The sequence below is a fragment of the Poecile atricapillus genome, chromosome W (genome assembly GCF_030490865.1).
Source record: "Poecile atricapillus isolate bPoeAtr1 chromosome W, bPoeAtr1.hap1, whole genome shotgun sequence".
Classification (NCBI taxonomy): Eukaryota; Metazoa; Chordata; class Aves; order Passeriformes; family Paridae; genus Poecile; species Poecile atricapillus.
The window spans coordinates 55,108,523-55,252,701 of record NC_081288.1 but is presented as its reverse complement, the minus strand read 5'-3'; the positions used below and the strand labels follow the sequence as shown (position 1 = coordinate 55,252,701).

Below are 144,179 nucleotides of genomic sequence, written 5' to 3'. Positions count from 1 at the left end.
TACAAAATACAAAATATAAAAGTCCTAGGAAATAAATAATGGACACAGAGAGACAGAGGCAGAGAGAGTGCTCTTACATTTGAACTAAATGTGACTTGCCAGGATTATTATCATGTATGCACTGTGTTGAAGAACACAGTGTTAGGAGATATTTTCAAAATTCAAAATAAAAATAAAATATTTGAAAGTCAGTCTGAATTTAAAAAAGCTGGAAAAGACAAAGAAAATCTGCCAGTAGCTCACAGCATGTCAAGAGGAGGAAGAAGTAGCTTTATGCACTCCTCTCTTTTGAAGGCAGTTCCATCTAGTTCTGCACTGAAAAGCCCTCTGGGTTTCCCTTTCTGCCTGTGACACGGCAAAAGTAACATTTCAAAGTGCAGGGGGAAATGCCCCTGAGTTCTCTGGTTTCAAAGAAACTTTAGCTATTTCTGAGTTTTTCATTAGTTCCTACTTTTCCCATTTCCTTTCTGTAGCTCCACAGCAACTCAATAATGATCATTTCTAAGGCAAAATGCCCTAAACAGTCCAGTACACAGCAACCAAAAATGTTGCAAGCAGCAGGGAAGGACTGCTGTGGTGGGACTTGCTTTTACTATGCAGTACCTCACAGGGATGTTTCCATGGGTTGTAAACGGGATACATGCTTTGCAAACCTTTTTTTGAGCACAACTGATGGACAGTTAATCCACAACCAAACAGGCAAAGAGGTAGCTTTAGCAAAGCAGTTTCAAAAGACTTTCATTACAGCCAATAATTTCCAATTCCCTTTCAAAAGCAACTTTCTCTGAGCTTATGTATGCTAAATATCCCCAAGAGATTAGAAGATCAATGAAAGTCTTCTCTGTACATTCAAATACTGCTCTCTCGTCCTTCAGACCATTCTATCCATATTTGGATACAAAGCATGGCTAGAGATTAATTGCTGCATTCTAACAGCAAATAATCTTTAAATGCTTCCTGAGGAAGGTCTATTAGTATAGAGAAATTGTACATTCTGTTTTTCACAACAGTGTGCCAGAGTGTGTTTCAGCGCGTCCCTTGGTCTAGGAACCCACAACAAGCAACTGCTTTTCCATAGTTTACCTGTGACATTTCTTCTGTTGAAAATTCCTCTTTCAGAGCTATTTTTCCTGACAGCAATGCTGCATGGTGTAGCCCATACACAGAAATCAATATTTAAAAGTCTCTGCTTCATTATTTTGCCTTATTTCTCACTCGTGATTGAGTGAGAAGGGCAGAGGGCAGGGAGCCTGACGGCACGCGATTATGAGCAGGCCCCAGCCAGCAGCAGTGAGGAAGCTGCTCAGAGGCTGTTGCTAAAGAATGAATATTTATGATTTCTTATCCTGTAACCTATTTCAAAGCCTAAAACCTACAGCCCAATAGTGCTCAGGGCTTGGTAAAACCCACAAAGCAGTAAAAATCATTTATTCTGTAAAGGGGGAGACTTGTGTGAAGGTAATTGAAGGGAGATTTTGACCGTATCTTTGAAACAGACTCTGACTTAACTCTAAATCTGAGGGCTAAACTGTATCTGCAGCTGTCCCTGTAGTCATGAACCAAGAGATCTGGGTGGGTGTAGATAAGAATAAAATCTATCACATGATGGGAAGTTTGGAAAGTTGATTCATTTCCTGGGAAAAAAACATACAAAATTGCCTTTATGGTTCTGTGAACACCTTATTTAATTTTAGTTAAGAATATTTTAATTTAGAATAAAATCTTCTTTAAAATTGAAAATATATTTTATTTGAAGAGTTTCCAATTTTTTTTATAAGTCACAAGTACTTAGATTACAAGGATGCTTTTGTGGCAAAATGTTCTATTCCATCCCTAGCATCACTTGTCATTGAAATGCAGCAAAGCAAAATTGGTTCTGCTTTTTTCCAAGCATCTCTAGTGTCAGTTCCCAAGACCACCATCCAGAATTTTATTCAAATAGTTCTATTCAGAAAAAAAGCAAGCACCTCACATGGGAATTTTAGTGGCTAAAGGAGATGCACAAAACCATCATGGATGAGTTGCTGTCTTCAAACTACTCTTTCCTGTTCCTCTGAAGGGAGCCTATCATGACCGAGACACACTTTGGTTTTAGCAGTGTTCACTTCTTCAGAATTACAAGTATGTCAATATGGGCACATCTGTGCAGACAAGCACCTTCTTCAGGCTGAGAAGGCAAAATCCAAATGTCCTTCCGCCTGACTTCCCTCCATGGCTTACTCCACTGCAATTTTTGAAGGAATTGCAGGCAGGTGGATCTTCCTCTGAAACATCAAGATCTCTCCTTCAACTCTAAGGTCAGAACCACAATACCTATGGCCTTTCCTGGAATACCTGCTAAGGTGCTTTACAGCATTCCTCTTTCCTACATACAAAAATTATGGGATTGCTCCTTGTCAACTCAGTGGTAACACTGCAGCCAAGGTCAATAAAATGGTCAGGCTTTGTTCACACAACTCACCTCTCTGTCTTTCTCTCTTTAAATTGTTAATCTTTGTTAGGTCTCCTAGAGTCGTTGACATAAATCTTGCCCCTGGGGTCAGCTACTTTGTGCTTCTGGGTGCAATGAAAGTGATGAATTGGAGTTGAATTCTTGAAATTTAACAGAGAAGACTTGGGGGATATGCCTTTTCTGAGCATCTATATATACACTCAAGATGACACCACACATTTGAATCTTGGCAGCCTGGAGTTTTGCACCTTCCCTTGTGCCTGGAGTATATCTTTCATCTGACCTTCATCCTGGAAAGAAGGGGGAATACAGTGACTAGCAAATTTAAAACTTTGTTTTCTCCCTTTTTCAAGTGAATCGGCTTTTACATCTGCAGTGTTTGCATGTCTCTGTGTGTCTGTATCAGTGTGTGTGTGTGTAATTGATGACTGCTTCCAAAACACAGACAAGTACAGAGCTACACGGGAAGAGAGCACCAAGGCAATATGGCTTATAAAATTATTTTAACCCATCCAAACTGAATTTGTGTATTTTCATCTGGCAGACGGGACATAATAGCATAACCTATCCTCACAGCCTGTCTGCACACTCAAAAGATGTAAACCCTCAGTAAAAAACAAACAAATAAAACAAAACAAAACAAAACAAAACAAAACGGAACAATAAAACCCACCCAAAAATAAACAGTCTGTTCTCAGAAATAAAAACAACTACCAGATTCAAATTCCTTCTCTTGCTCCTTCTCTTGCTACAGTGTGTGCCATTGCGTGCTGTCCTGGCTCTGCTCCTCACCACCCACAAACCAAGAGATGAAATTCATTGGCTTTGGTTTCCCCATGAATCTGTATGAGTTATCAGGAAACTCCAGCTACAACTTCTGCATTACTCTTCACTGGAGTTTTGACTTGCCAGAGCAAGTCAATCTTTAGTTCATTTCTTTCCACATCCCCCATTGCTTGCAGGGTCAGACAGAGGGAACCTCCAGCCCCACCAAACAGAAACTACTCTCAAAATGACAAATGCCCAAGGCATGAACATCCCCACACACTCAGGTGTTATATTGCAGTGAGAACTGGATCAGCCAGGATACCAATAAGACAGTACAGACTTCTGGCTTGTTCATTCAGGAGAAAAAAATAGATGGTTCTAAAAAAATACATCTCTATTGATCTGGGGACATTTTTGACAATAATTAAGTGTGAAATACCTCAGATTCCTATAAACAAGTCTGTTAATTTTTTTTTTCTGTAGCAGGAAGGCATATCCCTCTCTGCATTTCAAACACCAGCAACTCCAGAACAAAAAGGAGGTATTTATGTGCGTGCAAAAGATATCTCAATGTATTATAGGGAATGGCATTTCAAACCCTAGACTCCTTATATCCAAAGTAAAATGAAAATTACTCAAAAGTAGACTGTCTTTAAAGATCTGCCCCAGTTGTCACAGCACTGAGACCGTCCTACTCAAGCCAGGGCATCTCCACTCAGTTTCATTTCTGTTTCGTACTGTCCCAAGGCATTCATGAAAATGACATTTACTCACAGGTATACTTCTCTAAATCAAATATCTCTGATATATCCATTCAATATTCCAGTCAAAAATAAATTACCTGTGCCAACTACACTTACTCACCCAAAGAAATGTGCAGAGTAGGAAGAAAAAGTTCATTTTCTAACTGTGGTGGCTGTTTATGAAACAACAGTTACTGAGTGCCATGGGCACTGTATTATAGTGGCCACACACCTTTACTGCACAAACCCCAGGTAAAAACTGCCTGAACATTTTTAGCACAGCTCCCCACGCTGTGTCAATGGTATTTGTGCTGCTTGACAGAGAACTTGCAAATCTTCTTAAGGAGTGAAAATGCTTCACCAGGTCACTTAGAGGGTATGCAGGAAGCAGGACAGTCAAGCAGGACTGCTGGTCACAGAAGAACTTTGCATTGGAGGAAGGTCCTTGCATATAGGTGCCTCATTTATTCTAAACACTGGGTGTGACCTCCTTTAGAGGTTGCAAGAGCTTTTCCTTCAAAATGGACTTAAACAGAGAGAAAACACCCCCAGCAGAGTTTAGTTGTACTTCAAGGTAGCAGAACTATGGCAAGGAGCAAACTAAAAAGTTTGGCTCCTAAATCTCTTCTTTACTTTGCCATAGGAGAACTGTTCCAAACAGAAACTGTGAAGAAGGAAAACTCTCCCTGTCTCTGGAGACTTGCTTCTTCCTACAATCTAACAGAGAAAACAACTGATATGAAAAGACATGAAGAGCTCAAGGAATGGAGCAGCCAATAGGATTGACAGAAATATATAATAAATTTGTAATGCTCTCTAAAAGTGCCAGAAAACAATTTTCTGCCTGCAGTCTCCTTTGGCAACAAAGTTCAAAGAAAGTCTTACCTATTCATGTCTATATATTTTTATTTGATTTCATTCCTGGTACACAGGGTATACATCTTTCAAAACATATATTTTAGCAGGAAGTGATGATTATACCCCTCAGATTGTTTTGTCTCATGAAAATGCACTAAGATGGCATAAGATGCATGAAGACCAGAAAAACCTGGAGTGACATTTCGAAATAGTTCAGTTGTGGGTGGTTTGCTTTGTTCTTTTTTGTTTTGGTTTGGTTTTGGTTTTGTTTTGCTTTGGTTTTTTGCTTGTTTTTTTTTTTTTTTATTTTATTTTTATTTTTATTTTTATTTTTAACTAACACCCAGAAATATCTTCATACATCTTAGATGTTATAGTATGCAAATTATATGTGCTCACGAATTTGGGTGATAAGGAATCTCCCTTTAAAGCAATATAATCACAGTTAAGCAAACATAACCTTAACCACTCACAGTATTTACACATTTATAACATACTGGATTGGACCTAATAGCTAGGCAGAGGACTCCAGCAGGGGTGCAATTATTTTCTGAAAAGTAATTTGCAATATCAGATTAAGCTAATCTACACCTTTTCCAGGTGCCAGCTGGGAGATGCTGGCTCTGGTATGAAAGTGTTTACTCAGTCAGACACTTGAGAATTAATCACAACTTACTGAGCAAATGATATTTCAGTTAGGTACGGTTCTTCCAGAATTCTCCCAGAATTTATGGCACTAATGGGGCCATGAGGGAAGAGGTGACAGTGTGTGGCTGGGTTTTAGCAGGTATAGGCAGAGATCAGCCCTGTGGTAGTAGAGTCAATTTAGATCAACTTAAACTTCTGGTAAACTTGACCACAAGGAAAGGCAAAACTCCACTCCAAAGGAGATTAATTGGGTGTAAAATCGGTGGGTTTGGATTACTAAGGGAATGATTTTTTGTTTTCATTCATCTTTAATTAGATGAAAGACAAACATTGCACCACATGCTGTTAGGGATTAACACCAGACAATCAAGGATATAAAGTTCAATGTTATTTACATTTGTTTTCTCTCCCTCCCACTCCAAAAGCTGGTCTGGTCTTGACACTCATTAAACAGTCACTTACAGAACTAGTTTTGGTTTATTAAATTGAAAAGGAAATTTCTCATTTTATCCTTTACATAAAATCTTATTAAAATTTTGGGGTTTGCCTGACCCAGTATTATTGTGTATCCCTCAATGTCATCAAGATCATCACTGCGCTGACCCTCAAGGTTGCTCACTGCTCCAGTAACATGACAGAAAAGAGGTATTCACCATCATTACTCATGAGACACAGGATGCATTCTCTGCTCCCCCTGTAGCTGCCTGTTTCAGACATGAAGCACCTAAGATGCACATAAAATAACCATTTTGCCAGGAGATGCAGGGCCCAGAGCTAGTCAGAGCTCTCTATAGTGTCCCAAAACAAAATGGTAAATTCCACTCAGGCAAAATTCCCTAAGTGGGAATAAAATTATTTTACATTTATCTCCTAAGGTATATATTTTACAAGGAAATAAAACAAAGACAGTAAAACAGCTTCCCCTGGACTGATGCCAGCAGTCTGGCAGAGAACCTCTTGGTGTGTTTTGGATAGGAAATCTTCAATGTTATTAGAGAGAAAATTATAACCCAGAAATGCTCCAGAGAGAATGTTAGTAGAAACAGCTTGGAAAACATTTTCTTGGGTGTGATAGCAGTTGTCTTCATTGTAGTCATTGAAATAAGAAAATGGATGCTGTTTAGGCTTGATTTTATTAAGAAATAAGACATTTCAAAAGCTTGTTTTCTACAACAATCTTGGAGTGTGAAGTAACAGGTTATTTCTGTTCAAGTAAAAAAAAAAATAAAAATATAGGTCTGCAGCTAAGACTTTTTTGAATAATCAAATGTTCACAAGTCAAAGAAATTTCATAGCAAAATCAAACATATGAAGGCACACAAAAACCCTTGAAAGTGGTCTTTCTTAATAGCAAAGTACCTAACATGATCCAGAGTGTGTATTTCTTGAACAGAGATCTGCCTGATCCACTGGAATATTTAGGAAAAAAAAAGTGAGAATAAGAAGGATATTAAAAATAAGAACAGAATCATAAAAAGAGCATAGACATCTATATATCAGATGCCATGCCAGGCAAAGTTTGCTATGGTAATAACCAAAGTAATTAAGTTGAATTCAGCTTTCTGAATGAGGGCAAGGAAAAAATTTGTCCAGCCGTAAAAATAAATTATTATAGAACAAGGACACAAGAATATTAAAAATGTAAAGCATTACATAATGTTGGTGTAGTCCAAAGCTAAATATATTTTGGTTAGCTTCCAAGACTGATGATGCAAAAACTAATGCAAAATGAAACTAGACAATAAGAATGCATATTTAACACTAGAAATTGTCACTAATGCAATGGAGAAAACATAATGAACATAGGGCAGGTAGTGAGATAATTTGCTCAGGACTGGTACTGAATTTCTAAATCCCACAGCAAGTATTTTGGAAAATCCTTCTGCATAATCAAAGGTAGCAAATGAGGTATCTATATTAAGAAGGTGATGTGAGAAATTTCAGTCTAAGCTCCAGCCTAGCAAGCTGAAGAGCAGACTTTGAAGGATAGGAATGACTAAAAACTTAGAGGTAGCTGAGATGAAATCCAACATATTTTGCTAAGGAGACTTCTTAAGAGATTGACTTGGAAGCCTTCTTTGATGGGCAAACTAAGTGAAGTATATCTCATTTATCTGGATTTTAGTAAATGTTTAATGTTCTTCTGTAAATATGTAAACATTAGTTAAGCTGGAAAATTTAGAGATTAATAAAGGAATCATAAGGAATATATTTGAAGTATCACAGTCTGTGATTTGTTTTAATTGTTTCTTCTTCATTTATGGTATAGTCTGTTAAAAGAGTGAGTAAGCAGGGCATAACACCTGGGAAGAGCAGAGGCTTGTCCCTTCTCTTGGACACAAATAGATTTGCCTGAGGTCCAGCAGCTCTGAGAGACTGCTGTGAGTGACAGGCAAGGAATGAGAGAGAAAATAGGCAGGGCTGGGAGTTGGAGCTCAGGTTAAGAATCTCAAATGTTCCTGTAAGGACAGGAGAGGACAGGGAGGTGTCAGAGGGGACAGACAGGGATTCCAGGCAGCCAGAGACAACTGGGCAATTTCCTGCAATTCAGAAGTCATTGAGCTGATGATAAACACAGAAGAGCTTTCCACAAGGGCCAAGTGGGCACCAGGTAGCATTTTTTGACTAATATCCCTTGCCTTTGTACATTTTATTTTCTCTGTTTGGGAGTTAATTATTCATATTCTAATTAAAGCTGATTTTTTTTACTTCAAAATTTTGCAACTAGTAGGTCCTACCTAACTGATTTCAAAGATGCAGGTGACTCAGGTCTTGTCAAGTCAGGGAAGGGAATGGCATAAACAGTAAATGAAAATGGGTAGAACTGAAGGGAGGGGTATTTGGCAGAAAAGAAGTAACCAGTGCAGTTCATCAGGAGCCATTGTTTACATTACTGACTATAAAACACTACATGCTCATGAAATCCATCCCTGGCACAACACTGAAAGTATCAAGGCAGGGAAGATTGAAGTATCATACATAAAGACATAATTAAAGGAGTATGAATTATAAAGTAATGAAATAATATAAAACTAATTAGTAATATCAGTTCTGAATACATGGGAGAAACCACATTAAGTTAGGAGCTCTTCATGTTGAAACAACAGAGAAAGATAATCTGCTTCTGAACTCAAGGTTATTTCAGTAACTGTCCTAGTTTAGGGTAAATTAGGGAGGAAAACTCTAAATGGGGATTTTTCTAGGGAAATGCCCCTTCTTACTAACTGGTCCGGGAAAGGGAAAAAAAAAAAAAAACCTTGGAGAGAAGTGGAAAAAACTGTTTATTTAACAGAAAATTGAATAATATTAAATAATAAAACCTCTTGCTGTTCGATGGGATCAAGTTCAGGAAGAAAAGTCCTGTTCATGTGGTGTAGCTCGGCTCGCTCAGGTTCTTATCAGTCCCTCCGGCGCTGGAAAGTGCCGAGGCCCAGGCCCCGCTGGGCCACAGGCGTGAGCTCCCGGGGTTTGGCTGGGTGTTCAGTCCAGAGCAGGCTTGCACAGATCCAAGAAAAAAGGAAAAAAACCAAAGGTCCAGGGAACTCCTCTGCCTCAGCTAGCTAAAACTAACTAAAAGCCAGAGAGAAGCTCTGTCCCGCTGTCTGTCTGTGCTGCAGACACCACAGTCCAGGAGCGAGATGTGTGGGAGTGATGTTTTCTTTAACACAAACTGCGGCTTCTTCTTCCCCCTCTCTTGCTCTCAAAGCCAGTCTTAAAGGTGCAGAACTTAATATATAACATAAACCAGACGATTGGGGATACCAGCATCATAAAGTCACCCCAGGACATTAACACATGTGATACAACCAGAGTAATGTAAAAGTGACTCCATGATGCTTTAAAAGAGTGGTTTCAAGTAGATCAGTAAAACTGCTGATACCTGACTCATCACACAAGGCATTACTAACACTTGCCAACACTACAGAGAACTTGTCTGATCTTCTGTATTAATCATAGAATCAGAGTGGCTTGTGTTGGAAAGGACCTAAAAGATCATCTAGTTCCAGCCCCCTGCCATGGGCAGGGACATCTCCTACTAGACCAGGTTGCTCAGTGCCCCATCCAACCTGACCTTGCAAAGAAAATATGAGGTCAAACAAGAAGAGATAAGGAGGAAGAATATAGGGCTGAGCTTCTACACTTTGTGAGAAGAATCAAAGGAAGCATGGGAGAGGGCAATTTATTTCTTTCTATAATGAATCTATAATGAATTATTACATGAATCAAGTAAATGATAGCCATTACCAAAAAATTCAGCAAAGGGACAAGTGCAAGTCAGAAGTGAGAGTTATGTCCAGACTGTTACCACTAACACATTTAAGGAAATCAAAAGGTTTCTAACAGACCAAAAAATGCAACTTGTCTTCTCTTAAATTGTTTTAGCATCTTCCCTGTCTTACTGTAGGAGATAGCACCTGCTGCATAATTCTGTGTTAAATTATATCTACATGAAAGTCTGAAGAAAGCAAAAGTGTCTTGGCTTAATAGTATATATATAATTTTCAAAAATATCAGCAATATTGAAGAAAAGTGGTAAACAAAATACTCCATAATAGCAATGAAAACGACAATTTGGAAAAGAAATACAGTTAAATTTTCATACCTCTCTTAGCTGTTTGCCCAAGTATTTTTGCTTTAATGACAACATTATCCACATCAAAATCCATTAGGTATCAGATGCAATACCAAGTGCAGTTATAAAATCTTGCAGTTTGCCACTTACTTGTTTTTCAGGTTCTTATCACCAGAACATTGCCATGTTCATGTCCTCCAAAGGCAAGACACATTCCTCAGCTGGGTTTTGGCTGGCAGTTGGAAGTATACTTGAAAAAAAAAACCTGCAATGAAAAATCAGTGCTTTTACTGCATGTGTGAGAGGATGAGGAAGAGAATTTACCACATGAAACAGGCTGTTGTCAAGCTGCTTAATCAATTCTACAAAGTCCTGAGATATTATGAAGGGGAAGCTATAGGAAAAGTTATCCCAAATGGCCAGGACTGCTATTTAATGCTGAAATATGAGATTAGTTACTATCTTGAACAGGTCTACATTTCATTGCACTTTAAAATATGCCTTGTAAATTCCACATACAGCATCATGGCCTAACAGTATTCAATAAAAAATGGTGTGTTATCATCTTTGGGCTGTCAAATCTGAATCTGCAGCATCAAACAGAACCACAAGCTTCACCTAAATTATGGATTGTAAAACAAACCATGATTGATTCCCTAATTTCCATTTTAATGGCACTACAAATGGTAATATTTACACCCTTTTTGGCATTACACCTCATTTTGGCACCACAGAGACTGATAAATAGCATTTTATGTCCATTACCAAGGACATAGATTGTTTACAATTTACTTATTCTCGACAGTTTAGATTTACACGTACTGGATAGAGAATAAATTTATTATAAACCTAATATTTGTTTTCTACAGGAGTTCCATTTCCAAAATTGTACTTGAATCACAAAAGTAAATAACCAAGGAAGAAAAAGTAGATGACATCTTTAGGGGGCCAATCCTGTTGTTTGCTGCAGCAGAAACAGCACCAAATCCTACAAGAGGAGATTAATATATAAAATAGAAGGACAATCTTCTGTTGTTAATGTTTATTCTGAATGTCTATTTTTACTACTTGTGGAGACAGAGGATCCAAAAGAGATATAGGGACACAGAACAAAAGGCCAACGCTTACGAATTTTTTAATTAGTGATACTGACTTTGATCTAAGTTTTCAAGACAGCTCTTTTACAAAGTAAGTGAGTAAATTAAATATTACGTAAGCCAGAGATTGTGATGGTGAAGAAAGGAGGATTCAATGGCAAGGACTGTTCCAAATGTGTTTGTTGTGAAACAGAGAGCACAACCTAGCACAACCAACTTTGCAATTCTAGGAGTTGATTTAATATCTCTTGTGCTTTAGGTACTAAATGTTCATAGATTCATAGAATATACTGAGCTGGAAGGGATCCACCAGGACAATTCAGTCCAGTCCCTGGCCCTGCACAGAACACCCCAAGAATCACACCATCTCCTTGAAAGCATCATCCAAACACTTTTTGAGTTCTGTCAGGCTGGTGTGGATGGGGGGCTGTGGCTGAGCTCCCCGCTTCCCTGGGGAGGTGTTTCCAAACACGCTCTGGGTGAAGAAACTTTTTCTAATATCCAGTCTAAATCTCCCTGACACAACTTGAGGCCATTGACTTGACTCCTGTCACTGGTCACCAGAGAGAAGAGATCAGGGTCTGCCTCTTCCCATTGTGAGGATGCTGAAGACCACAATGAGGTCTCCTCTCAGTCTGCTCCAGGCTGAACAAGCCAAGTGACCACAGCCACTCCTCATACAGCTTCCCCTAAAGGGAAACCCTCATGGCCCTTGTCTGGCTGTTCTCCAATAGTTTAATATCTTTTTTATACTGTGGCACCCAAAACTGCCCCAGCACTCAAGGTGAGGTTGTCCCAGTGCAGAGCAGAGCAGTACAATCCCCTCCCTCACCCAGCCAGTGATGCTGTGCCTGATGCTCCCCAGGACATGTTTGGCCCTCCTGGCTGCCAGGGCACTGCTGGCTCATGTTCCACTTGCCATTGACCAGAACCCCAGGTGCCTTTCCACAGTGTTGCTCTCCAGCCTCTCATTCTCCAGTGTATAAATACAACACTTTCCCTGTCCAAGGCGCAGAATCCAGCACTTGCCCTTGCCAAAAGCTTAAAGTAAGCAGCAGAGCACCACGCTAAAGATGATTATTTCACATTATTTCATTGATTATATCACATAACCAAAATCTGTAGTTTTTTTCTTAATCATACCCATTACTATAAGAAGCAATAGCTTAAGGGCTACTCAAATGGAATTGAAAACCTTCTAGGCTAATGTTTTTCTTTCTTTGTTCCATTGTGCTTTTGTAAATTTGTCTCCTTAAAAGCTGTTCTTAGATTGGCCATGTCACTGAAAGGTGCTTCTCTGTGTGACATGATCTTCATGGTTAATGCCTTTTTCTTTTTCTGTATTTTCTTAGGGAAGGTGATCACAAATGGTACTAAGAGCAGTCATTTTCCAGTATTTCTCCACAGGAATTATTAGTTTCATTTTATACATTGAAATGTTCTTGACTTTGAATTACAATGGAGAAAAGACATTCAAACATTTGGGTCTTCATGTAAAGTTTTAATAAGAATTTAATAAGAATCCCTGAACCCATTAGGAAACAAATAAAGACAATTCTATCTACAGTATGAAAATCCCTTGCATTGCTTTGACTACCAATCAAGGAAACACCTTCAGGTACATTGAATAGCCTGTTCTATTGAACAGGTTTTCTATATTGCTGCATGATTGAAACTTCAGAACATCTGGAAGAGAGAAAATAACATGACAAAAAAAGATAAAAATATGCCTGTTACCTAGAACCAGTATACTATACATAGGGTATTCAAAATGGGGAACAATATCAACTCCTGGCAGGATTGTAAGCTGAAGCACAGCACAGACACCAGTTGATCTTCATAACACCTGCCAGGCAAGAGGGCAAATACAGCTATTGCCATTTGACAGGTGAGAAAAACTGAGTCCCAGCTTGCTGAGGACTATGTGATAAACAAGAGACAGAGTGGGTGTAGACTAAGGACCAGAAGATCTCTGTGTCCTCCTGTGCCCCATAGCAAGTCCATAAAATAAATAATTAGCAGTCAGGCTGTAATAGCACTGACAATGCGTGCAGGACCTTTCAAAATGGTCATTGTTGAAGAAAGTGTTTGGGAAAGCCTGTAGGCTGATCCAGAATCCTTCAGAGGGTACACCGCCTGAAGTCTGTCTTCAGGTAATCCATCAAACCTGTTATTTTCTCAAGCAAAGCAAACATGTGCATTACCAGCAGGGTTGATCAAACCTAGGCAAGTGTGACATCCAATTTTTACCTGTCCACTCAAATCATGGTATGTTAAAGCTGACACAATTGCATTAGTGGCCTGCCAAAGAACACAGCCTGCCCACATTTGGGCAGCTGAACTCAGCTGCATGTTTTCAGCTATTTGGCTCAAGCAACATTGCTTTCACTCTCCTGGCTGTTACCAGCCTGGGACCTGCACAGCTTTGTGTGGAAGATGAGATTGTGCTATGCCCTGGTATTGCTATTAAGGCATGGCTTCAGGGACTTCACCCCACTGAGTCATAGGAAGAGTAAATTTATCACAAAAAAAAACAAAAACCCAAACCCAAAAATATTTCCCCCAAACTCCCCAAAACAAACAAGTTATTTTCTCATCTGTAAAGGTAATCAGAGGAAGAAATCCCAGTTTTCTGAGTCAAAGGAAAATTATGAGCTTTCTCAAGGTAACTGAAGTAGGAATCCTTATCAGTGGTTGGATTAGATGATTTCCAGAAGTTTCTTCCAAACCTAAGTATTCTCTGATCCTCTGAAAGAAACCAGTACACAAATCTAAACTATGTTTTCACTGCCCAGCTCAATTCCTTGTAAAGAATGCTTTGCCTTGCAGGCCTGACTGCCCTGCTGATAGCAAGGGAGAGAAGGAAAGCAAATGAGAATAAAACAAAAATGAAAAAATCAGAATGGGATATTAATTTAGTAAACCCATAAAAGCCGTCATCTTTTCTGAATTATGGACAGATAGGATTTGGTTAAGTTCTTGTTTTTATGATTGTTTTTAGAGCTTTACTTGCATCTAGTGTAGGTTCCCCAACATTTGCTTCGTCTAAATTCATTACTATGGATGAGGTGTTGCTCTGCGTGTATTGTCATAAATGCATATAAAGCTTGAACTGTCAGTATGGAGCATTTGGCTTTATTGCTTTGACTTTGCTCACTGTTATCTAACTGCTCTGAAGTGCTGGACCTTGGCAGGTTTGCCACAATTGTTTATCATTTAAATATACAACAGTACTTTAAACTTCTCTGCTTTCAGCATATTCACATTTATGGCATATGTAAAATACTATAATTCAATTGAAAATGGGACTTTATTGTTCAGAACAGAAATAATTCACATGAAACAAAAATTTTTACAAGTCTGTGAGTGTCTGATTTTTGTGATTTTCCCTTTTTTTTTTTCTTCCTTTTAACATTGTAACATTGCTGTTGTTAGGGAATAGAGTTAGGAAGCTACGTACTGGGCAACATACTTCTCAGGTGTTACATTAGAAATAGTTGTGTTTGTGCTGGAAAACATTTCATCAATCTAACTGTTCCTGTCTTTTAAAACTAGCAGCAAGTATTAGCACCATGGACTTGTAACATGTGACATCTCCAGAAAGGAAGCTGTTTTTTCTTGGTTTTGTTACATGCAAATTTTGAGCCTCTATTGCACTGGTCTGCGGTGGTGTGTGATCCACAAATGTCCCTTACCTCCTCTTGTTTTCATTTGAAACACTGATCTGAACCATTTCATACCTCCTTGCACCAAAGAGGTTGTCTAAAGAAAAGTCCTTTGGGGACCAGTTTTGGGGACTGGAGCCCACAAGCCCACACATTTTCTGTTTGCATGCAGCTCTCTGCTGAGGGCAGCAGTCCTGCCCACCTCAGGGACTTTGGGATGCAGCCTCCCCATCTGCTGTGCTGGTGGGACAGACAGATGGACAACATCTGCAGCGAGCCAGCACGGGGACCATGAGAGGAGGGTGGCAGCACTCCTTTCTGCTCTCCTGTGGATCAAGTAGATGCACAGAATAATAGAAACAGGATGCAATCCAGAATCTCTTACCTGCCAGTTCTGAGACTGAAAAGTGTGAAGGAAGGACATATATCCCGCAGGAATTAATCAGTGAGTATGAACATGTCAAAAATGGTTAAAATCAGCAGAAACATGTTTTCCTTTTCCATTTCTTATATTGACTCTTATTCCTTAAACAATGAAATTTTCCATTTTTTACAGTTTGAGGAAATACATTGCAAAAATTTATATGCCCATGGGAGTAACTCTGCCATTATTGGGGCTTTTTCTTTGACTGTTAGTAACTACAGTTCTTCAAAAGTATCAAAAATAAAAAGTTCTTTAATTTTATCAAAAACATATGGAACATGTACCACTGTAGTCTGGACAAACACCTGAGACAATGCTCATTCCATCATTGTTATTCAGTGAATATGATTCAGAAAGACAGTGGAAATAAGATTTTCCCTTTTCCCGAGTAGTTTCTGCCTTGGAAACCAGCTTTTCTGCTTTTTCATCAAAGAGTAAAACTCCCAAAATAACCAGATAACTTGCTTTCTATCACACCTCAGAACCCACTGAGAGCTCCCACTGGGCCTACCATATCTTAATTTAAAACTGAAAAGCTCTTTCGTTTACCCATAATTTACATTGTAACATGTGAAAAACTAGAAATCCCAGAGAGCAAAGTCCTATCTCATGTCGGTTTGGATACATTCTCATTGTGAGTTTCTGGGATTTTATACTGCATGTCTGAAGGCAAACAGGGGGAAAGAAAAAATTCAAAAATAATAAATAAAAAGAAGAAAAAAGAAAAGAGGGAAATTTCGTTGTGTCTGCAACATAGGTACAGCAATGTCTCTGGTATAGGATTTTTGGATTTTCAGTGACACCATGCAGACACATCAAGCTGTGGATAAAGCTTCCTCTGCCCAGCATCCATCCCTCTACAGGAAATTTGAATTATATTAGAGAGGCATTACATGTATACCAGAACAAAGAATTTAAATGGTCTCTACTGTCTCATTTCTGCACTTTAGCAGATCAACAACAGTAGAACCAACTCCTTATAACTAACTCTACTCCAAGTAGGTGGAGTTTCAGCTCTTCATTTCCCCCAATCTTCACATAATTTTATGATAAGTGAAGCCAAAGTGACAATAATGGAGATGGAAAAAAAAACTGTCACACCATGGTTACCAACAGCACAGCTTCTCCCCTACTGCTCCATCCACATGGTTCAGAGCTGAAATGCGGGAACCACTTTTCTAACATTGTTGAGTCTTTTCAATCGCTTCATCTATGTTTAGATGTCTCAAAAGCCCTGCTGATCCAGTTCTGGTGAGAAAAGCTTTTCTTACACCAAAACATGCACTTAGAAGCCAGTTTTCAGGCCACCAAAATATTTTAAATATCATTTAGGCACAGGAGTCTGCAGGATGCTGTGGTAAGAAGTTCACAAGGCTTTTTTTCAGAGAAGTAAATATATTTACTACTGAAATATATTTCAGGCGTTCTGCACAGGACAGTAATTGGTCCTGCATCATCCAATATTTTCACTGCAGGTCTGGAGTGATACAGGAAATAATTGCTGATACAGAGTACGGGTGCTACACAGCACTGGGGAAGTGATCTTTGATGATGAAGAAAGAAAGACTCATATGCAGTGATGTGAATCATTTAGCAAGATATAGCTGTGAAACTAAACATTTTTAACACAGATCCTGTATGCAACTCTTTCATGTTTGCTTTTACTTTTTATGTAATTAATTCCTCATTAAAAAAATTGCTTCTTTCAATAGAAATTCTTCATTAACGTGGTCCAGTTTCTCCAAATATTTGTAAATATTTGAGGGAATAGTGTTATTGCCATTCCTTTTCATCCACTAGCTCAAGCACTTGTTCACTGCTTGAGAGACCAGGGATCAAACCTTTCTGCCTGAAGGGATCTGAACTCACATCTGCCACACACCAATAAAGTATGAGCAGTCTGTTAGTGCTGCTATGCTCAGTGTAAACTATTTAAAATTCATTGAACCATCATATGAAGGAGTGAATTATTTCACTACCTAGCTTGATCTGCTGGGCACTCTCATAGGATGGCAGACATTTTCATTCCCGTCCCTGCTCCAGTGAGTCTTTCAATATCAATTTGAAACAACATATGACCAAGAAGACAGAGGAAGGACATCTCAGTGTAGGATGATGCAACTTACTAGCATGGTATGTATTTAGGGAAGCTTCCTAGATTTACTGTTTCAAATCTGCTCAAGTATAACAGAAGAATGAATATGAGCCTCTGGTATTGCTGAGGATTTTGCTAGCCATTAGAAATTGGATAAAATAAATCAATGACTAAAATACCATTAATTCTAGCTCCTCATTTTATTATTTGTCCTTTAAGTGTCTGAAAATCAAATATTCTGTTATGTCCAATGTAATGCTTCAATAAGCACATGACTATTTCTCACTTGTTTTCTAATTTGGCAAAGACAAAACAAAGTAAAAAAGAAAATTTGTTTGAACTAAATGAATTTTCATTGATTTCTTTATTCAGCTGGTGAAGAGCTACATTTTAGGGTGTAAGATCCTTAGCACTGGATTCAATTGTCACCTAAAAACTTTATCAAGCCTTTAATGTGCACTTACTGAAGTCTGAATAATTGCTTTGGTGGTGACTGAAAACTTATTATGTGATTTTAATTACTGAGAGGACAATCAATCTATGTTCCCTGCGGCTATAACTGTGCAAATTTCTATTTAGTGTACATTTTCTTCATTTTCTTTTTTGAGTAAAGGAAAATGGACTAGCATGAGTTTTTCCTCTACTGGTAGAAATACCTATATTTCATTTTGGGGTTTGATTTACTTTACATAAGCAAGGAGAGTGCCTAAGTGCAGTGCATTACCCAATATCAGTTTAAGGAATAACATTTGGCAATAGCTCTGTATTTGCTTGTTCAAAGCTTTGTTTTGAGCAAGCAGGTTCACTGGCTGGGTGGCTTCTTGCATAGCTGATTTTTGCAACCAGATAATCTAACATCAAAAGGAATTTGTTCACTGTGACTTATCTGGGCAGGGAGAGGTAGGGAGACAAATGTTTTTTCAGCTGTAGATTCTGAAAAGCTTATCCCCTTTACCAATTAGTCATCTACAGCTGAGGATGTCAACAGGAAAAGGATGGGAAGGCTGGAAGTCATCATAAATCTCTCTGACAAAGTGATGCGTGCTGTATGACTGTAAAGCAAACGTAAACTGAAAAGAGTCTTTGATTTTTTTTCAGTTCAACTTATATCCACTCTGCTGTAAATGAAATCAGAGCCCAAGATAACCCAACTTTCCCTACATCATACCCTTGTTGCCACTTTTTCTTTCATACCCTTATTGTGCAGCCACTTTCATAAGTAGTTGACTTAATTGTGTGACCACTTGTGCCTAAACTCCCTTCTTTTGTAATCCTCAGCTTAACCAGGATCAGAAGATCATACAACTAACTCCCCTTGTAGTATTATCTCACTGCCTTGAAATAACAAATCCAAATCTTCTGTCTAAGCTGATTCCTGGTAATTATTTGACATGTTCATTTCTCATAAGATCATATAGCATTTAGACCTACCACCCAATTCATTTCATCTGTTTCACTGTTCCCACTGTAGTTAATGAGGGAGAATAGCAATGAAAATTTATTTCTACTTGGACACTTTCTCTGGGCTATGATCATAGAGTGGATCTAACTGGTTTGCTTAAACCTTTAAATAACTGATATTAGTTGAGCTGAATTCCATATGGCATTTGAATTAATGAAGCCTACTTCTAATCAGAATTATGATTTAGAAATTTTGCTCTTCTTCAGGCACCATGATCTGGCCATTTTTATATTCCCATGTATTAATGGGAATATTTCACTAATACCTGGCATGGCTGCATTTAAAATGATATGCAGCACAAAACATTTTATTTTATGCATACCAATAATTTAAACAATTCCAAAGGCTATAATTTATTCTTTCTCTCCAGACTATTACTTGTGCAGTAATGAATGAATAAATGATAGTATGAACACAAGGATATTTAATTTTTCCATCCTGGGAAGTCTCTATTGCCAATTTTATGTCTTGCACCTTTGTTTTTATCAAAAATCTGTTGAAAAGCAAAAATAGATCAAAGGCCACTTTGGCTTAGGAGTCTCATCAACACATTTCTGGCTTCATTTTATTATAGAGAATACTTTGACAAGCAGGACAATGCAAAATCCTATTAAAAGTTTTGTGGAGTATTGAAGTGTTACAGAAGTTATTCCTGGAATCACTAAGATTCATTCCTTGTTGGTACTATTTGCCTTTCCAAGGAAAAATTACTTTAAAACCCTTCCATATAAAAAGTGCATTTACAGATGTTCCTTTCTTGCAAGCAGCAGAAGAGAAAAAAATTTATGAAGAATCAAGATAAATATGCAGAAAACCATTCTGCAGATGCAGATCTTTCTGTATTAATGGGTAACTTTTTAGAGGATACTTTATATACTGTAGTAACATATAGTTATTCATTTGTACTTTTACTGGCTGTAACAGTTTTTCCAATTTCATCTCACTGATTTTCATTTCCAGCTCTTGCAGCTGAGCTTATTTAAGAGTAAGAGAGGAGGAAAGAGAAAAGACGGTGTAGAAAGAAATAAGCCTGTGAGAAAGTGCAGGTACATAATCTGAAAATATAATCCAACCTGTCATCATGATTAATATTTCTGGCCTTCCTCTCACCTTCTACTCATCAAGGCTCCTTTTGCCTGTGGCCTTGAAACTAGCAATATCACTTACTCTTGCTTTCACTTTATCTCCAGGTCTTTTACCCTTTTGCTCCATCCTTCCAAAATTTTGCCTTCCTCTTTTTTGCTCTTATTCTCTTCCCCCTTCCCTTTCCATTATCCACAGGCTATCCTGGTTTGTTTCTTGGTTTGTTCTTCAACACCATCCACCTGAGAGAGGAAGGTGGATTAAGCTGACCACTCATTATCACCAGTGCCTCTCTGCTCAGCTCAGCCTCAGGTGATGATTTCCCTGTTTATGAACAAACCCCACACCACTTTCCCAGACAACTTTCTGCAGAAAGTTGACCCTGAAAGTCTCACCCTGCTCTGAGTAAATGTACTCTCATTAACCAAAATACACTCAAGACTAAAGACAGAGCTGAACAGAGACTTGGGGGCGGCGTTAAATCTAATTTTTCTGATTTTTATCTAATTCTACTTTGGTAAATAAGGAGGATGATAGAGAAAGATTCCAATCAAATGTAAATAATTTGCAATAATAATCGATAGATAAAACCCAAATCAGTTTTATGGAAAAGCAATAGCAATGTTCAGACTGGCTCTAAGCACAGTAAAAGAATATGGAATATCTTGACTAAAGGAAAATTTCCTAAAGCAGATTTTTAAGTTTGGTCAGTTGTAGCATTTATATTAGAATGATATGCCAATGCCTGCACATAAAGTAATCTCAGCTGATTATTGCATTCCAAACAGCACAGTGGAGAAATGCCATCTGAAGGATTTAATTTTTAAATTTACTACTTAAATTTTCTAAAGTTATTTCAACATTTAAAGCATGAAACTTGGCAATATGTCAGTCTGTCCTCCATCAAGTATTGTATCCTAAAATAATTTCTGATCAAGCATGCTACTACACAGCAAAAAATGTGAATGATCCAAAAATTTCATCTACTTGCATCCATAATTAGTAACTTAGAAATTAATCTCTTAAAATGATTCAACCCATAGCTAGACAAATACTTATCAGAATTCAGTATTGCTACCAATCACTACAGGAGACTAAGAAAAACAGAGTGGAACAACACACCTAAAAGACAGAAATGATGATAAAAATAAACTTCTGTTGGTACTATATGTTTCACACAATCAATTTTTGCTTTGTCTCTGAGATATTTTCTTCTTGAAAAATCTGAAGTGTAGCAAGGGCTAGGTTATGTCCTACAGCTGAATCAGCTGTGTCACCAATTCATCACATCTGGAAGACTTTTATAGAGTTCATATAATTTATTTTTTTGCTAAAGTAGCTAAAACCCAAGTTTTTACTTGAAGGGATTATCTACAGATGTTCCTTCCCTCTGATACAAAACCTGTATGTGTTTCCCAGGAGCCATCTCATTACTTAAACAGGGCTGTGCATTGAAATCTGAGTGCTCAGCAATAGGTTGTCACGTCATTCTGGCTGGAAGAAAATGCTACCAGCTGTGCTGAATAAGACTGCAATGCTAAGTAGTAGAAGAAAACAGGAATTGCTTTTTCCTTTTTTGTTGTTTTGGGTTTGGTTTTGGAATTGATTTTTTTTTTTTCTAGAAGTCCAGCCAAAATAAATTTCTTAGATCTCTCTATATTAAAGAGCTTTCCTTGATACTAGAACAACAAATAACTGGACTGATTCCATAATATAGAATTTTCCTTGTGTTCCAGGAAGATACTCTATTCCGTGAAATCGTGGCACAGTTCGTACAGCACACCCATCTCTCTCCATACTTCTGTGACCAGGTGGGCACACTGAACTTAGCACTGGCTTGCTCTGACAGGGTGGGAGCCAGCAGAGGATGCCCTGTTGTCTGCAGTGCCATTTCTGTTTCAGGTCTTCAAGACAGGAAGAGAAAATTAGGGATAGGATTCTATTTGAGTACTTCAAGTCTTGACTTTCAATATGGCTTCATGTCAGTCTGGATGAGGGGAAGCAGAGAAGCTGTTCTCTTCAACCCTACTCATGTAACTAACTGCCCAAATTCTTGCCTAGTTAATGGAGAAAAAAATTATCTACAGAAAGTCCAATCTGCCTTGTTGACATGGCACTTAGGGACACGGTTTGTGGTGGAGCTAAGAGAGTTAGGCTTATGGTTAGACTGATTATCTTAAATATCACTTCCAGCCTAAATGATTCTGTGATTCTGTGACAAGGATCTCTCCTCTCCAGTGAGTTATCAAACAGCTTGTATCTATTGGGTTCTAGAAGATGAAGTTTTGAGTTCCTTCAAGTAAAGAGTTGAATTTCAGCTTATTCATTGGAAACAAGTATTCCAACCAGTAGCTGATTAAATCAATAATTGAGCAAAACCAGTTTGACAGTAGCTGAATAAAATGCTTATGTTCCTTCAGTAATGATAGATCCAACTTGTCTCTATTGCTAATGTGAGATGTGCCTGGAAACAAAACATTGAGGGAGAGTTAATTGAACAGAGTATTTCATCCAGCATGGATTAGTAGATTACTCTATTTCTTACTCTTTTTTGCAAGAAAAAAAAAGAACGTCTTTTTTCCATTCAATTAGAATTAAATTATTCACTTTCTCTTCTCCATTAAATGCAAAAAAAAATCCCATAGAAGGTATTATTTAATGATATTATAGCTTTAAAAAAATAGGATCCTTTTTAAAAATTACTGAGTGATAAGAAACACTGGTCAGGCATTAGTGAAGTCCAGTGCAAGCACATGTGGGGAAGGAACATAGTCTGTGAGGATTTGAAGTGAGGATTTGAAGAAGCTATGTGCAGCATAAGAGTGACGTGAGGTGTTGTGGGATTGTGTAAATTCCTGAGCATTTTGTAAATTGTCTGAGAAAGGATAGAAATGGCCTGAGATCTGAAGAAGGAGCAGTGACCAAAAGCTATACAGATGTAAGGAAAACCAACAAAAAGATATGTGTTTTCAATGGGTTGATGGTTTTATTACAGACACTAATTTGTGTTTTGTTAGAATAACCTGGCCACCCATTTCAATATTTTCAATATGTGTGAAGATATATGATAACTTTGTTACGCTTTAGCTATGACAAATAGCTACTTTCCTCACATTATACATTGCTATCTACTAGTACAACACAAAAGGCAAGTTCTTTAATTTTTTAAGATTCATTCCATATAACTCATTTATTTTATTATTTATCACAAACTGTAAGAACCTCTACTGCAGTACCACTGTTTAGTTGGGTACCCCAAAAGCCATATCTGTCTATTGACTCATAGTACTCCCATGTGAAATTTAGAGAAAAAACTATTCCTCTGCTGAGATACTGGTATGAGACAGATGATCACACAGATGACCAGAGTTAGAAAATAATTCTCAGTTAAATTTTCCCTGAATGCAATTCCTCTATCTAAGTGTCTTCTGATTTGCTTTCATTCCCCAGCTTTACCCAAAACTTGAGCAGTATGATTGTGTATATTGATGTACACTTTTAAACCTCAGTGAAGTCATGGGACTCTCCTCTAGCTGAAGTGGGCATTGGATCAGGATTCACATGGGTCAGCATAACATCACCAAGGAATTCTTTTCTTATATGGAGACTTTGACTTCATGATCTGCCAAGAGAAATGAAGAATAGCACTTATGGGGTAAAGTTTTCCCTGCAAAGGAGATTAATTCTTCTGCAGAACACGGTGCTAATAACACCAAGGTCGTGCATTCAGTCCCTGTATGAGCCATTTACTTAAGAGCTGGATTCAATGATTCTTGTGGGTTCTTTCCATCGCAAAATATTCTGTGAATATGTGACTCTGATGAGACTTTATTTTTAATGGAGAGGGCACATCTAATCCAGCATAAATAACATGGAGCAAGAGTCCTTATAACACACTGTTAACTAAAAGTCTTTCCCCTCTGCTGCAAAGGTTTGTTGTATGTCCCTATAGCAAAGTGGAGATGGAAAATACCCAAAGTGTTTAATGGTTCTGGGAAGGCTCTGGGTGGGCTGCACACAGTGTCTGTGCCTAAAAGAGGCTGAAGGATGACAGCTACAGGAATGGTATCTGATAAGCCATAAATGTTTCTATCCTTTCTTGCTTTCAAATTGTTCCTTACTCTCAAGACAGTTGTATGCTCTTGCTACTGGGATTGCATGGTGCTCTCTGCCAAGTCTAAAACTGGCCCAACCTACTGCCCTGAAAGAATGGGCAGTCCAAACAGATAAAAGGGAGGTAAAGTGCCTGGCCAGAAATCACCAGAAGGCCACAGGATTCAGGTTATGTTAACCCTACACCACTGCCCAATGCATTGTACTGTTTTGCCTTTCAATATTTCAATATTTATGCTCCCAAATCTTCTTTTTCTTTAAAAAAAAATGTTGTTCATCTAACAAGTTACCAAAGTGCAGGGTGCACGATCTTTAGTGCCTTTACATACACTTCCCTCTAGTGTTAAAAGGTAGCAACTCAACATGTTCCCAGGAGCTATTAGCTTGCCTTTGATTGTCACACTTGCTGTGAACATCCAATGCCTCTCTGCAGTAAAACAACATAACAAAAATAAATAGCACCTTAAGTATCACAGGAAAAAAAAATCCTATCACTTTCTGTCCTTTAAAACATACTGCAAGTCAGGAAAAGAATCACAAAGTCAAGGTAAAAGATTCAGATTTCAGAATATATGAATAACATATTCATTAAATTCTGTCAGGTATTTTTGCTCTTCAGCTGTGTGTTAATATTGGACCTGACTTTCAATCATTACCTAAGACAGTACTGCTGATATTAGGAGTATTACAAAGTAGAATATGTTTTTGTCTGGGTGTGTGAAAGGACATATTGACAAGTAATGCCCTTCAGGATAATAGCTGTGTCGAGCCAAATTCAGAGGGCATGGTCTGGAAGTCTCTTATTCTAACCATGGTCAACGAAGTTACTGAGTTTATTAAGCCATATATTGGCTTAAAATTTGAAATTCTGTAGGATAGTCATGTTAAATTAGAAACATGAAGAAAAAAAATCCTTGTTGACTAGACTGCACATTTAGAGAAATTGGAATATTGTGAATAGAGCCCTTAAGCTAAAGGAAAATGCATCTGAAAGTAGAAAAATCTTCTAGTGTGTTGAAAAAAATCATTCAACACAAACAAAATTTTCACAATATATATTAAAAAGCAGTCTTTGTGTTGAACAAGTGGGTATATTTTGGCTGATCACTTCCTAAAGGCATTTCTACTTGGGAATTATATTTCAATTAACTAACATGAGAAAAGTATCACCTTAGCTCTTATGCTATCCTGATGCAGCTTGTCCTATCTTTTAATGTCTTAATAAAAAAGAAAAAATTCTACATAAACCCCTTAAAAGCAGTCTGTGGATGCCTTTATAAGCAATATGGAGGCTCCTGAAACTTGCCACATTAACATCAGCATGAATTTTCCAATGTGCTCCTGCTTCTTCCTAAATCATCTTTTCAGCTCCTACTTAGATCCCCCCTCATCTTTCATCCCTGCAGACAAAGGTGCTGATGCAAATGAATGCAAACTGTTACTGTTCTGATTAGCTAGTGCTTGCTCCAATTATCTCACAGAGGGTAAACATGCAAAGGAGACAAAAAGCACAAGAGATTTATCTTCCCTATTCACAGGGCTCTGCTATGTTATATTCAGGAACCTGAACACAACAGGTGACTAATACAGTCACACAAAATGTCTTCTGGGATTCATTCCATGAATAAAGCTGTGACCCTGCAGTTCTTCCTGCTTGGATGTGCTTGTTGCAGCTATGACATTTTGGTAAGTCACATATCATTTATTTGGTATATCAGGTTCACAGTTCCAATGAAACACACAGGACCAGATCCCAGGATTAGATGATTTAACTCTTAAAAAGCTGAGTAAGCAACAATTTAATACAGATATTATGAAGAAAGGCTGACCGACCTTTCTGGGACTGCTAAATTTTTGCAAAAAATTTAATTTGGAGAAAGTGAGTCTGTTAGGATTGAATTAAGCAAATAATTTTGTTTACAAAAATGATGGAAGGGAGTTGAAATACTCCTTTTTAAGAATTCCTGAGTTAAACATCTTGACGCCAACATGTGTCACAGTTGGATTCCTTTAAAAAAAAAAAATAAAGCCAAAAGCTGAAACCTTGTTGTTTCTTGTCACTTTTCCAGATTTTTCCTTTAATCTCAGAGCCAAAATGCAATCAAGAGCTGTAACTACACAACTCCTCCTGTTTCTCGCTTTGTGCCTTTCATGTGGCCCTCAACTTCTTTTGGTACCTCCAAACAGGTAGTCTGCAGACTTGTTTGTGTGAACTAAAGAATAAAAATTTCTCATGAATACTGCAATTGAAGAATGCTTCTTAGAGAAAGGTGGCAGAACTAGAAAGACTCACAAGAGACATTTATACTTTCATATGCATATTTATACATGAAAGTGGAAAGGAACTAGTTGACTAATGTAGGAGCTGAAGGAACACAAAAATGTTCCCTTCTAAGCCACTTTTATGAATGATGTCTAAAATTTCTGCTATCATATCATAGCTTTCTCTCCTCATGCAAATTATGTGGCATTTTACTTCTTGAGGAATTATCTTCAGAGAGGTATAACTTAAAATAAGACACTCAGCAGTATGACCCAAAGCAAAACTTAGTGACCCACTGCACATACATATTAACAGTCTGCCAAGAAAACTCCCACAGGTAAATCTCCTGCAGAGTTAACTCTCTAATTTTGAATTTAGTAGTTAGTCAAAACCAATTTGTGTGGGATTCATGCATACTAACTTAAGTCCTTTAACAGCTGTGTATCGAAGCCTTGCTCCCCACCCTTTGCTCTGTGTAGTCAATAAAGTGAAAGAGCTTCGCGAGTTGATTCCTGTGTCCTGTCTTCCTTATGAGAGTTGGATAAAATTACTTTCTGGAGGTTTATATTTCTCTACACTGAATGTAAAAGTATTTAAGGGTAAGATATGCAAGTCTAACTGTTAGATGGCTACTTTAGGGCTAGTGAATCCTTTCATTAGCTCAGAAATTAGCATCTCTTCCTTGAGATGCACCAGTGAGTTTGTGCATTGTACGAGTGGTCAGTCTAGCTGGGGAGTTAAATCACAACATACCTCATAAATCCCAAATAAACAAATAAATAATTAAATGATAAATTCAGCTGACAAGGTGTCTTTGATGGCTAGGGTTACCATCTGGTTAACTTGCTCTTTTTTGCATTTGGGCTTTGGGAGAAGGGATAAACAATTGGTTTTTAACAATCTAAAAATGAGTTTGAATAGAAACAAATATAGAAAAAAAATCTTCACAATACTCTGTTTGTGAGTGGGAAAGCTTACAATACAATTTTCTTCTGTGTTTGTCAAAATGGAGGAGCAGAGTGTTGCCCTGTTAATATAATTACTATTCAGATCTTCTTTCCAGTTAACCATAAAAGTTTTGGCCTTCACTGTAACTGCCTAACTTTTATGTGATGTACTCTGAATGTTTAATTTGTGAACTGCTGCACATAATTGAGGTCATCAAAACTCCAAAATACATTTGATGCATCTCAAAAACTGGTTTTTTATCTCTTTTTTTTTTTAATTGCATTCAGGAGAGGTTCAGAGAAGCTAGCTGTCAGTCTGTTTTTATCAAACTTGTTCATATCATGTCTGTAGCTGCATTTTGCCTAAGACATTAGTATGCCAAAAGTAAGGGATGCATCTGTGTAACAGGGTATAAAAGTAGGTCAATATACAGACATCCTCTCAGTGACAGTTTTATGTCTTAAAGGAGTAGAGCATTGCAGGCTACTTGTGTTTTAATTCTAACATTGAATTTTCAAGTAAATATATTAAATTAATATATGATCCTTTAGCATTCAATAGTAAGTTTTCTTCCTTGAAATCTATCCATGGAAATCTCAATTCTAGGTAATATCTTTCTTAAAAGTTCAAAGTTAGCAGAGTGGCTGGATTGTCTTATTCCTTCTTTCCTCTTAAGCAAAGCTCTTGCATGGAGGCATTGTACTGAGTCATGCTCTGTCTACAACATCCAAGAGCTGAAAAAGGCAAGTATCTCTGCAAAAACTCTCAAAAGTTCAATTGTTGGGCAGTTAATGTGTAGCTTAATATTTTCTAATGCAAACTCATATGGGTTTTTGAAAAGGAAATATAATGTCGATGAATTTGTTCCTAAAGCCTGAAATAGCTTCAGCAATACAAACACTTAAAAGCTGAGACCAATGGACAACCAAATGGTTAATTCACTTACTAAAGAGTGATAATTTGATTTCACCTTTTCTTTTTTTTTTCTTTTCCTAAAAATTTGCAATACAATCTCTTCTCAGTACCTATGGCTTATTCGGAAGCATTACTAAGGGACTAGATTTTGAATTTGTTGACTGAAATTATTCATTTTAATTATAAATTATGCTAACCAAGCCTGTTGGTATTGTTCTTGTTTTCTGCCTGTGACCAAAATTTTTTTCATGTTGAATAATGAATAATGAATGACAGGCACAAGTCCAAGATTTTAATCACTAGCAGAAAAATAACACTGAAATATTTGAGGGATTCTCAGCCATTTGCACACAATAGACTCTAGTCACATATTTATGCATAAAGGACCACATGGGCCCCACAAAAAGCCACAAACTTAGGGCAGCACCACATATTATTGGAAAACTGCAGTCTCAGCTATTTCTTAGGAAAAATATGTTTCTTGACATATTTAGCGAGTGTTAGTCTTCTCGGGCACTGAAACCTTTTGGATCTTTTCAGACCAGTGAACAGTATGAATGAAAATATCACTAGTAGAATGTTCTTCCTCCTTGAAACCTCTCATTTAAAAGAGGTTTTCTTCCACAGTATGAGAAAACTACAAAGAAAAAGTTATTGTCATTTTAATGGTTATTAATTAATGGTTATTTGTTACATTGCACCTGGGTCATGCAACAAGCATGATCTGTTCTCATTCATTATCTGTAGTACAGTAAGTTCTCAAGGCTTGGAATAAGAGCATGATGCCAAGGAGCAAGGCATAGCACAGAAACAGAAAACAATTGTTTCACTGTAGAGCTTACAATATAGAAAGGAATGTAATTGAAAAAATCCACTACAAAGTATGATACAGTCAGGCTTAGCAAAATGAAATAACAAAGACTCTTAGCAGCCCAGGCAGCATAAAGTCATGGAGGCATCAAGTTTTGAGTTCTGTGTTCTATTGTACAGCAATAGCTTTTGATTTCCTATATTAGGAAAAAAAAAATCAATAGTCAGAAATTCGCCTATTAAGAATCTTTAAATTTCAATTCCTAGAAATTTTACTTAAAAAAACCCAAACAAACAAAGAAATAAACAAACCCCAAACCCATGAAGAAACCATACTACAGGCTATAATGTGGTCTTTTTCAAAAAAGAAATGTAGAAAGGTACAGCTAAGGTCTCAGAAGAAGCACTCTGACCAGTGTGGATCTATTACTGGCATACTAAAGCCACAGAAAACTGAGAGTCCAGCCACTGAGATTTCCAGTGAAAAAATGTCTAGAAAATATTTTAGGTTAGCTGATTTGATTAAATTTACACTGATAATTATTTGTACTGTCAAGACAAAAGAAATTCCTTTGTGAATTACACACAGGGAAACATCCCATGCCTTATATAGTGACCTCCTCAGACTGAGGGAGTGAAATGAAATAAATGCATATAAGATGAGGAAGGCAGGAAAGCAGCAAGCTGTTTCTTTCCAGAAGAGAAGGAATAGGCAAACCTTGTGTTGTGAAATTCTAGTGGCTCAACTTGTCTGCCTGAGAAATGGAGAAACAGGCTCTGGAGACAAAAAGATAGAATAACTTTTCTAAAAACTGCAGAGACCAATAGAAAGAAGTTTTCTTGCCTGCTGTTCATTGATGAGAACATACTCTGGTAAATTGAAAGTTTATTAATTCCAAATGTATTTTTCCTGCACAATTGTGTACATCTTATGATGCATCAGACAGTAATAACTGATCAATAGAATAAATGCAGCAAAGTAATTAGGTTGTTTATAAATTTGAGTTTCTTCTGAAAATGGAAGAAGGCAGTCAATACAAGCAGAGTCTGAACAGTCTAGAATTTCGGCAGTGCCATCTAAGGCTGAAAGATTTGTTTCTGAATATTTTGCTGAGGATGCTCTTGGGTGAAGAATTACTAAAAAAAACAACACTGGAAGGGACCTTGGATGGTCATTTAATTTTCCCTCTGTCATGCTCAATGGCAGGTTTCACAGTATCTTGTTCTTCATAGAGATTGGTTTAATCTGTTCTTTAAAACCATCAACAAACATGATTTCATAACCTCCTTACACATTCTATTGACTTCCTTGCCTGTTAGAAGATTTTGCTGAGTACCTATCCCAAATTTTCTTTGCTCCAGTTCTGGTTTCTCAGATTTTATTCTGTCTGCAGTATGTATGAGAAAAGTTTATTTACTTCCCTTTTGCAAAATTCTTACTAAAATTTTGAGATTATAGCTATGTCTTCACAGTCAGTCATTGCTCCATATTAAATGAATTTACCTCCTTCATTCTTTGTCCACAAGTTTTGTTTTCCTGATTTTTCTGATGTTTGGCTCTAAAATTTTATCTACCGTGTCCATGTTTGTCTTGACCCCACGTGGACATGATATTTCATTTGAGGTGCTATTTACTACTGGCTATAATGAAAGAAATGTTAAATAGGATCTACCCTGCTTCCTATTTATGTATCTTGATAGAAATGTCTTTCCTAAGAGATCTGTGATTCTTTTCCTGTCTTGATTTTGTGTCATCCATTATTCCTATACAAAAATATTTTCCATCTCTCCTTTTTTAGCAGCCCCCTACTTTTCAAGAACATATTCTGAATTCATTGACATAATGTGAAATTCTAGACCTTTACTCTAAAGGAGAGGACCTTCCAGCCTGAATTTACCTGAAGATTTAATAGAAAACTGCATTCCCACTTCCAGGACTTTAATTAAAATATTGAATGGACTCACAACAAAGTCTCATGGAACTCAGTGTGAAAGTTGCTAGTCTGACAGTTAAGTATTGATAGCTCCTCTCTGATGACCTAAATTATTTTATTTTAGATAAATTTTCAGAGTCTGGCCATTATAGGGAGAATTATTAATCAAATGCATTGAGGAAGATACTAGCCCAAAATTTTAAAGATATGGAAAGAAAGTTTTAGCAAGGAACACAAGCTGTTACTTATAAAGTTCTGTAATTCTCATTTTACCTCTCTAAGGTGTATTATTTGAATTACAGTTAATAAATATCACTTTTTAAAACACAATGTCTGAAATACCATCAAGTAACTTTATTTTTTATGCATTTGTGCATGGTATATATGATAACCAGATATTTTTGACTATTGGCCTTTTCTTTGGTGGGTGCAAATTTGCTGAGAACAATGGCCAGTGGGTCTCCTGTTACTGTCCTCTCTGTCACACCTGTCCCCTGCACCCCAGACTGCAGCTCTGACAAGTCATTTGGGAGACTGCAATAAGTTTATGCAGTAGGAATGCAATATTTTGTAGAGAGTGATTTCTGCATGGCCACAGTCCTTACCTGGCTCTCTAACTCACATGGGAATCTCTCTGCCTTTTTGCAGTTTGACAAACTGAAGGATGCAAAATGATTGGACCCAAAAATGGTGGACATAAAAAAGCATGAGTGGAAGTCTTTCAGTGTCAGTAGAGAACATTCAGCCCAGAAGGCAGTACTTTCCACAGGTTCCAAAGCTGAGTGCTGAGTACCCCTCTCCTCCCCAACATAACAGCCCACTCAGAGCATCAGAACTTTGAACCACAAAACTTCATGCTCAGAAAAGGCCCATAGGGAAAAGTAATGCAGGCAAATGTAGGGGTTTGAGTATGTATTGTTCTCCTGTGAGGTTTTTGTTCCCCCTAGGAGAGAGTATGGCTGACCAAAATTGATCAGGATTCAGGCTAATGTATTACAAGTCCAACCCAACTGTTCCTTCCTTTTCTTCATATGGCTTCCTTTGCTGCAGCAGCTGACAGCCAGATATCCTTTTTTAACTGTCTGACACTACTCCTCCAAGATAAGTACTGTTGTTCCCACTAACAGATGGGAACCTGAGATAACTATCTGGAAATGGGCTTAGGTGTTGCAATGCTGAAAGTTCCAAGGCTCTTGCAAGGTGCCTGGATCTCAGACAGCAATTTACTGCCCAGAAATGCCTGAGCATTGTGTGGAGAAGTCAAGCATCTCCAAACAGGATTGACAAGAGCTCTTTATACTGAACAGTGTATCTTAGGATCTACCTAAGATCACTATTAGGAAATGCTAAAAAGAAAGGTTTAGATAGATAAACGCCAACTTTCTTTCTCCAGTCTCGTGGTAAGCATACAAAATCTCTCCAAAATAAAGTATATATGTCAGAAAAGCATTTTTGCATCTGGAGTCTCAAGACACAATCTCACAGGTAAGACAAGGGAGACATGGACTTTACATCCTCCTCAACAAAGGGACCTCAGTGGCTTGGGATGTGTGCCTGCTATAGCAGGACTGGACTGCAGCAGCTTGGGAAACTTAGCAACTGAAATCTGAACTTCTAAAAGTTTTGTGACTCAAACTTTTAGACTAATATTGAGGATAAAAGAGCCTTGTGTGTCAGTGGTGCTGATGCAACCTGGTGTTTCTGGATATATGTGACTGGCCCAATGCTACGCAGAACAATCAGAACGGATTGAAGTGAGTGTTGTAAGACCACCCTGACTGATGTCTGGAACACCAGATAACTTTTTCTGGGCAGATTATAAGAGCAGTGACACATACACAGCACCTGCCACAGCAGTGAAATAGGCAGGGTCCCAGCTGTGTGGCACCAAGCTGTCCACCAGAGATGGAGACAACGAGGAATTTCACAGGTCTCATTTCATAAAATTGCTCTCTGTTAATGGGGGTGATTTTCTTCCAGATACTTTCAAGTATAAGACTAATTGACTAAAAAACAAAGATGCATACGTGAAACATAAAGGTGAATAATATCATATAGTTCATGCAGCACCAGTTAACGTGAACACAGCATCCACAGCACATGGCTTAACGCTGGCTGAAGATAGGCACACCTCTGGAAACTCATGTTGGTGATCTATCTCCAGGTAATTCCCCCCCATAATTATCAATATAAAGTACAGCGAGATATATGAAAGTATGTCTCATGTCCAAATAGATTCTTGGTGTCTAGATGAAGGTTAAAACTCCTGTTGGCTAATTGCCTCAATTTAATACTGTTAGCAGATGCATTTATAGTTTTAAAACCTTTTTTATGATGTCTACGTAATTGCATCAATTTGGCAAACATCTACTTAATTTTAAACAGCTTTAACAGAATGCCTACAGTTGAAAACAATTCTTGTCAATGCTTACATAAATTGGCTCATTTTAACTGCTTCTTTTTGTATAAGGGGGCAATTTGAACAATTACTCTGCATTGAAAACAGCTTTTGTCACTGCTAAATTGAGCCACTTGAACTGTTATTTACATGTGCTATAAAATTTTATTTACTGCCAAAGAAATTTTCCTGCAATTGAATTTTCATTGTGATTCTTAGATTTTGTTTAGACTGAAATGGTTAATTTATTGACTTCCATTATGTACTCATGGTTGGCAAAAAAGTGATCAAAATGTGACTTATTAAAATACAATTAGCCTTCATCCAGCATTACTCAGGTAAAAAAGCATTACCTTTATTCACTTCCAGTATTAAAAGGACTTTTATTGAAAGATGAGAGAGTCTCTGATTGAGTTTTCACCATCTTCCATCTCAAAGCTTAGCTCCTCTCAGCATTTTGCAGCTCTTTCTATTACACAGCATATTCTTATATACCAAAGTAACTGTAGATGCTGCAAATAATCCCAGAAAAGATAACAAAATATCCACTCCTGATTAGCAGCTAGCCAGTCCATGAGAAAAGAGAGTTCTGGCATTACTGACATCAGTTATGTCACTGATATCTCCCATTTTCATGAATTCAAGTGGTTGTCAGAAGTGCCAGCTTTGGTGGGTTTAGGCTTATTTGACCAGATAAAGATGTGACACAGGCTGTGTTTCCTGCTCTGCCCTTCCAGCCTGCTTTGTGAGAGCTCACCTGAGATGAATAGTTTGTCCTGTGACTGTTTGCAAAGTCCTCTGACAGAAGGAACCAGCTTGTGTCACTCACAGAGGCGCTTTACACATGGGCTTGCCCCTATTAGGAATGGACATTTTTGATGAGTAGTTATTTTTGTCTGACCTCTGGGCTGGTGGTGAATTGATAATTCACAAAGTGAAAGGTCTTAATGAAGAGAGGGACTGCAGTGGCTGTCTGACATTTTAAAATACCACCACAGCAATGCAATGATCATACTTGGTTCAGTGGAGTTGGGATTTCCTGGGCATTTCAGCAACCTCACTTCCACTACAAGGACTTCCTTGCTTTTTCTGGACAATGATGGGAGGAAAGTTTGGTGTGCCTTGGGCTAGTGGGACCTCTCTAGTTCCCCATCAATCTGATTTTCTCTGATGATTCTTCAGATTATTCTACTTCCATCCTCTATATCACACCCTGTCTCTTTTAACTTTTCCTCAGTTCTAGGAGTGCATTTCCCACTTTGCCCTGGGTGTGCTGTAAGCCCATCCAGCACACACGTTCTCCACTTCCTCTGCTTCTGGCTGGGAGTTCCTGGGTTTGTTTCTTGCAGACCTGCAGGCTATTACATTGGTTTTCTGAGCACACACACAATGTTCTCACTCATATTATAGGTGCAGCTTGTGGAGGGTATTGCCAAGGTCCTTTGTCCTCATCTTCTTGAGGCTGCTGTCTCAGGATTTCACTGCAAATTAACTGCAGATCTCTGTTTGTTTTCTTCAGTGTTATGGTATGAATGATTCTCTTGTGCTAATGGCAGAACTGTCGCAGGCAGAAGAATCTGTTGTGTTTACTCAACAGCAGTGGTAGCAAATTGCTATTATTCTGAATTTTACATTCCTTTAATGCCATTGTTTCTTTTGCCTCCAGAATTCCAAATGTTTTTTATTTTAGTTCCAAGATCTTCTTTGACCTTCTTTTGACTTTTTTTTTCTGTTTTTGCAGCTGTGGTATCAGGAAAGTTAGATGCCATCTCTTCCTTGCAGATTAAATGGCTGCACCTTTTTCCCCCTGCCTGCCTATGCACACTCACTAGAAGGTATTCAGAGGCAGGTGGTTATATATACAACAACCTAGTGACTTGCTTGGCACATCTGGGCATTTTCAAATGAGTCAGAATGATGTGTGTTGCTAAATCTCTGTTTACTAACAGGTCAGATCTCATTCTTTAGCTGTATTACTCATTAAAAAATGTTCTCTTTATACTCATCCACAGAAGCCACCCTACACCAAAGAGAGAAGCTAGTTGGCATGCTAAACCAGTGCATTAATTCTGAGTCCTTAAAATGTTTTGCAGTTCTAGACTTCTTCCTAATTTGCTTAAATTCTGATGCATATTTGGGGATACTTCCTATACATCACAAATCTGTTGTCCATCTGCAGATACTGTGCAGACTCCCAGCGCAGGATACATACAGATCCTCTAAAAATAGGATATCATAATGTAATTCAAAGACTGAATCATGATATCCCTGAACAGCCGGGGGGTTTATGGGTACTCTTGACATTAGCCACTTTGGACTGCTTCACTTTGTAGCTTAACACTATCAGGGTATTTCTTTGGCTTTTATGATTAGATCTAATGTAGAGGAGATTCTTGAGCTGTTTTTATTATGAGATGCTGTGGTTATTTAAAATCTTTAAATCTTTCGTGAAGTGGTGGTTTATATATTTGTAGCAGGTGCACCATTTTCAATCTTGGCAATTGAGCATGGAGCCCTTGTCAGAGTCATGAGGCTGCATTTCAAAAACTGCAGATAGCTGAGAGATGGGAAATGAAGGACTTTGATTATTGAATGGTTTCTCTGTAAGCATTTCCATTTGGAGCATCTATATTTGAAAGACACTTTAGTCAAACAGGTAATCTAAGAATATCTTGGAAAATTCGGATAGGCACTGAAAGCCCAAAGTACAGGGCAATAAAGTTACAGGAATAGAAGTCCTTTCTATGTCCTTTTCATGGTATCCTTAAACGGTAAATGTTTTTACATCTGCATGAATGGATTTTAATTAAATGTATTCATAAATAGAACACTGAGATGACACATTTTGTTGCAAATACAATCTGTCAGCAAACAGCATCTGGAAGAGATGGTGCTCTGTCAGCTAAAGCAGATAAAGGAAGTCTGAGCCCACCTCTGTTCTCTGAAGATGATCCTTGTGGACCCTTGTTTCTTGGAGTTACAATGCAGGATTTATCTCTGATCGTAGAGCCATCCTGACTGTTTCCAGCAATAAATTTATGATACTTACCCCATGTCAAAAACTGCTTCAAGAGACCGTCCCACCCAACAGCAGAGGTAGGAAGCTTCTTCCTTCACTGCCCACTAGACATATCTTCGTGGCAAATAAAAGAAGATGCAGATTTATGCCAACAAAAAAAAACAATGTGGGCATCTGTTGTGGGCCTACTTGCATTTTAACATAACGGGCACCTGTTACAGCATAGGATAATTTTGAATAATAAATTTGAACAAATGAAAGGGTGGCACAAAAGAATGGGCTGTGTGCCAGTAACATCCCTGACTGCCATATTCCACACACAGCCACCTGCCATGCAGGACGGGGTTGTTTTAAGCTGTGCCAAAAGCAACTTGCCTTCAATTTATATTTTTTTAAATATATTCTTTCATGCAATAATTTCCTTTTACTGACTATTTTAAATTATCTCCAAAACGTAGAGACAGCCACTGAGGGTCATTAATTTTTAAGCACAAATACTTCAGTGAGATTTTTCCTCAGTTTACACATCTGAGACAAAGTCAGTTCACATATCAGTGGCTGTAGGTACTCACCTCTTGGTACCTGGTGTGATCAGAAGTGCACATTATCACAACAAGGCCTGCAAACTGAGGTCTCTGAACCCTATTGCCCTGCAATAATAGCACACCACATATGCATGAGTATGGGAGAAGGGAAGAAAAGCATAAACATGGATCCAGCTGGAATCTGGCAGGGTTTTGTCACAGATATTAAGAAATCATTAGTGATATAAGGGTTTCAGAGCTTACTCTGGTAATAAAATAACTACATAATAAAATAACTACAGCTTTTGGTAGGTGTACTGAATTAGCACAAGGTGACACAAGCACTAGGTATATATTTTCCAGGAGACATCTAGGCACACCAACTGTTTCATGTTATACTAAATCTGAGAGGAGGTTGTCCAGACTCAGCACTGCACTCCTACATCAAGAAAAAACAAGGCCCTTTTTGAAATCTGACTACTTTTTAGCAGCTCCTTTCTTACCAAGACAGTGAGTTTACTTATTATCAGTGCTCAACTCTTCTTAAAAACAGTTTCACTCTCCTAAACCCTTTCAGACTTTACTCAACTGCCCAGCTTTTTGGAATTCCTTTATTAACAAAAAAAAACAAAGCAGTAACAAAAATTAATTTTTGTAAACTCAAATACACCATACATCCAGACCTTGAAAAGACTGCCATATGTTTTTGAAAGCATACACAGAATAATAAAAGCCAAAGCCGAATACATAGAGAAGGGATGGGAGATCTCACTCTGTTGTCAGTGTCGGAAGGGATGACACATAATCCCTAAGACTGCGATGTATTTTAATGAAGAACAGTTCTTAAAACTTATAATGCTTGACTCCTAGTCTTTTATTAGTCTTTTATTATCCACCTGGAGTGCTAATTGCTTGTAACAATGCCTTGTTTCTTAAATAATTTCAGCTTCCCTGTCTCAGAATATATTCTTAAACAAAAAGAAGCAGAAAAAAGCAAAACTGGGAACACTGAGAAAACTAGGAGCACATGAGAGTAGTTATATGTGGTTATGTTGTTTCCATCCTTGAAGGCTGGCACAGTGCAACTTAGTGCTAGAGTAAACTGCAAGACTATGTGCTGTAACTTTGATATGCATCACTGCTTAGGCCCCACATTGCAGAGCTACTGACCACAAGAAAATGCTGAGCTCAGCTACAAATTCAGTATTTACAAAAACTCAGCTACAGAATGCATTCCTATTCCTAGATATCTAGGCATATCCTTGGGGAAATGGTATTTTTTTATATCCTTTGTTAATCTGGTGAGCTGCCAATTAAGCTTCTGGTTCCTATTAACAATTGCTAAGTGGCATATGCGATGTTTCTCACAGAAAAGATTGCAGAAAATACAGCCTGAACAGAGTGGTTACTTTCCACAAATATTACATTCTGTCAGAAGCCACAGATTTGCAATCATATATTCTTGTTGTCTTTCATTAAAGGCACAAAAAAAGATGTAGTGGAACAGAACTTGCTTTGGGCATTAACAGAAGGGTACAGCGCAGCCAAGCTGGTGCATTTGAAGAGGTTCAGTCCAATGTTGGCATCAGCATAATCAGAGGCACATCAGTTTCTTAATGTATACAAAACTACACAACTTCCATGCAGAGAGTTGTCACTTCCATTTCCGAGATGGAGAACACCTGCACAGTGAACCTTGGTTGGATTCCACCCTACCCCGAGCGCATGTCCAAACTAAGCTCATCTTAAAATCAGGCAATTGTCCTGATTTTATATGTAGTGCAAGCTGTGCAGGAAACATGCCCAACTGCTTTAAATGCAGACAGACAGGACAAGACAGGTCTGAACACCTCCAGAGAGCAATTTAGAGAGCTTAAATTAGGAGTTTGCATCTCTCAACTTCACAGTGTATGCAGAGACTCAAAGGGCCACTTGTCCCTGCACAGCTGAGCAGGCAGCCAGCTTGAGCCGATCAATAGCCAGCACTTAGCACAGGCTCTCAGCCCTGCTCTTGCCATCTCAACCACAGCAGTGCTGCTGCCTGTCCTCCTGCACAGCAGCCTACTCCCCAGGGACCCCTGCCAAGCAAGAGTGAGCCCTGAGTCTGGGCTGTCCACGCCTTGGAAGGGTTGCTGCTCAAGCTCCCTGGTCCAGGGAGGGCAGCCATGCATCAGAAGAGGAAGGATTCTCCTCCATTTTCCTGCTCAGTCCAGACCACTGTAAAGCTGGGGAACATAAGATTTGTACTGGGAGAATACTATCTTGAGAAAATCTGATTTTTGCCTAGAGGATTATGCTCTTATTAGAAGATAGCAAAGTCATGCGATATCTTTGGGTTATTTCTACTTTTGTCGTACAGACACCAGATGCACAAACAATCCTGTGGGTGGGTAAGACTGACTAGCAGGCATATGCACCAAGAACCCTTTCACATCCACTCGCTTCTGCCTGATAGTTCGATAACATTCCTCACCATGCAACATGACTTCATAAGGTGTATATTTGCAGTAGCTGGGACTCAGTGTCTAAAAATGTTCTTTCTTCATCTCTGCTGTGGTGCAGCAAGACCAATAAGGGCAAACAAATCTGAGGACAATAGAGGAACTTGGCTTTAAAATCAACAGGTGATGAGGTAAAGCCCCCCCCTTGCAGGACTAAATTTTCCTATAACAGCAGCTATTACAAAACTAGTGAGTGGAGACAGGCTTTTCCTATTCCAAACATTGTGGTTCTACTACTGAAGTGATTATCCCAATAAATAGGCACAAAAAAGGAAACCAATACTTTTTTTTCCCAGGCTTCCATAGCATTGTATTCTTCCCTTTACCACAGAGTAGAAAGCAATTCAGCTCTTTCAGAAGTTATATTGGCTTTGTTTTCTTTTTTACACACTGTATTGTCACAGAAAAACATCAAGTTTCAGCAGAAGATGCTCTCTGATAACTTGTAGCTATTATGTTTCTCTGGAAATATTTCCTGAATGCAACAGAGCATTTGATTTGGCTTTTTAGAAGCTCCACTGAAGATGGATTTGAAAAGAAAGCCACTTTGATTAAGCCAACAGTTATTTACTTATGATTACTGCTGTTAAAGAGAGAGAAAAAAATCCAGCTGTGATTATCACAGAGGATAACCAGCCATTGCTTAAAATGCAAAGATGCAAAATAAAATTTTCTGGGCAAATCTTCAGCATCAGGTGAAAAGGAATCTGGTTGCTTTTCACAGGAAAATCAGTATATTTTAATTTGGAGGGATTATTTCTATATCTATTTGTCAATCAATCAATCAATAAATAGATGTTTAGAAGTCTACAAAATGGCAAAAAACTTACCAGAGAACCTCACTGACTTAACTAATGATATAAAAATGCATTTATAACTTTAATAACAACTTTATTATTATAATAAGAATGGAGAACTTAATTTACCCTTGTAGTTCTTTAATGGTATTAGTTTACATAATTAATAGCAAACCTGTGAACTTTGGTGTGAACATTTTTGAAATCAGATTTCTCCTTTCTTGTACCATTAACTTAGTGTTACTGACTCCTCAAAGAAGGCAGAAAAGCTACTTACTCACAGGACTTTAAAACATAATATCATGTCTATTATTACTGACATTGCCAGTTACTCTCAGCCAAAATTAACATTGGTATATACTGTAGTGGTATATACTGTATTTTCTGTATTGGAGCTCAAGTTTTTGGAAACCTGGATGACTAAAGCCCTATCTTCTAACATTAACTGTTCTATAAAATATTAGATTATATTAATTAATTGTAAAGAGCAGCTTAGGCTTTGTTTCAACACCTACAGACTGATGTACAGATCAAAGGAAAAGGGGGCATGGTGATACTTCAATGAAAGTCAAAATTCCAGCAGTATTTCTGACAATGACATACTAGCTGATTTTATATCATCGTCTGAGTACTGGATATACCCACCAGGAGAATTGTTTTTTTCTTCCTAGTTAATTAGCTGTGGAAGACAGGAAACATATTTTTATATACATGGAAGACTAACTGAAGATGTTTCCCAGATGGAAGCTTTTCAAATTCCCTGATGTCTCTTAGTTACTGGCAACTTGTCCATTTTCCATTTTAGAATAATTTCGTGTCTTCCCACTCGCAGCAAAGAACTGATCTCATTTTGACACAGATTATTAAAGATGTCGTGGATGAAATCCTGGCTTTATTGAAGTCAGCAGATATTTTGCCAGTGATTTAGGCAGAGTCAGGATATTACCTGGCTGTCTAAAATGCCTGGAGCTTTACAGTAAAACCAAAGTTGTTAATTTCTCCCACTAGAGATAAATCTGCTGTCCCACTCAATGGTACAGGTCTTTGAACCATAGAGTAACTTTTGAGATAAAGCCTCCCATGACAAGAAAGAGACATACAGGTTTTTAAGGGCCCTCACACAACACACCATTAGTTTGTGGAACCTAACCTTATGAGGCTTTGCTGAACTTATGGAAACCACAGAAAATTTAAATAGTTAGTTAAAATAAAATAATTTCAGTTAAACATGAAAAGGTTGGAAGATTCTAAGTTTTCAAGTTGTGGATTACAAAGAATATTTTCAAGTGTTATTTGATTGGATATTAGAAAAAAGGTTCTTCATCCAGAGGGTGTTTGGGCACTGGAACAGGCTCGCCAGGGCAGTGGTCACAGCACCAGCCTGACAGAGCTCGGGAAGTGTTTGGACAATGCTCTCAGGCACGTGGTGTGACTCCTGGAGATGGTGCTGTGCAGGACAGGAGTTGGGCTGGATGATCCTTGTGAGGCCCTTTCAACTCAGTATGTTCTGTTATTTTGTGATTCTTCAGTCTCTTAAGAAGACTGAATATCTCCAGCAAGGTCCCCAGGACAAAACTTGCTGAGACACTGAGACAAGGCTCCCATGACCAGGTAACTTTCAAGACTGAATACAAGTAAGTATTTCCTTCTCTTTTGTTAACACCTGTGAACCTGGCTCAGGGTACCTATTATGCTCGACAGCATACAGGCAGATAACAGAGTGCTAATGTCATCTTTCAGTATAAGGACGAAAGCCTGCTTGGAATGGTCCCAGGACGCATTAATCAGCACTGGAACGCTGTGCATCCCAGCTAGCATCTCACATGTTCCATGGCCACAGTGACTGTGGTGTGTTTTAGAAGCTGCTGCTGCACATGAACAGATAAATCACCCCATTCACTCCATCTGTGCAGGCAGACAGTTGTTGCTGTGCCATATGTTCAAAGACTCTGGCTGGATTTTACTGTGCACGTCATATAACCAGCCTGTGCACATACAGTACTTCTCTGGGATGATGGGGACCTCTCCAGAAGTATTGCTCCCATGTCTTCCAAGATCCTCAATATAGTCTATTCAGAGAATTTGCAACTTTCTGGGATAGAAAGCTGAATTAAAAAAAAAAACCAAAACAATGGAATTAAACAGAAAAAGGAATCTCTTTCCAACTTCTTATGTAGTTTTGTCATGATACAATAGGCAGAGAGAAGGTTGTAGCTTGAGAACATCAGTGACTGTAGTCTGCAAAACAGCAATAAAGAAGATACTCAACACTTTTATTTGCATTTACCCAGCATGTGCTAGAGATATTCTAAATTACCAACTTTGTCTGAAATGGCATGAGCAGAGACAGTATTGATCCATCCCTAACCTCTGGGGTTTTTCGTCCTATTGCACCTGAAGTGCCAGCAGGATCTGCCTGGTACTTACTCCATGAAGTCTGTCTCACAATCAGTGACACCCTACACCAAACTTGTCTGTCTCTGTCACACTGCAAAAATTGTCACTCTGTTGAAAGCTGTTCCCTTTATTTGGGTACTGCATGATCCTAGTTTGTGTTGCAAGGGATAACTTCATTTTATAAAGGTATTAGTTAAAGGCAACATTCTAAGATTATGTATTTAAAAAAAAATAAAAAATCTAGTGTTTTCAAGGAACAGTGAATAACTAAGTCCCTTCTTTCCCTGCACTTATCCAATTCAGTTAAGAGAGGAACAGACTTTCCACGGAGTAAATAGCATTCAACTATTTCTCAGTATCTCCTAAACTGTGGAGGGAGGGTTGCTGGTCTTTTCAGTGAAGGGGCACCATTTCAGCAAACTTACTGCTTTGACTCTGACCAATAATGAGCGCAGCATTCACTTTAATGCATGGCCAGGCAGGTTCCACGAAAGCCTACAGGAAAAAAAAAACCAAAAAACAAAGAAAGAAAGCAGCCCCAAATCTTACCAGTGATTTATGTTGGTTTGAATAGATTTATCTTGTTACAATCCCTTGAATTCAGCCCAAGGTCCATCACATTCACAAAGACAATGGAAAATATCACTATTACTCTCAGGGGAGAATGATGAAGGTACATCAGCTGGTGGCAAACAGAACATGTGAATGATTCTGGATAACAAATTTATCTTTCTCCCACTTAACCATCCTAGCTTGCAAATATATACCTGTAGTATCCATCCTGAATGCTTACTCCATTATCAAAAGCAGGATGAAGTTTGCTTTGAGTAACTACTGGATTCTGACACCAATATGTATATATCTCAAAATACCTTAGTTTATTTTTCCTCTTCTGAAAGGAGAATGGGCAGCACATTGCATTGCTTACTGGTTTTGGCACAGTGCATTTCTGAGGAGAATTTCTTCAGGTTAAGCTTTACATTATAATTCTTAAATATTCAGCTTGTAAAAGAGATTAGAAAAGAAAAACAAGCAATAAAACTAGCAGTGTGCTTCATTCCTCTGTAACTGCAAAAGAATATACACTGAGTTTTCATTCACTAACTGTCTCTATATGTAACCTCAGCTAGAGCAAACTAGTGTGAAAAATATTTTTGGTACATACATATAACCCTGTCATCCCAAAGCTATCTATTTCAGCAATATCTAGGCAAGCAGTTTAATAAACACAGCAGGACACAAATGTCTCCAGGTGGCAAAGAAAAGAAATTTCTCCCAGAGACAGATAGGAGTTCTTGGCTACATGAACTCCAAGTTATATGTATGTTAAAAGGATCATCCCTTGTTGCAAAAGAGATTGAACCAAGATTAGCAACCTGTGCAGTTAATATAAAAACCAGTCTATCAGTCTTAAACTCTTCCCAACCAAGAGCAATGCTCTAGGGAGTCAAGGAGTTGTTAGGTTTGCCAATGTCCTGTTTCAAAAGATGACAATGTATGCAGGAAAGGGACGCCTTAGCATTTAGTCACTTGGAAAGTGACTTTAAAAATAGCTTTATATCATAAGATTAAATCTTTAAAAAATAGCTTTATTTCATAATATGATCTCATAACTCTGAATGTAAAAGAAAATAAAAGCTTATTTGCTAAACACAAGGCAGCAGACACATTTGCAAAATACAAAGCCACAAATGTGCAGAAATTAAAGTAAATGAGCATTTATCTGTAATAGTTCTCCCATACTTGAGTAAGGAATTTAGCAAGTTATCTAATGCTGATGGGTTTTTAGCTAAACAGCCCTTCACATTATAGTGAAAAGCTCAAACTTCAGACCAAAGCTCATTAATACATTATGTCATATATTTAAATAGAAAGTGCATACTATATAGGCATGTTCACATGTGTGTATATTTGTGTACTCACACACATATCTTGTACATATATTCTGCCACTTTAGATTGAGAGCAGCTACAACTGTGAACCAACTACTTTAAAACAACCTTCAGGGTGAGCTGTTCCTGGCTTTAAGAGAAGAGGAGGCAACAAAGCGGTTTTCCTCAGTTTTCCGTCCTTTCCCTCCCTTTTGCTTCATTCTCTTCATATATAGACCCTGCTCAATAGCTTCAGAGAAATCCACCATGCATCTCACTTCATCTTGCCAAGTGCCTCTCATCCTCAGGAAGCAGCTGATAGTTCTATTCCCAGAAGGAAGGAAAAAGACCTAGGATTAATTACTCTCCAGCTAAGTGCAGAAAACAGATTTTCCATTACACATTTATCATATCACAACATTCCAAAAAGTCTGACATTGCACTTTAAATGGAAAGCCAGGGACTTTTTTCTAGGAAGCCAGAATTTCATTTCAGATGCACCAGAGCAGAGACAATAGGGAGGGACTGTAAGCAGGAAGTAAAGAAAGGTAACCACATTATTTCTCAGCTGAGTTTAGGTGCAATATGGTAGGACAGAAATGAGAGCTTTACTCGTGTTTTGCTCAAGTGGATCTCCTAACTCTTTGCAAAAATCACAGCAGAATTGAGTCTTGTGGGGAACCTAAACCCCGTGTCCTATTTTCATTAAAAGTAGGAGGAATCTTCCGGCTGATCTGCAGGGACTTGGGCTTCCGCCTCAGCAGCCTGGCTCTGCCTCACTGCTTCTGTCAGGTCGAAGCCTGGCAGGCAGAGGTTAACCAAGGAGGCAATAAACCAGCTCACTCCTAGCTCAGCAGCTCACAGACTGCTACCTAACACATCACCAAGGCTATGACCTGCTGAAGTGCAGGGCTGCAGCCCATCCCAGCACCTGTGCTATGAGATCAGCTCTGGCAGAGAAGTGGCACAAAGAGACGGGCTAAGGAGCTTTCTCAGCTGCAACAGCTTGACTCTCACCAAAAACACCTGAGTGGGGATGGAGAGAAGCCAGGAAGATGCAGCCCTGTGTGCCCCAGCAGTAACAGAGTGGCATGGGAGGAAGGGGATCCAGCAGTAAGTGAAGCAGATAAATGAACATCATTAGGGAGCAGTGCAAAAAAAAGGAAGCTAGATGAAAGGGATGCAGGAAACAGCCACATAAATCTTCACCCCCTTTGTGTATCATATTAATTTGCATGGTTGTTATTTTTGTGAAGAGATATTTTTTTCCTGAGGAGTAATCTGTCAGTTTTCATTAGCCCCTGGACCAGCAAACCTCAGTTAGCAATGATGACCTCCAGTTCTCCTCCCCAAAAGATGCCATTCCCACTCCGGGTTTCACACAGCATGTTTTCCTATTTGCGATGTTCGATAGTGCAGATTGGCTGCACTTGATGTAAAATAAGGGACTTGAGCCTCAGTATATCTGTGACTCCACTGACTTCACTGATTTATATCAGATCAGCATCAGACATTTAATTTTATTGTACTGAAAACTAATGGCAAAAATTTTACAGCGCCCATTATGATCCTCTGTTTAAGACCTAAAGTACAGCAATTAAATGTCATTAAAAATACCCACTAAAATTATTAATACCTTTTTTTCCATGCAGTGTGAAAATATCTCCTGCTGTTCCCTCATCTTTCATCTCATTTTAAACAATTGATTTATTAGTGTACAGCCTAAGTAAACTGAGAAATTCTGATGCTCGGATTTCTTACATGTGACTTTGGAGTCTCATTTCTCAACTGTATTGCACAGTTATTTTGACAGTTATGCCAGATTTAATTAGCAATCAGTTTCCCAACAGTTTGACTACTGCAGTATTATTTTGTCTGTGTTTTCCTCTTTTATGCTTAGTTCAACACAGACTGAACTGCAACTTTGAACTTTGTTTTGGTACATGTAAGGCAGTGTGACAGCTTGACTTTTTTTTAATGAAAACTAATTAATTCACACCAGTCAGAAAATTAGTAGAAAAACAAAGTCCTTATGAATGATTATCACTCCAATAAAGTCTGCCTTGTTCCTCAATTCTTTTAATTTGTTGGTTTTTGTTTATAGAAATCCATAAACCCACTCATAAAATATTTCCAAGTGATCGTATTATCATAAAGGAAAAAAGGGCTTCAGTGACCTTACTATAATGTGATTTCAAAGAAATACTCCGAGCAATGAAATTGCAAATGTGTATGGGATTAATTGCTAATCTCTTTAGTAATATCTTTAAAATGTAAATCATAAGTGTATTCCATTATCTTTCTGCATTCCTCTATTTCTAAAGCACTGTATTTTCAGAGAGAATGGTCGGTGCTAGCATGATAGATCTTTCTGAGTAGTCTTTATTAAATATTGCTTTCTTGAAGTGCTAAAGGTATCATTCTACCCCCATTTACAGGCCATTCAGCTCTGCTTTTTGTGTAATTGATGCAAATGAAGCATGTAATAGTGTTTTGTCAAATGCATGAAAAACAGCTTTAGGACTTCCTGGTTATCAGAGAAACGAGAATGAAGAGAATTTGAAAAGTTAAAGAAGGTTAAGGACACATAGGGTGATTTCATTTTTCCACTGATCAAAATGCCCTCCATTCCTCTTCTGCCTCCAAGTCTGAATTTTCTGCATCTGGGAAAGAATAAACCCAGGTTAACAGTACTGGCTGGAGAACAACCTGCTGGAAAGCAACTCTGCAGAGAGGGATCTGTAGGTTCTGTTGGACAGCAAATTGTCAGTGCAGTGTGTCCTTGTAGCCAAGACGGCCAGTGGAATCCCAGGTGCATTTGGAGTGTTGACAGACATCAAGGGAGGCGATCCCACCTCTTTACTCAGCCCTGGTGAGGCCACACCTGGAGCACTGTGTTCAAGCCTGGGCTTCTCAGGACAAGGGAAATGGAGCCCCTGGAGTGGGTCCAGCAGAGAGCAACAAAGATAATTGAGGGACTGGAGCATGTCTATTAAGAGGAAAGACTGAGGGAGCTGGGCCTGTTCAGCCTCGAGAAGAGACAGCTGAAAGGTGGCCTCATCAGGTGCCTATAAATATCTGAAGGGAGGGTGCCAAAAGAATGGAGCCAGGCTCTTTTCAGTAGTGCTGAGCAACAGGACATGAGGCAATGGGCAGAACCTGATGCACAGAAAGTTCCACTTGAATATCAGGAAGAACTTCTTTCCTGTGTGGGTGACCAAATACCAGAACAGGTTGCCCACAGAGGCTGTGGAGTCTCCCTTACTGGAGATACTCAAGAGGTGTCTGGACACATTCGCATGCAATGTGCTCTGGAATGAACCTGCTTGAGCAGGGAGGTTGGACGTGATGATCCACTGTGGTCACTTTCAAGCTGACCCATGCTGTGCAATACGCTAAACTTAACTAGACCATGCAGGAAACAGACCAAGGAGACTAGCAGTGGTATGAATGCTACGTAGATAAGTCATGCACATTTGCTGATGGTCATGGTCAAAACATAAAGCACTTCTGGATGTTAGGCACTTATTAAATTGTCACTATATTAACTAAAATAGTACCCCAAACATAGATATTTTATGTTCTATCCATTTATTTTTGTCACTTAGTGCATTTACAAAAGAGACAGCTGCTAACCTAAAAGGTTGAAGCTCACAATTCATAACATTTCAGAAGTTCAATACAGGTTGGGTCATAAACACCGAAAAAATCTTAGACTGCAGAGAAGACGGTGCAGAGCCAAAGAAATAGGGTCTGAGGTGATAAAAAAGTTAAAAGGTTTACTGCCTGGAATATCTGGCTTCCTCACAAGCAAAGCTAACAAAATCAAACTCTCAGGTCCTGGAAACAGAAGACAGCCCTCCTGAGAATTTTTTATTAAGAGCACATTCTCTTCCATTTCATTTCATGGTAGACTTGCTTCACAGTGACAGTAATTCATCTTTCTCAAAGATGATGCAATTTTTCAAAGCAAATGAAACTTACTTTTTGACCAACCCATTTCTCCGCTCCTCAGGAGGTCCTCCAGAAAACCAGCGGATTTTTCTATACAGCACAAGGGGATAAATCAGCTGATAAATAGGTGCATGATAAAAATGGTTTCCTTCACTCAGCATGGAAGCTGAGGTTGTAGAAACATGAAAGTTGTCTTATTGTGGCAGTTGTCAGATTAACAGTCAGACCCAGAGCGCTCAGGGCATTTTCCTTCTGCTGCATACCAAGAAAATAGTCAGAGTGATATTTTTGGGGGCTAAATTCTGGGGTGCTGAGGAATGATCCAAGATGGCACATACTGAAGGCTGTCAGATGTGGAGTGGTATTACAAGCTCTTATCTGATATGGAAGCTGAATTAAATGGCACAGTGTATAATATCAAAATGGACTATCTTGATAGATTCTTTCTGGAACACTTACAGATCTCCAGGCCTTGAAGCATTGAGCCTTGTGGGGGGTGCTGGCCAACCCCCTCAGCTGCCACATGACTATGGCAGCATCAGCTTTCTTCCCTTCACCTGGAGTTGGTGAAGACCTGCTCAGGAGCCACACCTGAAAAGGCAAGAGGCAGCACTGCCAGGGCCAGAAAATTGCAGCCACACAGGTAGAGAAAAGGTTAGGAAAAGTGAGGGGCTTGGACACTGCACGCAGCATTCAAGGACTGCCATTGTCTGCTGCTTGGTTCTGCCCCAGCTCTTTGCAGAACTGGGGGGCTGGTGAAGGGACTGTCCCTGATGGTAGCACACCACAAACTCATGTTTTCTCACATTGCCCATAAAACTTGGACTGCATTTCCTCTTCATATTTTCTCATTACCCCAATTCCAGATCCCCTTTTCTTCTTGGGATCCTGTATGTGATACTGCAATGAAGACAGTGTCCTCAAGAAGTGGGGTATGATGTTTTCTCTCATGATGACATCAGCACCGACAGAACTCTTTGGATTATACCCATTTTGCCAGGAAGCAAAGTGTAGAGAGAATGGAAATAAACAGCAGCTCTTGAAAAGGGTTAAAGTCAGGATAAGCAATGGTCAGATCACTTGTCTGAGTTGCAGGAGAAAATGTCTGTCTAGCAGGGGTCCAACTGAGAAATGCAGAGCATGCTGCTTTGAGGGTAACATTGCCAGTACGTTAGAAGTAATCTGGTAAGGCTTCTCCTGAAAGCTGAAAACACAACATCCAGTCTGCAGTCTGCCATGGAGTTCTTGTATCTGCTGACACAACAGAGTATGACTCCTCACAGATGTCACATTTATTCTACAGTGGAGGAAAAAAAAAGTAGTTCTACCCTGTCCCATGCCCTGAGGCTTTTAAATGACCGTATCTTCTGAGAGCCTACAATACTGTTTTCTTTTAATTAAGTAGTGATGTGTAGTCTATGATGACACAAATAATTTGATTTGCATAGTGCAATACCATGTCTTGCCATGGATGAAATTTGATCATATTGTATTTGATATCACATAATTTTGGTTCTTACTTACTGCCCCACAGATCATAAAACCATCCCTCTCCAGGAGTAAGGAGGATGAAAGGACATCTCATATGCACTTTCACTATCTCATCCTCCACCAATAACTCTGCTTTTGACTTCTGGATCTGGATTCGCAAGCACTCCCCATAAAAGAGTACGTCGCTCTATAAAGTCAAAAACTAGTATATAACCATCTATAAGTAAAACACTTTAAAAGTACAACCTTAGGCATAACCCTAACCCAAGGCATAACCCTAACCCAAGGTGGAGCAGGGAAAAGAGCTCTGGGCTGAGTCAGGTGCCAAGCACAAAGCAATGGAGAGACCTATTTTGTGGCAGAGTACCTTTTAGTGTGGCAGGTCTATTGTAGCTGCAGTCCCTGGAGCTCTGGCCTCTGTGGTTTTCAGAACCCTAACCCTAGGTAGAGCACTAAAAGGAACCTTGGGCTAAGTCTGGTGCCAAGTAGAAAGGTATGGAAGGAGCCATGTTATAAGATATTTTTGTTCCCCTTGGCATGCCATTTGTAGCTGCAGTGTGCTTGGAGCTCTGGGCTTTGTGGTTTTCTGAACCCTAACCCTAGATGTAACCCTAACCCTAAGGTGGAGCAGTGAAAAAAGCCTTGGGCTGAGACGGGTGTCGGGCAAAAATTTAGAGAGAGAGCTATTTTGTGGCAGTTTTCTTTTCAGTTTGGCAGGTCTAGGGTTAGGTTTCAGAAAACCACAAAGCCTGAGTTCCAAGGACTGTGCAGCATTTTGTTCATGTAAGAAGCTCTTTATTATAGTTTTAATTGATTATTAATACTTAAGTAGATGTATTTGGAGGGAAGAGATTCTGTGTGAATAATTATATGCTACATTCAAAAAAAAAATTGTTTCCACTGCACAATTTATTCAGTTTCAAATTAGAAAAAAATTACTATGTATTTGACAATTTGCATGCATAAACTCAAAACATTTCAGCTCAAAAAATTATTGATTTCTTCCAGTCTTGTATTAAGGCGTTCAGGAATTTCACTTAGGCAGACAAATATCTGGATTTAAAAAAAAAACAACAAAATAGACAGACAAGTTACAAGTCAGATTTACTTCCATTAACAAATATGACCACAGTGAGTCCTGGTAGTAGACAGTTGCATTCCTTATCTTTTCTGTGTGTATAGCTGATAGGAGTCAAAGTGATTGGGGAAGAGTTATCTTCAGCAGAAGTTTCTTCAACAGTTTCTTGATTTGGAGTGCTGAATAAGCCATTGTAATGTTATGTCTGCCAGAATAGATGAAACAAAATGAAAAACTCAACAGCCTGTTTGCACAGTGTAGAAGCACAACAGAACACTAGCAGGTTAATCCACATTCAGAAACCTCAACCAAACAAAACCCAGAAATCACAGGTTCTCATTCACACGTAATTAAAGTTCCAAAGTTCAACCTCCAGGTGGCCCTTTTCTAGTTTTTTGTGGTTTTTTTTAAATTGTGTGCATTTTGTATTCTTGAAATATAATGACTGACATCAAGTTCTCTAAGCCATAGATAAAGAACTGTTGAAAAAGCAAAGATTTAAGATGACCATAAAACAAATTGTAAAATCCAGAATGAAATGCTGTGTGAGAACAAAGGCAGATACACAAACAGAAGGCATGAGAAGGGTAAACATCTGACAATACATTGAGAAGCTATTTATGTAGGTTGTAGGAGTCCAAGGTCTCTCAAAGACGTGCAACACTCGACTAAAATTTGATATCTGAAATTGGCACCCCTCCTGATGCCATCCAATGCATTGAGCTGAAAACTGCAGCAGTTCACAAACTGATTCATGAGCAGATTAGATGTTTTTGCCTCAAGGCAGTAACATCTGTCAGGAAGGCAGGAAGAATGTCAGGGGGCAGCAGCAGCTCTAGCCCTCAAATTGAAATTTGTTGCAATATTTGTCTTAAGTTCAAGACAGCACTCCATGAATATCCTTGAAGACCAGGTTAGGCACTGAGACTGCAGAAAAAACCAACCCACTGCACTTATAGCAAAGCTAATAACTACATAATTATCATCTCAGGACACAGTAACTGGCAGCCTTACACCTACACTTCCTGATGAGACCAGTTATCTGGGCTGCAACTCACACTGGAAAACCAATATTACACAATATTACACTGGAAGATACCTGACCAAGTCTCACTTAGGGTTTGAGTCTTTTTCATCACTACTCCCAGAACTTCCACAAGTAAGTGATCTCATATTGTTCTATGTTGGGAAGGTAGAATTAGAAAGAAATTATAAATATGACTCTGTAGCCAGACAGGCTAAGGAAGAAATACAAATGATAGCACGGTTTAAATAATTCAAAGAAACCGGTCTGGTATGTCAGAACACATTCTTTCCTGCAATAAAACCAAGCTGAGACCCCTCTCCCCAGCCTTATAAAGAAAGGTCTGAAGGACCCTGAGATAACTAAAAATATGCAAAAATAGCGATTTCTATAGGTTGCACACAAATGTTACTGTATTAGTATACTTAGAAAGATTAGTTAGTAAAAGAATAAAATATTCATATGTATAAGTTATATAAGTAATTGCAAAAGAGAGTTCACGCTCTTAGTCTCTCTTAGCTCTCTCTTAACGCTCTTGGCTCTCTTAGTTCTCTTGGTCTCTCTCTCTTGCTACTCTCTTGCTATGCTCTCTTAGCCCTCTTGCCTCACTCTTTCTACACTCTTACTGCTCTTTTTCCCAGCTCTCTCACTTCTGTTCTGTTACTCTCTTTCTTAGCAATCTTAAGTCTTGAACTCATGTATTCGTATTTTACCCTCTTTTGTATTGCTCTCTCTGAGCCCGCTTTGAGCTCTATCTGCTGGCTCACAGCAGGCTCTCTCTCTCTCTATCCCATGCCCTGAAATAAACTTCTAACACCTAACTTGACTATAGAAGTCTTTGCCGTGTCTCAGACCGTCCCCAGAAAGGGTCTCCTACAGTTCTGCATTAATGATCATCCTTTCATGCAAATTTTAGCATGCTTTTTGTTGCATGCTTTTCTCCTCCAGGGCATCCAGACAAATGGACTGGGATCAATACCTATTTTCTCCATGATTCTTTCAGAAATTAAGCTGTTTTTCCTAGTTTTCAGTCACAATCCCACTTTTAAGAATCTCCATCGCAGCCTTACCAATTTGATGAGGATCAAGCACAACATTTCAAAAATCTCAATTACATTCACTGCCCTTCAACTACTGAAATTATCCTGTTGTCTTCTACAGCTCTTATCTCCTGAAGCCTAATCTTCCCCAGTGTTGTAGCGCCTTCTGTGCACCTCCCTCGCTCAGAGATAACAGCTGTACCCCAAGCTGCAGCAAACATGGGTCTAGTCTCCTTCAAACTAACATACCCAAATCATGTACACTTCCAGGAGAAGCTCTCACTGTGAACACATCTCTGCACACAGCTGAAATCTCCCCCAGCTCACTGAAGTCCAGGTGCCATGGTACAGTCTCCTCACCATCTCCACTAGCTGGTTCTCCCTGTGTAGGATGGCAATTTCCCCAGCTCTGAAAGTGGCTTTCTTCCCATTCCCACTCTCATATTTTCTCACTCAGCTGATCCCTACAGAGCTGCTGAGCCCTTCTATTAAGTCTGGCTTCCTCACGTAGCAGCTATAAATATCTAGCCGGGCTAGATCCCATCCCATCCAGCACCACTTAGCAGCATGCAGAGAAGGGTGGCACACAGGTAGTATGCCCTCAGACAATTTCTGCAGCTGCTAGCTCAGCCTGTGCTTCATCCCTTCTTCCTGCCCTGTGGAGGGAAGGGAATGGAAAAACATGATAGACAAAAGGGATAGGAAAGTGGAAGATAGGAGACAGAGGAAAAGCATTTCCATTTGGAAAAAAGTACCCATCTCTCAGTTCAAAGAACAGCCACATGCATATAAAACCTGCTTACCAAATAAAACCGTGTATAGAGTAAATCACCATATTATTTTTAGGATAACCTAATAACTGGAAGGCCTTCATATGCAGATGTTTTTTCAATAGTAACACAGTTTCTTGTAAAGGATTCAATTACTTCAAACTTTAAATATGCTTTTCCAAAGTCCCTGACAAATTAGCTTCTCATAGAACTACGTATTTCTACAAGTTTGCTTTTTAATTACATATATTTTATTTTTTTTAATGACACAAATACAGTCACGTGCAATATTTGCAAAATATCTTTCAATGTAAATTGAGATCTTCAATAATATAGTGGAGGTAGATGTTCAAACCTGATGTGATCCAAAGTACAAAGCATATACTGATGACACTAGAAGAAGCTTACCTATGTTATCCTTCTCTTTACAGGAAATAGAATAGCAACAGATTTCTCTGTCTTGAATAGCTGAAAGGTTTCTACAGAAACAGAAACAAAAAGTTATAACCCCACAAACACTGAAAACAGAAATGTCCATTAAATTTTAAGTTTTCTGCTTTTTACTCAGTGGGGTCAATTCTATTCTCAGACCTTAAATTCTTAAAATATCCCACTGCACACAGAAAGCACACATTTCTTGAACTATAAGGTTTATAAAATTTGAATTACACATTAGGTCAGTAAAATAGTGAGAAATAAAACCACAGAAATGCATAAGCTAAAAATAACATTTTGTGTTTGTAACCAAGTATTACCCACGTCTTATCATTCACCTTTTACTTTTTTCCCTTAGAATTCTGAGGGTTTTTCTCCAGTAAATCATAATAAAATAACAGTACTCAAATGATCACACCATTTGTCATCAGGATGTTTACTATATCATACTTAAAATATCAGATCTGACTCCCACTGAAAGGATCCTTTACATTTAGGTAGAAACCAGTTCTTAACCAACTTCTTTCTGGGAACTCTCCAACCCCTCTCAGAGCTTCAGAACACTTTATTGTTTTTTCATTTATTTATCCTCACACAGGTGACACAGACATGCACAAAACATTTTCCTGAAGCAGGTGGGAAGTGACTGAGAGTGGGAAGACACTGAGAAGTCTGAAGACCATATAAGAGATTCTAGTAAAGAAAAGAGAACTAAATAGGGACCTCCCTGGACTTTAGGAGAGCAGCCTTGGCCTCTTGGGGATCTACTTGGAAAAGTGCCACATAGTTAGGCCCTGTAGCAAAGAACGGCTTAAGAAAGCCAGTTAATATTCAAAGTTCATCTCCAGACTTGAGAATAATCTATCCTAACAAACCAGGAAAAAAAGCCAAAAGGCATTAAGTGGATGAACAATAAACTCTTGGAAAAACCCAGTAATAAAAAGGAAGCATACAGAAGGTCAGAGCAGAGACAGGTAACCTGGGAGGAATAAGGAAACATTGTCCAAGAATGCAGAGACATCAGGAGGTCAGCCAAAGCCCAGCTGAAGTTGGATCTCATGAGGGATGCCGAAGAAAACCAGAAAGTGACAAATGGAAGACAGGAGAAAATGTGCACTCATTGCTCAGTGAGACAGGGGTCCTGGTTACATAGGACATGAAATGCTGCCTTGCTAGCAAGATTAGCCTTCAGAAACCCCAGGCCCCAGAAATCATGAGTAAGTTAAAAGCAAAGAAGTTGTACCCTTGATGGAAGAGGATCAAATCAGGGAATAAATAAGCAAACTTGACATAGAGATGTCCATCCATAAGCCCTGGTGGCATGCACCTACAAGCAATAAAGGAACTGGCTGATATCATTGTGAGGCCACTCTGAACAATCCTGTCAATTGGGAGAGGTGCCTGAGAGTAGCGGAAGGCAAATGTCACTCTACAGAAAAAGAAGGACCCCACCTTGATTCCTGTGAAGGTGATGATGCAACTATTCCCAGGCATGTGACAGACAAGATGATCACTTGCACCTTCGTTTGATAAGGCTTTGACAGTGCCTCCCATAATATCCCCACAGACAAGCTGAGGATGTATGGGTTGGATGCACAGATGGTGAGGTGGTCTTAGGACTGGCTGATCACTGGGTGATCAGTGGCACAAAGACAAGCTGGAACCCAGTGACTACCAGTGTACACCAGAACCAATACTGGGTCCAATCCTGTTCTATTTCTTCATTTGTTGCAAATTATGGGGCAAAGCACAAATTTGCTGATGACAGAAAAATGAAAGTAGTGGTTGATACACCAGAGGGTCGTGCTGCCACCCAGAGTGACCTCCACAAGCTGGAGAAAGGCCTGGCAGGGCTTTTTTTGCAGTTTAACAAGGCAAAGTGCAAAGTCCTACAGCTGGGGAGGAACAACCCCAGGCACCAGAACATGTCAAATGCCAACTGTCTGGAAAAGCAGCTTTGCAGGAAAGGACATGGGGGTCCTGGCAGGTCACCAGGCTGAAAACAATCAAGCAGTGTGGTACAAATGCTAATGGTATTTTGGGGTGTACTAGGAGTGCTGGCCAGCAGGCTGAAGGAGGTGATCCTTCCCTTTTACTCAGCAGCAGTAAGGCTGTACCCGACCAGCTGTGAACCATCAGTACAAGAGGGATGTGAATCTATGGGATAAGGTCCAATAAAGGACAACTAAAATTAAGGAACTAGAGCAATTCACATACTAAGAAAGGCTGAAGAGCTGAGACTGTTTAGCTAGAGAAGAAAATGCTTAGGGAACTTCTTATTAATGTGTACAAAAATTTGAAGGTAGCCTGTAAGGAAGATGGAGCCCAGTGATGAGACAAGAGGCAATGGCTATAAACTGAAACACAGGAAGCTCTCTCTGAAGACACAGAAGCACTTTTTAGCTCTGAGAGCAATCAAGCACTAGCAAAGGTTGCCCAGAGTATGCAAAGTCTCCATCCTTGGAGATGTTCAAAAGCTGTCTAGACATGGTCCAGAGCAATCAGCTCCAAGGGGCGAAAGTCTCTGCTTGAGCAGGTAGATGACCTCAGTTCCTTCCAACCTCAGCCATTCTGTGAGTCCCAGTTTAGTAGCTCAGACTTTAGACCATCCTTACTATATCAAGACTTCACTTTCTACTAATTAAAATTATGTGATTTGTGAATCCTATTTTACAAAATTAGTGCCATACTGCTCACTTTTACAAAATTCTGTATTTTCTTTACAATGACATTTGCTATGCATCAATTCGTTACTTTCAGTAATTCCTAAGTTGTGTTTTGGATATATGGCAAAAATACCTGACTAGCTTAAATTTACCAACACCAGATTTATATGGTTCTGTTCTAATGCCATTCAGGCATTAAACTGACACTGCATTGTACTGTGAGAGGTCAAAATGACCCTTTCACTATCCATAGCAGTTCTGTTCTCAGTGATGGGAAAACAACTTTACACAACCAAACAACAATCAAGAGCGGTTCAAATCTACTGCAGTCAGTTATCAGCCTAGATCAATACATCAGATGCCAGCAGAGCTTGAAGTGGAATATCTGAGAATGTAAATAGCATCTTTTATAGCAAATTATTGCCACAGATCATCAATAATTTTGACTTAGAAATCAAACTTCACAGTGTCTCAGCTTTTTATAGAAGCCAGCTACTTACAATTTCTCAATTAACTGCTTCTCATCCAGTGCACCTGGGAGGTCTCGTTTATTTCCAAGAACTAACACCTGAAAGAAATAATTCATATGCATATTAAATCCAGGAGCAACACTAGTTTATTTTTGTCTGTAATTTTTTGTTGGCATTATTCTGGATCTTGCAGCTATTTAGAATCTAACAAAATGACAAAGGCCTGTGGGAACATAATGGAAATCTCGCTCCTAGTCAGGACCAGATGCTGGATGTACACTCTCTGAAAACTGGATCAAATTATTTCTGGGTGTATTAGTATCAGAAGTCTCCTCTGGAAGTGAATCCTTCCATTCCAGATGGCATTATAGGATGGTGTCAGATTAAATGCAAAGAAATGTGGCAGAAAGCATGCATCAGGTGCATACAAGCCACTGAAATATATTCAGTTCAGAGGACCAGACTGATGGTAATCAGAAATAGGGCATCAGCAGCAGAGGCTTGTCTTAAAGACCCAGACAAAATTCTCTCTCCATTTTTTTGCTCCTGACACACTGAACAGCTCAGCCTCCAAGCCTAACCAAGTTATCACCTGAACACCAGTCACCTCTGTCTCAATCTGAGCATCCATGGTAGAAATCTGAAAGGCATCCATTAGGAATTATGTCCAAGAAATGCAGAAAATTTACTGACCGAATAGATGCTGGAACTTCAGTTCCTATTCAAGGCCTCAAGTATAAATGACTGTCAGATAAATGGGTTGAGCACATTCTAAGATAAAGTAAGTAATGGAAAGTTCTTCTAGTTATGATTGCATCACTGTTTTCCAGATGTGCTACAATTCTAAGTCAAGACTGTCCCATTATATCCCATGAATCTGGAACATATTAAACTCATTACTCACAGTCCAGATTAATAAAGTTGCTCTAAAATCTATAATGTCAAATCCTGAACACAATAAATGGAAGGAAGTTCAATACTAATTACTATGTGTGAAATAAAAGTAAGTAAAAAATACATCACTGCACCTTGGAAATTACCGTATGGGTCAGGCTGGGCATTTGGAATGTGATATTATAACATATAAAAGGCAAAGAAATTAATTAAATACTACTGAAGATACAAGAGACCAATCATTTCAGTAAGGAAAAGTGAGAAGCAAAAAAAAAAGTTAAGAAAGTGCAAAGGACAGGTAATGTCACTCCCCATGAACAGCATAATTGTAGATTTCTTTTCCTTTTGTAGGATTTGTTCAATAGGTAATTAACATATAAAATCACAACAACAGTAGCAAACCTTATAATATGGAGAATCACTTGAAAAACTCTCCTTTGAGCATAGTGGGAGGAGAGGAGGGAGAGAGAGAGAGAGAGTCTGACTGTATACTTGAGGTACCATTTTTATACAGATCAAGTCCCAGGTATCCATGGGGTTTAGATGCCAATCCCATAACTGGGAATGTGTTTAGATGCCATTCCCATGATGGCATGTGTACAAACACTTCCCTTCCCACCGTCTGCCATGGTGGCAATGTCTAGATGGGTAGCAGGTCAAGATGCTAAGTAAACGAAACCTTCAGCTCCACTGGGCCTGCAATTAGCTCCTGCCTACTGTGGCATTTGTGCTTAACTCAAGTTCCTGCTGTGGTGGCATACCTTATGTGAACTTCCTGTTCCTTCTGTGATTTCAACTGTGTTCTTTAAGTCCTTACACTGTCTACTCACCCTCAGGTAACTTCAATTACTTGTAGTGGCCAAGCGTTCAAGTAACTGCTTACAAAAAAGGGGCCAAGGAAGAGCCATCAAGTTGTGAGCAACTTCTTCCTCATTTGTATGTACTACTGTTTTCTTTCTTTTAATCAAGGTATGAACTCTTGCTTGGTGCTGTCAACATAAAGACCAATGATAACCTGATGGATTTCTAAATTGGCAAATTACATTTAAATAAACAACACTGGTCTCCATCCTCGTATTCCTCATTAGAATTTCAGCTGAATACACTATTCTTTGACACTTCCAACTGGAGAACAGATGCGTATTTGCATTTTTTCCACACAATTTAGTTTGAAATACTAAGTCAAGAAAAAGTCAGGACACATAAAAAGCCAAGCTCCTACACAAACTCTGGAAGCAGAGGACACCACTTGATATTACTGTCTGACAACCTGCAGAAAGATTGATCTCACATGCTGTAAGATACTGCCAGAAACATACCTGGGTCACTGGCTGAAACCCAGCCAACAAGGGACTGACTGGAAGCAATTACTGTCTGATAATGCCACACACGAAAACAAAATTTTTTGGAATCTATTCTGACCTTTAGACAAGAAAATGTACAAACACAGTGCAGCATTCATCAGTTGTTGAGTACTGTGAAAAAAAAAAATCACAATAATTTTTCTAAGAATGCTCAGTGTATCAAGGCTGCATCAACCTTGCATTTTTAAGAGACCAGAGAAACCCATGAAGATTTAGGTCACACTGTCAACATTCAGATAAGAATAATACTGAAAATACTTACTGGAATTCCATGCAGCTGTGGCTTATCTATCAAACTGTGTAGCTCATTTTTTGAAGCTTCTACTTTTTCTAAGTCGGCTGCATCCACCATGTAACTGCAACGAAGAATAGTTATTTATGATATTGACCATTACCTGCAGAAATTTGCATTAAAACATCTGAAATGTGACAAACGTGTTGATATTGACCAGAGCATTAGAAAAATGCAAAGTTGAATAAGCCCTGCATTTATTGATATAGGAACATAACGTTAAATATAGCCTGTGGGGAAAAAATTGCCTGGAATATGCAATTACTTTCATGTCTGGGTTGCTGCACATGCAGAACACACTACTTTTATTGTACTTCTTATGTGATGGAGGTGGACAGAAAAAAAAATGTATTTTATTTATATATAATGTAATGTAATACCTGATTTTATAATAATATAGATTGCAAAGTACATTTTCTATGGACATACAAAAGAAAACTTACACAACTGCATTGACTCCTCTGCAATAACGCTCCCACATGCTTCGAAACCTTGGCTGTCCTCCAATGTCCCACACCTGAAAAGGTAAGAACACTCCAGGCCCAAAATAGTTTTTAACTACATAGTCCTAACCCAACAGAATGAATTAACTCACACATGCAGCATGCAGGTTGTATTGCCAATTACAGAATTTTATTCAAAGGTCTTCTTGGCCCCTTCCAGCTAACGGAGGGGGACAGGCACATTCAAAGGCCTGTGACACCAAAAGCTCCAAATGTTCTTTTTGGAGAATGTTACCCTTTCCCACTCACTGAAAGAAAAGTCTTACTCAGATACCAAAGTGAATTATTGCAAATGCACAGTCTCAAAACAAAAAAGAGTATCTTCATTGTATGAAACAGTTATGCAGGTTAATTTTTAATGTGGCTAGGGAAACCTGAATTAAGAATGTATCAGATCTTCAACAGGATAAAGACAGTAAATAAACAAAGAATTGGTCGGACAGCAAACTGAATCCACATAAGGGATGATACTCCCCACTCCAAGGAGCTCCAATACCTCCACAGCTCTCCCACTGGTTCAACAAATGTGCTTTAAAAGACACATGGATTAATTAATCAGAACCAGAAAGGAAACAGTAGTATTGGTGGGCCTGAAGTGATTAAGCATTGTTTCTTGAAGAAAGAAAGCTCAAATTCTTCTTATGATGTTATAAAATCTCCAATCCCATAAATATTTACACATGCTATTAGTGCCCAGCAATCCCATGGAATTCCTATTTTTTAATACACCGTTTTTCTGTACAGGAGTTACATACTCTGCTTTACTTGCAAAAAAAAATAGTATTTTGCAAAAATTTGCAAAAATTGATATTTTTGGTGGATGACAGTATCTTGTTCCTAAACTGTTTCTCAGATCAAAATACCAGTTAACATATATACATCATACAGGCCAGAGCTGTGAGATAATGTATCTGTTACAGCTACATCCAAAGACAGTTGTGTAGCAAGTGACACACAGATTAAGACCATGATGAATACTGAAAAATAAAAGTAAAAAATAAAAAGTAATTTTTTCCTCTGCCAAGGAAAAAGAGAAGTAATAATTTCTTATTTTAAGCAGATTTTGCTATCAAAACAATATATACTGTATACCAGATCTAGGAGGCAAGTATATTACAGAAGAACTAAATTTGGAAGTAAGATATACAGATACAAAATTTTTTAAGAGTTGTCCTCACATTTACACTATAAATCCAAATTATGCCTTCTCTGGCAACAAAGCTTGGCACAAAAGAGCAAGACTTCACAGACCCATGGGATAAGGCTTTTCCAATTAATGTCCACTATTTTTTAATTTCACAGCCTGTAAATCATATTTATACACCAATTTCTGTATCATTTTCAATATCTTATATTCATATTTTAGAAAGAAATATTTCCCAATTCACCATTAAAATCATTCCCTGATTGATATCTAACCACTCCTTCCAACATAAAACTATTGTATCACCTAAATGTAGAGTGCCTTTTGATCCCCTGAATAAGATCAAAAATTTTACACATGAAAGAGCTTCTGACCATGAAATGGGTATCAATTATTATCTGTACTGACATTTGAAGCCCTGTACCAAAGGTCTTAATAAAATAAACCTTTATACTTTAAAAGCTTGGATGTAATGAATACACAGTTCAGCATTATGGTTAGACAACAAAACTTACACCAACACTAATTACTCCAATAACTCATCAAGACCTTGAAACTATCCAAAGCCATCTGGTGCACATCTGTGTGTCTCAAAAAAGAAGCTAAATTATTTTCTTAGTAAAAAGAAGCAGAGGGGAGAAAAAAAGGGGAAGATGATAGAGCAGGCTAGTAGTCAGATTAGATTTTTGGAATGCTGATAGCCATGAATATCTACAAGATGATATAGCCTGGACTAATCACAAAATAAACAACACAAGATAAAAAAAACACTGGTTTTGTCCTTGCTTGATGATATACTGTATCTTACGATATTAAATTGAACTGCAGAACAAGATTACTCTCATTAGGAGAAAAAGTCACCTTGAAACAACAGGAAGATAAGTCATTTCCAGTCAGTTTCCCTAATCAGGCTTACAGCTATTCATTAAAGTACAACATGAAGGACACAATACAGACTAAGTGTTTTTAACAGTGCTTTGGAACCAAGTTTATTATTCAGATTACATAATAATAATTATCTGAAATATGGAGAAAAAATGAATGTATGAAATGAAAAAAACCCTTACCTCTTTACCTTTGAAAACAAAATGGTTTTAATAGTAACTTTCCAATACTCCTTATTACATTGAATAGCCAATGAAAGAGTTAACTACTTAATTCAAAACACAAATTGTTGCACCAAACCATTTTCACAGAACATGACTGAACAGACAGAACTGTGAGAATGGAAGAGGTTCTCAGGAAGGAAAGGGGAGAGCTCATAGTGTTAAAGAAGTTTTCTTGCATGAGTGTTGTATGTTTTGTATATCAACTATTTTTACATCCCAGTATTAACGCACAGGTAGAAACTATGGTCTAGGTATGAATGGGGATAGGCAGGAGACTAAACAGCTGAACATACAGGTAGCTATAAAAAGAAGTTTGCCTTGTCTGGTTGTTTTTAAAAAGAGGCTGGTATTCAAATTTCTCCCATGACTTTTACTGGCCCCTCAGGAATAAAAGTTTCATAATATTTAAAAGGTAATTTTATCGCTAGAACACCAGCTGATTTAAAGAATCAGCAAAAGCTTACAGAATGACCAAACTGAGAAAAAGTTTCTTTGATATCCGGTACCACTGCCTCACAGGAGATTAAAATCTCAAGGATTTTCTCTTCAGGCCCAATCTCAAAGGCACATAACTCGTTAGTGCCACATTTTATACATTACTGTTTTATTTGTCTCTATCTACCCCTATAGTGTAGCAATTCTTATTGTGCTTTCAGGTCTACACTGTAATTAATTAGTGGAATGTTTTAATCTATGAACTAGATCATCATAATGGAGCCACTGTTTACCATATACTTACCTGAGTACAATATATCAAATTCTTCTAAAAGATGAAACTTTGGATTTATCTCTTTCCAGTTTCTTCAGAAGAATCTAAGGTTCCATCTTAAGACTGTAGCTATGAGCTGTGTTTAAGGAGCAGATCCTTTTCTGTTGCACAGAGCTGTATCATGACAGTTGAGCAAAAATGCACATGAATAGGTTCAAAGATTTTTGAAAGCGTTCAGTTACAGGAAGGTTCATTAACTCTCTAGCTGTGCTTCTTCAAATTAGCTCATACTGTGGAAAGGCTTGATGGTTCATGAGAAAGCTGCAGGAAAAGGGTTTTCTAGATGTCATGTTACATGGCTTTTTTTCAGATATGCTGGGTAGAAGATTCCTTGTGGACAGAGATTACAATGACAAATTTGTATCTAGATGTCAATGTGTGAATTCACTGCCTACAATTTCACAGCAGTCAGCAAAGTCTAGATGGCCTTTCAGCTGATCTAACATCTTGTTTCGGATGCCAGAATTACACTCTAGGCTGGACAGTACTGACTACAGGTCCTCTGACTATTATTGAAAGAGCTTAAGCCTCACTGTAGACATATAGCTGTTCACATGCAGGCATTTTAACCTGCAAAATGAATCCAACACTACAAATATCTGAACTCAGAAATGTATCTTTTTTCTTGGATGTATACAGAAAGTATCAGCCATAAAACCTAACTTAAACAGGTGAGGAATTTGTTAAGCAGAGAGGAATATTTGGGCAAAATAAGGCAGCACCAGTAAAATCTACCACGACAATGTACACAGGCAAGCCTGAGATGTGACCAATGAGCTCAAACATACACAACAAACAGCTGTTGTATTCACAGTAAACTCAGTGTGTAATGACAGGGAGCAACTGGAAAGCATGGGACAACTTCAATCACCTAAAATTTAGGCATTTAATCCAGGTGACAAAAATTTCTCTTTGGCTACTGAAGTGCTCAGAGGGCACCAACAGCAGGAAATTACTCTGTTTGTTTTACCCACCTTGCCTACCTGGTGAACAATTCTTGCAAAGCACTCACTGCTCTCCAGCAGGTTCAGACAACTGGCTCAGGCTGGGTTACTTACCACCTGGCTAAGCTCACAAGGGAGAAATCCTAAATGATCACCTATTCTAGACTGGAATCTTCAACCAAAAATATCTATCTTTTTTGCCTAATAAACAGAAGACTAAAAAAATCTAATAATTTTAAACCTTTTCATAAATTTCCCTGTATATACAAATCTATACAGCCTAACTTGTAGTACCTACCAGCCATGTAACTTAATATGGAAGTCAGAATATCTTACTACTTTAGAATACTTACTACTTATTATCCTACATATTGGAAATGCCTTCACAGTCGCTCATAGAGTAAAAAAAAAAAAAAAGTGCAATGTGGTTACATTTTCTGCAGGCAATATTTCTCAGAACACTATGTTCTTTGAAATCAGTCTTGGCCCTTTAAAGAACTCTGTTCTCTCTCCTCACTAGTGATAAAGCCCAACTTTTAAACACACCATTAGGCATTTTAATCAGATCTTATAAAAGAGAAAAGCTGTATGTGCATTTCAATGCTCAAAATTTAATCATAATATTTTCATAGAAGAACTGGAAATAGACTTGCAACACAAAATGTTCACAAAGTATCTTTAACTCCTGATAACAAGCACAGAGGCATTTTAATGGGAGACAGTATTTCTAAGTGATCAGGGGCTATTTTGCCATTTTATCAGAGACACGAAATGCAATGCTAGAAGGATCAACAGGTGGATTTTAAACAGGACACAAAAGCAAAGTCCTTGTACTTAACTTCCTAAGAATCCTATCAGTCCATTTCTCTAGCCTGTTAAGGTCCTTCTGGATGGCAGCAGAACCCTCTGCTGCACCAGCCACTCCTAGCTTTGTACTACCAGCAAACTTGTTGAAAGTGCACCCTGTCCCACCATCCAGGTCGCTAATAAACCCACTAAACAATCCCTAGGAGTTAGCACTAGTCACTGGGCTTCCTGCTCTGGAACACAGCCCTTTTCAATCCACCAGTCCAACAGCTCTTCCTTATGGGCAACTATCACAAAACACTGGGACATCCAGCAAAAATCCCTTTTCTGTAGAAATAACTGCTTTGACTTGAAATCAGGCCAGACATAGCAGAGCTTTTTCAGAGTAATCCAAGTCATACAGTATAGCCAGTATGTGCTGAAAACACTGCTGGAGCTACACTTAGAGAACACACACAGGCTTGTATTACTGCATGACATTTGAAATGACAATACAACAGGGAAGATAACCTGAATAAAAGGAGTAAACATTACAAAGCAGAAGAATTCTGCTTCTATGAGGATGTGTAGAGACCTGAAAACACTACTGTCCAGAGCAGGAGTGCTGTAACAAAGGAAGCTGGCAGAGGAATGCACAGAGCTGGTATCCTTCTCTTGCCTCTCTGCCACATCAGAGCAAAGAGCAAGCAGCAAGAAGCTCAGCTTTGCTCTCCCCCAGCTAGGCTGTGCAGGGTGTGGTGGAGGGACACCGGCATCTAGTGGTGACAGCCGGGGTGACCACAGCCCACACCGCCAGCTCCAGTCCCCCAGCACCTGCTCTCTACTCTCTGGACCACAATGGCCAGGAAGTGCACAATCTACCTGGCCATGCTATTTTAAGAAAAACAAACGCAAGAGCAAGGGAAATGAATCTGTGGCATTATTATCTTCTGCGTATACATGTCTGTGGTGCTCTATTTCCTTTTAACAGAGACTGTTCAAAGACCATCACTGCAAGAACCAAAGTCCCTTTAAATAGCAGTTCACGATTCAAGTCTTCTGAGGTTCTTGAAACTTGGCTTCTTAAAGTAAGTTTTATTGCTGTCTAGCTTGTTGAACAGTAAATCTCACCAAAGCAAAAGGATTGCTAATACTAAGCAGATTAAAAAACCAGAAAAAAACATCAAAATCGAATCACTCAGAAAATAGCAAAACTTGTTTGGAATTAAAACCTCAAAGCAATTCAGTCAGATTTTTTGTTCACGGAAAAAAAAAGATAGCCATCAGTTTTGTAATGAACTTCAATGGAATAGTTCTAGCAGATCCCTAAGTTGTAGTATGTAACATATTTTGATGCTAGAAATCATACCAACAACCTCAACCACAATCTCAAAATACAAAGCTGCCTGCTTAGATTTCAAACACCATGTGGCAAAATCCTTTCTTTATTGCCTTCTCTTCTTGGAAGTAACAGGTGGCAGGTTATTAAACATATTGATAAGTCAAAATTTGACAATTCATGGTTAAAGCTGACAGCCATACATTTCTAAACAGGTTTAGCTTCAATTCAAGAACATCTGAAACTGGTATCTTCCTACAAAATGTTTCAGGTTACATAAATCAGTTTCTTTTCTTTTAGTGTGGCTCAGATAAATACTCACCATACATGCACACATGCCAGTGACCATATTTCTACATAGTAAGATTAGAGACTAAAAATGAGAATAAATCAACCAGCTTTTGGAAATGACTGCCAAAATCAAAAGACAGGAGAAAGAAGACCATGGGTTTCAGTTCTTTCTGCCTTCTGGAATTGTATGGAATCTGCAGATGAAACTGAAGTGAAGAAACCAGGCAGTGACACTGTACTAGCATAGTACTCCCTTCTTAGTGGCCTACCCCAAAATACAGCAACAGATAAAGGATTAGTATTACCTGATTACTGGGTTTGCAACTTACCTTTCCATAAGTAATCAATCCTATACTTATAGAATGTGAATTTTTCACTTGATGACTTTTTGACTCAGTTGATTTCTCAACCTCAATTTTATAATAAGTTTAATTGATTCTGTTTTGCAGTGCCCCCTGAAACCTTTGAAAAAGGTCAGACACAATGTCAGGTCTTTCCTTAGCATAATCATTCCTGTCATGTTTAAAGAACTTCACAGGTTTAGTAAAATAACACTTTATTCATTAATTTTAATAGCTGATAGTTGAATATCATAACGTTTCTCATAATATTTCTATGAGAAGGGTTACCTGTTTTGTTGGGATAAAAAGGATAAAGAAAAACTTACTCTGAATCCTTGTTGCTGGGCTGCAAATAGCTCATAAAAGGATTCTAGCAATAGGCACCTCGTCATTTGAGTCATCAACTTATCAACAGATTATGTCATTTTTCTCAAAGTAAAATAATTCTGGAAACCTTATCTAGCAATAGCCTGTAAGATTTTAACCTATATATAGGAACAGTGACATACAAGTAGTTTATCCTGACAGACTTTTAAGGAAATAAGCATCTATCTGTAAGAGTCATGTTCCCCTACACTCCTTACTTTCCCTGAATGCTGCTGTAGCAGAAAGACTGTGAGAATGAGTCAATGTATCTTCCTGTGCAGACTGGCTTCCAAACCAAGTATCATTTTTGAAACTAATAAACATATTAATTATGTTAGCATTATCTCCCTATTCTTAAAAATTCTATTATAGCAACTATATATAAAATTACTTTTGAGATCAGAGTAAAAGAAGGCACAGTTCCACAGAAACTCACCCACACCCTCCCTGCACAACTTAATCTTGCAACATCATTTGCTCAGACAACCCTTGTATAAACTGTTAGTCAGTTCCTTCTTGAACTATTTTGATGACTGCTTACTAGCAAAATATTTTTGCCTAGTTTAATGAGCCATCAACGACTTTTCTGTTTTCTTCTACACCTGACAATTCTGCAGCAGCATCAGTACAGCCCTCCAACTATGCCTGTGTTCTCTCTACCAATCATGGCCTCATTGCTTCTGTGCAAAAGGCAAAAAACAAAGGAAATTCCTTTTCCTGCAGATTATTTATGAACTATGGTTGAATGCGGTAACTTTTTTATTGACTGTGGCATCACTGGAATTTGATCAGTGGCTCAGGAGTCATATCAAACCAGAGGAAGAATATCTATAGAACTGAGGGAGAAAAGAACTTACATGTTTTGGAAAAGGAGGGAAAAGTTAAGGTAAAGACAAAAAATCTGGATTCCCTTGACCTAATTTTAGCTAGAAGTTGTGAATTTCATCTAGACTAATCAACCAGGCTCCTTTCATTGTCTAACAACAGACAGTGCTAATGCTACTGGAGTGATTTACCTCTATTTTGATGCCTATATGTCTCTGTAGCTCTAAGAGATGGTTCCCCAATAACTGACTTAAGCTAGATGTTCTATTTCAGCATTGCTAACGCATGAGCTAAACCACACTCTCCACTGAGATACCTACCATTTCACTTACAGCTGAAGAGGGGAGAAGGGGAAGAGAGAAGACAGACACACCCCCAGAAGTCAACTCAGCTACCTAAGTATCTCCACATTTTATGACCTTTCTAAACCAAAAAACTGTAACAAAGCTTCTGCCTGGCATGGAATACAATGAAATCAAACAGATTAATGTAACAGAGAAATATATTACTATTGCTTAAAAAAAAAGTTAGTCTGGAGCTAGAAAAACAGATAAGGGACCCTATAATCTTAAAACAAATTTCCTGTCTTTCATATTTCCAGTTGAAATTACTCCATTATTTATTCACTCTGTATTAATTTAAACATGCACACCTACCTTTATGGTAACGTTTCCTTTTGTTATTTTTCTCATATTGAAGCCTACTGTAGGAATCATATCTTCTGTGAACTGCCCCGACTAGAATATAAAACCAAAATTGTATTTATTATAAAACAGTTGATACATACAGGAAATGTTCTCACTTGCAATCTAAAAAATGGTATTTTACAATACTGTAAAATATCACATTAATTTTCAGCAAGAGCACTGGCCAGCACTTCAATTATTGCATTGTCACATCAAGGAAGACTGTTCATTTCAGCCCCTTTAAGTGATCTTTTATTCTCTTCAGCAACAAAGATCACCCCAAAAACCACGAGACTTCAGATAATTCTTTATCTGATCCTTTGGCAACACTGCCAAAATTACAGAATTGTAGGATGATTTGAGTTGAAAGAAAGAAACCTTCAAAGGTCACCTAGTCCTACCCCCAATATGATAAAATATTATAAAACTGACTACAACATGATTTTTTCCTCTAGTTTCTCACTACAGTTACCACTAGCTTAACTCCAAATATAAACAGTGAAGGACCACCCATGCAGAGAGGACTATCTGCATACTTGTTTTTTTCTGTGTAGGTGACAGCAAAGGAATCCTGTTGCAGAGCTAAGACAATGTCATTAAGGCAGAAAAGTAAAAGGGACTCAGTGTACCATAAACTCCAAACATAAACCCTCAGCACAAAAATGGTGCCTCCTCCCCCAGTTCAGAGAAATATTTTCACAACAAAGACATTTCTCGCCACACCAATGGGAATCTTAAAGATTTCTACCTACTGCAGAAGATACTTTTTGAGGGTTGTCATGGGGTGACTTTACCTTCAAGGTGGTTTTAGGAGCTAAGGAAGTTGAAGCTGCTGGTGGCTGATGGGAATCTTTCCTCCTGACCAATTATCGGTCATTTCTAAGAATTGACAGCAGTTTTGACCATTAAAAACTTGTCAACCTGTGAACACCTCCTTAAGATGTAAAGCCAGAGCTCTCTTGTCCTCTTTGTTTCCTGGCTGTGAAAGGTAACAGAGCTCCGGCTGGCCTCCCGTTCCCTGCCCAGCCCATGTGGCCCGGGCAGGGGCTGGGCTGGGCCCAGCGGCTCCCGGCCGGGAGATGGGGCCTGCGGGGCTTGCCCCGGGCTCTGGCCGGGCCAGGCCGGTCCCTGGCTCGGCTGCAGTTTTTGCTGTGACTGAATTCACCAGAGACTGCCGAGTAAAGAAAGGAATAAAAGCTCTTGACCTGCGGCAGGCTGAGACAGCGACCACACTCGCCAGAGCAGCCATGAAGAATCGGCTATCGAAGACAACTCCAGCTGCTGCTCCAGCAGAGATCACAGAACCATCTACAAAGCCTGGGCAAGATTTTAACCTTTTCATTACCCAGATGAGACTTGCAGATTAATCCTTTTATCCAGAGAGAGAAAAAGAGAGTAATCAACATGTAAAGAGACTTCATAAACTATCAGAGACAGCAGAGAAAAGAATTAAGCTTCAGAAAAGGTAGAGAATAAGGAGATGCTTTATAAGCTGAAATATTTTTCTGTTAAAGCTATGGAGATGGACAATAAGGTCTTGAAAAAACTCCTTTAATTCATGACAGAGTATATGGGGAGGAATAGAGTGTTCAAAGTTTGGATTTTGAGCAAAAGGTGGAGTAATTGTGATACAGTGAGGTGCTGGAACAGAGTGAGATAGAGTAATAGTTGAAGATTTGAGGCCTTGAGAGCCAATGAGAAAACTTCTGTTTCCAGGGAAGCTCACAGAAACAGATGAAGAGAACTTTTGCCTTTTAATAACTCATCCTTAAAAATAACATCCCTAGACTCATTGACCCATACACACCTCAGAGTGATGTGAAATGGGAGGAGTGAACTGATGACAGATTTCCGGGCAGCTGGCATCAGAGAAATAGAAAGCTATAACAGAAATAGCTTTCTTGTGGAAAACTCCATAGATTAGCAGAAGAAAACGTCTGTTTCTCTACAAAGACTGATAAAAAGACTCTAGCAGGAATTAGGACTGTTTTAAACACCAAAGTTCCAAAGTTTTTGTCTCTCTGTTGTCATGTGAACAAAAGAATGGTGGGTAGTAGGGGATAAAAAGGGTTTTCTGGAAGTTTATTCTGGTGGTTTTTTTATTCTTGTAGTTTTGTTAATAAACTTTCTTTATTCCTTTTAAGTTTTAAGCCTGTTTTGCTCTTGTTCTAATCCATATCTCAAAGCAAGAAATAAGTAATTTTTTTTTGTTACTGCTTTAAAACCACGACAAGGGTAAAGACAAAACTCAGATCTGAGTGGGTAACTCGTCATTCATCTTCCTTTTGGAAATGCACCATTAACAAGCTATTGTGTCTCGTGGACATGGTACAATAAGATAGGCATTTTGTTACTTATGTCCTAACAGAGGCCCAGGTGCTCTCTGCAACACACAGCAATCCTGGTTTTCCAGTCATACAGCAAGGAAAGCAGCACCTTCTGGGCCTGCCACTGCCTTTCTGCATCTATCTGCTCATATTTACCATGAACCTTGGGTTGGTTGGTTTTTTTTGGAAGAATATACGGGTATATGGACAAAGCAGGATGCAGTCATGTTCCATCAGTTGTCTCTCATCCGAGAAATGGAGGATCAGAGCTTCAGGGTGCACTGGAAGAGCAGTGTGTCTCTCAGTCTACCCCTCCAGGGCTGTTACTGGGACCTGTACAATTTCTGAAAGTTTTCTCTGTCCTTTTTGTGGTGGAGCGAGAATACACTCTACCTCCAGTTTGCATTTACAATGTAAGGTTAATAATTTTTAATCTAGGTCTTTAAAAACTGTGCAACTTTTGACAGTTCCATGATTGTCTCAAGATTTTGGAGTTTGGAACTAGATCCTTCAAGCAAGAAAAAACTTCCATCAGTTCTTTGTTCAACCTCATTTATGGGAATCCTCTTGCTAAATTCTGTACTATACATCTTCACCATCTATTGTCTCTTTTTTTTCTCTTCTTCCCTGCTTCAGTAACTTGTCAACAGCAGTAGGGAAAAGAAAGTGAAGACAAAAGCCCCTGCAGTTTCATACAGATACACATAGCCAGCACTGACAGAAGTTTTTAACTGGATATAGTAAGACAAAGCCAACCAGTAAACCCTTTTGTGTATTGTGTACTGGTGTGCCCAGGCAAATGGTGGAGTCACCATCCCTGGAAGTGTTCAAGAATGGACTGGATGTGCTATGGTTTAGTTGACAGGGTGGTGTTTGGTCATTGGACTTGATGATCTTGGAGTTCCTTTCCAATCTTAATATTATACAAACTTGTTAAAATATGTAGTACCTATGTTTGTGGAGGACTGACATACTAACACAAATGAACATAAACATTGAAAATGTAGCATCATTACTCAAGGACAGGAATGCCTAGAAAACCAGACAGTTGACTCAGGAGGCTGCAGAAAGTCAGAATTCTACTTCTGTCAGCAAATTATACATCATATGTAACATGCTAAACTGGAAGGCAAAAATAAACTAAACAAAAAAACCAAACCACCATAATTGCTCTAGTATTTGGGGCAGAATGTAAAGAATTAGCATCTTCTTCACTGGTCTTTAGTCTTTTCCTCTAAAAACTCTCCATTCTGATTGAATGGAACCAGATACAAAGAAAGTATTATGTCTACAGTTTTTTTATTTTCCCACAAAGTGAAGAAAGGAATTGGTTCAATTGTTTGCCCACATCAATCCGAGAGCTGTTTACCGTGTTTTAAATGTTGTAACCACCTAACCACCACAAAGTAAAAAATCTGTACTACTCTGCTTGCTAAGGAAGGTTTACATGGCAAATTGTCTATTTTTGTGAATATTTAAGAATGTAAAAAAATTTTGTCTTATTTCAATAAAAAACAGATTACCTCCCAACACAAATGAAAAATAACTGATGATAAGAAGTTTCCAATGTCCTCCTAAAGTTTCTGAATATTGAACTGATAATTAAAACTGTCATTACCCCCAAACATATCAACAACCAAGGACCAGATTCTACTCCATTACATCAATGTACATCCACAGTATGTGGCAGTGATTTTATCCAAGGTTTACATTGTTAATTAAGGGCTAAATATGGCTCAAACTCTTGAGAGCAGACTGTCTAAAAGGGTGTTTATCCAATCTTAGCATGAAAGGATCTCTGAGTGATCTTGTAAAATTAAAAAAGTTGTAATTTCCAATGTTTTTTCGTGATCCACTGCAGCCTGCATTTTAAGTAGCCACAACTTTACAACAGCTATTTTCATTGTCACACTCTAGCTACGTATTCACAAACATACACAGCGTTCTCTATTTGCCTTTTCCATATCAACAGTATTCAAAAGCAAATTCTAATTCATTGCCTTATCCTAATTTTTTTTTCAAAATTCTCCAACCACTTTTCTTTGGTGATTATCACAGCATCTCATGTCCAGACTGGAAGACCCAAAATCTACAAAACCTGCAATGTGTCACCCTGCCTAAGTCACAAAACAGGAATGTCTTGTAGAATACTCTTTAAGAAATAACATTTGCAGGGAAAATCAGACCTGCAGTAAGAGGAGTGCTCTGGTGTTGAAGACAACATCACAAACACCTACAATGCCATTCTATTGGTGGTATAGTACATGGGAGTGGACAAATAGTTAAAGACACAGTCTGGCACCACACTCTACTGAGGTCTCTGAACCGCTGTGTTCCTCTTTGCTCTGTTCATGGAAACAATCCACAAAGCAATGTAATTTGTCATGCCTTTTCCCCATTCCTAGGCAAGGCCCACCCTTGGGAAATGTCATAATGCAACTTCCAATGGGTATAATAAGCACCGAGGCCTAATTTAGAAAGATTACTGGAGTGTCTGACAAACCAGCTAAAATACCAGATACAGGTATATACCACTGACTGCTGATGTCACCCAAAACATACTTCCATTGGGCATTTGCCATTCCTTTTTCTCGTGCTCTCTCTCCTCCTCTTCATTCACACTAATGCATAATCTCTTATTTTTCCCTTAATCCGTAATCATATGCAAGAGTAACAAATATCATATAATCTTCAGGTCTTCATTACTTCAATCTCTCTGACTTTGACCCACACATCTCCCAGTTTGGTTTTGATTCATGATCTATTGGCTTTTCACAAAAAGGACTGAAGATGATCTAGAAATTTTCATCTCGTAGCAGCTGAAGCTGTGATGCACCTCACAAGAGATACCTTGCAGAAAAAGCTCCACTAAGCTTCATGATCAGAAGTAAGCAAAATGTAATGTATATATATATATATACACATATATATATTTCCATCCTCTGATGAAAAGCAAATATTTGGGATGTACCCAAATGCAGTTTGGAGGGCACAGCAAACTAAGACAAGGAATGTATTTCAGCATGGTGACAAAAAAGAAAATGTCATGGCAGGCGTCAGCATAGAGAGGCTGCAAGGCCATCACCAGAGCGGGAAAGGAATGCTGCAGTCTTGAATGCTGGGGAAGAGCTATGGAGGATTTGTGGGAGGCATTAGTATTGCTGCAAATGATGGGAGGAGAAAATTCAGTAACGGGCAATTTGTGGCCTTGAGGGATGCAGGGTATATTATTCTGGGATACACTGAACGTGGAAAGCTAACCTGAACCACGGCAAGAGCCCACGTCCATGAATCTGCTCCAAGACTGGCACACTTTGCAGCCAGACCCAGGAGACATCTTCTCCCTCCCTCTGAAAACACTTTCACTCACACCTTAGCCTCCCGCTGTGAAACTCTCGAGGCTGCAAACCATGCAAAAGCTGTCTCATACTCTCTCCCGCCCCCCCTCCCTCCGCATCCCACCGCATGGCCGCGGGACCTCAGGGCAGCTGGTGGCAGCGCCGCAGCAGCAAAGCCCGCACTTGTTGCCGGGGAAAGGCCGCGGGGCGGCGGCCCCGGGCGGGCGGGCGGCCCCCGCAGCCCCGCCGGGCGGCCGCGCCCGCCCCAGCCCCAGCCCCGCGGCCCTGCCCCGCCTGTGGGCCCCGCAGCGCCGCGCACCGCCCTGCCCCGGGCCGGGGGCCGCGTACCGCCAGCACGGTGAGCAGCGTGGTCTTGCCCGAGTACTGCAGCCCCACCAGCGTGAGCTCCATCTCCTCCTTCCAGAACAACGAGCGCAGCCACTCCAGCAGCCGCGCCACCAGCGACAGCATCCCGCCCAGCGCCCCCGACCTGCGGCAGGCGCCCAGCCCCAGAGGCACCGCTTCGCTGCTGGGCATGGGAGCAACGGGGGAGCCGAGGCGAGGCGAAGCGAGGCGGCGGCGGGGCTCGGGCCGGGCTGGCGGCGGCGGGGCTGCGCGGGGAACCGAGTGCCAGGCAGGGCCTCACGTGACGGCGCCGCCGCCCTTCTCCCGCCGCCGCTCGCCGCAGACAGGGGAGGGGGCTGGGCCGGGCCGGGATGGAATGGGCTGGGCTGGGCTGGGCCGGGCCGGGACGGGACGGAACGGGATGGAATTGGCCGGGCCGGGCCGGGCCGGGCCGGGATAGAATGGGCTGGGCTGGGCTGGGCTGGGCTGGGCCGGGCCGGGTCGGAATGGGCTGGGCTGGGCTGGGCTGGGCTGGGCCGGGCCGGGTCGGGTCGGGATGGAATGGGTCGGGCTGGGCTGGGCTGGGCTGGGCTGGGCTGGGCTGGGCTGGGCTGGGCTGGGCTGGGCTGGGCTGGGCCGGGTCGGTTCGGGTCGGGATGGAACGGGCCGGGCCGGGCTGGGCTGCAGCGGGCGGGCGGGCGGGCGGGCGGGGAGCCGCGGCAGCGCCCTGCGAGGGGCTGGCGCTGGCCGGGGACGAGCGGCCCAGAATGCCCAGGAAGGTGATGCAGCCGCGAAGGAGGCTCCGGACGCCGCAGGGATCCTGTGCGGGATCAGCTGGTCCCTGGGTTGTGGAAGGATGGGACGGGCCGGCACAGACCTGCTGCCACGGGCGGGCTGTACAGCATCCCACAAAGGGGGCCGAGGCCGCAGCACTGCCTTACGAGAGTTGGTGGGCTTGGGCTGCTTGACAGCATCGGTTTTGTATGTTCATCACGTCTAGTGGTGGCACTTACCACACCCCTAAGCTAGGACCTCCACTGTTCCCAGGAAACTCTGCTTGAATTCTTCATTGAGTAGTGACAGGCTTCCAGATCCAGGGCTTACCATGGTTTTATTCTGTTTCTCCCTTGATAACTTTTGGAAAATCACCCGCAGTAGGACTCCTTGCCACAAGAGATGCTTGTGATGGTGGATGTGTGTTGTGATCAATGATGACATGCCACTTCACCAAGAATCTTCTGCCTGCACTGAAAAAGTGACATTTAGCATACAGTCTTGACACAGAGCATTAGAGAAAGGCTTGTTTTACCCATAAACACAAGGCTAACACTTCTGGGTCCACCTGCCAGTCTCAGAACTTGCCACTGAAATGTGATGATCTGGAAAGGTTACAGTGCTGGTGGTATTGGTTGATGGAGGACATTCATACAGGTATAAAAACACATACACATTTATTGTGGATACCTTTTCTATTGAAACATGGCACAAACATCACAGCATTTTGAAATCTGGTTTTCCTCATCTTTTTAGAGACATAATTCAGCAGTCTAGAGAATGCAGTCTGTGACAAAACTTCACTGGTTATGTCAGTCGGACCACAAAATCTCAAAGCTCTTAAGAACAGTTGGTTGTGGACTAACTGTAGAGGTGAAAAACTGTATGGTTTTTCATACCCTGGTTTTAGATACCAAAATTGATTTCAAAATGACTCTTAGTGTAATTCTAAAATTACTGAGTTATTGCTCTTGTAAATTCAATTGCATATTTCCAAAACGAAATTGGACACTGGAGCTGGTCCTGCCACCTAATGGTAATGTTAGGGAATTATTTTTCATTGCTTCTCTTAAATCTGATTGCTTTTGTCCAGATTTTATGTTCAGTAGCAAGTCTCAAACAAACAAAAAAAGGCCTTTTTTTTATTTTTTTTTTTTTTGCTACACCACCCCCCCCCCCCCCCCCCCCCCAGTAGCATCAAATTTTGTTCTGGCTAGAGGAAGTCTATTTCTCCTAATGCTGTTCCCTAGCATTGGTAATTTGGGTGGAGTCAGAATTTTGAATGCCACTCTTAAAACTGTGGCAGTAATAGTGTCTTCAGCAGTTTCAAAGCACAATGTAGCTCTTGAAGTTTCTAGAAAATTGGTGGCAGAGTAAAAGGAACCAAGTCAGATCCTGCATGAAGGGAGAGTGTAGCAGAACTGTGCTGGTTTACTTGTCTCTGAGTAGTTGCCAGATGGCTACTCAATAAGTAGGTACATCCTCACCAGCAGTCACAAATCAGCCAGTATCAGCCAGTTCACCATTTACGCTATGACTAACTGTGGAAATCACTGGGGAAATGGGTGGAAAAGTTGATGAAGTGGTTTATTCTGGTTGGATGGGTAGAAGGACTGGGAAATAATTCAGAGGCAAATCACTAATCTTTCATTATTGCAATTTTTAAAAACTTCTTTTGGCCAAAGCAGTTACTGAAATATGGGAGAATAGATTAAATGTTTCTGCCTTAAAACTGATAAATATAGGAATTTTCCCCATATCCCCTAATCTGGTGATGTGTAAAATAAAGACAGTCCATTTGTGAGAGTGATTTCTGGGAATGAAGTGGTACTGATTACTGCATAGAGGACAACTCACATAAAATTGAGCAGTCTCTATTTTTGCAAGAAATATTAAATTTTAAGTAGTGCTCTAGTCTCATAGTGCTGGAAGTTTACTTAACAATACATTGTAGATATAGTAATTTTGAAAAAATATATTTCGGGCATATCCTCATAAAAGGCTGGCAGAAGATGCACAGGTAAATTCTAAAACATTAATTCAGTTGTCCAATAACTGAAGTCTTTTATAGTGTCTTGGGGGTTTGTCCAAGTTTAAAGTTCTGTTATATTATTCTAAAATCTGTTACATATTTTGCAAAACGGTATGATTATAAAAGGCATTCTTTATTTTACATACTGTTTGGTCATAGAGTATTGTATGTTAACATATTGCTGCCTTACTACAATTTGCAGCTCAGAGGACGTTTGTTTCCATAGCTAAAGGCTATCCTGTTATCCTGTGTGGCTGTAGACAGACAAGCCACTTAATCTTTCTGGGAAACATTTAACCACTGACAAAATATTTTACTTTTCTGTCTCTTCTATTGAGTTTCACACACTGCAGGACCAGTTTAGGAGTGTTATGGTACCATGCAGTACCCAGATTGTTGAGTCTTCCAGGTGCTCTGAATGGATAGCAAAGCAGCTTACTCCTTTGCAGAGACTTAATTGTACTATAAAAATTTATAAAAGTGTCTTATGTTTCAGGTGACAATGCTGGAGATGTAATAAACACATGGTCAGCAAAATTACTTGAACCAACATTGCATATCCAGATCTTTTATATTTGGGGAGAAACAAGGTATTTGAGACTGAGATATGTACTTCGGAGCACTGCCAAAGAAATTTGAGAACATTATGTGTGTTTTAAGCATGCATTTTAGTGACAGCTGAAGATCATAGAATCATTATGATTGGAAAAGACATCCGATATCATCGAGACCAACGTTTGAGTGATCACCAGCTTGTAAATTAAACCATAGCACTAAGAGCCACATTTAGTTATTTCTTGATTGCTTCCAGGGATGGTGTTTCAACCACCTCCCTGGACAGATCTTAAGGAGAAGAAACTTTCAGCTGAATGAAATATCCAGAGAAGAGAGCATGAGAAGCATGCTTCACTGGCATATTCAGGTTTGTCCTGATATACCAGATGTTTGGGGGGAAAACCCTGTAGAATCAGTCATTTCTGCTAGTGAAGCACTACATTAGAGAGTGACTAGTCATCTTTTCTGTTTGTAGGCCAAAGTCAAGCAGCTGCATTGCTGAAAGGAGCAGAAAGACCGTGTTGAACTTTTCAGTGAGGTACCCACCAGTGTGCATGTGTCATCTGTGCCCTCTGCTGGCTGCAGCCCCAGAGGCTCTAGTATGTGCCCTAAATTCTTGTCATGCTCTGGTGAGGGAAAAGGTGAAGAATGATTTCTGAAAGGACTGGCAAAGTGGCAGATTAAGGTTTTTAACTCAAAAATGCTGTGATTTGGACCCCTAAGCTTGGTATATGCAGTTCATGCTGAAATAGTGCATAGGATTTACAGGCAGCCTAAGTCTGTTATTAGTCCAGTGCCCTTAATTACCGGCTGCCCCAGAAATAAGGCGCTTTGTGTTCTGTTGTGACATTAACCATATTATCATTGTGGGACTGCAGAGTGCCTTTAGCCTCCCTTTAAATGGGTGGTTGTTTTGTCCCTGCCTCAGGAAATTATCACTTGACACAGGCAAGCTGTCATCTTGTCTCAACCTGCTAGTAGCCTAAGGGAGTAATGTGGTCCATGAGACTGCCAACATATGGTATATTTCTTCTGCAGGATCTTGAAGAGTTCTGTTAAATAAATATATTTCCTGATATGAAAACAAAGGCAGAGACAGGTGACTGCATATTGCCTTGAGCCCAGATGTATATGGTGTAGAACACCACCCTCTGGAATTGCGTGCACAGGGCCAAAATGTTGGTTGAATATATAAAATAATGATCCATATTAATTTTCATGCTGTCTGTTTGTGTCTGATTTATAATCAATAAAATACCTTATCAGTTATAAACTAAGGCTTATACAAGCATACACTGAAAATGTCATCTAATTACTACTGGCCAAAGATAACTGTAATCAATATGCCATGATGGTGGTAACACATTAGTGAACATAATTAAATCAAAAGTTATTCCCTTAAGGATGTTAATATTGATTGGTGGCCTTTACCTTCTTGCCCTTTACTTATATATAACAAGGGGACAACAAATGTGAGAAGCTTTTGCAGTCCTGAGTGGCAGTGACAATGAAGAGAAGAGTAGCTGCAAGAGTTTTGGAGCAGCTGCATGAAAGAACTATACTGTAAGGACCCTGATCCTTGACTGGTATACACAAAAGCTTAGAATTTATGTTGAATACAGCATGTTTACATGATCTGATGATCATCATAATGAAAAATATTGTGAAGCAAGGTTAATATTCAATTAAGTATTTCCAGAAAAGCAGACAGGGAGGTCTGGGACAGCCACACATTGGGAATCATTTAGAAGCGGTAAGGGATGAAGTTAGACTAGTAAGCTTTTTGAATCTGTTTCCAGCCATTTATATAATGGCTTTCAGTAGCATGGGAAAAAATAATACAAGAACAAACAACAAAAATGATTTTAGGAAAGATGAAATAAAGCAGTAATTTTTTAAAACAAACAATAAACTTTTTTTTCCTTGTATCAATGTTATTTTTTTGAAATGAAACTTAACTTGAAGTCTCAGGCCCTAATTTTGCTCCCTATTTGCCAGGGCAAAAGACCTGGCACAAGCACAGTGTGAAAACGTATTTCAAGTAACTTTTAGGTGTGTATGCTTAAAGAGTGGGATTTAGTTTTCATCTTAAAAAGGTCATCAGTGCTACATAACTGAATGTGTTTTAAAATTATGGAACTGTCTCTGCTGTCTTGTTGTTTGTACTGAAAAGTGATGGATAGGTACATGTAAAAATCTAATCTGTCTGGAAGTTTTCTAGAACATATTGCACAGGTCTGAAATCTTCTGTACAATTCTTTGCTGATATATATATTTACAACAGGGTATCCTAGTGTGATGCAGGAAATAAAGCAAATTTTGCTGAACTCTTCAGGATTCTGGTCACATCCTAGGCTGTCTACAAAGTGATCTTACTAGCCTCTCAAAACATCTCTCCATGTTGTTATTTTTACCAAAAAAGCAAAAAAACCTGTAAGGTGAGGACTGGACTGGTTTTATTCTGTTCAGATTCTTTAAGTGCCAGTTGCCATCTCCCTTTGAAGTGCGAATATCTTTGTATGTCCCAGAATAAGCGCCACAATAAACTAGATCGATATTATTCAGATAGAGAAGAATTTCAACTGAAATTTTAGCATAATGTCAAAACACTGAAGGAGGGTATTTAACAGCTTTCACTTAAACAGATCGTTTCATCAAACCCACTTTAGCATTTCCCTGTCCCTAAGTATTGTCAGCCTGAGGTCTCTAGAAAGGAGAAATACAAAGTAATGAATGGCAATCAAAGTGAACTGTTCCTCTAGTATTTAATCTTTTCAAAATTACAGGAATGTAAGCAATGAAAACTATAAGGCTAACTAATGATTACAGGCAATACAGTGAATAGAAGAAAATCTCTTCAGAAATGGGTCCCCTTTAGGAGAAAATAAATTTGGCTTTGAACATATGATAGTCACCAGCAGTGCAATGCACAGCACCTCTTCTTTCCTTTTTCTCTGTGGAGACTCATTGACTCCATGGTGACTCTTTATCATAGAATATAGGTAAGACAAATATAATACAGAGAAAAATAATATATTTGGAAAATACTGTAATTTAACACACAGCAGACCTAAATCCTGAAGTCTGTAGGATTTAGAACATGAATTTCAGACACACATAGGTAACATAAATAATCCTGAATGAACATTTGAAAGGGGGTTGGCAAAGCATTATGCATCAGAGCACAAGGTAGATAGCTGCTTACCTATGCAGCTTAGGAAGGCACAGTTTATTGCAATAGACTGCTGTCCTCTTATCTTCCTTTTACTTTTCTGGTCCTGGCTGTTCTCAAGCATAAAAAAGAGATGGGATTGGATGAACAGATCTAACGTATCAGTTAGTGTATGCCTTTATATCTACAGTGAGCTTTGGGGAAAGGTTGTCAATATTAAGTAACAGGCAGATAAAAATGCTGAATGGGAAGAGACTGGTCAGTCCACATTCCCCACTGCTTCACTCTTTCACTTCTGCAGTTCACTCCTCTGCATCCATTGGGAGGTCCTGGGTGCTCTGTTTCAACTCTCCTGTGATTTTATCTTCTCATTCCTCCTTTTTGGGTGATTCCTTGCTTGAATCATCACAAATTCTCTGCTTGCTATTACCTGGCTGATAATCAAAAGTATTCACGGTAAGACTTGCAGATTTTGTGAACCTGCAAGCTGTCTTACCACAAAGTGCTACAGATCCAGTATCTTTCAGTTCAGAACCGTGTCAAAGCCTTGTGAAAAAAATAAAATTTCATGTAAGTCATACAAATTTTGCTAAAGCATTACCAGTGATGTTTCCAGTTTTTAGAGACCGTTTGATAGTTACCACAAATGCAGTGTGAAGGGAGTTCAGGCAAAGGAGTTATGATACCATGCCTTTTCTTTACCCAAGATGAAATAACCAGTATCAAAGCTGCAGTGGAAAAAAGCATGTTTTTACACAGGTGATCAAAACCAGATGGATTCTTTTGTGCTGAACAATCTGCTACTTATATATATTTTTATTCATGATTCCACTTGGAACATTAATGGCAGAAACAGCTTTGACTCGTGGACTTATCACTGTAACTGGGATGGGAAAATTGTCACTTCCTCTTGATAACTTGCTGTTCAAAAGCCATAAAACATTATTTCTCCAAATTAAGTTAAAGGCTTCATCTATTTTCTGCATCTCTGTTATGACCAACAACCTGAAAAGTCAAAGAAAATGTATATAATATATGTTTTCTGCTGGATTAAGGAATGAACTTTTTATAAGTAAATGGCCACTATATTGAAGTCCTGGTTATTTTCATTAGTGAGGCAGGCTATATCTGTGGGAGGTGTTGAATTATTTATGCAGATCATGCCTGGCTCTAGGGAGATTTTTAATCCATGCCAGCAGCCACTTCTCACCCATCAGAAGGCAAACTATTACACATCTGACATAATAATTTGAAAAGGTTATTTTATCAAATAAACTGCAATTAATTGCTTCAAATGCTTAAACTGACTATATGTTAATCATAACTAGACTCCTGATATGATACTGGGCATAATTTTCTTCTGAGGTATTTCTGCTACTTTCACACTGATTTTGGCAATGGAATAGTATTGAGCGAATACTTTAAGTTCTGAATCTGAAGGGTGGTCCTCAGATTGTCTCAGGTCCCCAGTGACACTTATTTTTCTGCCTCCACTGCTGAGTTTTCCTAAGGAACAAACTGGTTTTCAACAAATGAGACTCCTCAGGAAGAAATAAGGCTTACAGTCCCATGCACAGACTTCTGTCCAAGTGTCACATACAGCCCTATCCAGTTCCTAAGGACAGCTGGATGGAGAATTTAGGACTGGTGATCTGTGCTGGCTAGAATGCACAGGCAGAGCGCATGAGTTATGAGTATTGGCAAGACAAAACAACTGGAAACCAAGAAAGGGACTTCTGAAATAAGGGGGAGGGTCTGTGAGAAGAAAGCATAAACTGCTACAGCTCAAATTTTAAATAATGAAGCTGTAATATTCAAAGTCAACACTTACACTGAAATTAAAATCTTTTGCAGAGTTACAAATATATGTAATTAAAAAAAAACTACAGGATCCCTAAAGACTTTGTGAAAAGTAGAGGAACATTACATTAATCAGATAAATTTTATGCTGCAGAGTTCCACAGATCTAAATTTAAGCCAAATATTTTTAGAAGCTAATTCCATTCATATGGAATGAAATTAATTATTGCATAGAGCATCAAACCTGATGACTTATTTTGTATATTATATATTTAATTTCTTAATTTGAAGTACAAAAAAGAGCATTGTCAACAATTATTTTTTTCCAAGAATAATGGTTAAAAATGTAAGCTGTAAAAAAGTTTCTTATTCTGGATTATCCTCTCATATGGTATAGTCAGTATATATAGACCAATATATCTTTGGCACAAATATTAGTTTATAGAACTAAACTGAAGAAATACATTCAGGTTGAAGTGACACCTAAGGATTAGAAAAGGTTACCTGATACAGATAAGACAATAAGCCTTTCAGGAATTTGTTTGTTTGTTTGTTTTGTAAATAAAACCTTTAGAATTTCAAATATAGTCAGGGAAAAGGATATTCTCACTTTCATGGGTCATTTGTATTAAGGTTCTCAAAAGAAGAATTAAGTGAAACAGATTAAACATCCTTATCTTATAGGATGAAGAACTATTGAAAGTACGAGTATCGTTTTCTCCTAAACCATGGCTACTGGCAGCTGTAACAGAGTTATATTCTGCAGTTGTTATATTCAGTATATTATTTCCAAAGGTAGATTGGATATCTTCTATTTCAGGATGTGTAGATAATGTCACCTTACTCTCAGAGGTAAATGAAAATGCAGTTCTGTTAGACAGGATCTTTTCTTCAGAGTCTTCTATGTTAGAAAATGAATTTGAGGATATCTGAATGCAAATATCTTCTGAAATGCAAGCATGGAGGTAATGGATGTCATTTATATCAGCTCTAGGTTCACAGCTGTGCCCTGCATAACAATGGCAATCAAATTTTTCTATGAACGTTTGCAGATCCTGATATGATGGTTGCCCTTGTAAAGTGTATTTTCCATCCTTTGCCATTTGAATTGCAATATTCTCAGGATTCAAGTGAAGATAGTCACTGGAATTCCATTTCTTCCGTGCACAAGCACCAGAGTCTTGGCATAGCACTTGGCTACATATTCTGGTTGCCATTGTGACGTTGATGAGGTATGGGGTCAAAGTCCTCCTAAGGTAGTTGTCCAGAGTTCTACAGGTGTTCTGTGAAAAGAACATTATACCTCCACAGTTTAGTATGGAAACCATTAAAATGCTGTAATTCTAAGAACAGTATCACAGTATATATCTATAAATGTTTCCACTGAGGGTTTGATAATAGCTATAACTTGTTGTTGGAAGCAAGTTTATCTGAGAAGCTGTTATAAAATTCAAGGATCACAGCAAATTTATGTTGTGTAGTTGCTGGAGATGTTACAAAAATCACTTAGATCAGAAAGCAATTGTCTTTAAGCTTTCATTTTATCTCTATATTGTATGTAGCTTTGTGAATCAGATGCATTCAAAGAAGTTTCATGAAGAATTTGAGTTCCTTTTTAAGTCTTAAATAATTTGAATGGATCTAGGAAAAAACCTCACTTCTTCAGCCTAAACAAATACTTTTTCTATCAAGTAATCTCTGTGAGACTTTTCAGCTTTCCCCTGACCTGAATAACTTGGCTACAGGGCAGGGAGGTTTCATGGCATTTTTAAATGAAAAGAATGGTGGTCGGATGGTCAAATTGAAGGTATGATAAAATAATTGATCGTTCTAACTGATCATGAAATTGGAATATGTTCTGTGCAATCATGGCACAGTTTAATAACCAGAGGGTTTGGGAACTCTTTCTTTGTTTCTGACATTGTGGGCATTTGCCCAATACCACATGTAGATATGTCTAATATTTATACTCACAGAGATATTGGTGAATCTAAGTTGAATATAGGTTTTTTTTTTGTTTTCTTTTAGGTATATATAAAAATACTTCCAAGAAATTTTGGTTGAGGCAGAAGTGAGGCTTGCAGTAATATTTTATTGCTGAAATGCTAGTGACTGTGAAAGCTGTAAAAAATCAGGTGCAATTAGTGCACAAACACATAGTCTGATTGGGCTGTGGAGAGTTCTTTTTTCCCCACAGGAATTTCTAAATTCAGACAATAAAAGTTGCTGCTCATCTATGTTCTGATATTGAGATAATGGGCTGAAAATTCTAGGTGCAGCTGATACCCTTCCTCAAAGGGAGGTGCATACAAAAAAATCAAAGTGGGATGCTTTGGGGACTAGCAACCTTACAGAACTGTGGACGAGTATTTGGCCATGTTTTCTGTGACAGGAGGTCTGGCAGGGATGAAGTGTTTTGGTTCTTTGCACTCAGAAGGCTTCACAAGAGTCTTGCTGTACAATAGTTTGTTTAATCTAACTTGCCTGCTTATGAAAGAATTACCTGGAAAGAATTGTGAGAACATCCTTGTAACAGTTTCTCAAACTGTGTATTTCCCCTTTCTAAAACAAACTACAGTTTTTTTTCTTCTAACTCAGATGTTTCATACAATGAAATTAATCAAAGTAATATTTAAAACACACAGAACAGGCTGGGGTTGTATTTTCACAGACTGACTTCTCCTAGTGCTTGAAATATTGTTGCCAAGTTTACCACTCCAAAAAGCAGAAGGGTATTTCAAAAATTTTTCTTGGCAAGCCCAAATAATTGTTTTCTTTACTTCATGACTAAAATGAAATGAAGATATAGGAATTCTTTCTTATACTAATTAAACAAGAACCAACTTGCCTATGGTTATCATAGTAACTTGTCCAGTTACCCTGAGTCAACAGTACTGATACACTGAAACTCTTGTTCTGTGTAGTCAATGATGACCTTAATAAACCTCAGATGTACTTGGGTTTTGACTACAAAAAACTGCTGGAAATATGGAGTCATTGTTTAAAAAGTAAAAGATGCAATGTAAGTAATGATAATGCTTTACATCCTTTTCATTTTATTTCTCCGTAAAAAATACATATAATAATTGATCTAGCATACCTTATTTTGTGTTAAATTCATATCACCCCAGATCACAATTCCAGAAGCACCCAGTGCAGCAGATTCTCCGATGGTATTTACCAGGTCATCCTGAAGGAAAATATGCAAAGAACCATACAATATAAGTAACCTATAACATAATGGCAAATGAAAAAAAGCATATAGTGAATGAAATGTCCAAAATAACTACTTTGAAGACAGCAAGCAATGATACACAATGCAAACGTCCTGTTCACAATTGCACAATTTTTTCCTGGATTGCACAGGTGGTACCTGAAAATGTTGCCAACAATATCCAATTTATATATGCCATAAGGTTAGAAGAACAAGGCTGTAAAACTGAGCCAGTGCTTAGGCATACATACATTCCTCCAACCATGTTAAAGTTTATTTTGCTTCATTGCCTTCCTGGCTGCTCAAAGTTGGTAGCAACTGGTTTAAGTAATCCTGTGATATAAAGATACTGGAAAGCATAGCTTTTTTTTCTTTGGTGGTTTTTTGGTTTTTTTTTTTTTAGCTTAATTTCTGTTACCACAAAGTGCTAAAACAGAAAAGTAGCAAGAGAAAAAGCTTTCCACTGTAGGAATCCCTCTTTTCTAGAGAATTATTTGGGAAGTTTGTTTCTGTTCAGTTCTCCTTTTGGGGTCAGCTATTAGCCCAGTCCTAGCAAAATGCTAAGGCCTATATGGGATGGGAGAGGACCATGATAGTGAAAAAGACCAACAAAAAACCAAGTTATTGTAGGACACAACAACAACAACAACAACAACTACAAAAGTAAAGATTATAGGATTTCAATTATTCATTAGGATCCCAGCAGGGCCCCTGAGAGCACCCCTTACTCCCTGAAAGTATCCACAGAGCTGGGGACAACACTTGCTAATGCTCTGTCCAGAATGTGGGAGGACACCAGACAGAACGGCATCACCAGGACTCTAACTTCCCCTTCCTCATGGGCTGGAACACCAAGAAGAGATTCCCCAGAGTGGTGGTATCTCTGATAGGGTGGATGTCTATAAAAATGTGATAGGAAAAGTATAGACAGAACTGCAATAAGATGATTGGATTTTAATCAGAGCCTAACCTTAACTAACCCATGACATGCTGAAATACCATTTTAAAAGCTACTCGAGTACAGCTAAGGACAGAATTTTCTCACTAGCTTTAAACACTTTTTAAGGAAAGAAAGGCCCCATTTCACTTTTATTTTTTTTCTTATAACCTAAAAAGCAGGCAGTGGGTGAGCCCAGTATTACTAATTCTCTTTGCAAGACCTTGCTTGTATATCTTTCCTCTATGTGTGGTAAATATGATTTCTAGTTTTGTGATATTTTGTTACATGTGAGGACAACTCATAGCATAAAACACTGATAAATATAACGAGAAAGGTTTGAAAATAGATCTCTTAGTGTTCTGTTTAGTCAAATTTCTTTGATGGATTAATTTAAATTTTAGGCAAAATTGTACACTTCTTTCTGATGCAGTATGGTATATTTGCTAAATAAGTGTCACCTGGTAATTTCTTGCCATATAAATTTGAACTTCTTAAAGTCTAACTTCACTCACCTCAGAGAGATACTCCTCATAGACATCTGTGAATACTGGACGTGTATATACAAAAACTGGGAGGGGATGACTAGAATTGGAGACATGGGAAGTTCTAATGGCTTCTTGAACTCTGTTGCGAACAAAGAGTTGAGCATTTCTGGAAGATTTTAAGGCTGTCTCTAGATAGATAGATGGATAAAGTGCTGTGCTTTTCTCCCACAACCAGTTAAGTTCATTATTTCTATCTATTTCAATATCTAAACAGGTTCCTGTATAATTGTGTGGGTTTTGTTTGTAATCATAGTTATAACAGTCTGGATAAAGGTAATATCCCCACAGACGATTTGGTTTAGTTTCTATGCCCAGCTTCAAAGTTTCCAACATAAATGATTTTGCTGCAAATTCAAATTCCATTTTAGCTATAGCTCTGGCTTCAGCTTCTGATAGACTGAGGTCTCTCTGCTGAACTAGCTCAATGGATTCCTGTCTATAAATATCTTTTGATCCCCAGTTCCTTATCCACACAGGTCTCCAGTTTTCCCAGTCAATGACAGCCAATCCAAGTTGTTCATCTGAAGGAATGTAGAACTGGATGTCCTCTTTGGCTTTTTTTAAATGATTCTCCAGCAGTGAGAGTTGAGGGAGTCCTCCATTGAATGCCTCTCCTGTGAATTCATTTTTGTAAGGGTAATAGCCAAGCCTGTCTGGATAGAAGAGAGTGATGTTTTGCCCAATGGATGTCTTTAATGTGCTTCCAATTAGAGGAAAAAAATTCATGTCCAGCTGCACTCCAGTCCTTTGAGTACAAAGTTCTGTAGGAGCATTCCAGATAGAAAGGAAAGGTGAATTAGAAACAAGTGGACGAGCTCTTATGTTCAGAGATGAGCAGCAAGAAACTAGAAGAGTAGCAAACACCACACCAGATGCTACAGGATACATACAGGTGACACAGATGCCAAAACTTTGTATTTGTCTTATAGTTTCCATTGTAGCATGTGCACTGACATTAGGTGCTTCTGTTCAGACAAAAATTAAATGCTCTCTGGGTTCTCAGAAGGTTGGTAGTCTGTGAAAAACTTTACCATACAATATATTTCTTCAGATTAATACCTATTAAGCAATATTTTTTGGGTGTAAAATAGGGGTGTCCTTTTTACAAGGCTCTCTGTCATTTCAGGCTGCAGGAAACTTTTCAACAACTTCTCAGACCTAATGCAGAAAAAGAAGCAAATGTAAAGTAAGAAATTATAAATATTTAATTCCTAACCTTGAAACAAATACCATTTCTGATTTTTAATATATTGTAATGCTTGAATACAATTCCTCTTTGAGGGAAAAGAACAATGTACAATCATAGAGAAATAAACTGTACTATTCCACTGTCAGTTTTACACTTAAAAATTAGATGTGAAAAACCTAGATTTAAAACAGACAGTGGAACACTATTCAGTGGCTAATAGATCAGTGAGTGTGCTCAGAAGCAGTCCTGATTGTGTCAGTTACTGATGTCTGTAAAAATGAGCAGTTTCATAGTGACTTCTCTTAACAGCAATGCATATATAATATTTCTCACCTACGTTAAAATAAAGTTCTAATCTTTCATTTGTTTATTTTACAGAGCCCTTAAAGGAAGATACAAAACAAACCTGAACTGTTTTACACTGGCAAAAAACCAATTGATGGATACTCATTTAAGTCAGTGAGGTATCTGAAATATTGTAGGCACTCTATCTTCTGTCCAGGACTCTTTTAAACAGGCTCGAACACCTGTGTATCACTTTGGTATATAGCCAGCTATATGTTATTTCAGGCCATTTGAGATGTACAATTAAGTGGCCCTGAGTCAAAGTCTGCCCAGGGATGCAGTTCATTAGGAAAGCTGAGGCTGTCCATACACCCACAGTGAGCAGTCACACTTAGTGGTGATAGCCTCAGTACAGGCATCAGCTTTTACATAGAATCCCACTAGCTAAAGCATTCTCTGTGCAGTAACTCCTAAATCTACATTCCTTCTGATTTTGAAATGGTTCAAACCTGAATCCATCACTTTCTGTAGAGGCCTTGTGATGAGGCAGTAGGGAATGTAAGAGTTATATGAGTGTACACAAAAACACAGGGGTCAACATGGGTGAGCCATGGAGTGGCTGACAATGTAAAATCTCTAAGGACAGATTTAAAAAAGAGCAAAGAAGATTTTAGTTTGTATGCACTGAATTCAGCCAGAAGTGGAATCTACAAATCTTTGTATAGAATCAGTGAGTGGACTGAAATCTAAACCTTGAGGCAGATATTTCATCATTCCACAGCTGCTGCTCTGATAACTAGAGAAACCCTGACAAGAATCAGTAGACTTAGATCATAGATCTGATCACCAGGAAAGGTGTGTCTCTGTTCATTTAAATTGCTTTAAGAGCAGCACCTCATTTGCATGGCATCTGCTTGATGAAACTTGTAGGAAACAAGTCTGCATACATTTCCTGCAGCTGCCCAGAGGTGACAGCAGGAAAAAAAGTCTCCCCTCTGAGCTAAACAATTTTGGCTCTCAGCCTCTCCTCATATGACAAATGCTATAATCCATCTTTGTAGCAATTTGCTAGATTTACTCCAGTATGACCATTGCTTTATTGTACTGGAGAGCTCAGAAGTGGACCCAACACTCCAGATGTCGCATCATCAGTGCTAAATAGAAGGAATAAATACATTTTTTGACGTATTGGTGGTGTATACTCTTGTTAGTGTCACCCAAAAGGCTGTTGGTCTTCACGACTGCAAGGATGCATTACTCAATCCAGTCAACTTTGTAGAGTCTATTCTGCAACTTCATTCCAGCCATTCAGCTCACAAGCCTGTACTGGTGCATGAGGTTATTCCTCTCCAGGTGTAGGGTTGATGTTTTCTTATGTTGAACTTCATGAGGTTCCTGTCAGCCTCTTTCTCCAGTCCGTGGAGGTCTCTCTAAATAGCAGCATGATCCTGTGGCATACCAACCACTCCCAAATCTGGAGTAGCTGTAAGCTTGCCACAGGAGCACTCTTCCCCGTTGTTCAGATAATTAATCAAGATATATATATATATATTTACATAGTATTGAACCTAGTATGAACCCTTAGTGTACATTACTAGAAACAGGCTTCCAGCTGGACTTTGGTGGGCCTTCAGCTATACATCCTGAACTGATCACAACCCTTTGAGCCTGACAGTTCAGCCAGTTTTCAGTTTCACTGTCTAGTTATCTACCTTGTACTTAATCAGTGAGAACATTACAGGAGACTATGTTGAAAGTCTTGCTAAAATCAAGATCAACAGTATCCAATGCTCTCCCCCTGTCCATCAAGCCAGTCATCTCTTTGTAGAAGGCTGCCAGGTTGGGCAGGCCTAATTTCCTCTTTATTAATCCAGGCTGACTACTTGCAATCACATTCTTCTTCCTAATGTAAATGGTTTCCAAAATTATTTGCTCTCTCAGGGTTTGGGGTGAGGTTGGTCTCACCAGCCTATAGTTCCTTGGATCTCCTTTATTTAACCTTTTTAAGAAAGGAGCTACATTTGCTTTCTTCCTTGGAACCTCCCCCAGTCACCGTGACTATTCAAAGATTATCAAGAATGACCTTACAAAGACAGCAGTAGCTTCTACAGCACACACTACTCCTTGCAGGCACATTCCATTATGTCCCATAAATTTGTGTATGTCCAGGCTGCATAAATATTCCTGACCCTGCTTGTCCTTTGCTACTAAATCTCCTGACAGCCCCACACAGCACTAGGCTCACATTTGCCCTTGTCTCTGCTGCTGCTATACCTCTGGAAGCCCTTCATGTTGCCCTTCACACATCTTGCCAGATTCAACTCCAAGTGGGCTCTGGCTTTCTTAACCACATGCAAACAACTCAGATGGTGTTTCTTGTTCACTTGTCCTGCTAGTACCTCATGTGTGCTTCCTTTTCATATCTGACCTTTGCCAGGAGCTTATCCTACTATTTCTTGGTTTCCTGTATGTGGATGTTTTTGAGCTTGGAAAAGGTCATTCTTAAAAATCAGTCAGCTCCTGGACCCTTCTCCCCAGGGCTGTCTCCCAAGGAATTCTTCCAAGCTGATGGCTCTAGATGCCAAAATGTGTTTTTCCTGAAGGCAGTGGTTATGATCTTGCCATTTCCTTTGTTGCCTCTTTTCAAGATCCTGAATTCCACCATCTCATAATCATTAAAGCAAGATCCAGCCTTCACCTTTTCTGTTTGTAACAATGAGGTACACCAGAGCATCTCTCTTCCTGGCTCCTGCATTATCCTAAGTGACACTTACTGAGAGAATACAGATGGAGACTTCCAGGACAAACTTAAAGAATTCTGTACTGAAATTCTGGAGAAATACTTTTTCCAGTTATACAAATACAGCCAGCTTATTCAAATTAAATAAATTTTCACACATAACCAGCTGATACACACCAGCATTTGGACAGTGATATTTTATATAATTGGTTTTGTCATAAGAAAGTGGAAAGCCTCAGAAAGAAGCTGTAATATTTTGGCTTTTACTGTTCTTCTGGCTCTGATTATAGGAGATTTCTTGCCCCCATTGAAGTCAGAAAACTACAGAACCTAAATTTTATTATTTGTTCCTGTAAGGTTTTTTTATGAGTGGATTTTAGTAATAGGCTGACTTGATGTAAAGGAAAAGAGGAAAACATTGGTTTGAATATTACATTTACTGGTTTATCTAGAAGTCATTTTTTATTGGCTAATCTTGCAAAGTTAAATTTAAATAATTGATGAGAAATGGTTTTCCTCCATATCTTGCTGTGATGTACTCTACTGGGTATGAGTTAACAGATTATTTTATGTAATCATTTCCAGTTAAAAGGATTGCCTTCATCCCAGCCTAACAATGACAGATCTGATAAATGTCAGTCTCTGATGTTGGCCTAAGTGAGCTGAGTCATAAAGCTGTCTTTCTCCTTGTCAAAAAGCCAATTACTTTACAATACATTAACACTAATTGTTCATGGAATACCTGACTGGAAGTACATATTGATGGAGCTAAGTGCCTTTTGCCTAGGGAAAAAGCTTTGACTTTAGATTTTCCCAAATCTGGCATTTGTAAAGGTTAAGCATTACAGGAAATCATATTCTTTTTCTTGGCTTAATTATTGCATCACTTTTAACAGCATAAACTGGACTGCAGAAACACACATGGTTGAAAGTGCAAGTGTGCTCTTGTGTTTTGGTAACTACACAGTCATAGCTGGGCCATGCTGTATGTCCCTGAAAAGGTGGACTCCACTTGACCAAAGCAGTCTGAAAACAAAAGGTAAAGAAGAATTATACATACCCTTGAACTTCACATAAATCGATGTTTGTTGCCCCAGAAGTGGATGGTGTATTGCATTGAAAAGCATTGGTTATACTGTTTGGCTTAAGTTCAAAACCTGCCACTAAACATTAGAGGAATTCAGCTTTGAGGCTTCTTATGAAAATTAGACATAATTCAGACTTGATATAATTAGCCATTGCTTAGTCAAGGCAGATCTGGTAACATTAATTAAACTTATGCCAACAAATAATAAGAGTATCTGATATTCTTGTGTTAATAATGTTAGTTACACTTACTGAATTTCAAGCCAAAGTCTTTAAAATTTTGCACTTTCACTGTTTTTGTTTGAACACATGAAAGCAGGCATGCTCTTCATGACTTCTAAGGCAGAAGGTGAGTGTTACTCAACTGTGCCATCTCGTTGAACAACAACATGTAAGAACACTTGTTGTGCCAAGATCATCAATGTAGTTATCATTTTAGATTGCAGTTTGCATACTTCTCGTGTGCTTATTAGCTGTTTCTTTTCTTGCCAACACTATGATTAGCGTTATTAATTAATGGCATAATAACAACAACAACAAAAAAATATATATGTGAAAATTGGCTGGTCTTTATGCCAAAAAAAATATGGATATGGAAGTCAGCATGTAGAACTGCAGTTCTTTATGGGACAGAAGAATCCAGCTCCTTAAATCTATGCATTTAAGTCTTTAAATGCCTGAGGCTGTGGTGTAAGGTATATGGTCAAATATGCTAATAGGACCAGAATATTAAGAATTTATTCCTTATTCTTTTGTTTTCATATGAACACTAGCTACTTCATTGTAGAAATAAGTCTTGATGTTACAGACAAAATAAGGTATTAGTGTAACTTAAGTTCTCAGTGTGAAAAGTTGCTTTGAATTTTCCTTTATCTGAAGGTTATGAAAATGAAAGGTTGTATAGATGTCTAAGGACTCAATTCTAGCTTCTGTGAAAAGGTCAGCACTGATAAGTCCTAAGGAGAGATAGAACAGACTTCTGAGGAGCAGACTAAGTATATATTAAATTAACTGGTAGCACATTTAAACTTGGAAGAAACCTGAAGGAGAATCCAAAGCATTTCTTAAAGTTACCAACAATACTGATAAAGCCATACACAGTTTCTCTGAACAGGATTAAATCAACCCACACTTCTGGGAAAGGGCTGAGGTCAACACATGTATTTTTATAGATCAGTGGAAAAGAGTCAATGTGTCTGACGTCTGTCCTGTTCTGTCCTCGCATGCCCCAGTGGTGCTGCTGTGGGAAATGGCCCCGTTCCCTTCCATTCTGCTCTGGAGGGGTCTTTCTTCTGGATGAAGAGGACAGTATTACTGTCACAACTTCAAATTAAACCCTCCTGCTCTTTTCAGAGGTGCATGTTCTGGCTAGAGGTTGTTACAAACAGGTGTCAGAGTCATGAAACAGCCACAGAAGAAAGGGAAGAATAACATTGCAGTTGTATTGCATTCCCCATTTAGGTCATTTTTGCATTCCTTAAAGAGGCAATGACATTCAGCTAATTCAAACACACATGGGTGTTGTGATTACAACATTGATGCACTACAACATAACATTAACATTTGTGAGGAATAGAAAGCTCCACAGAAGGAAAGTCCACCTCTGGAAGCATGAACCATCTGTGCTCCACAGCTGATGGCAGGTTTAACCTGTGAAGGGTGATATTTGCATAGAGGATGTGGCCTCATTGTTACAAGTGCATTAAGCTTCACATTGCTGTAAAGTCAGAGTTTGGCAAACACTGATCTTGACGGTGGTTTTAAAACTCCACCCTCATTTCAGTAGATTCTTCTCAGCTGGGCTGAGGCAACTGTTAATGAGGCCATGTAATGAAGTGTTGAGGTTGAAAATGCCTCAGATGATACAGAGAAGAGGAAGGGGATTTTGTAATTAGGTACGTGAACCAGCAAAACTGGCTAGTTTAGTCAGCATGTCTGATTTAAGAGATGCTTGTCAAACTACACCCCAGTTCTGTGGCTGTCCTTATCATCAAGAACTTCCAAATCATCTCTTTCATCATTGGTTACTCCCATTCCTGAGTTCCATTTCTGAGCACAGGGCAGTGAGTACACGAGGACTTGCAAAAAAACCCTGAAAAACATCTGCCAGCATTCCTGACTGCTGCCTGTGGAAAAAAAATCAAAATATGCCCATGATGAAAAGGTCAGGAACTGAGCGTCCACACTGTAGACAACCCTCCTTAAAAAAAAACCTATGCAAAAGTAGTCAAGCAACTTTTTAATTATCTAAATGAGTTAAATATATGGTTTTAACTAATTTTATTTAAATTAGTTAAACTATAAATTTTTACTAAGCTTACCCAATTATTTTCATAGTCTTATGATGACTGCTGCTGTGTTCCAGAATTACTTTCATGTATTTACTAAAATCTCTATACTTTTCATTCTTTCTTTCTTTCTCTTGCAAGTTTTAATTCTCAATGTTATAAAAATTCTTAATATCATAACAGCCTGTTAATTGATGTTCTGATTTTTTTTTTAGCAAGTTAGCCATTTAAACTATCTGAACAGATTCCCAAGAGTACTTGGAAAAATTTCCTTTGCTGTATTATGTATAAATAGATTTGGCAGAAGTCAGATTTTGTAATGATGCTTTCCATTGCAGAGGAATCAGGGACAAAATAAGGAGTCCATCATGTGTGACTTTGTAAAGTATTCTATCTCTCTAAGATTACCCTGGAAATATTCACTGTCTGCTGAACCTCTAGTATTTTGCAGCAAAACAAGCCCAAACATATTTTCTATAGCAAGAAAAATACATTAGCAGTCAAGATAGAATTTTAAAATTTAATTGTATATTTACCATGAATATAGAGTATTAAATATAGCTAATTAAAGGCAAGAACAACCTGGAAGCATATTTGGATCACTGTACTACACCACTGCTATCCTAACCTAGCATACTGGGAAAATCACAGCCCAGTTTTTAAAAGCATCTAGTTTTCCTTTGGTTTGTTTTTATTCAAATATATTTTTCACTGTATTACACTGAAACCTCTTAAATAATTCTAATTAAATGCCTTCAAAAAATAAAACACAAACAAAAGGCCCAAACCAAATGTTCTTTGGGCTTATCTATTCAGCCTCTTCTTTGTTCTCACTAGTCCTTGAAGTAGGAAGTCAAATTTTCATAGTCATTGAATGGTTTGAGTTAGGAGGGACCTTTAAAGGTCACCTGGTCCAACACCCACTAGGAATATCACTTAAGATGCTCAGTGTCATATTTTCTGCAGGATCATGTATTCCAGCATAATTTTAAATTCTTTTGGACAGCAATATTTACAAAGGGCTCTAGTGTAGATCACTGTGCACGTTGCAGTACAAGAACAGGCTTCCTAAGCACTTCGCTAGATCTTCTCAGGGAGCTCTTCCAAACAAGACAATACCTACAAATGTACAGACAGTATCAAAGGTGGCACATAACACAGAAGATTATAATCCGCTATTAGTAATGATCATCATTGTAATTTCTCTCTCCTTGCCTCCTTTGGGCTCAGTTCTCTATGGATATAACTTTTCCCTAGTCTCTCAGCCTCCTTTGGGGTGAATTCCTCTGGGATCCTCCCTCATGGGGAGTTCCATTTATCTCAGTTCTTTATTATTTGAAGTAAACTCTCGAGCTCGTTTGAATCTTGTTTCTCGTGTTTATTGAAGGATCCTTACAAAACTTAACAGGTCTCTCCAGGCTGGTCACAAGGTTAATCTTTGCAATTTGGCACATTTCTTTCTTCTCATGGTACAAACAAGGCTTTGTGGCACACTTTGTGTCTGATGCACAAAATGGCCCTGAACTACACAGTTCTTTTATCTTTATACTTATTTTTACTCAATTAACAATAGACACGTATATTATTTTTCTTAATGACTCAATGACCCATCACCTCTGTGATGCACTGTGGCATTTTCTATCCAATCACTTACTATTACCTAAAAACTTCTAGGAGAAGAACCTAAAGAAGAAAGAAGAAGGGACAAGGGACAACACCCTAAATCTTCCATGTTGTCTCTTGTTCTCTAAACTAACTTTTTCACCCAGTGATTTAAAAAACTTTCTAATTTACACACTTACACTTTTAGCTTTTTCTATCTAACTTCAACATTTGTTTTCATGTATCACCATGAAAACATGCTCATGAATTTCATATTATATGAAATTCAGTGTTTTTTTAGATCTTATAACTAAGTATCAGAAATAAGGGCACACACTCTGTATTCCAGACTCCAACAATCATAACCCTTATGAATATGATTTTGAAAATCGCATCCGAATACAACTGAATGAATCTGAACCAAACATAAAAATATACATTCTTGCCTTCTAAGCCAACATGCAGCACAGAAATAACTGAAGTACATCTCTATACAAAGCAGGTATCATTTCACAATTGTGTTAAAAATATATTTCCCCTTAAAGAAACTATTACCCTAATCTAGGATTTATGAAAGAAGTAAAAATATCTACACCCTACAAAAGTAACTGTGCCTTTGGAAGATGTGAGATTGCTCTGGAGAAGAGAACAGGACAGACTTTTGCATAATCCTGGGAAGTATTGCAGTATTCTAGATTCTAGGTTCTAGACACAGAACTCGGGGTTCTAGACTAGGTTCGGGTTCTAGACTCGGAACTTGGGGTTCTAGGTTCGGGTTCTAGGGTTCTAGACTCGGATTTTGGGGTTCTAGGTTCGGGTTCTAGGGTTCTAGACTCGGGTTCTAGACTCGGAACTTGGGTTCTAGGTTCGTGTTCTAGGGTTCTAGACTCGGGTTCTAGACTCGGAACTTGGGTTCTAGGTTCGGGTTCTAGGGTTCTAGACTCGGATTTTGGGGTTCTAGGTTCGGGTTCTAGGGTTCTAGGTTCGGGTTCTAGACTCGGAACTTGGGTTCTAGGTTCGTGTTCTAGGGTTCTAGACTCGGGTTCTAGACTCGGAACTTGGGTTCTAGGTTCGGGTTCTAGGGTTCTAGACTCGGATTTTGGGGTTCTAGGTTCGGGTTCTAGGGTTCTAGGTTCGGGTTCTAGACTCGGAACTTGGGTTCTAGGTTCGGGTTCTAGACTCGGAACTTGGGGTTCCAGGTTCGGGTTCTAGGGTTCTAGACTCGGATTTTGTATCTGTATCTGAAACTGAGTCACAAAATTGTGCTGTCCTTTTTAGAAAAAATAGAACTTTCAAGAAACATGACAGTGGCATTCCCTTTCAAACATAACGGAGCAGAAACACCCCTGGGGTAAATGAAACTTGCATGGATGAAGTTGTTCATGGATGTTCTGCAGCCACACTCTATAGAGTGTGTTGCTAGAGCAACAGTAGGTGGGGGTAGAAGGAGGAGGGGTCCTCAAAATGAATTACTTGTGGAAATAAATATGTATTATTAACCTCATACCAGTTTATACATTAACATATGTCTTCACAGTGTGCAATTTCAAGTTCTCTTCTGCAATACCTGAAGGCTCTCTCTTTTTAATCTTCCTCTCCTGAGACTGTAATTCATTCCATATTCCTTTCTCCCACGATAACATATAAATAAATACAATTTGACAAAATATGGAACTGCAGTAAAGAAATAAACCTTGTCTCAAGAATAATTTCTCTTTTGTATTGTGTTCTTTTTCACCTGCTGCTCCTTCACAGCTCTCAGGTAGCTTTTTGTTATTTTGATAAATCCACTAATACCGAGGAGCCGGTCTAATTGCCACCCATCCCTGGAGATAAGTGGGAAGATGGGTAAACAGATGTCAAAGTCTCCAAACAAAATGAGTACAAAGCTATGCAGAAAACCGGTGATCTATTAAGGAGGCATTAGCATTATCGAGCATTGTTTTGGGAAACGGGTATGCAGAGAATTAACTGCTCAACTGAAAAGAAGAAAGGAGTGCAGTTGGGCTTGCCTGAGGGAGAACATTAGCATAACCCTTGGAGAAAGCCTAAGGAAAAGGATTTACAGCACAGGAACTGAAAGCAAGGGCTTGTGGCTCTGAGCTGAGGAAATGAGTTCTTTTTGTCTGGGCTTGCCACTGGTTAGGGCGGCAAAGTTGGTGCTTTCTCTACGGGACACCTGACCCACCACCCCATCTTCTTCTGAGACAAGCTGCAAACCCTCACAAACTGACTAAACAGCAAAACTGAGAAACACGATGATGTCTATTGGCTTTAAAAGACCTTAACATCTAAAGTGTTGAAAGAGTGAGTTTGGACCACTTGCCAAAGGGAACTGGGACTTGGACAGCGTGGCAGCCAAGCCTGGTTCTCCCTGCCCACATCCTCACTCCCTCTCAGATTTTCCCTCCTGGGAGGCTTTAGTGGATATCCATGCCAGCCCTCACCTGTGTGAGATTGGCCAGCATGTGCTCCACTGCTTACATGCAACTCTGACTCAAACCTCTTGCCTCAGATATTTTGTGGGTTGTCTTGCCTGCCTGTGGCTTCTTGTGAAAAATAATTATTACACTGCAACATATCATTTACCTGAGTAGAAAGGCTGAAAACATGCAGGTGTCTTTCACCCCAGTTAGAAGCATTCACTTTGGAGAAGTAACTTCATATTAAATTTTCCCAGGCATATGTTTATACGAATAAACTTTAGATTCCTAAAGAAACAGAAATCCCTATTAGCATACTCTCCTCTGTAAAGGAAACCTATTCCCACCCCCTAAGAAAAGGTATCTAGACTAAGGACTTAACCTAAAAAGCTTGAAACAAGACTTATTTAAAATAAGGTTTTGGCAATTTTGTTTTTCTGAAGAGAGATTTTACTCCATACCTCCGACAACTATATATGTGCAGTTAATAAGTAATTGTTTTGCGTGTGTAATAGCTCAATGAGTCACTGGCATTTAAAAAAGTAAGTTAAAATACGCTGAGAGAGAAACAGCTGATAGTGTCACATACAGTTCAGTGTGTGTAACACAGGTAAGTGGTTGTTCCACCTCACGACTCCTGACAATCTTTCTGGAAAGTCCTATCAGATTTTAGCTTCCCACTGCGAGATTTGAATTCAAAAATAGTAAAAATTTAAAAAGCATAAAAATAATCAGTAAATACTCACCTCAATGATTCCACAGGTCAGGACTTGCTGAAATGAATGAACAGGTGAGTGGACAAAATTACCCTTGTCTAGAAAGGCAGGGCTCTGGCCCAGCCAATTGGGATTTGTCATTTGCTGAAAGCCTTAGCATAATTATAGGGTAGTCGATGAAAAGTGTCTCTTGACACAGCTCATTGCTGTTAAGGAGTACAAAAACAGATTACTTGTGAGAGGTCTTGCACCATATTCTGTAGTTTACTGAGGAAATTCTTTGAAACAGTTCCTTTTTCCCAAAAAAGGAAATACAGTTGGACTTCATTTTGCTTTTCAATGTAGCAAGGATATTTCCAATGGAGGTAAAAAAAATGGGGTGGGGAAAGCAAAACCAAGTTCTGCTTTGCCAAAATCTAGAATACCCCCAGGTGATACATTCACACAAAGTGTGAAACAAGGTCACAGAAAAGCTCCTGTGCTGGAGAACAGATACCAAGATTGCTGTGCTTGGAGATCACTGAGCTGAGTGCTGTGTTGGACCTTCTGATTGCTCTCACAGGGATTCAGGCAGAACCCTTGGAGCTTTGTAATTAAACAACCAAGTGCTCTCTGTCATTAAACTCCCAGCTCTGATTATGCTCACACAGCACTTTGGGTTGGTTGAGGGCTTCCCACACCAAAGGCAGACAGTGCCACACATTTGAGTCCTTTTGAGCTGTGGACCATCCATTGTACTTTCAATACTGCAATTTACTTTCAATATTGCCATTTAAAAACTATTTTTCGTTTTCCCTGGCATAAAAACAATTTTGTCTTTGGAATCAATTTCAGTTTCAAGACAGTCATTTCTATATTGAAAGGTTTTTTTCTCATTTTAGATGTTGTCTATGTGTAACATTTTCACCAAGTTCTTGGTAACTTTGTAACATGTCCTCCTTAAATGTATATAATGATAAATCCCCCAAAATATAAAATAATTAAAATATTCAGCTATCTACTTTTTTCTTAAAAGGTCAACTATAGAACAACAATTTTAAATATTTATTTTAGAAAAAAATGTTTAAAAATTAATTTATAAGACTATTCTAAAATTATGAGAAAAGATATTCTGAAGAAGCTTGCTATGATGAAGAAAGAAGATAGAATAGAACTTTTCTGGTTATACATTTTCACATTATCTCTCTTCAGTAATGTGCTAGTATATCTGTAACTCTTATTTTACATAAGAACTTTAAATCAATATTGTTTGGTAAAAGTTAAGAAAAAAAGTTAAAATAAAGTTTTGGAATTTTCAAATTCAGTGCTAAAACATTTTTTAGTCTTTGTTGAATTCTTCCACCTGCTATTTTTTACTGGAAAATAGGCAGTCAGCTTCATGTGTCAGAAAAACAAGGAAAATAAGATAAACAGTAATTAAACTATGTAGGTCGAGTTACTGCTGAGAGACTCACGGTAGCTGTTGCTGTTTCAGCCCAAGCCATGTACTACAAGGCTTTACCACTTCATAAGTGGCATGTTTTTCTTTCCTGTAACACTGCATCTTTATGATGCAGGATCCATTCCACAGCATTCTTACAGTCAGCAATCCCACCCAGCATCTTTAACACCCATCTTCTGGTCTAGCCTTCACTTCCCTAGTTAAATAGGAATTTCCTCACAGAATAAGCCATCTCTTGCTGGGTGCAGTATTAAATAATAAAAGGAAATACTTTGCAGCTTATGAATGAACCATTGAATCATTACTGTAACATGGTGGAAGTGATGGTCCAGAATAGAATAAAGCTAAGGAACCTGAGGAGTTACAAAAATGGGTCTGCAGAGATATGGGAAACAAAAAGAGGTGCAGAAAACAATAGCCAAACCACTCTTCAGACCTCGTTAAAATATACCGGTTTGTCTCCTATGTGCAGCAACATCCCCCTGGCTTCTATCATCAAAATACTTCTTTCAAAACGAGACTTGGGGTTGCTGGTAGAGAAGGTTCCCACCCCCACAACAAGCTTCACAGAGGGGTAGACTGCAAATTGCTCACTCCAGTGCTCTTGGGCTTTTCTTTGTGGATACTGCTCAGTGTAAGAACAGCCTCACTGTCCACTGGATGTGTCCCTGCTGAGGCTGCCAGCAGCGGCGTTAGTTTTTGTTTGCAGTTTTATGGGGTGGACATCTGTCCATTAGCAACTGGAGTAGAGCCACCAGTATCAAGCCCCACAGCTGCCAGCCTGTCAGCAGGCATTAACAATTTCCAGTTGCTGCTGAATGAGCTGGATTCAACCCAATAACCTGGTGCTAAATATTTCTGTGCTCCTTCAGATCATAAATAAAAGTATGGCTGTTGGGTGGCTCCTGATTTCACTTTGATATAACACAGATTAGGTGTTCCTGCTGGCTGTGAGGCAGCAGGAAAAGGTGAAATAATAGAACAGCCACAGCTGGGAGTTAAGAGAAGCTGGTAAAGGTCTGCAAATACCACAATACACTGTAATTAAAAAGTAGGATGCATAATGTGCAAAGGCAGAGCTGGTGGAAAGCTTCCAAGCAGTGTAAGCAAAGATTGAATCAAGAATGAAACATGGAGGAACTAACCCCATTATTAATGAGTGGCAAAAATCAACATTGTGATTTTGACAAAATGGATTGCAATGCTGAGGGTACATGGAGTAGAGTGATGGGAGGCAGGGGACTTATCTGAGGATGTGGGATCTCCCTCCCCTTCTCATCACACATCACCTGCTCTCCTGCCAGTCTGATTGCACTGAGATGAATCCCACCTCCTTGGCACCAGCCATTTCAGCTCTCAGCAGAGCAAGTCATTAAGGCACCTGTAACCTGTTTCTCATCAGCTGTTCCCTGAGCCTCAGTCACACATCAGATCCTACCCTGCACACACCATATCCCCTTTTCCTCAGCCCACCCTTCACTCAGGTCCTCTTCTCCTTCTCTATTCCAGCACATCCCCACCTCCAGCCCTCATTTCTCCAAAGTACCATCCTAACCTCCATAAAACCCAGGCAGAAGGACTTTCTCTGTATCTTGCTCACCCACCATGGCCATGGAACAGAACCCATCCTCCAATTCACATTGCTCTGGGCACTATTTTCCTTCAGCCCTTCACAAGATGGGGCTGATTTCCCTAACCTCCTGCCAGGATTCTTGCTGCTGGTGAGCATTGCTCTCCCATGCAGTCAGACCCAGGCAGTGTTATGTCTCTTGCAGGTAAATTATGGGAGCTCAGGTTGCACTGGTAGTTCTGGGTAGCACCACATGCATTTGGCATGCCCTGTGCACATCTAAGATTTGCTTTCCTTATTTAGGAATGACTTTGTCAATTGCCTCTGTCTTGATTTACCACCTATTTCTCTTTAGTCAGGATTTTCTAAATATTTTCCACAGTTCTTTGCCAGCTCCAGCCTAAAGAACTCAAACTGTGTTTTGGAGACCTATGACTAAATTCCATCCAGGCCCCCCTCATCTGGGGTTCAGCTACCTATAGAGGTGAAACATTACAAGCAACTATCACTTGTGTGCTCTTTTGTTTGAGAGAGTCACTTTAGGTGCTAGTGAGGTTGTAAATCTCTTCCTAGGTCTAAAGTCTGCAAGAGATCTGATCAACAAGCACATACTATAGACATCCTTAAATCTTATTGTCTGAGCATCTGTGTCAGGGAACTGATCTGAATACACATGTTCTCATTCTGGCCTTTGTCACCAGGTTTCTGTACTATGGAAACCAGGGCACTGGGGAAGAGACATGGAAGTCAGTGAGCTCCCCCCCCAGGATGTACATTAAGCATACAAGAAAACCAGGGAGCTTGGGAGCATACTGTTGTTTAACCTGAGACAGTATTTTCCTTCCTATGTGTGCATAAACTTTCCAGGCGGAAGTATGTCCTGAATGCACCAGAGTCCTCTTCTGTGTTACAGCAGTTCAAGCCACTGACAGCTCCTCCTGTCCACTGGGGCATCTGATGCTCTGTGGGTGAGTCTGTATTATGCAATGGAGACCAAATAAGTGTTTACCTTCCTTCCAAATAAAGTGGTTTCCCTGCAGGGTACAATGAAGTATAGAAACACCAGCCTGTGTTTTTAAAAACATGAAAAATTGCAGTGTAGTTGTTCAGCATAGGACATTTTTAGTTTGCCTGGCCTATTTTTGGGACCTGAGATGGTCTCAGTGTGGAATAGTTCTGCACTGCACCTTCTAAACCCCAAAGCCACCATTGACTAAACTGACAGTCCCATGCCTCGTTTGCAGAGCAGCTCTGCTGTTGCTGTCTCTGCAGACCCTTTAGTTTGGCCACAGCATCACATTCCTTATAATTTTTCCTCTTCTGGTACATCTGCATATGCAAGGCTACCTCTGACTTGTGCTTCTCTGCGCAAGCTAAGAAAATACTAAGATGAGCAGCATAACTCTCCCCTGGGAGGCCTCATACAATATGGTTTGCACTCAGTTCTTTCCAGGGCTCAGATCTAAGCTTTTTAAAGGCTGTTTTGCCTTTTCTTTTCTTTTTTTTTTCCCCTAAAATTTTGAATAATTAACTTGTTTTCATTTTGAGAATGACAGATCTAATTTATATTTAAATCTTTCTAATCCCTTGCCAAACTACCATGACAATAGGCATTGAAAAAATCAGTAAATAAGAATTTTCCTATTTACCTGATTGCCATTCATGTTTCATTGTCTTTTATGTCATTCTATGCCAATGCATTTTAAAGTTATATCTTCCAATGTGAAAACTAAAATCAATCTGGGTGAAATAGGTTTATGTCAAGAAAGATATATTCCTGTTTATCACATGTACATATTGAAAACAGCAGCTTTAACAAATGAGTAGAGAGAGAAAGAGACACCCTTCCTCACAGAACTCAAGTGAAAAAAGGTTTGGGAACACAAACTCCAGTTTAAACGAACAGCAATAGCACAGGATGCCTCTGAAGCTTATCTCATCTGAATCTTATCTCATCTTATCTCTGAAGTGTCAATAGTGAAATGCCAAACAATACAGGTAATTAACTGGTGCATTTCTGCAGATTTATACCAATGAACCCACATTCCTTAATACAGTGGATATTTGGAATCATGCCTTTAGCAAGAGTAAGCCAACTGGCCTATTCATGAGCACTGAGGTGGTCATCTGGGAAAGGATCCTTTCCATGTGGACAGGTTTAAAGCACACTTGGGAAAAAGAAAGAGAAGCAAACATCCTCACTACAACAGCAGAGAACAGGACCTTAACCAACTTTCTCGCTGTAAATACTGCAGAATACAAGAGGCACTTACCAGCATTTCCTGGACTCCTTAATTCTTGTCATTTAGGATACCAGGACCACTGGATGTCAGAAAATCTGGCTTCTTGTTCTCAGATGACAGACTTTAGTTTTTTTGTACCAGAATGTGTCTTAAGGGCCAGAACAATTCTTTTCTGTTAAGGAAATATAATCCACCTGGGTGTTATTCATGTGTAGACATGCAAAATCTATGTTAATGTTCTCCACCCACTTTTTTCTAAAATACTAATGTTTTTATTAGCCATCGATACAGGGCATAATACAGGGTAGAGAATATTACAGATGATGCTGACTAGGGAAACCTATCTTTGATTAAGAGTCTTGGCCTTCACCCCAAACACAGAAACCTGTCACTGCCCCAAGCAAAGATACACACAAGGCTCATGGGCGAGGAGGCTTTGTGTCCTGGTTATTCCTTCACAGCATGTTCTGCCAAAGGAGGCAGATGAGAACAAGGAAGGAGGAAGGAGAGTACCTGGAAATAAGCTCTGCCATCTGTGTCTGGGGTGACTGAAGGAGCTACAGTCCCCTCGCATCTCTCAGCTGGAAGATCTCTACATGTGCAGCAGAGACAGGTAGCACAGATGTGGGCAGCCAAAATCACCTTCAGCTGCCTTTTACTGGAGCACAGCAAGCAGGAGCAGGGAGATCAGTGCCTCTTCTATTTCTAGCTCTGAGAAACAGTATTTGACATGTCAATGTGGACTAGATTAATTTTTTTAAGACTGCTATATTCCCTACTAGATTCTGATAAGTATTTATATTTTTAAGAACAGATTGGCATTTTACCTTAAAAATAGTTTGATCAAACTGTTCCCATCCAGTAGTCCTCCACAGTGTAGTTGATTGACAGGGTTTTTGTTCTCCTCACCTTTTCATGTATCAACGTGACTCAGATTGATTTCAAGGATTTTATTCCAAGGCCTTCTTGGAGTAAAATCTGTTCTTTCTCACGGGCACTCAAAACTTGTCTGCTTTGCCCCCACAACCCACTTGTAAAGCCAAGGAGAGTTAAATCTCATCATGGCTTTGCTATAACTATTAGTACACTGGAAGAAAGTTTTGAAATGTAGATACTAAAAGGTTATGAGCAATATTTGCCCTGTGTTGCAAAAAATTCAAGGGAATCCTTTTTTTGTTTATTTTCTTCCCCTGTTACTGGCTTACATATCACTTCTGAAAAAATCAGGAATAGGTCAGTACCCATTTCTAACTAGATCTATCTAGAAGTGGTTTGTCCCTCATGCAAAAACTACTAGAAGAAGCTTCTTACTTGTTTCTACTGGAGTGAAACATCAGACCAAGATTTGCTTGTGATTTCCATATTGAGAACAATAATACAAGTCATTTTAAGTCCAGTCTGACAAAGCCTTTATACACTTTATGCATTATTTAAATAAATAAGAATCTCAGTTTAAAGGAATGCTTGAAGCAACAGAGCCTATTGTCTGTTACCTTTAAAAAGTAAGTGCCCAATTTACTAAGCCTGCTGAGAAAAGTGCCTACTAAAGTAGGCCATAAGTGTTCTGTGTAAAAATGACTACCTGAATTTGAATTAAAAATAAAAAAATCAAGACTTTTCAGAGGGACTGGGGTAGGAGGTTTCTTACCTGCTAGCTCCCATACCAGTAGGTTTCCACATCTAACACAGCAGGAATGCAGCCTTAAAGAAAATCTTCATTATACACTGCCTTGGAACTGCTTCACCTGCTTAGGGAACTAATTTAAATGACTTCTGAAATCTACAGAAGCAGCAGTTCATTTGGATTGCAAAGCAGTGTAGAAAAGGTAAGTGTTTTCCCAGGCTAGCAATCTGCATGTTAAAGACATGAAAAGAACTACTTGGAGTCATAAAGGCTACTGCCAGCATCCATTCAGGAAGACCCATGGTAAGTGAAAATGGTGATTCTAGGCAGCAGTGACAGTGTTCATGGGTTATTTATCATGCATAGTCTTAAAATGTTGTTGTATGCTATAAAAATTGTACTACACTTCAAGACAGCAGTAGCCAATATTTTTAGACCCTAAAGGAATAGCTTTAGGAAATGGCAATTTACATGAGAATTTCATGTCTAGACTACATTTGATTTCCAATAGCTTAATTCTTTGCAATATAGAAACAGAATTTCTGGAGGGTATTTTTTTATACTCTTCAACTAGTCATTTGAGAACCATTACAGTTTCTTCTAAGCTTGACTTTACTTGGAAACTGTCTATATAAAGATGATATATCATCTTCTGGAATGCCTCTATAAAACAGAGCAAATTACTTATTTCCAATTTCACTTTTCAAACCATACATATATTTGAACTTGGTAACAAAAACCTATTATCAGATCATTATGAAACAAACAGAACATGAGTGTGAGAGATTAAAAAACTCAAAAGTTTATGTAGGATTGTTTTAGGTGGTGGGTTTTTTTGCTATTTCTTGTTTCTGTGATGTGCAAACACAGAGTAAATCATTCCCTGAACATTAAGGAAATTATAACTTTACTGAGGAAAATGGAAAGATCTTGCAACGGGTGAAATCATGCAAATGTAGGAATCCCATTCTAAATATTATCAGCAAAGAAAAAATGTTAAGAATAACCTTTTTCTCTGCTGTTATATTACTCTTGAATCCACACACTCCCAGATAAAAGAAGAATTTAATAATGGATTAGACAATAGTTAGAGTTTTCTATTTCATAAAATGGGATTTTTGCATACTAATTTTTTAAGAAAAGCTTATGGAAGTAATAATTCACTTCCAAATAAGTAAATCACTTCAGATTACCTCAGGATACACAATCATTTTGCAACCATATTTAGTAGACCATCTTTTGTGGCCTACAGGTGTGCCAGAGCTCTGGCCTAGTATGGAAAAAAAAAAAATTAATTCTCACACTTAAGGAACGACCAGAAAAAAGATGGATTTGACTGAGTAGAGACATTTGGAAAAATTTATACTGAGGTTGAAGTAATTAGGTAATTAGCACAACAAAGACACTGCACAAGATGAAAATCAATAGAAGTCTGAGAAATGGCATGACATGGCGGGGAAGGAAGGAGGGAAGGACATTTTAAAGGAGATTATTAGGAAAACATGGTAATAATTTTTATTGTTATGAAATGGAAGAAATATTTAAAGGGATGAAGGAACATTTACCCTGTCTGCCAGGGTTTAGAAAGGACAAGAAGGCAAGAGATAATCAGGGATCTGCAGACCCTTTCAGATGATCAAGAATTGAGGACATTAAAATCTTCCTTAACCTGTCGTCTTTATCCCATGCTTAAACAACACCAGTCCTTTCCCCGTCTCTTCTCTTAGTGGGTTCAAAATATCTATAGTTATATATATTTTTTCCATTATCATGACATCACAGTTAACTTGAAATTTTAGTTCTGATCTATCCAGTTAGTATCTAATCTACCTGTTTCATCACATAAAATTTGTATAGTGAATGTTCAGTGCTCTGGCATAAAATCTGTGGTACAGCTGGAAGTAATTGAGTTAATGGCAATGAAAACTGAGCTATTTTCCCACTCTTCAGGCAAATTGGAGCCTAATGACTTCAAATGACACTCACATAACATTACAGTGAAGTTTTCATCCTGCCACCTATTTTATCCTTCTAGGCAAGCTAGATGACTGTTAAGCTGCCAAATTGATACTTTCCTTTATCATTTAGGATTGGATTTCTCTCACCCATCTAAAAGTTATGTCCCTGCTCTGAGGTAGTTATTCCAGACACTCTATCACTGGCAGAAAAAACAGAAACCCCTAAAGCATGACTCATCCCATCTTTGTACAACGTCTATCTAGTATATTTAGCTTTGCCAGGAGATACCTTCCACCTCTAATAATGACTCAGTAAATCATGGGCACATAACTGAGTCCATAGACATAAATGATTGAGGTTGCATGAAGTAGATGCCACAGAGCCCTTTACAGGTAATTTCAGGCATTTAGCTGAGATATTTGTCTCAGGAATGCAGTTGTCATGGACTGTCTCTGCAGGAACGTCTCAAGTCCTTGTCAAATCCTCAACAGTGTGTGAGGGGGGAGGAACCCCCCTGCAGAAGTGCCTGTCTCTCTAAGTTGCCTGCAGATGGTACCTAAGGAGAGCAGGCCTCTAATTAACAGACAAAATGTAAGGTAGATGAACTCAAGACCTAAATAGTCAGTTGTTCACACAGAAAACGAAAAGTAATTTCTCTCCCTAGGAGATGGAAGCGCTTTCTGCACTATATTGCGCTACTCAGGATGTGATAAAGGACAGTGTGAATACCATCACACAAAATTGCTCAATTTGAGAGTCAGTGCACAGTCTGAAGATGTGTTGGGGACCCACTGGGGCAGCAACTGTCTGGTATAATGGCTCATCTATTTCTTCTCCAAGATACTGCATAACTGAATACTTGATGTTTAGCCTAATAATCAATACAGTTTTATAAATTCTAATAATCACCTTCTTAAAAGGAAAAAAAAGGACAAAAAGACATACTGTGTTAGTTAAGTCAAAGCATTGCTTGTACCAAGTTATCTCCAAAAGATGCCCTTTATATAAGCAATTGTTATCACCCAAAATAATTCAGGCTATGATAATATACATGCAAATTATTTATTTTTTTTAGTACAGGAACAAGGTGCCAGATTAACTTCTTTTATTGAAAAGTATTGATGATATTAAAGTTAATGATATTGCACTCCATGGATATGTTTGTCAGAATCTTCCAAGTGAGATAAATTTTAATAGGCCACTTGGTCCATTCCTTGAAAATGTATATATATCCCCAAAGTTCACATCTTTTCAAATATTTCCCACAGAATAAAATAATCTTTATTTTACTCTAATATCCACCAGACCATTCATAACCTCTGACATCATACAAGACAGATCCTCCCTTTTCTGGTACCTGCAGTGATTTTTATTACAGCCTATGATTTTGGTTTTTACCAGGAATCCTTGCATAATCAGCCATTCTATCTATCTATCTATCTATCTATCTATCTATCTATCTATCTATCTATCTATCTCTCTATCTATCATTTTTGTGTATGAACATATATATATATATAATGTATATAGTGGTCTCTTCAATTCCTGTTGACATTCTTTTCCCCTAAATTGCTTATAATGTTAAACATATTTTTGAGGTAGGGTTCTATTCAGATCAGGGTGCAATATTGCAAGTGCAGGGATACTGCCTTATGATATCCCACCGCTACGCCAAATTCAATTGTTTGGGTTTCTTAGCAGTTAAATGAAACTACTTCTTTGTTAGCCACTGATATTTGTTATGCTCTTTCAGCATTTCTTTTCCTAGATACAACTCTTTCACTGAGCAAATGCTTTATATTATTTTTCTCTATCTCCCTTTCCTTGAGGGAGAAAATCTTCCCTTCTCTAATTGTTACCACTAAGTTTACCCCATGCCCACTGGCCTATGAAACTTGAACAGTTTACTACAATTAATTCTCCAAGAACTGCCACTAAGTCAGAAAATATACTCTGATTCCCAGTGAATACAATTTACTTATTCACTGGCTCTTCTTGCCTCTGAGGGAAAATCGAGCAGACACAGATCTTTTCTTGCTTTTACTTGAGAATAACTCTGAATTTGTTCATGCAAGGTAAAATACTGCAGAATAAAAATATTTGTTGAAAATAATCAGGACCCTCTTATAACATAATTTTTTTTAATAACGGGGGAAAAGTAAAACTTGGCCTTGCAGAGGAGCACTAAGGAGCAATTCAGAAATAGGACAGGAGGATAAAAAAGGTAACCAGATTCTAAAATATTACAAGTTGCTAATACAAAGGAACAAAGAAATGGATATTGTTGGGAAAGGGGTGGGAGGGGCACCAGTGAATATATTTATTTATTGCATTCATCACCAGTTTTTAAAAATTGCTTCTAAAATGCCTTGCCTTAGGACCTGACCCTGTGCCATCAAATCAAAGCTTTTTTTTTGTTGTTGTTGATTGTGCTATGAGTAGCACCAGCCTCTAGAGATAATCAAAGATTTAGAATGTGAAGAAATTAGTGGAATGTTCCCAAGAGTTGAGGGAGAAGATTACTTTGTAAATGGAACACAGGAACTACAGCTCTGCTGTACTGGATTTTAATGTTGAAACTTGGACTGAAAATATTTCCAGGAGCCACAGGAAGGCAGTGTGTAACAACTTCATTGTCATTTTGAAGGCTACATGTCCAATATCTGAAAAAGTGCAATTTTGCTATGTGAACTCAGCTTAGTAGAATATTTTTCAACGGCACATTAGTTTCAAGCAGAAAATATTGACTTTTGACCTTTTGCTTAATTTTGACCTTATCCTTTAGATTACTATAATGTAAATGACTGATAACAATGGAAATCCACATGTAAATAACCACAAGATTGTTTGGCATTTACAACATTTCCATCTTCAAAGTGGAGTTGGTCTTCTGTGAATGACCTGAAGTGATTGCAAAAAAAAGTGAGTTTAGGTCAGTAAAAGATGAGATGTGTCAGGCAGCAAAATGCCTAAAGCCAGAAGCACTGAAGCATCTTTCACAGCCTGTGCTGGCCAGCTGGCCCTGGGTGGGCAGACAGGATGTTTCCTGAAGTCTCCTTACCACAATGACGAGGCTCCCCAGGACCCAAAAATACCAATTTCAGAGAAAACTACCACAGGCAGAAGGCAAAAAGCCTCTCATTCTCTCTTTTGTGAGCCAGGTGTTAAAGGCCCAGATGCTCAGGTCAGGTAGCCAGGGTATGTAGTGTGACCCAGCCTGTAATTTCACTCCTTCACACTCTTCCAGAGGAGCTGGCAGGTGGAGGGGGTGAACTCACACCTCTTCTCATGTTCACATACAAAATGGCTGAAGACAATCATCTCTGTTTTCCTGCTCTTCTAGGGTCCAAAGAGTAAGATATTTTTGAAGGGAATCACCCCAAACCTGCTTGAGCTCCTCCTTTCTGGTTCCTTGCGGACAATTGCAAGAAAAATAGCAACAATTAATCCAGAGGTATGGATTAATAATCCAGTGTGTGATTTACATTTATGGAGGGGAGGGATGGGGGACTGGTGTATAAAATCCCTCAAATACTGGTACTGAGTGGCTGATGTGTGTCCTGGTGCAAGGGATTAATCCAGCTGTCCTGTCCCCAGTGCTCACTCTCTGCTATCCCCACCTTTGGAAATCTGGCTGTACCAGCCTGTGACTTGGGTATACTGAATTCCCTGCAGAGCTGATAACAAAGTCTCTGATGTTTCTGTATGAAAAATAACAGTTTAAACATTTCTGCTCAAAGAATTCACAGTCCTATTGGATCCTATGTAAAATTTTCCAATTTGATCTACATTTTTGTTTTAGATCACCATATTTTCTAACACAGTGATTTTCCCCCCACCCTTAGCCTGATACTCAGTCTTTTTGGCAATAAAGCAACCATATGAACTTTCCACATATTTTACTGTTTTTCAAAGAGAAGAATACATTTTCTTTCAAAAGTCATTTTTCCAAGTTAATTAGTTAACATTAATACAGATTTTTTCATTATGCAAATCACCCTACAAGCCCATTAGCTATTGTGGCTGTCTCTGGTATTCTTGAGTAACTTAATTCTGCAGAACAGTGTGCAGCAACCCCACACAAAGGGTTCACTACAGGAACGAAAACCTTATTATCTCGTGCACCTCACAGGGATATATTCCAGCCAAGCAGAATTTCAGAGCAGCTTTGTTTGCCAACGGGTGAATGTCTGTCACTGAACTTGGCTTTTGATAGGGGATATAGAGAATTCTTGCAGAAAGGAAGCAGAAGATGGAGAGGGAAGAATAGTTTTGCTGAAGCAACAGAAAGTGCAATAATAGTGGGGGGAAAGCGATATGCTGTTGAGTTTTGCAGTTTATATGGGGTAGAAAGGAACAGCTGGCGTGTGACCCTTAGAGAAGTTTTTCAAGGTATTTGCTCTTTTCAGTGTGGAAAACTGACAACATTCAAGCCCCAAAGGGAAGAGCCTTCAATTCTGCCCAAAGCCAGTAAATTCAGTGTCTGGTTTTGTGACCTTTTTACATGCTAAACTCTCTGTTTTGCTTAAAGTGCTCATTAAAGGATAAAAATCTGATTTTATATACAGAAGTATAAACATTGAAACTAATGCTTTCATCAATAAGAGGAAATTCAGGGACCTGAATAGTCAGAAGCTTTGTTCAGCTGGCGAAAAGCTGTCCAGCTGTAACTGAAACTCATCTAAATTTCCTGAACCAGGCAGATTTCCTAGGTGAGGTTTTCAAATGCAATTTCCAGTAATTTCTCTGCTCTTGATTTTGGCTAGAGCAGAGAATTTGGTCAGAATAGGATGTATGTGGCATTTTTGTGCCATTTGTATTTCCAATTTAAATTTTTTTTGCAAGAAGCATAGACTGTGACAGGCTGAAAGAAACCCTCCACTTTTTCCCTAGGAGTTCAAACTTAGTTTGCTTTGGGCATTGGGGAAGGATTACTGAAAGGTGTAAGTGGCTGTTACTGAACCTTCTTCTTTAGCCTCAGTTTTTACTCAAATTTGAGTGGTATTTCTTGCTCCCATTTTCAATTCTGTAATCCCTGAATTACCATTATCGCCATACAGGGGGAGTAAGGTTTAGGCCCACAGAGCCACTTAAGTATTTAAGGCTTTTCAAAGCCCAAATTCTATTTAAGTCAGCTGGAGCTGACTGGTAAAGTACATTCTTGAGCACAGGACATAGAGCCTGAACTGAAATGTTAGAAAAAATATACCCCTATCACCTGTTTATTTACATTTTAAATATCTCAGGTTTTAAAATGTTAAGCACTTTCTGCAGAGGTGCAGAAGCAAATGTTTCAAAGAATATTTTTACTTTAGTATTTAAAGCTCAGGAGGTAAAGCTTCTAGAAACGCTGTTTCACATTAAAAAGGGGCACTACTTTTAATTAAACATATTTATCATATAAATGAAATTGTTTGGTTTTTTCTCTAATATAAAACCTCAGTGAAAAGTAGAGGGAAAGTTGCAACAATATCTAAACGCTCTGGGAAGAAAAGTTTGTTTGGTAGTTGAAATTACTTTTCATTTTCATTTTGTATTTAGTTAGTTTTGAAAGCTAACTTTAGAAGTTAAAAAGCTGAAGGCAAAATCATTTGTTGAAATGAAACAGCTATAAAAGGATTTTGTCATTTCCTGACTTAAAAAAAAAAATAGTCTTTAAAGTGATAGCCAGAGAAGCATCTGGATTGCATTATCTGTATCCCTTGGAAATAAGAGGACATAAGTGCTGGAAAATGCAGTTGAAAATAAGGAACTCTGACATTTATTCCAAGTTGTTTTGATTTTTTTTTCCCCAAGCTTTGCATTTTGCCTGAAGGTTTCTTTCAAAAGCCCTGGCACTGCCCTGGCTCTGAGGGGCCAGGGCACCAACACCTCCCCTTCAGGAAGAGCAGGATCATCTCCTGTGTGTTGTTCCTGTGCAGCTGCTGGGTGCCCTGAGCTGGGGTCCTGCTGTGGCTGTGGGACATCAATCCCGGGAAAAAGCAACAAAGTTCCTAAGCCATTGCTCACATTTCTATCCTACCTGTTTCACTTTTGGCTTTTTTTTTTTTTTTTTGCTGCTCTTTAGGAGAAGGAAAAGGAAGAGGTATATTTTGACAGGTGAAACTTCAATAAAAAGAAACCCTTTGCATTCTCACTTCTAAAATTTTCCTGTGTTGATTTGTCTAACAGGCTGTTTTATGCTCCTTAGTAGGTGAACTAATGGTAAAAATAAATTTATCCCCTCAATGTGGAGATAAACAGGGATACCGCAGGCCCTGCCCAGGTTTAGGGTGTGTTCTTACATAAAAAAATGGGTGGTGGAACAACAGCCCAAAAATCTGCCTAAAAGCTAATTATCGTACCTTGATAGAAATAATTCCAAGTGACATGGCTTTCTTTATGGCCATTACCATGTGCAAATACAATGAGCTGGCAAAGATTATCAAGCTCTACCACTTTCTACTGATGGAGTTTGTCCACCTGCCAGCATCACTTTTTTTCACTAAGCAGGTCTCCCTAAGAGAAGTTGATTTTTGAACTCTCACTACCATTACTATTGTCATTAAACTAGTAGGAAGACAACTCGAGTATGTGCCAATTCTAAGTTATTTTTGATATTTTAGCCCTGGTTTCTGCCAGTTAGGAGATATTTTAGATTTTACAGTGCCAGACTGGTGGGAATTAATGTACACACTGAAAATCAAACGCACAGTCTTGTTGTCACCACTATTAAAAGCAGCAACCAATGCTGTAATGTTTATAACAGGTCTGTCTGTGTACATGCAAATAAATTTGACAGATAGTGCAATATATTAATGAAATTATGCTCAGTACCCTCAAAAAACGGCTTTTAGTAGATACTTCTCACAGAGTTCAGATATTTTTTTTCCAAAGGAAGCAATGCGTATTTTAAGTCATTTGCTATTTCTGTGTGTAAAGCTCTCGATTTTTTTCTTCTGGCTCATTAGGATATTAGAAGCTTTGTGTTCAAAATGAAGGGACTGTGCACTTAAGATGTTAGGTGATTTGGATGGGTTTTCAAACTTGTCAGCAGAGAATCTGTGTGGTAGAGCTATTATTTTGTTACTCTTAGCTTGTGACTAAAGGAGGTTCCCTCATGTCTGTCTTAATTTTCCTTGTATTTCCAGTTCTCTACATTACTGACCTGTATCCATTCAATTCTAAGGTTAAATGAGACAGACAATACTTTAAAAAATATGTAAATTCCAGTTAGGAAAAGAAAATTGTATAAGGAGTAATCAGTGCTGGGTATTTCCACATCAGATCCCATGAAAACGATGAATTAAGATTTTTGAAGATGAAAAACAATCACAGACTTCATATGGTCACAAAATATGTTAAGGACAGAAGGCAGGGCAGTTCTGACAGGTCTTGACTCAGCACTTTGCCCACAGCCTACAGAGTTCTCACCTGACAGGGAGGGGATCCGGTTTCAAATGTTTTACTTGTAGGTTTCAGAAAACTGCTTTGCCCCACCTTTCTCAGGATAAACACCCAGATAGGGCACCTTGCTGATGGTTTAGGGAACTTGAGACTTCTTCCTGCTGCACTCAGGTGTTAGGAAAGGTACCTAAGTCATAGTGTCCAAAGTTTCTCATGGATGTAGTTCCTCTCATGCCCGGAGGTCACATCTTCAGTGTGTTCTTGGTGATTGACAGAAGAGGATCAAACAATTCTCTGCTGTGGCCCTGAGGGCACTGATGGCCTTTCTGTTCCTCTCCCCAGCCCATCTGTCCCAGGAGCCCGAGTTTGACCCAGCCTGGGGCTATGGGTCCCTGCCCAGAGGTGTTGCAGAGATGCCTGTCTCCAGCCCTGTCTCTGTATGGATGCCTTGCTGTCAGCTGAACAAATGGACATGTTCCAGATTAGCACTCTTATCTCCCTCAACAACCAGGCTTCAGGGGGTCAGGCTGCAGCACAGCCTGACCCCCTGAAGCAATATTCAGTAAAAATTCTACTATATAACAGTCTGGCTGCCTTGGGGAAATCAAAGGTACAACAAAACTCAAGACATTCCTACCTATTCAGCACATTATTCCAGCCAGGGTCCTGAATTCTGACCAAATACCTTCCCTATTTTATTAGACCCTCTATTGGTTTCCAAACCTGAAACTACAGTACTAAGTTGTTGAATAAAATGGGATAGAGTTGGGGTTTATCAGCATCATCTGGTTCTCCCTCAGATAGCCAGAAGATATGTTCAAAAGACACTTATCTGCTGATCACATAGTTGAGAATTCCAGAGAATGGCACCAAATCATAAATGTGAAATAGGTCCTCAGGTAGCCAGATGGCAAGAGGGGTCAAGTGGCAATGAGACATTGCTAGGGAAACCTGCTGTGTTGAAGGAATGTAGCAGTCTAGAGAGCTAGGAAGTATGTGAGCAGAAGATTTTAGGGATTTGGTAACATCTACAGGCAAGGTGTAAGAATCTTGGTTCATTGTGGTTGCTACCATTCTGCATTTAGTAGCAAGCACAGCAAAACAAAAGGTCTTTGTGAGTGTTCCCATATATTAGGACACAGAGATTTCTTTTATAAACATGAATTTATGCAGACTAAAACCACAAAAACCCGATGCAAGCGGTTTTTTAAACACTCGGTGATAACTTACTTGTCTATGTCCAATATATTACAAGCATTGTGTCCTATCCCAGGTATCTCAATAGGGTTGGCAGGTGTGGCACAGGGTGCACAGGAGTTCATCTGAGACAGTTGCTGAAGGCCAGGCAAGGTGTCCCTGAATCCCACCCTTCACTTAGGAATGACCCAGCTCAGACAGGAGCAGGCTTAAACCAAAATAAGTAAATGCATACAGAGGCTTTTTACCTGATTCTGATGAGATCTGCTGCTTACAAGGCTTTGCAGGAGAGAGCTACCAGGACTGTCTGTTCCCAGGCTACCTTACCTTTATACTGTCTGGCAGACATTCAGTTCTTCCAGTCCTTCCCTAAGTGGCACAGAGTGAAGTTTGTGGCACACCACTTATGCCCACATTCACTTGTTACAGCATGTACTCTTTGGCACAGCAAACAAAACAATCCCAACCTCCTCCCAGCATTTGAGATCAGGAGGGGTGAGGGCCCTTGGAATGCAGACAGAAGCATTTGGTGCTTTGTAAGAGCCGAAGTCCCTGATCATAGATATGAAGAGAATGAAAACCAGCCATTGGAAAATCTGCAAGCTCCTGAAACGGCACAAGTCAGAAATGTGATAGACAGGTGGAGACTTGAAAGTGAGTTTGTGTTTTTGGCTGACTCCTCTTGACCCTGTGCACCAGGCCTCCTTAGTGGAGCTGGCCATGACCCACTGACCAGCAGAGCTGCAGAGCAGTGGCCCTGGGGGTGCTCGGGCAGCCCCAGCACGTTTATGAAACCTCTGCCCATTTGACAGGCCCAGGAAATCTGAGGGACAGAGCTGCCGAGGAACTGTACAAATTCTGCTCCTCACGAGGAGGAGCAAAGCAAGGGGGTGCCCATCTCTGTCAGGGTACACAGGCCACATTTCTGACTCCCTCTCTCTGTGTGGCCCAGCTGATCACACAGGGGAGTTTGGTTTGTTGACCCTGTTGCTGCGCTGCTTCAGCAGCTCCCGTCTGGAGCACCGTGGCACAGGAAGGGACGCGGAGCTGTTCAGAAAGCAGAGCCTTGGAAGCCAGCGTGGGACACAGAGTTACCGAGGAAAACTGAGTCAGAAAACATCTGCGGTTCTTTCGAGTCATCCTGGAAAAAGATTTGGACTGCACTGAGTAAAAGTATGTACTCAGTAAAGAAGTTTGGAATAAGAAAAGGCGATGTCACTCTTATATTTCAATCAGCAGACAAATTCACCTTACTTTGGAACTGGTCCATTCCCAGGAAACATGAGATAATATGGATAAGTTATATTTGCTCATTTCTACACCATCAAATCTTCCACTGAGAAATGAGAAGATTAAAAAGATTATCATGTTTTTAAATACAATGAGTTGATCAGTGCTACAAAGTCTATTTGAGAACTTTGGTAATCACATTCCTCTAGGAATAGATTTCAGTAGATGTGAGATTCTATTCATAATACTTTTCTGTCTGTTTCCAATTAATATTTTAATGAGCAAGTTTTCTTCAGCAAGCCTCTTGAGGAAACAGCAAATTTTATTTGAAAGGAGTGAAAATTTATAAAGAAATACATGTTATCTTTCTCCATTAACATTTGCCTTGAAGACTGATTGAAAGAATTTGATTAATCTGGTCAGAAAGATAGAGTGCCTCAGAAAACACAATAAATTTGTGGGTAAGTAACCTATCCCCAAAAATGACAGAACATAAAAAATTTAAATATTTAATATAAAATCCAGGTACTGCATTCTATTTGATAAATAGGCAAACCATTATAAGTTAAGATAGTCTGCTAAAACTAAAGCAAATTTTTATTTCACAGGTTTGGTGACAACATAAAGAAATTCCTTTTCATGTACTTTAGTTCCATTACGTTGAATTATGTATATTCAATAATGTTTTGAAGAAGAGAGACAAGTAAGACAGTTCTCACAGTGCTTGTATGTCTGTAGGTCGGGCACTAGCACTGTGAGCCAGAGACACTGGCCAGGCAGCACACAGGAGGCTCCTATCTCTCCTCCCCGTGCCATGCTCCCAGAGGTGTGTGCCCAGCAAGGCTTTGTTCCCACCACTGCAGCGTGGGCAGCACGAGAGCTGTGCTGCTCCAGGAGCAGCCTGTCACGGTGCCACAGGTTACCAGAGCTGATCGCAGAAGTTTTAGAGACACTTTTTTGCTTGACTTGAGTTCCTCTCTGCTTTCTAGATCTTGAGCCTGAGGGCAATTTTTTGAGGCTTGCATCAGCAGGTTCAGGAGTTAATAATTTAGGACTTTTTTATTCAGCAACTGAAACTGGGAACAGGCTGATGGGAGAGCTGGGAATGGTGCTGTGAACTAGCTAAACTAGGTGTGAGTTTTCAGTGGGACTGAGTATTTTAAAACCCTTGTGTGGCATTTTTATTCAAAGGTAAAGGGCCTTTGCTTGAGTTTCTTTAAGTCATTGTAAGAGTAGGAGGAAGGGTGAGTCAAATCTACTTTTAACAGCTAGAAAACATTCAAGAGAGGATATGATCTAGTTTAGATAAACTACAGCTAAGACAGATAAACTGCTTATAGCCTCACTTGGTAAACTCTGGAAAGCCCTGCTAATGGCAATTCATGGGTTTAGTTCTTTTTATGCAAGTCTGCGATTTCTTTATTTTGAATGAATGAATAAATGAAAGCACACAGTAGAGATGTACCATATGTCATTTCTGGTACCACTCCTCCCAGTTAGCTGCTTTTGCTGGGAACAGATAGGCTCAGGAGTGCAACAGTGCCATAACTGCTCTTACAAGACCTCTGCCAGTGCCCAGGCACTGAAACAAATGGGAAGGACCCCAAGGGAATCACAGCAGACTTCTGGGGTGAAGAAAGGACCATTTGTCCTTTGGACCTTCCTTCTGCTCTTCTTGGTGGTGTCTGCTTTTGCAGAATGTACGGTTGCAGTGGTTTGTGGTAAGGCAATACCCTGTTCATCCTTTGGGCTTTGGGTAGCCTGTTCATCTGGGGTCTGAGGGCTCTTACCCTGCTCATGGCTCAGCCATCAGCAAAACTGTCTCTTTGGACTACAGTCTGGCTACCTGCAAAATGGTTGTTTAGGACTTTGTAAAGCATTTCAAGATTCATGGGCTGGACATGCTATAAAAGAGCAGGAATTTACTGTAAATGTTATGTGATTTAAATGCCAGCTATTACAAACAATACGCATTAAGCTCTTTTTGATGTTTGGCTTCACGAGTTTTCAGTCATTTCTTCACACCACATAGGTCAAACTGTATGCCTTGATCAGTGGTCCAGCATCTTTGGGAAGCATTGGCAACTGGGGCAGAAGTTTTAAAGCCGATCTGCAGAGAAAATCTACTGTGTCTGAGATACATGGGACTTGCAGCATGCTTAGAATAGACATGCCATTTTTTGAAAAGGTCCTATTCAATGCTCAGATGTCACTTATCTGATCTCATCTGTAGCCATGAACATGAAAAGAAATGCCAGACTAAATTTTCAGACAGAAAAAAATGAGCATGCTTGCAGAAATCCAAGCTAATCCCAGCCAAATGCATTCCTTCATAAATGAAAATTATTATTTTTTTCTGTACTCTATATTTTGCCAGACAGCATCGAAGGAAATCCTCCAGGTATTGAAAAGCAACAATAAGTGTGTAGGAATTAGCAAAGCTGGTTGCCAATACACCAGGCAAGGAGTTTACTGATGTCAATCAGCAAGCAGCCCACAATCTCTGGGAGCAGAGCAGAAGGGTCACATCTCCCCGAGGTCTGGGCAGAGCGGCAGGCCAGGGCTGTGAGCACACCCTGCTCAGTGCTGCACCCCAGGCCTGGCTCACAGCCAGTCCCACTGCCCTCGCTGCTACAAAGCTGCCAAGTGAAATTGTTCCTCTCCAACTCTGTTTGCCAAGATTGCACAGGACCAGTCATGCTGATTGTTCATTATAAAGCCCTAATATATGTTTAATGACAGCAATTTTATTTTTTTTTTCAACGCCAGCTGGTATTTTAATAGCCTTAATAATAGCACATATTAGTAGCATTATTACTTGTTTGTGTAACACTCCACCTTCACTGTGCTACGCCAGCAGGAACTAATGAATGCATTCTAGGAAATTGATCCACCTGAAGCAGATTTCTTTGAGTAAAGCTTTAACTTCAGGGAAATAGGATGCGAGCTTGGTGTGGGAGTGGATAGGAGAGAGATTTAAAGCTCTTTTTTGGATTTATAGAATAGCTTTCAATTCCTGCTGATGCAGAAATCAGTTTAAAAATAGGTAATTCCACCTGGGCCATTTGTGTGCCTGCTGCTTCAGACTCAGCCAAGAGCAGCAGACCTGCTGAGCAAGCCAAGCTGACGAGAGGTAGGAATCCAAGATGGGAGGATGCCAGTGTGACATCTTTCAAACAGTCTTTCCCATCCATCCTCCATATGACTAAAAAAATTAATAGTAAGAACAGACTAAATAAACCATATAATTGGGCTATGAAATCAGGGGTTTCTGATGAAAGCAGCTCCATCAGCAGCCTCAGATATGCAGACATTGGGAAAAAGAAAACCAGGCCTAATACTATTTTAGGTCCTCTGTTTGGCCTCAAATATTTTGCTTTACTCAAAATACCTTTCAGCTGCAGATTAATGTATGAAGTTGGCAAGATAAAATACTAGGCATATAGACAGAAGAAGCAATTTACAGCTTGCTGCTGAGATCAGGCCCAGCCCCTGGGCCAGTGCTATAGCTGTAAATGATGGCAATAGCTATAAATGTTTTCAAGCTGTTACCCAAAAGATGGTAGTAAACACCTATGGTAGACATCAGGACTTGGGTGATTCTGCAGAGCATCAGTCGGAGCAGATTTTGGCCAGAATTGTGCTGAGCACTTGTTCAGGTTGGGTACTTGACTTCTGCTATTTGTCATGTACTTGGTTCACACACTGAGCATAGGCACCCTGACAATCCTACACAGATCATCTTTTACTGGCACTACCCTTCTCCCTATGCCTGCTTAGGAATCTGGTTAGCATCAGAGAGCTGGTGCTAATTTTAGGCACAGTTACACTAAGTAGGTCCTCTCTGGACTCACAGCAGCTCCCAGAATGGTTTGTGTAGAGTATCATTTTGACGCAGTCACTCAGGCTCTTCCTTTGGATCCACATTGACATCCAATCCTTTCGCTTTTCCTACCTATCTGATAAGAGAAATGATCCCAGCACACAAGTCCCATATGGCTGTATTCCCCTTTCCTGCCCTTTCACGTATTTCCTGTCTCCTTCCTCTACTGCCCTAAAAGCACAAGACCATAGCAGCTACTTTGAGGAGAACCTGTAATTGCTGCCTGGGCAGCCACTAAAAAGATCGAGACAATTTTCCTTGTCAAAACTCCACCAGAAAAGCCAAGGACTGAACTGGCAGTTCAATGCTATTTTTCACATGCCAGATGAAGGGTTTTCTAATTGATTAACAATTAGCCAGTTCTGAAAGACTTAGGGTCAGACTCACAACTGGCATAACTCAGAGAAATCCCACTGAAGTCTCTGATTCATTTTCCAAATGGTAAAAAGTTCAGCAGGAGCTTTAAACTGTCAATGTTATCCATCCAACAGCTGGCTAAAATTCAGAAAGATAGCACATTTTCTGCAATGCTCTTTGACATTAAGTATTCCTTATGGGACACTTATAATCAATACAAGAGACGAAGTGAAAATTTAGGGGTTAAAAAAAATAAAACTCAAGAAATCATGTATCTGATAAACATAAGTTTTAAGAATAAGAGTCAAAATGCAGAATCAAATTTTACGTGTTTACAGATGAGTGTTCGTTATCATGATGAATCACAACTAAATTTTAATAGTTCTTCTGTCTCTTGGATGGAAGTTTGACATTCCTGTCAAAGTGACTGGAAGGATTTTGCAAGCTGTTGGTAGGGGTGGACTGCATCCCTTGTGAAGCCCAATTCCCCAGCAGGTGTGGATATTGCTTGTGCACACAGCACAGTTGTTGCATTTTGTTTCCTTTCTCTTTTCAGTTCTGCTTCTCAAAACGTTCAACTCATCACTGTTCCAGACAAATGTTCTAATGAAACTAAAGGCCCAGGAGCTGAACAAACTTGGGAGAATTAGAGTGGCAAAAGAAAATAGGGAAAGTTCCAGAATCTGCCTTTTCTCCTGTAACAGACAAAGACTTTGTCTCAGGAGATAAACAAACATTGCCTGAACTTATCAGGCCATATCTTCTGGGAAGTCTAACAGCAGGTCTTTTTGGAACATCCATATAGATTAGAAAACTTTTGTAAACTTGGTAATTCTGAGGGCACTTCTTCCTACATTTCCTTCAGCTGCCTGACAAAACAGAACTGGTTTGGGGCTGCTGCTCTTCCTGTATGCATCTTATTTCTGGACATAAGTAAGGCCATACTGTTTTCTCTGTCTGCTTCACATTGTTGGACAAGCATGTCACTGCTAGTGAAGTCTGTATTATATCAAAATATGACAACGATATATATGATATTGAGTCATAATATTTAATTTTACAGGCCAGAATCCCTAATAATCATTTAGATAAATGCAAGACCAGACTGCAAATTACATATTTTCTTTAATCTTCTATTTATTTAAAATAGAACAAAAACCACTGCTGACATTAATACAATCAGATACCTTTTAATCTTTACTATACAATAAATCACAAGGCAGAATATAAAGAAATATAAGAAAATGTGTATTATTAAAATAAAAGCACTATATTCAGGAAGTGGAGAAGAGGATTTTACCACCTATATGAGCACCCACTTCTTCCATCTCAGGAGTTACTTGTAAACCTTTTGTACTTTGTTGTACAAAAAGTTGCTTTATGTGAATGGTACTAAAATCTGTACTGCACTCTAATAAAGAGTGGTTTTCTTGGTAGCAGAGGCGTGTATTAGTTTTTATTTCAGAAATGCAGTCTTTTAAACTAAGGACTTTTCCCCTAAATGCTCAGCTGCCATCCTTCCTCCCACTCTCTGGGAGAAACTCACCGTTGTCCCATTTGTTTAACATAGATGGCTCTGACAGATACAGCAAAAAGCTAGGAAAGCCTTTGCCTTCAGTACTGAGGCCATTTCAATGAGCTGTGCCTGAAAATTTGGAAAAAGGCTGGGCTTTACTTTGCAAATTCCATGTGCAGCAGGAAACTGCAGAGCTGCTCCAGCTCTAAACAAATCTTCAGGGAATAAAAATGCTCAAGCCTTCACCAGCCACATCCAGTGAGGGTTAAGAAAAGAGCCACATTTTCCACGCTTCTAAATACCGAGAAAGCCACATTTAGTTGAGACTTCATTTTTCTGTAGGCAGTTTGTAGTTTTGTATGGAAACTGTGAAAACTGATCTGAGTAAGCAGCCTCATTGGCTAAGTTAGAAAATGCTGAACTAAATTTGGAGCCCAGTAGAAAATTCAGGTACCAATTCAGCAGGTTAGGGTTCAAGACATTATAAGATTTAGATGTAATTCTGTAATTTTCAGAATGTGGCATTCCTCAGTCTTCCATCAGTGGAGCACAAGGTGGAAATATGTGTAAAAAGAGAGAAGAGATATATAATTTGTTCCATACTCTTAGTACAATGACACTGGTGATTAAATTATTCAATATAAGCATAAAATAATCAGTCACAGTTTAGGGTATGAGGACTCATATCAGTAGTTACTTTTTAATCCACTCTACATAAAAATGGTAATACTAGAAACAAACTCCTATTAATGTGACTCATTAGGTGTACTTAGGAGCCCTAGTCCATCAATTTCAATGTAGAACACAATTAAAAACGAATATGAGATGCAATCTGTACAGTGTTTAAAGTGCTATATTTAATAGTGTTATTGCTGAGTTTAGGCATCATTTCAGAGAGTTAAGCACCTGAATTATGCCAAGGCAAATCTACTTTGCACTTGCCTGTCAAACTGATTTGCAGCAAAGCCACAGCCTGGGATTAAGATCAACATCCAGACATCTGGAACTGGTTGAGTGATAAAGAAAAATCCTGACTGTAATATCAATCAGCAGAAATAGGCAAGAAGGTGCAGAATTACCCTTCAGCTGCCTTGAGGCTAAAAGTCAAGAAAAATAATTTAATACTGAATAAGGCAGGATGGTTAGGATGAGGGCTGCCTCCACTGGATCAGAATTTCTGATTTAATTTGTAACACTAGCTGAACCTTGCTGTCACATGGATCTGTACCTCCAGACTGGCTGAACATACAAATGGGGTTTGTCTGATTGGATCTACATGAAGAAAAAGGCCATGAATTTTACAGCCACTTCATGTTATAACAGCAACCAAGTGCCAGTATCAAACATCTGTCCTTTTCCAGGATGAGAGGAAACATGAGAAACAAGAAGATATCTTTGCTAACAAAAGCTGGTGGGAAATGCAGAACACAGTGCCAGAGAATTACTAAAAATTAATGGTCCAAATAACCTGAAATTTAGAATTAGTATCAGATTTCCCATTTGTAAGTGACTCATAGAAAAGCTTGGGAGGGTGATCAGCAGGTAATTATGTCAGAGCAGCTTTCCTTCCATCCTGTTCTCATTCACATCTACAAAACTATTTCAGTAACCTTGGTTGCCTCTGCTAAAAGATTAGATGTGCTGAAAAGTGTACCTGGTTTCAATTATTAGTGAGATACTAGCAGATCTGTATCTGTTTGTTAAGTTTTTGGTTAGGCAAAACAACATTTAAATTATTCTCATACCTTATACGAAAAAGTATTGTTAAAATCCAAATCACACTGGATATCTATGTTTTATCTAAATGCTCAGCAGCTTATCAAAATCTTTACCTTATTTGACTAACAAGCACTTCAAGATATTTCTGTGTTTAGGTGTCTATACATACTTCTTTAAACATGCTTTTGCTTGCAATGCATGCCTTCTGATTTATTTTAGGCATGTTCTAACATGGAAGAGACACCTGTCAAGATCACAAGACCCTCTGGTGTAACTCCCTGGGAGACACCCCAGCTTGATGCTGGGCCTACTGAAACCAAAGCAGCTTACCATTGACTTCACATGGCTTTGGATCAGACCATCAAAAGCACCAAGAGGGTCCTGTGCTTATCTTCCTCCTGACATTTAGTTTCATGTATTATTTCCACTTGATACTGCTAAGAAATGTTAAGTCTCACAAACATGAAAGAAAGAATCACAGTTTGTATTATAATAGGAGAAAGTATGTTTATTATATTTAAAAGCATCCTTCTCATGGATGTACAGAGATTACTTAATATTATCACTACCACTCAGTAGCTATAACAACACAAATTGAACTTCAATCCACTGCAGGAACAAAAGTGTAGCTAGAATAAATTTTTCTACTGTCAATTTCATTACAACACGTTGCATTATGTTCCACAATCCACATTACAAGTTTTAACCATGCAGCTGCTGAGAGCCCGGGTGCAGATTTTCAGGCCTGTTTTGGTATCTAACTCGTACTATAAAAAATTTAGCCACTGTACTGGTAACGTTTGGTATGTCTAAATCTTAAGGATATAGGCACTGAGAGAAACCCATGACGTGAAGTTTAAGGCAACTGATTCTTCACAGGATGCTCTATGATGGTTAGATCCCAGGAAAGAAATGTGCAAATGCCAGCACATCTGTTAAAGATAGCAAAATGCAGCCAGCAGGAAACGCAAAGAGAAGAAAACAGTAGTCCAGAAAGTTATAAAATTAGAAATCAGAAATTATCTTCACAGGAGAACAGAAGAGAAAGGATTTGATCTCAGAAGTGGAGCTGATACAGATGTATGGAAATGTATCTCCCACAGCCTGTGTCCAGCCTCAGAAGGAGAGCGATGCTAGCAGAGGCGTCAGAAGGAGCGCCTGGTCAGCTTTCCCCATGAGAACAGACCCCGTTGGTGGGGCTTGGGGAGCATCTCTTCACCATGCACATCCTCTCACACAGCAGATCCAGCTACCTGACCCTCACAAAATCATCTGCTCTGCCAAGGCTGCTGAGATAGAAACCAGATAAAGCCCAGTGGAGGTGCTCTCCCACCTAAAAGGTGAGCTACAAGTTTAGTTGCCCCACTTCAGTGGATATATTCAGTGGGAGAAATCTGGGCCTGCATACCAGGATACCTGGATAGACATTTATACAGGATTCACTAATGTATTACAGACAGTTGAAAATTTATCATATTCACAGAAGATTTTATAAAATACTGTTTCACTGCCCTGCTGTTCAGTTACTATGAGTGCAACTGCCTTTCTGTAAGATGTGACCTTAATGGAGACAACAAGAAGAGTCAAACTAACATCTAATTCAGTGCTGCTCAGAAAATATTGAAACATTTTGTTTCCTACTAACATGTACTTCAGTCCTACAGCACAAGCAAAATGTCAAATGAATCATTTTTACACCCTTCCTTTGAAAAATCCACCACAATCATACTCTGATTTTTAAAAAAATGCATTTGTCTGAGAAAGCCATTCCATTTAAAAAAAAATTTAAAAATCTCTAATTTTTCTCACTATAAAAATATGCTTCAGAAAAATTTTGGTAGATATCCTTAATTTATTTTTTGAAAATAAATAGCCTGAATTTAGTTTATATTTTTTTTCTTTTAAAGAAGGATGATTGTAAAGTTAATTAATTTCTTATTGATTGGCTGTGGTTTGTTCACAGCCTCTCCTAACCTAAATAGAATCTAAAATATTTATTTCTACAATGGAATTCTGTTAAAAAAATAATGAAAGTTCTTCTCACTTGCCTTCAAGAGCTCTATTAACATAATGTTTGTTCAATGCACAATTACTTTTCTAACATAGTTATTACAACAATAACTCACTGAGGATGTATGAGGATAATAATATATGTTTAAAGAAGGAAAAGCTGCTAAGAGGTGCAAATTCACAAAGGTCAAAGCCCGATGGGATCTTTAAGGTTCTGAAACAAAAAGAAGTAATAGGAGCAGGTGGGAGTTGGATGTTATGTTGCAAATGTTTGCCTGGATCAAATAGAAGAAAAAGCAGAGAACTCAATACAGGTCTTACTGATCCCTGTTTTTCATATGGCTATTTGTCTATTTTTTATCCAGTTACACACATTCTAATACAAATACATATATAATACTCCTGCCTCTAGCACTACTTACTAATTTTATTTTAAATAGCCATGGCTTTAAAAAACACAATTTGTTTTGGAGTAGAATATATGCATTCTTCTCTCAGTATATATGCTAATATACTAATACTTTTTCTTCCTCAGCTCCTGACTGTTTTATTCCCGTTTATCTTGTGGAGGACTCAAAGCATGAACACCTTCATCACACTGACCATGAAAGAGGAAAGTATGAACTTGAATTCACTCAAATGGAAAAGAAACTAAGAATCTCCCTTTATCATTCTTTTCCTGGGAGAATGGTCTATCTAGTAGGGCATCCAGTATGATGTGGGCAGACTCTTCCTTTCTTTACAAAGGAGAAAAGTGACCTTGTGCTGTTTTATTCAGAAGCAGCAGTCTTCTGCTGTCCTGGTGATACCTGATAGCTGAGCAGAAACCAGACTTCTAGACTGTTTAACAGCCTAATCTCAGAGAATGAGATTGAGGGCCAGACATGCTCCTGAAATCTGGGCATTTTTGACTCAGCCTCCAAGGTGGTCCCCTCTCTCTCTGTCATTTATGGGCATAAAACATCAGGGCACAGCTGCAGGGTTTGGATTTTGTCTGGGACAATGATACGTTCAGCCCCCAGCTGCAGAGCATGTGAAATTTTCCTTGGATCCACTCTACCTTTCCTCTTGGCTGACTGATGCCAGCCCTTTGATTAAGCAGTACTTTGAGAAGATAACTGCAAATCTGGGGAAGACAGTCTGCAGAGCTCCCTGAATGGTCCTCAACAACTTTAACTTCATCACAGCCAGTTCCTTCATAGCCCTGACAGCAGAGGCAGACATTGTCTCTGCCATTATTTCTAGATCTTCATTCGATGTTTCTCCTCTCACAATAAATCACTGGTTCTCAAGGCATCTATCTGGAAGGCCTTTAAATTGAAGTGTAGATAAGTTGAGGTTCTTTGCCCACATGATGCATTGTCCTGACAAAGATGCCTCCTTCACACCTCAGCTGCTGCTGTGACATTGATAATGTAGGGCTCAAATTCAGAACGGATGAATTTTTGCACTTCTCTGCAGCTGCTCTGTAAAGGGTAGAAATTTTAGTTAATATGAGACTACACCCTTTTTTCCCCTTTTACATTGTAAAAAATAAGCAAAATGTAAGGAGTCTGCATTAATTAATTAATCTGGGATAACATAAATTACATTAATTTAATAAATTTAATTTAATATAATCCTATTGAGGCAAAAACTACTTCAGCAACTTACATTCTCCAGGACACACCAGTGTGTAGATCTTTCAAGAGGCCATGATATATGCTAGAAAAGCAGGTGATGTCAGTGTGGCTGTGTGGTAAGACTGTGGGTGTCTGGAGCTGATGGGGAAGCTCCAGAAGCTTGCCTTTGTCACTTGACTGGGGTGGAAGGAAGTTCACCCTCCTATTTGTATTGATTCTGACAGAGACTACATCCAAATGTTTAAAAAATTGGCTGAAGTAATTGAATTTCCTGAGGACAACTGAACACTTATTTTCAGCCATTCATTCTCATGCTGGCTGAGTTTTCTATACTGTCTGCCAGGAGAAAAACAGCCCAGAACACCCATTTCACACAGCTTTAAGGAAAAAGTCTTTTTTTATGACAAAGTTTGATATGTGGCTTTCTGAAAACTGCAGTACATGGCAGAGCCTCAAAAATCAATCTATGATTATAACGTGGCTAGGTCTGATATGTATTACAAAACCTCTCCATCTGATCTTAACAGCCTGCTTTATTTTTCTTGCCCACATACAAGGACAGTTCTCATAGCCTGACAAATTGCAGAGCACCACCAACTAGACCTTGTCTGGTGTGCTAATCATGCTCTAGATAATTTCCTAGTGTTTTACCCAGCTGGGAGTTTGACCAGGATGATAACTACTGAGGAACAGTCTTCCCAAATGCCTGGTATTAGCCATTGGCTTCCTACTACTGGCTGCCTATGAGCCTCACAAGAGGCTTGTTCGGCCAGGAAGAGCTGACCATGTTCCATGTTGTCCTGACTGGAGGACAGCAAAGGCTGGTTAAGCAGTCAGCTCTGCTGGTGCTAAGTACTCAGGACTGGTGCAGTCAGATACTCTCTATTAACAGGATACAAGGAGGATCTTACACAATGCATTAAAGTCAGGCCAAGTTTTACCTCTAAAGAAGTTTAATTCATACCTCACCAAATAACAATGCCTGCAGCTCCCAGAGCATTCTTCCCAATAGTGTTAAAAACATCTTGCTACAGTGAAAAGAGTAAAGATATCACTGTCAGGTTAATTCAGCATTTCACAGCCTTTCTAAAGTAACCCAGTGGTATGTTATGTGGCTTTCTTAAAGTCTACGGCTTCATTCTCATCCACATGAGCTATATTTTATTCTGGATAAGGGTTTGCTGTCTAGACTACAATGAATATTAAACTAAAGTTGCAAACTTAGGTACAGGGTGAGATGTTGGTAATAAGGAAGTGAATTAACTGGGGGAAAAAAAAGCATTTAATCCACTTTGATGCAAAAATTTAATCACAATTATTTAATAACTCATCAATTACTAGAAGCAACTTAAATCCTTTCATTAAAGTGGGATTTTTTACACAAGAATTTCCCAAAACGTTGCCTCAGTTCTATTTTTGTTGATACAGGGAAGCAGAGAGCCATTTTGTTATATCAATAAGTTGTTTTCCAGTCTCTTTCCAATTTGAAAGCTGTGATTCCAAAGGCATGCATTGTTCTTGCTGCTTTCCCTAGGAGCTCACTCAGATTCTTATAAAAACCTAGAAAAAGCAACCGCAAATAGGTTCACATTATGGGAGGGAAATATCAGGATTGTGCAACTTTAAATGAAAGAGAAAATGCAACACTTGGCGAATTTTAAGAATTTCAGTTACAATATTCTTTTAAATTTATATTCTTTCTAGTTTTGTTCCAGAGAGATGTCTTTCACTGACCTGATCACAGAGCAGACTGTAAGGAGAAGGTATTTGGTGCTCGGATATTTATCCTTAATTTGAACCATGGCTAAGGATCAGCAACAAGTGAATTACTATGCCATAAACACAGAATTTGAAAGGCCATTGATAAGCAAGTGACTCCCTAGACATCACTGAATTAGGGGATGTACATCAATAATTGACTTGATGTGAAAAAACTTCAGAGATATGTTGCCTGAAAGGAGAAAAGAGGCAGGAGCTGGGCATAAAATGGCAAAGAGGATGCAGCAGTTATTGATGTCTGTCTACCCTCTCCTTGCAAAGATAAGGAAGAGCAAGCTAAGTAAAAGTACCAAGACAGGTGTCTCTGTCTCCTTCAATGTCCTCAAGACCAAGAGAAGCGAAGCACCTTGCTGGGAAGTGCAGTGGGTGAGTAATGGCAGGGATAAGGGAGTGGTGAGACCTCACAGGGGAGGGAGCTAATGCTCCTTCTCAGACAGGATGCCAACTTCAGATTCAGTACCTGGGATGAAAATTCAAACAGAGCCTTGAAAAGCAAATGCGGCTCACTTGCTAAACTCTGAAACAGAGAAACTGAGATCTGCTGGTGGTGCAGTCACTGTCTACAGGTGAGAACAGGACCAGGGCAGTGACAAACAAATCATGCTGCTATTTCAGAGGAAGTCTACTGCCCTCGTGCATTCTGTGAGGATGTCCAGAATCACACAGAAAAAGGCCTAGGGTAATGGTCCTCTCTTAGAAATACTGTTCTCTGTGTGTTTGTATGTGTTCAGCAGATGGGAGCAGTACTCCTCTGTTCTGGGGCACCATTGGCCTGGACCAACATAGGTATTATGGGACTAAATTAAATGGTTTTGAGGTGGAGGCATGCAGAAAGACTGCTGGTTCCAATTTTCCATCCTTATGTACAAAGAACAAGTTGCTAACATCTGTGCCTCAGTTTCCCTTCTAAAAAAAGGGCAGGGAGTGATTACTAGTGATTCGTGATAGCATACCTGACCATGAGGGAGGATTAATGCATTAACAGACTCCAATGTACTACACCAAATTTCTGAAATCCTTCTAATCAATTCAAATGCTCTCTTGAGTACAGCCTAGTTAGGAAGTAAAGCAAAAAATAATAATTTTTAAAAAGAAGATATTCAAAGCTGTGTTTTTCCTTCAGAACATTGCGCTCTTTAAAGCATGTGGATAATTAGCATGAACCAGCAGAGCTGGCCCAAGTAGGAGGTTTTCCATCCTGATGCACCATCTGCAAGAATGGTTAAAAGGATAAATGCAGCCTACATTCTTCCAGCAGAAACTTTCAATACACAAAACTAATAAAGGCTCCTCTCTATAGCCTAGTCAGGTATACACAAATACAGGCAAAGCATAATCTTGGGATGCCATGGAGGAATGAACCCTATGGATTCATTCAGCCTAAACTGAGAGAAGTACAAAATGTTTTTGACTGTTTCCAAGGGGTTTCTAAATGTCAATGGAAAGATATAGGGCTGCAAAGCTATTCCAGAGACTGGAAAATTCATTGTTCCTAAAAATATCAATCTTTGGGCAGAAACCAATATAGCTCTAATCATGGAAACCGTAATCATGACAGTCAGGGTATAAGTAGCATTCCCACAGGCCCTTTGGTTTGCTTTCCATTGCTTCATAAAAGTTTTTTGCACTTTTTTCAAAGGAAATTGTTAACATCCAAGATTTAACATCATTTGCTGAAATATTCCCTTCCATTTCAGTGATGAATTTCCTGGACTTTCCTCTGTAGATATCTTTTGCGCCACAGCTGCAGGCCCACTAAGGTCTCCAAAGTGCTCAATCTGTAACTCCAGACTGCTCAAACTGCTACTCCAGTGAAGACCTCAGCTGGGATGTAACAGTTAATGCCATGCCTTTTTTTTCTGGATGGGTTTGAAAACCGAAGTTTTAGGGTATGCCACCATTAACTCAGATTTCCTGTAATGTGCCTGCCCTCTTCCTTTAGCTAGGGGGCTTCAAATCCTGTAGAATATTTTCAAGTTCAGTGCATCATACCTCAGGAAGCACAGTTCTGTCAGGCATTCCAGGAGTCTTGAAAGGCTTACTCTCCCAAACTGATGGTCAGGCTGATTTCAAAGCAAGAGAAGTGCAGATGAGTGGTATGTGCAGCCATGCCAGGGGAGGAAAAGTGAACAATACATAACTGCATTCTGTTTCAGGGAAGTACTTTCGTAACATAAGAAATTACATTGGACAGATCTCCCAGTTTGTCTGTAGAACATAACAGAAGAGCTATCAGTATTTATTCCATATATAAATATATGAATTTGCATCAGTCAATTCTAAGGCATCTACCATGCTAATACTGCAGAAACAAGGTGAGCACAATCTAATCCAAACAAAGGGGGAAATTCCCAGCCAAAGTGGTGTAAGTCTGGAAGCCAGCATACTTTTTACGTTTCCAGCATACTGGAAGCCCACAGCTACTTTTCTCATCAATTCACCGAGGGTGTTGCCACCACTTCAGTGGGCCCCAGGATATCTCAGGGGCTATGTCTGTTGCAATGGAAAGCCTGATGAAGACATGGTTTCCTTATCATTCAAGCTTTCTCAATAACAACCAGAGTAACTCTAAAATCAAACCTTGGCTTTTATCACCATCTTCACAATTTAGTGAACATCCCTGGAGTGTCTATGCAGTGCCAGCCAGAGACACTCCAAATAGCTCTAAACAAGCACACATATCTCATTGTCATTGTGCAGTACCATAAAGGGATCCAAGTTCAAACCCTTGATAGCAATAAAGCAGATACCTGAACACTTGTTCTGAGCTATTTATTAGCCTGGCTACACTATCACATGCAGCTAGTGCCTTCCAGACCATGTCTGATATCTCTGCACAGCACTGCAGTGTGCAATGTGGGCTTTGTAGCTAAGGCCTGTGCCACTGCCACAAGCAGCATCATTAATCACAAGGTCCCTACAGCAAAACCTACAAACTTATATGTAAGAGAGAGAGAGTTGTATCATTTTCCAGCTCCAAGATCTCCGCTGCATTCAAAACCCTGGGAAGATCCCACTCACCCATACAATCAACCATCATGGATTTGTATTTGAGTTCTCTTGTTCTTCTTCCTCAGTCTTAGCCTACTTTTTTATCTCTCCTGGGATTGTGACCTACTGGAGGTGAGAATCATGGGTGTCATATGGACAGCCAGGCTTTTAGATGTATACTGCTGGGAACAGTGTAGCTATGCTATCCTTCCTTTCTCTCAAGACCAAAAAACAGTGAGGAATATCTACACACCTGAGGTACTTTTATGGGCCTCCCCAATCCCACATTTTTCTGGTTTTTTAGGGTAGGCCTAGCATAACTTAATTTCATCAAAACCATCAACATCCAAGGTAACCAACCTAGGCATTTTTAATAAGCCTTTGATGGTTTTAGGGTATAGTCTTCTGACAGTGTGAGACACCAGCTTGTTTTACAGCACACAAGGTGTGCCTGTTCCTCCTGCTGACCAGGCAGGCCATACACAGGACCAGTGCAGTATGGGGCAGACACTGCAGAATTCAATGTTTGGTCAGAGAATCTTGCCCCATGAGACTCAGAGTACATAGCAAACGCAGGTTTCCAAACTCACTACCCACATACCCACAAGTGCCATACCAGCATTACTGAGCTTTTTGGAAAATAGTGTTAAAGAGAATTAGCCTGATTTTCCTGATCATCTCTCAGAAGGCATATACTAGAAATCAAACTTGGCAAAGCCACACCGGACTTGTCAGCATTAGAAGGAGGCCAAACTGAATTTCTCACCAAAAGTCTGCACAGGCAAAGCTGGAAGGTGAGCTTGCTCTTTTGAGGAGACAATCAACAAAAGGACCACCTTCAGAGAGTCAGGCTGCCCCACAGCTGCAGAGAGATGGAGAAAAGGGACAGGGACCTCCTGCCAGCCCAGCAGCCCTGCTCCTTACACCAGCCCATGCCTGGGATAAGCATTTACTTCTGGCTTTCCAGGAGGGTGCCATGAAGGCTGCAGCATTGCTGACCAGTGGCTCTGGCAAAAAAACAGAAGGAAAATGCAGACCTTGCTGTGCTGGGGCACTATTGCTGAGCACTGCTCTTGCAGTTCCCAGAAAAACTGAGCTGTAGCAAAATCCTGCCAGAGGGCAGCAAATCCTTACAATTTTTTGTTTCTCACATATTGCGATTCTGAACTGCAGCAGGCTGAGTTTTCCCCGTGGGAGCTGTACTACCATCCTCCCCCTCTGCTTCCACGTTTGTACAGTCTGGTCCAGGGAGGTGTCACTACCTGTGCTGAGCACTTCCTCAGGTGATTTAGGTCCCATTCCAGGGAGCGCTTCCCTGGCAGGACCTCTGTCACTTGGCACAAGCAGGCCAGTGCCGTGCACTGGCAGGCACCCATGCCCTAGGCCACCTCTTGGCATCATACCAAAACCCAGGGGGCTCACCAGAGGCTCATCTTCCTGGGACCTGCCTAGCAGTGGGATGGGGGAAGGCTCAGCTCTCCCACACCGTGGATCCGCACACCTCCCCTCAGGCAGGACTAGGGTACAATTAACCCTAGGCTTTACTTTCTGCTGGATATAATGATTTGCTGCTCCAAAGTCCTCTGAGCTGTCACATGGCAAAGTATCAGCAAGCTGAAGAAATTAACAAAAATAAAAACCAGCACCAACAACTTAACAACCACAAATATATAATTATAGGTTACTGAAGACTGCAAGGGAGTGGAAGACCACCTGAGAAAAACCTTTCCTGGGGAACTTAGCACAGAAAGAAAGTTGTAGGATCTCTATTGCTAAGGAGGAAACTGTTGCTCTTTTTTATTCATTGACTTCTGACTTCTAATTTTATTCCATTGGCTGCATTTAACCACACTACACATACATGCTCCATCTGAGAGCAGTCTCTGAAGTCACTTGTTTGCAACATGCAGAAAGGATGTGCCCAAGCACTGGTCAATATTTTTTCCCTTTCCCTAGATTTTTCAAATTAGCTTCCAGTTGTGCAGGATTTCTAAAAAATGATCCTGCTCTTTTTTGCTTGGTATTTCTTTCACTTGTATCTATCACAGTTGACACAACCCAAAATACCCTTTCTGCTAACTAGATTTTCCTTTGGCAAGGGGACCACAGAGGCAGCCCTTGTTAGTGTCCAGCTGACTGTGAAAATGCAGAGTCGACAGCAATTGCCAATACAGAGAAAGTAGAAACTGTGTGTCTTTACTAGGCAGCAAACAGTTCTAGCTAAGACTAAGCAAAATCAGCTTTAAAAAGCCGGTTCTGAAATGAAGTCACATAGAGAGAAGTACTTGAACCAGAACAAAAGATGCTGCTGAAAAAAAAATAGCCAGTGAAATGATAAGAAAATGACTAAGCATTCACCAGTTGACATAAACCCTGTATCTCTCTCCCCCGATTAATCTAGAGCACGGGAATGCACTTTCAAGATTTGTCATCTATCTTATAACGGAAAACCGACTCCAGTGATGTTCCACTATTCATATCAAGGGATTAGAAAAATTATGAATAAAGAGGGTATTTTCTTTCTACAATAATGTGGCATTGAAAGGGCACAACCTTGATGGGCTTAAGCCAGGCTGTTTCAAGAGGCAAGACAGTTTCCAAATACTCTTATCAAAGACAGGAATGTTTTTTAAAAGAAGAATTCTCACACCCACGGAGATCCAATAAAATCCCTGGATTTTTACAAAATAATCCTTTTGTTGGCTTTTTATCAGCAAAGCTAAAGTTGATACACTCAGAAGTCTGATGATGGAATGAGTGTTTTTTCCAGTGGAAGTCATGCTTTCAGCAGTGAGCCTTGATGTCTGTGCTGGACCCAGATTTGGTGGCAATGTACTTAAGGGGCTGGTGACAAAGGAAATGACCACAAGAGCCACAGAGCCTGCAGCAGCCTCTGGGGGATGGGGGTATGGCAGGATGCACTGCTGCTGTCTCTGCCTTCCCTCATATGCATGGAGGCTTATTAGATCAAGGCAACCTTTAGTGATTTGCCACTGAGATTCTGCAGAGTGTCTCTGTTATGTTAGTAAATGCAGGGGACGGAATATACAACCTACCAGGTAATAAAAATGGAGAAAATAATGATAAAAATGGGTGATGGATAATAAAAATGGACCTCATCTCACAATTACCTGCCTGTGACCCAGTAATAATCATGGCTGATTATATCCAAGACTCAAACTATTTTAGTACAGTGCTTCACTGATCCTGATGAAAGTGCTATAAAACCTGAGCAGCATTAACTGCTGAGGGACATTTCAAAATTAGGGCAGGGCCTCCTCAAAATGCTACTAATTCAAGTATGAGTCTGATGCAATAGAGCTATTTCCCTAGCACTGTGAGGAATGAGTTGAATAATGAATCAAAAGTTAAAATGCTGAATTATGTGAGGGCAATTTTGTCGTAAAATTTAACTTATTTTGACTTCTGTGGGACTTTCAGACGTAGGAGATCACATTTTAGCAGACAAGCGACAGCTGTGCATTGGGCTCATCTGGACAATCAGTTGGCCTCTATCATCTTAGCTCCTTTTGCCCCTATAATGAATTTTTCTTATTATTTATATGAAAATACATGCATTCTGGTGGCATACTAGGTAGCTGAACTTCTGGATCTAAAAAAATGTCCCCCACTTCTTGCTGCATGAATGTCTCTCATCTGTATACAAATCACACCTGACAGTGGTCCAGCCTGGGAGACTAGACTCCTGCTTAGTTATAGCAAGAGGCAGATGGTCTGATAGTTTGATTTAATGGCCCACTGAAACATCCATAGAAGCAGTCCTTATGGTTAGCTTGTGCTTTCTTCATGCTCTTGATGCCAGTGCTGGGTCATTTTCTGGCATACACTGAAACAATCACAAAACCTCTTTGGCCCATGCCCAGCCTCACAAGGTGCTCAGTGGTCAATACCACAGTTTTCCACCTGTTTTAAGCCAAAAGGTTTTCCAGAACTTGCCTTTTCCAAAGATGGTAGTCTTTACACTTGGAGCTATATTTTGCATGCTTACACTATAAAGTCAGCACAGTGGCCTGAGTTTTAAAACAGCCTGAGTGGGCTGCATTGCTACTCAGTTGTCTTCAGGGGGTATAGCAGATTAGAAATTATATGGATTACAGCATGTGCACAGCCAAGAAGTTTCACATTCTTTGGGGGTACATCAGCCTCAAGACATAAAAACTGTGTTGAGGGGCTGGCTTCAGCTATCTGCAGGATGCCCAGGTTTCCTGTCACACTGCGCATTTACCTGTAGTTCAAAATACCCAGACTGCAAAGAGCAGGAGATGGGGCATGTGCACAGAGGACCCCAATCCAGCACAGCCAGACACCCAACTTCAGGCTGAGTTAGGAAAAATGTAGGAGCCCATTTAAAAGCATCAGAACTGCTTGGGCTCTCCCTCTGCCTCTCTTACTCCTCACAGCATTTTAAAATGAGCTGAATTGGTTCTTTTGAGAAGCAGCCTTCCTCTCTGCCCACTTTCCTGATGCAATTGTAAGGCAAATCCTAACTGAAAGCTGAACCACTGATGCTTAATGTTCAGAGCATGTTCTTCTCATAGAAATTAAACAGGAGGCTAGCCCTGTGCAGCTGAAAGGAGCTGACTCTCCTCCCACTACCCTTCCTGGGGTCCAGCAGAGTTAGTGTGTATTTGAGGTAGGGAAAGATTGGCCCCCAAACTGAGCAGAACAAGCACCCACATGCACAGTGGAATGATTACAGCTTGCACCGATCACCAGAAGATATGGGTGACATTCCTCTCTTCCTACTCCTACAGAATAGCTGTAACACCACAACAACAACAAAAAAAGCCCACTAGATTTTTTTCATCCCCACCAGCTGAGCATTAGATTAGAGGTAAATGTTAGTGTTGCACAAAATACAGCCATTCAGTGTTGTCAGTCTAAGGGATTATTGCAATAATTTTGAGCCAGGGGTCATGTAAGTCTTGGTAAGCCTCTTGTATGGATGGAGACTTGGAACAAACCTGACGAGCCTCTCTCAGTGGCCATGCCCCTGTGCTGCCTTTCCATCTGGCTCTCATCAGCTGTCACAGGACCTGCTGCCTCACTGCAAGGAGCACTGAGGGGATATTTTGAGGAACTGCTACTGACAGTCCTTACAGCAGCTGGTGGGTGCTGGGAACTAATGGACTAAGGCCAGTCTAAAAGGAAAATTCCAAGGGTGAACAAAGCAAACATGAATATTTCATGCCTGCTTTTCAGCTACTCCAAGTCTGTGATCATGAACCATCTTACAGCAAATGAGGTTGTGCCCCTTTAAAAGTGGAGAAATCCAAACAAAATTGAAATGGGAGATTGTTTTCTGATGAGGTTAATGTGAAAAGTGAGGTATCTCTACCACTCAAATTAGCATCTTCAGTGAAATCAGGTAGGCTTATTATTAGTTTTTAACCTAAGTATGCTCAGACCTGAGAATTGCTGCTGAATACAACAGTGATGCTTGCACATCATTACTCCTTCTAAATTGAGGTGTATCAGTACCTGAATTCTTATGGGGGCCCAGAGAGAGTTTGTCTCATTCCTCCCTACTTCTAGGTCTAGAAAAAATGCCCAAATTCCACACCATAATGTTTGATGTTAGACACTTAAGAAAAGAATACTTGTCCAAGGAGCAGTCCAAAGCTTCCAAAGGACTTCACTGCCTGCCTGGATTAATTAATCCCATGCAAAGAGCCTCACTGTCCATTGTAGGTACTCAAGGTCTCAAGGTGGGATCTTTGAGCCCAACTCAGTTTTACAAAGCTTGAGGAAGCACCTTTGACATAGCAATGAGTGGCCTGCACTGGCCCAGCCTCTGTCCTGTCCCTGCCAAGGCCAGTTTGCGTCTCATCTGGGGCCAGTGTTTCCCGACCCCTGGGTCCCACTGGAGGACAATCAGAATCACCACTAGGGCCTGTGGTGTCCCATGCAGGGAAATCCTGTATCAAACTGCCCTGCCAGTGTTTGGGTATTCCCAAACGGAGGACAAGACAGCCCAGCAAGGGAGAGGCAATACCAGACATGGGCCTTTTTTAACACTCCCACGGGAGCCATGTGCAGAATGGAGAGGCAGATTCCCTGGGCACTAAAATGCTCACTTCTCCTCATGATGGGGACAGGCAAGTGCAGCACACATGGAGTTCAAGGGTAAGAACACAGGTTGAATGCAAGTGTCAGCTAAAACCCCCAGCTGTCCCCTGTGTATGTGAACCACTGACCATATTGCTGTCCAGGAGGGAGGCTTCAGCCCTGAAGGGTTTCCACAGCACACAGGGCAAATGGACACAGAGCCAAGGTAAGGAGCACCTTCAGCAGAGGGAAAAACTAAATGCTTTATGTTCTGCCATGCAAACTCAGCTTTGGAAGGAGCAATACAAGAAATGCTCTTAATAATCTGCTGTCTAATTGACTGAGAGGGTTATTACTCCCATGAAAACAAACATCATTTTTCCAAAAATTGACCACAAATATCAGACTTCTTGACTGTCTGAGGAAAAATAGCAGGAGTGATGCTCTAGGCTGCTTTGTTTTCATAGACATTGGAGAGCACCTTAAATAAAACTAGGAAAGTTCTTGCTGTAATGGGAAAATGACAAAGGAACTCTAACTTCCTCTGAGAAAACAGGCTGCCAGTGTGTTAAAATATCACCCTGGTCAAAAAATAAATAAAATTTTTGAAGGGGCCAAATTTAATGTTGAAATAGAAGCAGACACGTAAGTAAAGTTTAAAATACTGTTGTTTGAAATTATAGAAGTCTGCTTATTTTTATCCTGTTAGATGCTGTTAGCTTCCTGTATAGAAGGGGTTACATAACAGACATAACCCATGCAGCAGCACAGGCCATACATGCCAGGCTATAAGGTTGTGCAACTGCTCCAAGCTCGCTCCTGCCAGGCAGAAAAACAAAGTTTCACACCCCTCAGAACTGTTCTACTGTTTCTGAGTCAAGCTCACAGACACATGCATTACAGTATGAACATGCATACTGTCATTTACATTTGCACATGGATATATATGGATATCAACACCCATTCACATAGCCCCTTGTTTTCTTATTACAGCTTAAAAAAGGTATTCCTTGAATCAGAAAAATGCCACCGTGGAATTACTCTGTTGACATTCAACAAGGGATAATCTCATATGCTGCAAGTGTTAAAAGCAGCAAAGTTAACTCTTTAGGTTATATCAAGCTTAATTTGGGAAGCTACCAAAGGAATTCTCCTCTCTTTCCTAATGGGATCTCTAGCTGCTCCTTACTGCCTCATGCTACGGTATATGGAAGGCACCCGGTGCCATGGCTGAGTGAGAACAACTCAGGGGCTTTAAATTCATCAACCAATATGCAACAGCATTGATTTTCCTTAGGCTTTTAGAAGGATAGAACATTTGTATCTGAGAAGCTGCACTGTTCTCAGTCAGTATGGTTCTTCAAAGTGTACAGAACTATAATTTCCTACTTGTTTTTAGAGTAACCTGTGTTTGCAAACACACCCACCCTCTGAGTCTGGCACAGATTGACAGCAAATTAGTTTTCCTGAAAGGCAAAAAAAAGAGAAGTTGTGGCTGCCACAGTATCTTAAGCAGATCAAAGTTTCCTTGGCAAAAAACTTTCATATCTATCCTTATTGTGCATGATGTGAAAATTTAATTAATTATCTACAGCAAATGGTTTCAGTGAAAAACTGATATAATTTTTAATTTAAGCAACATTTTTTGAATCTTAGAAAGGAGTTTTAAAAGAAGATTTAAAAGAAGTATACAAAAATATATTTATGTGCAGCATTACAAATCCAAACTGGTCTGAGATTTCATTCTGTTGGTTTCATTGGTGAGAGCTATTAGCTCCTTTCTAAACAGTCCTATCACTCCCATTTTTACAATGCCACTGACCCTAGCCAAGAACACTGCATTTGGAAAAAGCTGATGGAACACAAAAAAGCTACAGGATTATGTTCAGCCAGGAAGCCTTTCTCATCTTTTTTCAGACTTAAGACTCAGTGGCAAAAGGGTACTTCAGAAAACACATTAAATATCCATGCTCTTCAGCTGGGCCACGCCAGGAGAATTTTGCTGATCCTGACTTTGGCATCTTGAGAGGCACCGAGGTCTGGGCTGATCACTGCAAGGAGCCCTCAGTTTTTGGGGAGTCCAGCAGGTGCCCTGGCATGGCAGTATCCCCATCCTTGGGTGGATGTGCTGCCTGCTGTCCACAGGGGCAGGGAGGAGAGCAGAGGAAGGCACTGCCCTTCCCCTGCCACACAGACCCAGGGCACGGGCTGGGTGAGCCACGACTGATGCTGCCAGCTGCACACCAAGGCTGCTTACTCACCCTTTATTGTCTTGGGTGACAATACTCAGCTTATGGCTTTGTTACCACTTCCTTGTGGGTTTTGTACACTTCCTTAGCCCTGGCTCAACATTATGGGCAGAATGATGTGAGTCAGATAAAGGAATTAATGGGACTTTCTGGAAAAAAAAAAAAAAGAAAAGAAAAGAAAAGAAAAGAAAAAAAATTACATTGTGGGAAAGCACCTGTATTTTAACAAGAGAACATTTGACCTGGAGGATTTCCCAGTCCAGATCAGGTCAAAGGCCCCTGAGCATCTGTGCCAGCAGAAGCAGGGAACAGCACAAATGATGGATGGGTGGGTGGGTGGGTGGGTGGATGGATGGATGGATGGATGGATGGATGGATGGATGGATGGGAGTGAGAGGAAAGTTTGACAGTGGAAAGAAGATGCCAGAGGCACCTAAATCTGATTAAGTTGGAACCACAATCCCACACATTTATCAGTCAGACTGAAGTGGAACAAATGAGTCCAAGGCTTTCTATATTTTATGAGTTGCTCAAAATAAAAATTTATTAAGTGTAGCACCCAGCTGTGGTGAGAGAGAAATAGGAAATTAGCATAATACTTCCCCAAATTTCAAAGGTTTTGAGTGCTAAATGATAAAACTTGATAAAAACTGAAAGCATGTCAGTGTGTTGGCATTGCTTATCCTCAGCTAATTAAAGGAGTCTACAGCTCACTGTTTGGGAATACCAGGGGTCTGGGTCCATGATCATCTTGAAACAGAAGTGGTTCAGATAAAATAAGTCAAACTCTTATTTCTGTTGTCTCTGGAAATCAATATCTATTTTCTAGGATCAACTATGGTTTAAGAACTGATTCTAGATAAAGACATCATCATAAAAGCTGTCTTCTTCTTTAAACTCTCCCTTCTCCAATAGCTGTACTAGAGACACAAGCGAGATCATGTCTGGATTGAACTGTACAACCTGTATTAAGTGAACCAATTAGTTAATAGTTTAATTTTAAGAGTAGCATTAATTTAAGGGA

At 39.4% G+C, this 144,179-nt stretch overlaps 2 protein-coding genes and 1 pseudogene across 6 annotated transcripts; all 3 read right to left on the bottom strand.

Annotated features, from left to right (window-relative positions):
- Positions 1-50,706: 50,706 nt before the first annotated feature.
- On the bottom strand, positions 50,707-75,283 carry LOC131591812 (ADP-ribosylation factor-like protein 8B). Its single transcript, XM_058862881.1, has 7 exons — positions 74,953-75,283; positions 68,910-68,990; positions 60,280-60,353; positions 59,807-59,900; positions 57,317-57,384; positions 54,124-54,194; positions 50,707-51,086 (listed from the first exon to the last, which is right to left on the bottom strand). Exons 1-7 carry the CDS (start codon positions 75,139-75,141, stop codon positions 51,037-51,039), a joined length of 627 nt encoding a protein of 208 aa, XP_058718864.1. The 5' UTR covers positions 75,142-75,283; the 3' UTR covers positions 50,707-51,036.
- A 5,452-nt stretch (positions 75,284-80,735) lies between these two features.
- Positions 80,736-117,996, bottom strand: LOC131592445 (hyaluronidase PH-20-like). Of its 5 annotated transcripts, none has more exons than XM_058863958.1 (5): positions 105,595-105,724; positions 87,949-89,139; positions 86,383-86,472; positions 84,122-84,565; positions 80,736-82,487 (listed from the first exon to the last, which is right to left on the bottom strand). In XM_058863958.1, exons 2-5 carry the CDS (start codon positions 88,915-88,917, stop codon positions 82,452-82,454), a joined length of 1,539 nt encoding a protein of 512 aa, XP_058719941.1. In that variant the 5' UTR covers positions 88,918-89,139; positions 105,595-105,724; the 3' UTR covers positions 80,736-82,451. The 5 variants fall into 5 exon arrangements, with proteins under 5 accessions (XP_058719941.1, XP_058719942.1, XP_058719939.1 ...); XM_058863959.1 differs by having other exon boundaries at positions 84,127-84,565; XM_058863956.1 differs by lacking the exons at positions 80,736-82,487; positions 105,595-105,724 and adding an exon at positions 117,979-117,996 and having other exon boundaries at positions 83,820-84,565.
- Positions 117,997-132,965: 14,969 nt separating this feature from the next.
- Positions 132,966-136,213, bottom strand: LOC131592100 (hyaluronidase-4-like; annotated as a pseudogene).
- Positions 136,214-144,179: the final 7,966 nt, after the last annotated feature.

Bases quoted from the DNA above. Each gene is read 5' to 3' on its own strand.
- LOC131591812 (XM_058862881.1), bottom strand. From the start codon at position 75,141: ATGCCCAGCAGCGAAGCGGTGCCTCTGGGGCTGGGCGCCTGCCGCAGG. The intron at 68,991-74,952 runs GTACGCGGCCCC...TTTATATTCTAG, and splicing joins CGCTGCTCACCGTGCTGGCG to TCGGGGCAGTTCACAGAAGA. The intron at 59,901-60,279 runs GTAAGTTTTCTT...TCTTCGTTGCAG, and splicing joins AGAGGAGTCAATGCAGTTGT to TTACATGGTGGATGCAGCCG.
- LOC131592445 (XM_058863956.1), bottom strand. From the start codon at position 88,917: ATGGAAACTATAAGACAAATACAAAGTTTTGGCATCTGTGTCACCTGT. The intron at 86,473-87,948 runs GTGAGTGAAGTT...ATTTTCCTTCAG, and splicing joins ATGAGGAGTATCTCTCTGAG to GATGACCTGGTAAATACCAT. The intron at 84,566-86,382 runs GTATGCTAGATC...TTCTTTTCACAG, and splicing joins TGAATTTAACACAAAATAAG to AACACCTGTAGAACTCTGGA.